We start from the raw sequence: 141,118 nt of genomic DNA on the forward strand, positions 1-141,118 counted from the left end.
TGGCTCTGTCACTGAACCTGGAGCTAGGCTGATAGCCAGTGTGCCCAGAGCTCCTCCTCTCTTTGTCCCATACAGCGCTGGAGTCACAGGCATTAGTGGCCAAACCTGCCTTTTTTTTTTTTTTTAGGTTGCTGGAGATTCGATCTCAGGCCCTAGTGCTGGTGCAGTAATCTTTCTTACCCACTGCACTCTCTTCCCAAGCTCCAGACTGTGGTTTTGGGTTTTCATTTTCATCACCCTGTTCAACACCAGGGAAGGACTTCTCTGAACTTTGTTGTACCATGTCTATGCTGTGACTGTCTTGGGCCCTCAGAAACCCATGGGCAAATGTTGGCTGAGAACACAAGGTCATTCTCTCTCTGGGGCTTTCTGCTGTCTCTTTAGGCCTAAGTCAGGCCACATCATCCAGGCTGTGGGATTTTCTGCCTCTCTGCTCAGCTGCTCTCCTGGGAACCTCTGGACACTCACCCAGCTTCCAGTTCCTGAGAAAACTGCATCTGCCAGTGAAGAGGTCAAGAGAGGAAACATACCTGCTGACATGAATTTGTCCCAGAAGCCCCAGAGACTGGACCCACAGGAACAGGATGGGTCAAGCAAGGTAAGCGAGGTAGAGGCCCGCTGTCTAGTTCTCTAAAACTGGAGGACAGACATGGGAAATGGCAGAACTTGGGCTCCTCAATCCAGAGGCAGCCAGCTCCTCCAGCTGAGAGCTGAGCACAGGGCCAGTGCTCCTGCACCTCCAAGACTTTCATCATCCTGCCTCCTGGTGCTTAGATTTAGATGTAGCCCTCAAGCCTGTGTCCCAGCCCCAGAGTCCTCAGTCCTGTATCCTCTAGTCTCATCTCATAGCCACGGTCATTTTGTGAGTATCTTGAACATTTGATGTGGATGCCTGGTAGGTAAGTCTTAGAGACCATAGTGTCTGATGATGCCTTATCAAAAATTAACATAGAGTTTAGTGTTCTAGAGGCAGTGGGACCTGGGAGAATGGATCCAATAAATGAGGTAGACTAAGGTCTCATGCAATACCCAGCTTTATTCTACGCATCAGATAATTTATACAGTGAGGATAAAAGGGAGCGCATGAGTAAGGGGTCCGATCACAAAGGCGAGCCTTATGTGGCAGGCAAGCCACACTCAGCAAAAACATGTTTTTCCATAGAGACATATAAACAAATAGCAATACCCAGTTATGAATAATCAGAAATAAACTCACTCCCATACACTATTCCTGGGAGGAGCATGAAAACATATCTCAAGAGCAATTCCATGTTTTTTGAAGAAACTTGGGTCACATGATCTTCTATTATTGGACCATGTTCTGACAATATACCATTTATTACTTACATATGAAATAATTTGTCAGCATATGTGCACATGTTTTACAGATGCCCTGGAAATATTTCTTTAGCAACATTATCTCTGACTAGATTCAGCTTCTAGGTTGGGAATCAGTCCCTTAATTCTTCCTGAAGTCTCCTGTACGTTGCACACATCCAAAGCTTATTTTCTGTTCACCCTCTCCTCTGAAAATCCTATCATTCAAATTTGATTCTCTACTGTATTTAAGTTTTTATTTTTATTTTTTTAGATATTGTTTTTGTTGGGGGGGTTATATATACACTCAGGCACGGTGTCAGGAAGTCAGGGGACAACTTGCTGGAGGCTCTCTCTCTTTGCACCATATGTATCTTGGGAACTGAAGTCAGCATCAGGCAGGGCAGCAAGCATTTTTACCTGCTGAGCCACCTCCTCCACCCTGAGTCTCTATTTTTAAAGTTTTTGGATTTTTTTTTTTCTGACAGGATATTTGTTTTACTTTCTGACCTGTCTAGTAATTGGGTTTTTTGTTTGTTTGTTTGTTGTGTTGTTGTTGTTGTTGTTGTTGTTTGAGACAGGGTTTCTCTGTATAGCCTTGGATATCCTGGACTTACTTTGCAGACCAGGCTGGCCTCGAACTCACAGCGATCCACCTACCTCTGCCTCCCAAGTACTGAGGTTAAAGGCATGTGCCACCACCACCTGGCCCTGTCTAGTAATTGTTATTGTTTTGTTTGTTTGCCTGCTTGAGACAGGCTCTCAGCATGTATCCTCTCTGGATGGAACTCACTATGTAGACCAGTCTAGCTTTAAACTTGTAGAGAGATCCACCTGCCTCTGTTTTCAGAGTACTGGGATTAAAGGCATAGACCGCACCTAGCTGCTCTTGTTGTTTTAAAAGGGAATTTCAAGCCTTTTTCTTTTACTTGCAATATGCCTGTCAGTGAGTTGTCTTCTGGTTTATGGATGAACTATTTATGTCTAAGAATACTGTTGATATTTTGACATGTGAGTTACTGAATTGATGAAAACGAAAATTAATTCCTCAAGCTAAAATGAAACAACCCAGTTGATTTTGTGCAAAGTCTTCAGTCTCCTCCTTCGTGTGGTTCTCAACCTGTCATGATAAGTCTCAACTCCATTGCGCTGCCTTCCCCGAAGTCTTGAATAATGTTGGCGCTAAGCATCAGGCAGCTGATTCCTTTTTCAAGTATTAGTGACACCCCTGGTCTGGCTTCTTTGGGGAAGAAAAATCTGAGTGTACAAGAGATGGAAGGGTATTTTTTACAAACTTTCTTAACTTCTGAAATATTTATACTAAATATCATATGATAAATATTTATGCAATGTTATTTATATAGTATGAAATAGAAAATTATGGAAAGCCTAATGATATGTCACAGGAAAGAATCACATTGCTGTGTCATGGCCTACTCCTCAGTGATGAGTAACTCAGAATGGACTGTGGTGTGTTACAGAGTCGCACTTCGTGTTACATTGTTGCGCTTTCACGTTACAGTGTTGTGCTTTGTGTCACACTGTTCAACTTTGTGTTGTATTGTTGCCCTTTGTGTTACAGTGTTGCCCTTTGTGTTACAGAGATTGGTGTCCTTTGAGGATGTGACTGTGGACTTCAGCCATGATGAGTGGCGGTGCCTGGACCCCGCCCAGAGACGCCTGTACCAGGAGGTCATGCTGGAGATCTACGGCCACCTGTTGGCAGTGGGTGAGCACAGCTGGCCTGCGGATCCAAGATGGGCCTCATTGAAAATAGTTCCTCCATCTTGTAGAGTATGATGGGATATCAAGAGTGTGTCATAGTTTCCCCCCATGGTTTGTCCTGATAATTCATTACTCTTGATAATCCAAGTTAATTACTCTGTGCCCAGTTCAAAATACTGATTTTTTTTTTTCCAGTGAGCCAGTGCAAAGCTCATTGGATGACCTTTAAAGCTACATATGCACTGAGCAAATATTCTTCCAATTAACAGGTTACTCCATTCCTAGCCCAGGGGCCTTCTTCAGGATAAAGAAAAGAAAGGAGGCACAGATAGGAGAGGCTAAGTCCTCACATCAGCCATGTTGGTGTCAAGGTGAGTGGATGTGACCCAATTGGAGGTAAATGTCACTAGAGAGCCATTATCAGTCCTTGTCACTCATCCGTTCCCCTAGTGGTAGGCACCAGGGTAGCTCCAACCCCCCATTCCCTACAGCTGCAGTGCTTCCTAAATAAGGACTGGGAGTGAGGACAAGCCTCTCAGAGGTGAATAGTGGGCAGTGGGCTGCCTCATCCTGGAGATGGCAACACCTACGTTAACTAATTCAACCATATGCTCCTGAAGGTCTACACAAAAAATTCGTATTTGCACACCTTGTTTGTCCACACTGGGGATTGCCAAACTGGCATCAAAGAGCAGATGAAGGAAATTTAGTGATGGTTGATGAGATAGATTAATGTGTTATTAGGAAGGAAATTGGTCTTTTTTTTTTTTTTTTTTATGTTAACCGTGACTCGGGGTGCAGGTGATGCCTGTATCAGTGGTAGAGTGCTAGCCTGGCATGTACAGAGCCTTGAGTGCAATTCTCAGTATGGTGGAAGTATAGGCAGGCAGGCAGACAGACAGACAGACAGACAGATGTGTTAACATTGATAAGATACATTAGTGAGATACAGAGCTTTTAGTTATAATTGGACATTTTTAAAGCTAATTTTATTGTCATTTTCTTGTAATAGCTGTCATGCTTTTTCCTCTCCTGGTCCTTTCCCCAGTGATGTCCTCCAGCCCCTTCCTGCTGATCCCATTCCTATGCCACAAACTGTCTCCTTTCTGCCCGTATGTCACATGTGTTCCACCTGTATGTCACATGTGTTCCACCCGTATGTCACGTGTTCTGCCTTTATGTCATATGTGTTCCGCCTGTATGTCACGTGTGTTCCACCCGTATGTCACATGTGCTCTGCCTGTATGTCCCATGTGTTCCGACTGTATGTCCCATGTGTTCCACTGCTCGTTTTCCTTCTTCCCTTAAGCTCCTTTCTCCTTTCACAGTCCTTTTACTACTTTCACTATTTACACACAACATATGTGCATGCAAGCACACACACATACACAGGGGGAGGGGAGGAATTAAAATGTGGAGTTTACATATAAGAAAAAATGTGGTAATTTGTCTTTGAGTCTCACTTAATTCACCTAACATAATGATCTCCACTTCCACCCATTTTGCTAGAGTTGTCATGATTTCATTTTTCTTTATGGTTAACTGAAATGCCATTCGGTATGTGTTCTACATAGTTTTAATGCGTTCATCTGTTGAGAGACATCTGGTTCCATTTCTTAGTGCTGCAGTAAATATGGCTGTGCAAACATGTCTGCTTATGTTCCTATAGAGCCCTTCAGGCATATAGACGGGGGCAGTCTGGCTCGGTCGTATGGTAGTTCTGTTTTTAGTTCTTTGAGGACCTTCCACCCTCGCTATCCTAGTTTACATGCCCTGTGGCAGTGGGCAGGGGTGTATCTTCCCTTGTTGGCATGTGTTGTTTGTTTCTTTTAATAGCCATTCTAACTGGGGTGAGCTAGAATATGAAGGAAGTTTTAAATTGTATTTCTCTGACAACTAAAACTATCAACATATTTCAAATACTTATTGGCCATTTGTATACCATTTGAGAAGTAGCCATTAAATATAGTAGCTTTTTTTTTTTTTTTTTTTTGGCAGTTCTTAACTTTATTTGACCCTCAGCAGGTTAGTTCTCGTCCACATTGACCGTCTGTAGATTCTTGAATGTGGTAACAGGCACGTAGGTTACCAATGTGTAGAGCTTGTTGGGGGAGTCCTCATCTTCATTACGCTTTCTGGACAAGCGTACTCGGATGCGATATGGAATGTTCCTCATTCCTTTGGCCCAGACAGCTTTGTTGAGCCTGGTGTCTAAGCGCACATCTGGAGTCCCCGTCTCCTTCATGGCAAATTTCCGAATTTCTTTGAGCGCCCGAGGAGCACGCTTCTTGAAGCCCACTCCACGGCTGCGCTTGTGAATGCTGATGGTGTACTCTCGGGTCACCTCCTCGGTGATGGCGGAACGGCCCCTCTTCTTCTCCTCACCCTTCTCTGCAGGAGCCGTTCTGTCGGGCTAAAGCTGGAAAGGCTAGTAGCTATTTCTTGATTGGAGAAATAGCTTGATTCTTTTATAGTTCTTCATATAGACAGACTATAAGTTAATCTATAATTAGAAAGATCTTTCTGTCTCTGAACAGAGGAATGCATTAGGACAATATAGAACATATATCTAGTGGGATTTTAGTTAGCCATAGAAAAACTGACGTGGATCTCGTTTCATTTTTTTTTAACAGGTTGTCCCTGAACAATTTGCTAAAGATGCTTATTAATACATTCTTGAATATGCTTTGAAATTTTTTTTCTTAAGATATTTTGTGTCCATTTTTATCAAGGAAATTATTATGTAGTTTCCGTTGTTGTTGTTGTTGCTGTTGTTGTTGTGGAGTCCTTCCTTATCCAGTTGTGGTATTATATACCAATACTGGCTCCATACAATGTGTCTTTTAGTGTTTCTCCCCTTTCTATTTTATGGAAGTTTAAGGAGTACTGATGTTACCTGTTGTTTAAAGATTTGGGGAGATTCCCCAGTGAATCTGGTCGTGGGCTTTTCTTTGTATGGAGATGCTTTATTTCTGCTTGTTATGAGTCTATTTTGTTTATATCTTCTCTATTTAATTTACTTGGGTTGGTTTCTTTTGTTGTTTTATTTTTGTTTTTAAGACATGGTTTACCATATAGCTCTAGCTGTCCTGGAACTCACCCTCTAGACAAGGCTGGCCTTTAACTCAGAGATGTGCCTGCCTCTGCCTCTCAAGTGCTGGGATTAAAGACGTGCACCACTACACCCAGCATGATTTTTAATATTCATAGGTCACACATGACTAAAATTTTAACCATTTATTCTAAAATTTCCATTTTTAATGTAAGATGTCCAATTATTCACTCCCAGTAAATTGCTGTGTTTCTTTGCAATCAGTTGTAACGTCCTCTTGTTCATTTCTAATTTTATTAATTTGGGTCTTCTTTCTCCTGTCAGTTTGGCTGGGAGGTTATTTTTATCTTTTTTTTTTTTTTATGTATATGAGTGTTTTTTTCCTGCCATAAATATGTGCACCATGTGTGTGCAGTGCCCACAGATGCCAGAAGAGGGCATCTGATCCCCCAAGAGCAGTGATCCAGACAGTGGTGAGCTACCATGTGGGAGCTGAATCTGGATTCCCTGGAAGAGCAGTCTGCGGTTTTATCAGCTGAGCCGTCTTTTGAGCCCCAATCTCATTTGTCAGTTTGTTTCCTTCTGTGTATTGTTCTGTTGGTTTCATTTCATTAATGGCTGCCTCTTTTTGTTTTTTTTTTTTTTTTTTTCCTCTCCGCCTAATGCTTTGGATTTTGCCTTTTTCTTCGTTTTCTAAGGCCTTAGTTACACTCTCTGATTTCTTTAATGTAAATCTGTCAGATATCAGTTTTCTCTTAGAGCTGTCTTAGCTGTATCCAAAACTAGCGGTAAGCTGGCATCCATCTTCACTTTATTCCAGAAGTGTTTAATTTCATCCCTGATTTCTTGTGACTTACTGTTAATTCAAAATGCACTGTTCTTGGTCCATGTATCTGTGCAGTTTCTGTGGTTTCTCTTAGTGTTGGTTTTTAGTTTTACTCCATTATGGACTTTAAGACACAGAGAATTGTTTCAGGGGTTTTTTGTTTGTTTGGTTTGTTTGTTTGTTTGTTTGTTTTTTGAGACAGGGTTTCACAGTGTAGCCTTGGCTGTCCTGGACTCGCTTTGTAGACCAGGCTGGCCACAGCAATCCGCCTGCCTTCTGAGTGCTGGGATTAAAGGCAGCACATGGTCTTCTTTCTGAGAAACTTCCATTTTGGTTGGAGGGAATATTCTGTAGGTATCCCTTAGATGTATTTGATCAGTGTTTGGATTTTTCTTTGTATGTACATGTGTGTATCTGTATAAATATATACCACATGTGTGGGGGGCAGGGGGGTCCACAAAACCCAAAAGAGTATATTGGATCCTCTGGAGCGGAGTTAACAGGTGCCTGATGTGGGTGCTGGGAACTAAACTCCCGTCCTCTGTAAAAGCAGCAAATGCTTTTAACTGCTCAGATATAATATGAGAGCAGAAACGTAAAGAAAGCCCACTGTATGTGTAAATTGATGTTAAAAAAAAAAGAAAAGAAAAGAAATATTTCTGGTCTTAAGTTGTGGTTCAAGGACAGAATGCTTCCCTAGACTGAGTAAACTTCTGTCTCTCACATCATATATCCATGTGAATGGCATGAACATATGAGTACTTAGCTAGATGAAAAAAATGAGCAAAAGGCATGAGTTTGCTTTTCTCTGGAAATGATGACGTCCTCTGCTCTGCGTTCTCTTTTCTCTTTCAATCAACGCTTGGCTGCCCACTGAGGCTACCTTTTAACAGCCTTGTCAGTGTCTTCCCCTACATCTTCCCCTACTAGGTCTCCTACGTAAATAAAAAATGTTGCCTTTGTCCAAACAATCTTCCCCGCCGTGAATTGAAGCTGCTTTATCACTGGCTGTCATTCAGTGTCCGATGTGGTGGCCTGGGTCCCGTCTCCATCAGGCTGGTCCAGGTGCTACTTGCTTCAGGACAAGAATGAAGGGACCCGGAGGTCAAAGGTTCCAAGTTCTGTTTCTTGTTCAGGGGCAGATTAGGGTGCTCAGCCTCCCTGGGGATGTGGAAAATGAGTTTTCCACTGAATGGTATGGTTTAGCTCTTTCAGAATGAGATGGCTGGTACCAGACCACAGTGGACACTCGGGAGCTCCACAAGCCCGTGATGATGGCAAAGTGTCACAGCTCCTTCTTTGAGCTGCTGTGCTAAACACAGCAGAGGAAGCTGTTTAAAAGCCCATGGCAGGCAGAGCCCGTGAGACACAGGCCTGGCAGTGCCTCACTGGCTGTCAGCAGCGAGCTATCAGCAGAGGTGGAGCAGGCCCCAGCAGCTGCAAAGGCAGTTCTGCCATTGCTGCCTGACCACTGGGCATCCACCCACCACCCCGCCAGGAATATATGGAGTCTCAGACAATTATGGTGAAGGAATGGCAAGCCCCTCCCCACCCATCTCCATCCCCACCTCCGCCCCCCACTCCCCCTTCTTCCCTCCCAGCATACCAGCCAGCCTTTATTTATAAACCTTGGGCAGTGGGGATGGGTTTTGAGAATTAGCGTGTCTGATTGCTAGGGCTAAAGGTGCCAGGATACTTAATCTACATACAGTGCTACAGCGCCTCATTTACATGCAGTAATACAGGGTCCTATCACAAGAAGGAGAAAACATTACTTAATTATCCTACGTGTGAGGAGATAGCTTCTAGGTATAATTAAGGTCATTTGCTGGAGGCAAGGATCTGTTCAGCATAGGGTGCAATACTTCCAGGAATTCTCTGTGTGTGAACACGTTACTTATAGGAAAGAGTTGGGCCTGTAATTTTCCTTGAGCCTATGTGACACTCTTTACACGCTCATGAGTTACCAAGATCAGGGGGAGTGAGAACCCCACTGAGAAAGTGGAATCCACCAACTTAGACCAAGCACAAATGGGCATCTGGAAAAAGTCAGACTTCAACCTTATGCAGCAGGGTTCCACAACTGACCTAAATATTCTTCTGTAAAACAGGGAGAGTAGCTATAATTGGTTTCATAAGGTGGTCTGGGGGATAGAAATGAGTTGGGTTTTATCATAAGAAAAGTTGCCTGGCAGGAAGTGTTCTATAGCTATGTTTGGCATATCATAAGGGGTGTAGGAATGTTCCACTCACGGTTATAAGTACCCTCACAGATGCTTTTGTGCTGTTTGTTAACTCTATGTGATTCCTCACCCATCTGGCTCATTATTTATATTCTTTCATCTCTTTCTTCTCCCAGAAAGCGGAATCAAATTTTATACCCCTCAGCAGAAAGCTACTGAGAATGCAGCATTTCAAACTAGTAAGACAAGTGCAATCACAGACATGGTTTGTGGCGCTCTATTTTAGAAGAACTGTGGCAAGTTCCTGACCCTACAAAAGAGGTCAGCAAACCAGATCCCACCCCGGAGTCCTGGTGCTTTCCTCAACAAGAAAACACAGAGCCCAGACAGAGAACGTGAGCATAAAGAGCCTGGGAGAAACACTCTTTTGGTGTCCAAGCTTCCTTCTGCACAAGAGACAAGCTCCAAAGACACCTGTGGAAATGTTTGAAGCATCCCCTTGAAGCAGATGATGAGGAAGATCAAAGCTGTGTCACAAAACAGCTTAAGGACGCTGTTGCAACTGCTCAGCTCTTCACACAAGACTCTTTTAGAGCTAGCTGTGCAGTTCCTCGTGATGGACAGCATTCCTGCAAAGGTAACCAGTGCAGAAAAGTTCCCATCCATAAACAAGCTCTCACACAGCAAGAAGAGAGAGCAGATGGATGCCCTGGTTCTGGAAAGGTCTTCTGTGACGTGTCTGCTTCCTGTAAACATCAGGCAAGTTGCGCTGGAGAAAGACCGTTCATCTGTCACAAGTGTGGGAAGGCCTTCCTCCGAAGTCGGAGTTGACCTCCCACCAAGAGACTCACACGGAGAAATCGTATGAGTGTCCTGACTGTGGGAATATCCTTCAGCCGCACATCCAACCTGCAGGTCATCATCGGATTCACACCGGAGAGAAGCCCTATGAGTGTCGTGACTGTGGAAAATCATTCAATAACACCTCCCAACTGAAGGTGCATTATCGAATACACACAGGCGAGAGGCCTTACGTGTGTCCTGTGTGTGGGAAAGCCTTCAAGCAGAAGTCGATCCTTAGCACGCACGAGACGATTCACACTGGGGAGAAGCCTTACCAGTGTACTGTTTGTGGGAAATTATTTAGCTGCACCTCCCGACTGAAAGTGCATTATCAGATCCACATGAAGGGGAAACCTTATGAATGTGGAGACTGTGGGAAAGCCTTCAAGCGAAAGGCGAGCCTCACCGTTCACCAGAAAATCCACGTTAGACAAATACACCACGTGTGCAGTGAGTGTGGGAGAGCTTTCAACCAGAAGTCCGAACTCAGCGTGCACCGGAGACTTCACCTGGGGAAGAATTCTCATCAATGCAATCACTGTGGGAAGTCATTTGCTTATGCATCCCACTGAAGATGCACCATCGCGTCCACACAGGGGAGAAGCCTTACAAGTGCCGGGACTGTGGCAAATGTTTTACCTACTCATTCACACTGAATGTGCATCGGCGAACTCACAAGGTGGAGAAGCCTCACAAGTGCGGCGTCTGTGGAAAAGCCTTGGCTTCTAAGTACCAGCTTGAAGAGCATGAGCGAATTCACACGGGAGAGAAACCATATGTGTGCTCTGAGTGTGGCAAAAGTTTCCATGGTAGGTCAGGTTTCCTGAGACATCAGATAACTCACACTAAAGAGAAACCTTTTGTCTGCCAGAAGTGTGGCAAGGCCTTCTTTCAGAGTCACAGCTGACATCTCATCAGCAGACTCACACAGGAGAGAAGCCCTATAAATGCCGCTACTGTGGGAAAGCGTTCAGTCACACATCCCAACTGACGGTCCATCATCGAATTCACACCGGGAGAGACCTTACAAGTGCAACCACTGTGGGAAGTCCTTCAGTAACTCCTCCCAGCTGAAGGAGCATCTCCGAATCCACACTGGGGAGACACCTTACGCCTGCGCTGAGTGCGGGAAGGCTTTCAGCCGGAGATCATCCCTCAATCTGCACACCAAAATTCACACTGGAGAAAAACACCATGTATGTAGCGAGTGTGGGAAAGCCTTCAGCCAGAAGTCAGTACTTCAGACACATTGGAGGATCCACACTGGGGAAAAGCCTTACAATGCAGCGAGTGTGGCAAAGCCTTGGCTTCCAAGGGCCAACTCCGAGATCATCAGCGAATCCACACGGGCGAGAAGCCCTACGTGTGCCCTGAGTGTGGCAAGGGCTTCTTCGGTAGGTCATCTTTGCATCGACATCAGGTAACTCACACTAAGGAGAGACCTTTTGTCTGTCAGAAATGTGGAAAGACCTTCATCCAGAAGTCAGCCCTGACGTCCCATCAGCAAATTCACACGGGCGAGAAGCCCTACGTGTGCCCGGAGTGTGGGAAGGGCTTCTACAATAAGTCATCTCTGCCTAGACATCAGATCACTCACACTAGGGGGAGATCTTTTGTCTGTCAAAAATGTGGGAAGGCATTCCTCCAGAAATCCGTGTTGAAATGCCATCAGCGAACTCACGCTTGCAAGAAGCCGTAGGGATGCTGGAGGAAGCTGCTCCATAATCCATCCCACTGATTAAGGCCCCTCGGCATATCCGCATGGAAATGCAGGCAGGATGGGAGGTCATGCATCCAGCATGCATCCTAGCTGGATGTGCAGCACTGGCTTCATACTGGGCAAAGACCCTCTTGGGTTCTGAATGTCGAAAGGCCTACAACAGCATGGCAGATTAAAATAAATGCCAAGCACTAATAGAACAGACGCAGTTCTCTTAGGCTTGGTTTTTGTGTGAAACACGTTTCCAAGAATCATTTCATAGTCTGTAAGCATATTCCTAACTGAAGTTTAATCCTTAAATTACTTGAAGAGAACTTACAGCTTCTGTACTTTAAAAGATCTAGAAATACACTGCTTGTTCGTAAGCACATCATCTGTGAGAGACATTTGCAGTATGATTACGGATTCATCCTAATCAGCAACGGGCTGAGAAAAGTTTCTCTATAGAAATGGCAGGCCAGGAGTGGTGGCGTACACCTTTGTTTGTTTTGTTTGTTTGTTTGTTTTGTTTTTTTTGTTTTTCGAGACAGGGTTTCTCTGTGTACCCTTGGCTGTCCTGGACTAACTTTGTAGACCAGGCTGGCCCTGAACTCACAGCGATCCGCCTGCCTCTGCCTCCTGAGTGCTGGGATTAAAGGCGTGCACCACCACCGCCCAGCTCAGGTGCACACCTTTAATCCCAGCACTTGGGAGGCGTGTGTGTGTGTGTGTGTGTGTGTGTGTGTGTGTATGTGTGTGTACATGCATGAATGCCGCGGCACATATGTGAAAGTCAGAGAACAATTTGTGAGAGTTGGCTCTTTGTTAACAGCGTTCCATTTAGGTCCAAGGAATTGAACTCAGGTAGACCTGATAACATATGCCATTAACCACTGAGCCAGCTCATGTCCACTTAGGGATTTTTTTTTTTAATTTATTTTTATTTCTTGAGACAGAGTCTCATTATGTAGCCTTGGCTGGCTTGGAGATCACCAGGCTTGTCTTGAACTCACAAAAACCCATATGCTGATGTCTCCAAAGTGCTGGGACTAAAGGCAAACACTACCATGCCTGCTTGGATTTTTAAATAAAGTTTATTCAGTATGGCTGTGTTCATTTGTATATATTCTGGGATGCTTTATTGCTCCAGTAGCACACCTGAGTAGTTGTGGGAGACACCATGGGGTCTCCCAGCTGCTGATATCACTATCTGCCTCTTCCCAGAACACACTTGTCAATATGTGACATATGCATTACTATTCTCATAACCATATCCCTGTGTAGAATCTTTCCTTTGCTTTATAAAAGCCAAGCTGCATCTCTGTGTGTATTGTTTTTCTACATATCTTCATTGGCAGCATGCTATTCCATGAGGCTAAAATACCATTATCCAGAGCCAGTTGTGGTGGTGTGTGCCTTTGATCCCAGCACTCCAGAGGCAGATGTACACAGAACTTTGTGAGTTCAAGGCCAGCCTGCTCTACATAATGAATGCCAGTTCAACCAGGGCTAGAGAGATTCTATCTTTAAAAAAAAAAAAACAAAAAACAAAAACAAAAACAGTAACAAAAAGATTTGGAAAGAATGAAGGAAAGTAATTAGAATTGAGGGGAGGCAAAGAGAAGAGTAACTGGGTTAAACTAAAGCAGCAGTCTGCTCCGCCCAAAGAACACACTTTGTGATAACTAAGAGAAAGTGCCTGAGCTGCTCTGGTCCCTATGAATCATGGCTTAATGTTTAAAAAGACCTAGACTGTAAAAATAAATAATAAATAAAAATAAAATAAAATAAACAAAAACCCCATGCCAATAAAGACCTGGGATAAGGGACTGAGCGAGACATGCAGTCAAATGCTTTTAAAGTGTTTAAGCAGAATGGCTGTCGCCTTTGTTGACCAGTGGAGGGAATGTAGAGTGTTGCAAACATAGTGTTGCGGGCCTGGGCTTTTGTTGTGTTTGGCTTGTTTGATTTGTTACATTTTGAGACCAGATTGCACTATGCAGCCTTCAGAAGTGCTTTCTAAATTTATGAAAACTAGACCTACCCGGTGACCCAGCTGACTATTCCTAGATACACACCTGGGAACCTGTATCACACTACAAAGATATTCACACACCCATGTTTTACTACTGCTCTCTACACAATAGCAAAGAAATGGAATCGCCTAGGTATCCATCAGTAGGCATGGATAGGTGATGAAACTGTGGCATAAAACAATGGGATGCTATGGATCTCGCTCACATACAGATAGCAGCTTCTGATTTTATGTAAGTGCAGTGTGAGCTCTGGCTCTCCTTAGTGGCTCATCACCTCCATGAGGCAAGCGCTAGTTATGAATTGTGATGTAAGTAGTATTGGACATACAGGTTTGTCAAAGGGGCTGACAACCCATACACTGAGAACCCACACATTGTTCTAGACGAGGCAGGGTTAGGATGTGTTTAGCCTGGGAATAACTCACACAGTCTTTGGCGTTACTTTCATCCTCTACATCAGGTCTACTGAGGTATTCGCTACAGCACTAGGTAGGTGATGTCACCATTTGACTGGTCTCTCCACTTCCGATTGTCCACACCTGGTTCTACACTGTTTCTATTATGCACTTGGGAGCGGGCAGTTTACTTCTAAGAGCAGGTTTTTATACTCTGAGAAGCACGAGGTGCCCCTGTGTGAAGTCCATGATGGCTCATCTCAGATCCTCACCTTTAACGCTCTATACGGCTCCACTTCCTGTTTCCCAATAATCCCAAATAGTTTTCAGTCTGAAAATCAGAACAGGCCAGTGTGGTAGCACACACCTTTAACTCAGGAGACAGAGGACATGGGGTTGTCTGAGAGTTCAAGGCCAGGATGATGGGCATGGCCAGTTCCGAGCCAGTCAGGCCAACATAGGGAGACCCTCTCAAAAAATAGGAGCACTTTTAAGTTCTGGTGAAAACAAGAGACAAGGTGAAGAAAAGGAGAGATGGGTTAAGAGCATTGTTGCTCTTGCAGGTGCCCTGTTTGCTATAAACTCAACATGCAGGCAAAAATGCATAAAAAGTGAATCAAATATAAAGAAAAGGTACTTTTAGGAAGATGTAACATCACAGTCTCTAAGAAATAGATACACACAATAATAAATACATAAATAAAGGATAAATAATAAATAAATAATAGATGCACATATAAACTGACATCACGTACACAGGCCTTGACTGGCTGTATGGAACTGATGCACTTTAATGATGCCCTGTGTGTCTTTGGCGTGTGAGTGCGGCCATGGCACTTTATGAAAAAAAAAAAAAACAGAAACCACCAGATGAGCCATAGTAAGTATTGGCAAGATTTACCTCTGCTAGCAGTGGTGCGCATGCGCGGCATCCACGCAGGGGGATGTGGTGGTAATGGGTTGAGGGAACCCTTATTCAAATCGGAAGTGGCCTAGAGTGGTCACATCCGCTCAGATCGTAAGGTAGTTCGCTTCGGCTATCGTTGCCAGGACAGCGTGGGTGTTTGGAATCTGAACCCTTGGAATTGTGGGTGTCTGTGGGCGGAAGTCGCGGGGCCCCGGCGTGCCGTGTGCAGAGCTGTCTGCGGCGCTCTGAGGTGAGTGAGTGCGGAGCAGGGCGGCCGCTGTGCTTGCTGAGCGCTGGTTTGTGCTGAGCGATGGCCGAGGCGGCTGCAGGAGGATGCCGTGAATAAAGTGGAGATCGATCGGTTCGTTTTCACTCTGTTCTTGCGGGTCTTCCGCGTCTGTGTTGTGTCACTCCGCAGTGTGCTCTCCTGTGGGATTTCACACCATCGTCCGTGAAGACTGTCATGCGAGGACCCTGGGGCCAGGACTGAGGGAGTGGGCGCTGCAGGCTCCCGGAACTCCTGGGTCAAGACCTTGAGGTGCCTTGTGACCCGCTCCGCCAGCGCCAGCGACTGGCTTAGGAGTCAGGCGAGCACCGGGGCCAGTGTAGGGCGCTTGCGAGGGAGACCGCGCTGCCTGCCTTCTCGTTCGTGCGGTAGTGTTTGAGTAGCTGGGAACTGGAGCCCTGGCTGATGATCAAACCCTGGCCTGCGAGGGGAGAAAAACTCCAAAGATTAAGAGAAAATGGGAAAATGAATTTACTTACGTTTTAGCCCAAATTGGGGACAGAGTGTCCTCCATCAATGTCAGCCTAAGCAGTATTAGCAGTAGAAGGAACTGAATGAAAGGCAGGAGATATATTTAGGTATATTTAATGTGGCACGCTCCGTCACCCGAGCTGAGACATAAGCCTTGGTGCTGGCCCCAGAGACCAGATGTTCGGGTCATTTCCGGTCCCTCTATTATATTTCTTTTGTGGAGCTGGAGCTGAAAACAGAAAAAGGACTCAAAACAAAACAACAACAAAAACCAATCCTAATTCAATTACAATTGCCAGTTTGCATCACTATCGGTGTCCTTTGTAGATGCGAGACCTACCAGAGGTTTGGCCTGTGCTTGGGACCTGTGGATATGGTTAAGGATCAGTGATTGACAGTTAAGCAGAACGGTCCTGGAAAGAGGTTTTACAGCAGAAGCCTGGGTTTCTCCACCCAAACAGGCGAGGGCCAGCCTCATCAGTATGCCTATCGTAGAGACCAGTGAGGATGAAAAGCCGGTGAGGGAACTGAGTTCCCAGCACCCACTCTCACATGGTGCCTTTGAACTGTCTAGAACTGTTAACTGCTTCCTTCTGGCTTCCAGGCACTGCAAGCTTGTGGTGTATAGACACACAGACAGGCAATGCACTCATGCACACAAGCTTTAAATTATTTCTTTGGTTGGTTTTTGGTTTTTCTAGACAGGGTTCTCTGCCTAGCCTTGGCCTTCTGGGACTAGTCTGGCCTCAAACTCACAGAGATCCTCCTGCCTCTGCCTCTCCTAAGTGTTGGGATTACAGGCATGTAAAAAATTTTTTTTCTGTAACTCCCAATGAGCTACTTTCTCCAACTAACCCCCACCTCTTAATTTTTTTTTTTTAAGGGAAGAAAGAAAAGCAGAGGATGAAACTCCAGACATTGGTTACATTAAGCAGATGAGTCAAAGTGGCCCCATGTCTGTCTCTGGTCTGCAGATTTGAGGTTTAGGTTTAGAAATCAAGCATTATATATTAAAGGTGGAGTGGTGATACATGACTGACTTGTAACCTTAGCACTCTGGAGGCTGAGGCTGGAGGATGACTGCAACTTGGAGGCTAGGCTGAGGATGAAATAAGTTAGGAACTGGAGCAGAATAGAAGTCAGAGGCAAGAGCCGGGCGTGGTGGGGCACGCCTTTAATCCCAGCACTCGGGAGGCAGAGGCAGGTGGATCGCTGTGAGTTCGAGGCCAGCCTGGTCTACAAAGTGAGTCCAGGATGGCCAAGGCTACACAGAGAAACCCTGTCTCGAAAAACCAAAAAAAAAAAGAAGTCAGAGCCAAAGGGAAGGGAGCAGACATGATGCATCTTAGTAAAAGCAGTCTCTCCCCCCCCCCTCTCTCTCTGTCTGTCTCTGTGTGTGGGGGGGGGTGTGATTTTTTAAAAAAATGTACTTTATGTATATGAGTGTTTGACTGCTTGTATATAGGTACAAGTGTGTGCCTGGTGCCCAGAGAGGCCAGAAGAGGAGATCTGATCTTCTGGAGTTACCGAAGTTGTGAGCCAGATATAGATGCAGAAGCTGAGCCATCTGCAAGAATGGCAATTGCTCTTAACCACTGAGCCATTTCTCCAGCCCATCTCTTTTCATCCCTCCCTACCTTTATTCCTTCCTTTTGACAGGGTATTCCTATGTACCCCTGGCTAGCACAAAAGTTAGTTTGTAGGCCAGTCTGACCTCAGGTGTGCCTGTGAACACTCCCTCTTGCCCCTGACCCTCCCAGCCCCTGCCTCTGGGGTACTGGGATTATAGGTCTGCAAGTGAAGTTTCCAGAAACCAAAAGCTATGCCTATGTTAAAGGTTACTCAAGGCTGATGAACCGGATAAGTGCTGGGTGTTTGTCGCGTTTGTATGTCACAGGTATGAGGTCTGTCTTTCGCTGTCCTCTGTCCCCTCAGCAGTTAGTTATTCAGTATCCATCTATGTGATTTACCTAAACAGCCCACTGGTGTCCAATGGCTGAAGGGCTAAGAATGCCACTGGAGAGTGTGCGAGGCCTGTGGCAGAGATTCCCTCAGCTTGTTGTAACCTGCCTACCTAACGGTCCCACCAGGGTTCGCTTTTTGTTGTTATTGCTTTGGCATCTGTGGGTTACGTGCGGGTTTATTTGGCTATGGGTACGTGCATGTGGACACGTGAACATGGAACTCAGAAGACAGTGTCCAGTCTTTTCCCCAAGCCCTCCCTCTTTGGAGCATGGTAGTTGGATAACCTGTATCTGCTTCCAGACTGTGGTAACACTTGGTTCTAGAATAAACTGTTCCTATTCCCTTTGAGGTGAGAGGCGTGTTTTTGTGTAGCCAGCCACTCAGACTGGCTGACAAAAAAATTAGCCTCTAAAAGTTTGTTTTAATGCTGCTTCTAAGCCAGCTGTGGTGGAACACACATATATTCCCTGCACTGGGGGATGAGGCAGGGTGATCAGGATATCAAAACCAGTTTGCGTTATGTAATGAGTTTAAGCCCAGCCAGGTCTACATGAGACCCTCCCTCAAAAAAAAAAAAAGAAAGAAAAAGAAAAGAAGAAGAAGAAGAAAGCAACATCAGTGCTGCCTCCATGCTGGGATCTGCTGTTTAGATGCTTGTGTTAGGAGTTATTTGGGGTTGTGTGGAAATCAATAAATAACACTCCAGGGAAAATTTATTGACTGTCAAAAGAGCCATGATTTCAGGGTCCTGGGGCATGCCAGTGACTGGGAGGCGGCAGTCTGTAACCTGGAGGCCTGTGTCCAGTCTGTAGAGGTCACTGAAAGTCATTGGTCTGAGCGACCATGTCCAGTATAGCTAGGTGACTCACAGACACAGAAGACATACATTGTCAGTGGGAGGAATGTTCACACCTGTAATCCCTACGGTTGCTAGGCTGATGGGACAGTGTCACTATGACCTCAAGGCCACCCTGGAGTATACAACTGAGCTCTCTGTCAGCCTGTGCTACAGAATACCTGAATAAAATGAACAGAATAAAAAGGAGGAAAGGGTAGACTTTCAGAACAGAGGTCTTGGTCTTTGTGTATGCCTGAGTACTTTTTTGATAAGGAGGAAATTGTGGTCGTGAACTACAGGAATGTGTCACAAGAGAGCAGGCTGTGCGGTGCATCCGTACATTTGAACAGTGTCTAGAAGCAAGAAACTCTTGCCCTGGGGCAGTGTGTCACTTTGTGTAAGTCAGCTAGCTACTGATCCCTTTCTCTTCCATTCGGTGGCCTGAGGTCATATCAGGGGACATCACAGCCTCGTGTGCCTCCTCTTAAGACACCAGGTATGGCCATGCCTCTGACATACAGCTGAAAAGACTGGTTAGAAAATAAACTCATAGCTTGCCGATATTTTAGTCATGTTTGCAACTTGCCAGCCAGGTGCTTAGGACTGACGGGCCTCATCCTGCATCAGATTCTCAGTGCACTGACCACCACCTCATCCTTGCTTTGTGTCACCTTACGCAATACCTTCCTGCCGTCAGTTAAGAGGTGGGAGGAAGAGTTGGACATTTCTGGGCTTTGTCTGCTCCTCGGTGTCTACATGATGACCTTCAGGTAGAACCTTTAGCTCCTCATGGGCAAATGCATGTTGGGTGAGTGACAGTATGGTCAGTGACTTCCCAGGGCTTTCTGCTGTCTTTGCAGGCCTCCCGGTGATGCTGAGTCATCCACACTGCCCATTTTCTCAACATAGCCAAGCTGGCCTCTGCCCCGCAACTCTAATGGGACCCTCCACATGCTCACCTACCTTCAGAGTCCTGAGAAAATTAGCAGCAGACTGAGAGTAGAAGCCATAGAGGACATGCCTACCGACATGAGTTTCCACCAGATGCCCCAGAGGCTGGCAGCAGCAGAACAGGATGGATCGTGTGAGGTGAGGAGATGCCCCAGGTTCAACTTTTCATAGCTAGGTTGTAGCGACTGGAAGCAGAAGATGGGCTTCCTGTTCCCAAGGCAACCTTGATTCTCAGCTCAGCGTGACAGGCAGAGGGCTGCAATCCCAGCCTCTCCTGAGGAATCCTCACTGGCAGGTCCATCGGGCTGCTTCTTACTTTAGGTTTGTCTGCCCACCTCTGGTTCCCAGGGGGTGCTGGTTCTGTTCAATCCAGAGGACTGGCGGGACAGAGAGGTAGGGTGCATCCAAGTCTCGCTGGGTGAGCCAGAGGAAATTGTGTGTCTATTTATTATGGTAACGTTTGTGAAGTGCAAACTTCAGGGCCGGGGGGCTCAGGCACCTGTGTCTCCTCAGCTGTGTGTCCAGCTTATACATGGTAGAGCGTGGAGGAGTGGCCTCTTGACTCTCTCCCCGCCTCCTCAAGGGAATGTTTCCATGCCAAGGTAACAGCACCCTAGCATTTTCTTGACCGTATGTGTGTGCCTTTGACTTTCTCTCCCAGTTCATAGCTACACATCGACTCCTCAAAAGCTGAGTATCTTACGTTTTTGTTTTTTGTTTTTAAAGGAGAAAAAGCTTTAATGAGATTTGTCCATGGAGGTTTAACAATATAACAAAAGAGAAATATTTGTTCTCTAAATACCCCTGATCCCAGGCAAAAGATCCAAGATGGCGCCTGGAGATCCAAGATCCAAATGACAGGGGTGCCTTGGCTTCAGCTGTACTTTGAGGCTGTTGAGTCTTGGAAACTGTGAGATGTGTTGGCAGTCAACTCCACTTGGACTTTATATATCTTCAGTGTTTATCCACATGGGCACCCTAAAGTGAAACCTAAGCAGAACCTGTGATTTCCAAGAGTGGTAATGTCACCGCTGCTGTGGACATTACTGCACATGTTGTGGTCATCAATAATTGGAAGGATGCTACATTTCAGTTAGAAAGTGGTTTAAAAACAAAAACAAAACAAGCTAGGTGTGATTTAATAAAAATACTTGGTTAAATTTTGGAAATGCTCAGAATGCACAATTGGGGCCTGGAGAGCTGGCTCAGAGGTTAGGAACACTGGCCGCTTCTCCAAAGGTCCTGAGTTCAATTCCCAGCAAGCACATGGTGGCTCACAACCATCCGTAATGAGATCTGGTGCCCTCTTGTGGCCTGCAGGTGTACATTCTGGGAGAACATTGAAAATACAATAAATAAATAAGAACTTTTTTTTTTTAAAGTTGGGTGTTCTACCAAATACTCTCCTGCCGAGTTTTACACTTTGAAGTGATAAGAGATTGAATTTCCAATACTAGTTATTCAGTGAAAGAGAATTTAGGAAGCCCATCAGTTCACAGGCAAATGGCTGGAACTAGAAAAGATTATCCAGAGTGAGGTAACCCAGACCCAGAAAGACACCATGGTCTGTACTCACTTTTAAGCAAATATTAGCCATAAATTACAGGATAGCCATGCTACGTCCCACAGACCCAAAGAAGCCAAGGAGGGCCCATGGGAAGATGTTTGATTCTCACCCAAAAGAGGAAATATAATATACATCTGAAGTAGACGGAGGGAGGGAACTAGGAGAGGGGCTGGGAAGGGTAGCGGGTGGAGATTGGGTGTCAGGAGAGAGGAGGTTGGGGGGAGGACAGGGAGTGAGAATGGAAATTGGTGGAGCATCTCTGGGATAGGGAGGCTGCAGGGAGTGCATGGAGGTGACCCTGAGACTCCTAGAAGCAGGAGATATGGAGCCCAAAGTCCTGTGGCCAGAAGGGACTTCTAGTGGGGGGGGGGGGACACCAACTCACCTATAAAAGCTTTGACTCAAAATTTGTCTCACAAGAAGTGTAGGGATAAAGAGCAGAGATTGAGGGAATGGTAAATCAATGACTGGCCCGACTTGAGACCCACCCCACTGGAGAGAGCCAACCCCTGACACTCTTAATGATACTCTGCTTTGCTTGCAGACAGGAGTCTAGCATAGCTGCCTTCTGAGAGTCTTCACCCAGCAGCTGAGAGAAACAGACACAGAGACCCACATCCAAACGATAGGCTGAGTTCTGGGAGTTTTGTGGAGGAGTGGGAGGAAGGATAGAGGGAGCTAGAGGGGTCAAGCACACCACAAGAAGACCTGCAGGGTCAACTAACCTGGGCCCATGGGCCTCACAGAGACTGAACCACCAACCAAAGAGCCTGCATGGGCTGGACCTAGACCTCCACACATAGCTAGGCTGCCTCATCTGGCCTCAGTGGGAGAGGATGTGCTTAGCCCTGCTGCAACTTGAGGTGCCAGGGTTGGTTGATACCCCTTGGAGGACTCCCCTTCTCTGAAAAGGAGAGGGGGACATGGGGAGGGGGAGTGGGAGGGTGGGGCTGGGAGGAGAAGAGGGAGGGGGCTGGGATCAGGCTGTAAAGTGAGTAAATAAATAAATAAACGAAAAAAATGTTGTAAAAAACATTCAAACGTAGGCCCTCATTTAGAAATGGAAGAGTATCCTAATTTTTTAAAATTACACGATTTTAAGTGTATGGATGCTTGGCTTATATATCTGTGTACCGTGTCCATGCAGTACCCACAGAGGCCAGAAGAGGGTGTCAGATACCCTGGAACTGGAGTTAACAACCAATTGTGAGCTGTCATGTGGGTGTTGAGAATTGAACCCCGATTTCAGGAAGCAAGAGCACTCACCTGAGCCTTCTTCTCTTTAGCTTGAAGCTGAGTGTCTTAAAATAATGATTTGGTTTAAATTAAGTATGCTATTAAGATGATTTCATCTGTAATTAATATGGCTGCAATGGCTTTGTGACTCCCATTGTATTTGCACTGGCCATCTCTGCTCTGGAGAATGATCATACTCCAGTTTTATTTTATTATTGCAAGAGCACTTCACAGTGGTGACATGCCTGCCCTATTGCGTCCTGCCACACTTCACAGTGGTGACATGCCTGCACTATTGCGTCCTGCCACTTTCACATCATGCTGGTCATCCCTCTCCTGTGATGCGAAAGTCATCACTGGATTCCGGCAGCAGCATTCCCCCCGCCCCCCAAGTCCTACCTCATGTAGACCTACCGGCGGTGCTTCTCTTGTGTGGTTTAGCAGCCGTTGTCGCAGAGGAAAGTGCCGCAGTCGTACCTGCCCATCAGGCTGCCTTTGTGTCACCAGTGCCGGCGAAGGCAAATCCTCCCACCATCACATCTTAGAGTGATGGAAGAAAGACCAGCCTCTTACATTCAAAGATCTTCACTCCCCTGCAATTAGTTACTTACGTGACAGTCTGTGACTCAAAACTGAAAAGTCCCCAGGCCCGCCCCAAATTACCTCCCTGTGACGTGGATGACAACCAGTCTCCAGACATTATGGGTGTTTCTGTCTCCTCCCACACAGAGCCCTCTGCAGCTGGAGAGGCCCTGGCTTTTCCTGCCACTCCACCTTCATTTTAGTTCTCTTCCGGAATACGGTGTTCTCCACATACCAACTGAAACGTCTCACTTCCAGCTTTAAGTTGCTGTACTCTGCTTAGCATGACGGCCATTCCCAGGAACGTGCCCAACTTGCCCTTCCCAACTGTTTGCTTTGTATATAGTTCTAAAAATGTTTCTTTTTAGCCCCATACTTGGATCTTTATATTTGCCATTTTGCAAGTCTGAGTTTCTCTGAAGGCACAAACTCATACAGCGTTGAATCCCAGGGACCCAAAACAGCTATTGACAGAATGACTTAGCAACTGTCATGCTGTTTAATTTTTGATAGAGAATAAAAAATAATCCATTTCTAGCCTCTTGGGGAGGGGATGACAGTATTTAATATGTGGCCAGTTATTTTTTTATTTATGCCCCAAAATACAATGGGAAATGGGTGTTTTGTGGAAAGCTTAATCTGGCGGGTGGGGAGGGGGTATCACTGAAGACACATGTCCAATTTCTCAACGTTAATTTACAGTATGTTGTTACAGAGACTGGTGTCCTTTGAGGATGTGACTGTGGACTTCAGCCAGGAGGAGTGGCAGCACCTGGACCCCGCCCAGAGACGCCTGTACCAGGAGGTCATGCTGGAGATCTACAGCCACCTGTTGGCAGTGGGTGAGCACAGCTGGCCTGCGGATCCAGGATGGGCCTTCTTTTCCTTATTTTCTTATTTCCAAATGTGGTAGACTACCTAGTCTTTTATGGGTTGGTTTTTTTTTTTTTTTTTTTTTCCTTCTTTTGTCTTGATGTCTCATTCCTTTTGGGATATTTGCATGTGTTGCTCTGTGCTGTCAGTAGTGAGTTTGACTCATGGAACATGCGTGGTAAAAAGCAAGGCCAACTCCCCCAATTTGTCCTTTGACTTCCACACACACCACAGCATGTGCAACACATGTATATGCACACATATGCATTTACTATGTGTGTGTTGGGTGTGTGTATGTGTACGTTTTTATTTTTCTTTTATGTTTATGGGTGTTTTGCCTTCCTCTTATGTCCAGACACTGTGTGTGCACAGTGCTTGTGGAATCCAAAAGAGAGCGTCACATTCTTTGGAACTCTAGTTACAATTTAGCTGCCGTGTGGCTGCTGGAAACCAAACCTAAGTCATCAGTAAAAGCAGCAAGTGCTTTTTTTTTTTTTTTTTAATTTAATCTTCTTTCATATATCGAATCCCCACTGTAGTTTCCCCTTCCTCCTCTCCTACCAGCCCCTCCCCTCACATCCTCTCTCCGCAAATTCACTCCTCCTCCGTTTCTCTTCAAAAACAAAAAACAGCAGGTCTCGCCGGGATGTCAATCAAACGTGGTATAACAAGTTACAGTAAGACTACACAAGGCAGCCCATTAGGAGGAAAAAAGTCCCCCAAGCAGTCAAAAGAGTCACACCTACACAGGCTCCTGCTTGTTGATTCAGTCTCTGCAAGCCCCTGTGAGCCCTAGTTAGTTGGTTCTGTAGGCCATGTTCTTGTGGTGTCCTTGTCCCCTTTGGCTCTTTTTTTTTTTTTTTTTTTTTTTTTGAGACAGGGTTTCTCTGTGTAGCCTTGCCTGTCCTGGACTCGCTTTGTAGACCAGGTTGGCCTTGAACTCACAGCGATCCGCCTGCCTCTGCCTCCCGAGTGCTGGGATTAAAGGCGTGCGCCACCACACCCGGCCCCTTTGGCTCCTACAGTCCTTCCTCCCCCTCTTCTGCAGGATTCCCCAAGCTCTGCCTGATGGTTGGCTATGGATCTCTGCACCTGCTCCTGTCAGTTACTGGATGAAGCCTCTCTGATTCCAGGCTCTGGTCCACCGGCAGAGCACATATCATTAGAAACCATTTTATTGAACTTTTTTTTCCAGTTGTGTTTGCTTCTATCCTGTGTCTCTGGACTAGCCAGCCTCTGGTTCCTGGCGCTCCCGGCAGTGTCAGGAGTGGGCTCCCTTTCATGGCGTGAGTCTCAAAGTTGCACCACCTTTACCCCAGCACATCTTGCAGGCAGGACAGATTGTAGGTGGAGGCTTTTGCGGCTGCGGTGGTAGAAGCCTCCATCGGAAGCCTTGCCTGGTTACAGAGAGTAGCTGGTTCAGGTTCCGAGTCAGAGTCTTCCCTAGGGTCGCCCCGTCAATCCCAGCGAGTTCCCATTGCACTAGATCAGCAACCAACACGCCTTCTTAACCACCGCACCTCCTCTGTGTGCAGATGGGGGCGGCATTTTTTTAATAAAGAATAACCATTCCAGGGTAGTTTATGGCTCAGGCTGAAATACTTGCTTAGCAAGGGTGAGACTCTGCTTTGTTCCTCACTACCACAATAAAGAGGAAGAAACACAACCAAAGACAGATGAGAAAGGGGGCAAAGGGGATGGATATGCACTTCTCCAGAGCTAATGACATCTTCTCGGCAGTCCGGTCTTTAGATCTTAGCTGTCCACAAGCAATGCCGTACAGCAGCCTTGGCGGAGCCTTCCCACGTACTACAGCTATATGCCTGGGTCTCTTACCTGTCGAGTTGCCTGCCTTTGACCAAACCACATCTTCCCCATAAATCACTATAGCTCCCAATTTCTCACATATAAAGCAAGAAGAGTAGATGTGGCTATTTGGGGGTTGAGTTCACATATTGCCTGTTTGGAGTTTAGTGTGTAAGGGCCGTTCTCATGCACACAGCATGTACATGCATACTTGTGGCCTGACGCAGATTGCTCAGTGCTCACACTCAGCGCCATGTGATGCCTCCTCCCTCTCAGTGCTCACACTCAGCTCCGAGTTAGGCCTCCTCCCTCTCAGTGCTCACACTCAGCTCCGAGTGAGGCCTCCTCCCTCTCAGTGCTCACACTCAACTCTGTATGATGCCTCCTCCCTCTCAGTGCTCACACTCAGCTCCATGTGAGGCCTCCTCCATCTCAGTGCTCACACTCAGCTCCGAGTGAGGCCTCCTCCCTCTCAGTGCTCACACTCAGCTCCGAGTGAGTGAGACCTCCTCCATCTCAGTGCTCACACTCAGCTCCGAGTGAGGCCTCCTCCATCTCAGTGCTCACACTCAGCTCTGAGTGAGTGAGGCCTCCTCCATCTCAGTGCTCACACTCAGCTCTGAGTGAGTGAGACCTCCTCCATCTCAGTGCTCACACTCAGCTCTGAGTGAGTGAGACTTCCTCCATCTCAGTGCTCACACTCAGCTCCGAGTGAGGCCTCCTCCATCTCAGTGCTCACACTCAGCTCTGAGTGAGTGAGGCCTCCTCCATCTCAGTGCTCACACTCAGCTCTGAGTGAGTGAGACCTCCTCCATCTCAGTGCTCACACTCAGCTCCGAGTGAGGCTTCCTCCATCTTGTTCACTGTGCCTCTTCCTTCATCTCTTCCTGTTCTCTACAGGTGAATTGCAGCTTGACAAACCACAGCAAAAATTTTGTTTGAAAGCTTCATTTCTGAATGATGCAGCCAGTGAAGTCGAGAGACATGGTCCATGTTGTTCCATTTTAGAGAAACTGTGGCCGGATGGCAGCACTGCTACAAAGACAGATCTGCAAAGCCAAATCCTACCCATAAGTCCCAGTGCGTTCCGAAACCAGAAAACCCTGACAACAGACGGTGGCTGTGACTACGAAGAACCTGGAGAACCTAGTCTTTTGGGGACCCACCTCATTTCTACACAATATGTACCTCCAAAATGTTTCTCATTTGCAGAAAATTCAAAGCCTAACATTGAAGCCAACAGTGACAGTCAAAGCAGTGCCACAAAGCAGCTTAGCAATATGATTGGAGCTCATCAGTTTCTTACACAAGACTCTTCGAGTGGTTTGTGTGAAATTCCTCATCAAAGAGAGAAAGCGTGCAGTGAGAGTCTGCTTGAGAACACCCTTTCAACTACTCCACCACTTACAGAGCATGGAGTTAATTTTCAAGACAAGCCAGCCGACTATCCTGGATGTGGCAAGGTCTTCCCTAGTGAGCCAGCTTTCTGTCAACAGCAAATTACTAACAATATGGAAACATCTTTTATCTGCCACACATGTGGGAAAACCTTTCTCCACCAGTCCAAATTGACCTCCCATTCAGAAACTCAGAGAGAAGAGACGCCTTATGAATGTCCTGACTGTGCAAAATCACTTAGGGGTACGTCCAGCCTGCAAGTGCACCGCGGGAGCCACACCAAGGAGAAGCCGTATGAGTGCCATGTGTGTGGGAAGTCATTCAGTTACACATCCCACCTGAAGGTGCACCTCCGAACACACACTGGTGAGAGACCTTATGCATGCTCTGACTGTGGAAAAGCCTTCAGCCAAAAGTCAGTCCTCACCATACATCAGCGAATTCACACGGGAGAAAAGCCTTACACGTGCAGCGACTGTGGGAAAATGTTTGTGTGTGCATCAGATCTGACAAAGCATTGTCGATTCCACACAGGGGAAAAGCCGTATGAGTGCCCCGACTGTGGCAAATCGTTCAGTATTAAATCTAACCTGCTTGCGCACCATCGAATTCACACTAGTGAGGGACCTTACAAATGCTTTGACTGTGGGGAGTCATTCAGGAAAGTGTCCCAGTTGAAGGTGCATCATCAGATCCACACAGACGGCAGATCTTTCGTGTGCTCTGACTGTGGAATGGCCTTCAGCCAAAAGTCAGTCCTCAGCACACATCAGAGAATTCATACCGGAGAGAAATGTTACCCATGTACTGACTGTGGGAAGTTGTTCCTTTATGCTTCAGATCTGAAGAAGCACTGTCGGTTTCACACAGGGGAGAAGCCTTACAAGTGCCACGAGTGTGGGAAGTCATACAGCGTGAAGTCGCACCTCCACGTGCATCATCGAATCCACACCGGTGAGAGACCTTACAAATGTGACGACTGTGGGAAATCCTTCAGAAGAAACTCCCACCTGCAGATGCACCAGCAAACTCACACTGGGGAGAAGCCTTACAAATGCTCGGACTGCGGGAAGTCCTTCCGGAGAGCGTCCCACCTGAAGGTGCACCACCGCATTCACACCGGGGAGAAACCTTATGTGTGTTCTGAGTGTGGGAAGGCTTTCAATGACAGGTCAGTTCTCAGCACCCACCAGAGAATTCACACTGGGGAGAAGCCTTACATATGCAGCGATTGTGGCAAAGCCATGTCTTCTAAAGCCAATCTCAAAGAGCACCAACGGATTCACACAGGCGAGAAGCCATACGTGTGCGCCGAGTGTGGGAAAGCCTTCAGTGATAAGTCTTCTTTCTATAGACATTGTAAAATTCACAGCAGGGAGAAACCTTTTGTCCATAACAAAGGTGAGAAGGGCTTCCTCCAGAATTCACAAGTGACATCCTATGAGCAAACTCACAGTGCTGAGAACCTATAGTGATGTCTGTCTGTGGGAAGGCTGTCCCTGCTGTGTAATCAGCTGAAGGCATATAGTCAAGGTCACACATGCGACCATGACTGAAGCTGTGGGGAACTCTGGGTGCACCATCCTGGGAAGAGACGTGCATTGTGAATGCAGAAAGTCCTTCAAAATCATGTCATTTCAGCAGGCTCAAGCACTCTCACCAGGCGCTCATCAATATGATCAACATGAAAGGAATTTATTATAGAGCCAGTTCCTCATCCATATCCCCCATCAAGATATTCTCCTTGGTTTTCATGAAAAATGTTTTATTACAGACCTAAGTAGGACTAAGGAGATAGCATAATTACTTGGTAAATTCTTTGTCTTCTGGTCAACACAGACACACACACACACACTACAGGTATCTACACAATACATACACAACCCTAACTATATAAGCCATAGTTCATAGTTAAAAACAAAAAAACTATGCCTTGCTCATTTAAACATACACATAATTATATGGGAGAGAAATATTAATGAACTTGGAGGAAGAAGCACAGTTGCCTGTAGTGTAGTTGACATTTTATAGACTGTCGGTTTCTTGCATGTTGAAGAAATGTTGAGTAATGATTTGAGGTAATCCTTCTGTAGCTAATGGTACAGGGTTTCTAGACTATTTATAGAAAAGTTTCTTGGAAATGTCATCAATAGTTTCTCTGTTTATTGTGGGATCTTTTTTTTTTTTTTTTTTTTTTTTTTTTTTACAAGACAGGGACTTACTATGTAGCTCAGACTGTCTGTAGACCAGACTAACCTCTGAACTCACAGAGATTCTCCTGCCTCTGCCTCCCAAGTGCGTGGGTTGAAGGTGTGCACCACAATGCCTGGCTGGATGCTAATATTTTTAAAGGTCACAAACTCTTCTCACTTCTGTCTAGGAAGGCATTAGGTGCTGGCTTTGTCCATAGCATGGTGGCCAACAGACAAGGTGGCTCGTTTTGACTTGCCAGGCCTTTCCTTGGATTCTTCACCACTGTGCCCAAGTTCAGGTTCCTGGAGATCATCACCTTTGGGGTGCCATTTGAGAGAGACACAGAACCCCAAATATGCATGAAGCCATGCCAAGGCTTCCACAGTGCTGGTGTGAGTAATGCTTCTCCATGATTCACATCTTCCACGGCCTCAAAATGTGACTTTGTGGAAATGGCTCCTTTGTAGAAGTGACTTAGGATGCAGTGTTGGTCCTAGATCTAATGAGTAACATCCTACGATAAAGCCATGTGTAGACTCAAAATTTTTGAAGGACGGGACCATTGAGGCAGAGATTTCAGAGACACACCTCCAAGCCATAGACTGTTGGCGACTGTGAGCAGCAGCAGCAGTGGGCCAGGCACTGGTTGGCTCTTCCCTCAATCTCAGCTGTACCTGCTCTGTCTTTATCCCTGCATATCTTCACTTCCTCAACTATGTTCATAGCCACCTTATTTGTAATAGCTAGAAGCTGGAAACAACCTAGATGGCCCTCAACTGAAGAATGGATGAAGAAACTGTGCTACTTTTACACAATGAAATACTACTTACTTATTAAAAACAAATCATGAAATTTGCAGGTAAATTGATGACACTAGAAAAGATCCTGAGTAAGTAACCCAGACCCAGAAAGACACACATGGTATATACTCACTTATAAGTGGATTTTAGCCCTGTAATAGAGGATAAGCATACTACAATGCACAGACCCAAAGAAGTTAAATAACAAGGAGAATCCAAGGGGGCATGTTTCAACATCACTCAGAAAAGGAAATAAAATAGAGGTAATGGCTGAAGAGAAGAAACAAAGTAGGTGAGGAAACACAGAGATATGAGTGGGGAGATCAGACCTGGTGGGAGAACAAAAGACCTGGAGAGAAATGAGAAACTGGGCAAGGGCATCTCTGTAACAAGCTTGAGGCCTATGTTAGGGTAGGCTACTAGGGGGATGCTAGCAGAGCCTTCTAGTAGCAAGGCCATAGAGACTGATGAGGACGCCCTCTGACTAGCCAAGTCTCCTAGTAAAGGGAGGGGAGCCCCAACCCACCCTCAAAACCTTTGCCTAGTTGCCATACTTTTAACTCCTCTTTCACTAAGCTTATCCCGTGTTGCTATTCTTTCTAGAAACAGTGACTCTCCCCTGCCAGGTCTCTGCTCCTTGTGGTTCTCGAACCTTCCGTAGCCCTTGTTTTTATCTCATTGTGGCCCTCTAGACATAAATGTTCCTTCTTGGGTCAGACCATGAGTTTCTTGTTGTCTGTTTCAGTTTTGTCCTGAGTCTCATGCAGTCCAGGCTAGAGTCTAATTTCCTGTACAGCAGAGGATGGCCATGGAACCCTGAATCTTGTGCTTCCTCCCCCCAAGTGATGGGATGACATTTTTACAAAAGGCTGTCATAATGACGTCTCCCACCCAACATGTCCTTACCTGTTGAAAGATGAGGCTGTGCCCCACTGTCTCCAGGCTCAACGGGATTTTATCCTGTATCAGTGGGTCAAGCATAATGGAAGTAATGTGGTGTTTGAGGCCACACTAAAAGCAGTAGAACAGCTACATTCTTAGCCATGTGCTTGTTCCTGAAGCCGTCTCTTGCCACTTAGTAATTCAAGGCATGTTGGGGCCACTGTACTATGAGAAAACCCAATTGAGCCATTGTGGAAAGGCCCAGAGATGACCATGAAGGACATGAAGACTGATCCAGGATGTCATTCGTATAGTTGGGACTCCAGTGCCACCTCAGCAGCTGGATGGAAAACCAGTACAGCAACCACTCAGATGATCCCACCCGAATCCCTGACTTAATGTAAACCCTGAAAGGTAACGGTAACACTAGAACACTAAGATTTACCTTGATTTCTTGTTGTGTTGTGGCAACAAATAACCAGAATATTGTCCCTTATCTACACCAGCCATGCCTATTCCTCTGTGCTTCCAGGTTCTGCTGTACGGCTCATGGGTTTTGCCAAGTACCTCAACTCTAGGGGTGGTTAAAGGTGGAAGGACCCATCTGTGAGCTGAGTACTTCTGAGTGAGATGATGGCCGTTTGGGCAGACCCTCCTCACTGATGTCCATGGTTTAGGTCCAGCAAGGGCAGTTCTCTCACCTTTAGCCTGCCTCTGTGAGGAGGTACACAAAGAAGGTAAGTCTCTTTGATGGTACTTTGTTACAAGGATGCACCTACAAATCCATTTGCACCCAGAAATGACATCAGGACACCTGTGCTGCTGTATCCTGAAAAAAGACACAAAAGTTCGTTCTTCCTGTTGCTTCTGCATACCACTCACTTTTGGCCAATGCCCTGTGAGATCTGCACCCAGCCCTGTCGTACTGGCCTTGTAGACATCACAGACATGAGCCCAGAGTGATAGGCAACCCAGGTACTCTGCAGCACTGTGTGAAGCTGGCAGTTGCTTTCACTGTGGGTCAGCATGTTTTCCACACTAGCCCTCTAAACCCTACAGACCTTTCCTAGCGAGGAACCCAACATGACTGCTAATGTATAAAGTGGGGATTTTGGCTAAGAGCTATGCTGGGCTGTAGTGCTAGGTCACCCATCATGCATAGGCTATGCTGTGACACCAGTTCTGCACTATTTTATGACTAAGTCTGGTTGTTACGTCTCCAGAACCTGGCACAAAAACATCCCATAACACTTGTTCTAAATCTGAACACCACCACCACCACCCCAAGTAACAACAGGCTCGTGGTTCTGTCACACAACTATCCTCCACCCTGCCATGTCTTCTATGTCATGGGTGTGTCCATCTACAACCTCCCTATCAGAATAGTGGCACACGCCTTTAATCCCAGCACTTGGGAGGCAGAGGCAGGTGAATCTCTGTGAGTTCGAGGCCAGCCTGGTCTACAAAGAGCATTCCAGGATAGTCAAGGCTACACAGAGAAACCCTGTCTCAAAAGAAAAAAAATCAAAACAAACAAACAAAAAAGCCTGAGAGAGAGAGGGAGAGACAGACAGACAAAAGAAGAGGACTAGGATCTGAGTCCTAACTTCGTCGCCTTCAAACCAGCTCATCTTGAGCAGCGTTCAGTGTGGAAGATGAAATGGAGCTCAAGGAGCAGGTGTTGATGGCCTTCACAGCTTTATCTGCTAGGCGTCTGCTTTTCCTGTACAAACGTGGATGAGGCTGACGTCAGCTGCTAACTGTCACCGGGGCCCTTCCTCTTAATGTCAGGATTTCAACATATAGATTTCCCCAAACCTTCCTTTATCTCTGGTCAGCTCAGATGTCACCCAATCTCAAGCCCAACTACTACACAATTACAGAAATAGGAATGTCTCCCTTTTAGACTTTTGGGTCTCCTAATTCATCCCCGGAACAGAACCAAAGTGCTCTGTCAGTAGGTAGAAACCTAAGTCTTTAATATCCATCAACAATCACCCACTGATCATGAAGAACATGGCCATGATTCTCAGGCTTAGAACGACGCATGCTCCAGCTACAGTGTGCACTTAGGAACTGATCTAAAAGGTACACACACAATACAAATACATGAGCATTGCGTGTTTCTGTTAGCAGAAAGAAGTCAGCTGTGGCTGCCCATTAGTACAAGATTTCCATAGAATTGTGGTTCGTTCATGCCCTGGGTTTCTCAGTCAGGGGAAATGGACCATCCGTGCTTTTCCAGCCAGTCTCATCTTTGATATTCCAGTGAACAAACTCAGGGTTAAGGTGCACTGTATGGAAATGAGTCATTTCTGGAAGAGAACTTAGCAAAATACTCTGGGATGCACTACTGTGTCTTCTGAATACTGCCCATGTGATTTTGTTTCCTGGAACAATCACTTAAACTTGAGTAAATAATGATCTGAGACTGGGGACTGACTCAGCTGGATCAGAGGAGGCCGAACGTTGTCCTGTGCCTCTGGTGGCAGTCATCCAGGGGAGTGACAAGCAGGTGGAGACAAGTGACCTGGCAGCTCATGTGTCTGCAGGTGATGACGCTAGTGATGAGTCAAGGTTACTCTGTCTCCAAGGCTTATGGAGGGTAAGGAGTGACCATCTGGGCTGAGGTGATGAGGCACCAATTTATAGCTCAGGAGAGCTCCCTGCTACCTGGGCCTGCTCCTCTTGAGACATGGATTTGGGGGTTCTATACAGCATATTGAAGGAGAGAGAATTTCCATCTTTAGGAAAAGGTGAGGTGAGGTACCCTTTAGTAGACAAGTGCAAAGAGGCAGGACATGGACTCTTGTCTGTCCCCTCAGCTGCATGTCCAGGAAATAATTTACCTTCCTCTCACAACTTCAGGCATCAGTATCACTCCTCCACACTCACAGGAGTCTCTGACCTCAACAATTCTGTCTGTGGTTACACCGGTTCTAGGAAAGATCACTAGGCAGATAAATTGGGTGACATAGCTCTAAGATATGGTGGGCATCATCACTGAAGAGTGTGGCTAAGAAAGGCAAGGCAGCTGCCACCCAGGAGGTTAGGTAGTTCCTGGCTCAGATACGACCAAGATGTTAGCATGGCTGGGCTCCCGTGTCCCACGGAGGGAAAAAACCAAAAGGTGAAGAAGCCCCCGTTATATATAACAAATGAGATCTAGAATTCAGTATGTGCCTCAAGCCAACTGTCTATGGCCAGGCAGGCTAATATTCTGTCTCCACAACGCCCTTGAGCTCTGCCGTGGCAATCCTCGGGGCCCCACTTCTGACTTTATTTCCTTGCTCATGTGACACAGTGCTGGCTCTCTCACATCTGTCATGCAAGGGCCTTTCTCCTATGTTCCTTTCTGTGCGTTGATGAGCAGAGACTAGGTTTTGTTCTCAGTTCCCTGAAGAGGCAGAGTTGGCCTTCCACCACTTATCTTGGTTGGGCGTAAACCCAGAGCACTGTAGTCTGTCCCTGTCCTGTATCCACTAGCCACAGATGGATGACTCACTGGAGGAGTGAAGGGTGGGACAGAGGAGACTGCGTGGCATGAAGATTCACCGACCCATTGAGTGCTTGCTGAGGTTAGCACTGCCAGCTGCAGCCTTGGACCCTGACCCAGGAGCCCTCGGGGGAGGTAAGAGGCAGCTCATCTGCCCTTCCCCAGGCCTTGTCCCTGGGCCCACTCACCTGCCCTCAGCAGGAGCGGTCACAGCAGCACAGAAGTGAAGGGTTTCTGGGTTCCAGGCTCTTTATAACCAGACTCAAGTCTTGGAAGCCAGGGATGGCATCAGGAAGTCCTGTTGCCACAGAGAAGGTGTTTCTCACCCTCATCTTGTCAAGCAATGTCAAGGCCCTTGAAGAGCAAACACTGCCAGTTTCCAAAAAGAATTATGTTGAGGCCACACTCAGCTACTGTCCATCCGGACAGGTCCATGGGCAAAGCATGGTCTTCTGGGACAACACTGAAGGTGCATCATGAATGCACCCTGTGTGCGAGACCCCGTACCTGTGTTCTGACTGTGGAAAGGACCCCGCCCATAAGTCAGTCCTCACCACACACCAGAGAATTCACGCTGGGGAAAAAGCCTTACCCATGCAAGGATTGTGGAAAATCACTTGTTTTAAAAGAAAATCCCAGATTGTTCTATGTAGTGGATGTAAACATGTTTTTGTTTTGATCCCAAGTGCAGGTGTTTGACCACAGAAAACATGTGGTCTGGGCCCAAGGTGAAAGCAATCTTGGATGGCTTGATCCCACTGATACCCCACTGAGATAAACATCTGTGATAGCCTGAGAGGAGCCCTGTGGGCCCAGGATCAAGGACAAGAGTGGAGGACTCTGGCTGGGCTATTGTACTGCAAAACAACCATGGATGGGAGGAGGAAATGGGAGACCAGAAGGTGGTGGGGGAGGGGGTTGGGTGAGTTGGAGAAGGGACCACGCAGAGCATGAGGGAGAAGGCTGGAGGCTCCAGTGAGGCTTCTTCTGTCTGGTAGAGGATCTGCTAGATTCCCAGGGAACTATGCCAAGGGATTTGCCAAGGGACTCGCACCTCGGAACTGACACCCAGAAGGTTTCATTCTTGTTCTTAACCTCCTTTCCCTCCTGTTTAGGATAGTTGCATTGTAAGGGAGATACTTTTGTTTAATAACTTCATAATAAAGTTTAATTGTTAAGGAACCAGAGCCAACAGAAACAGACTTATGAGCAAACACATGGTGCTTGTCCACTAGAAGAGGAACTGCCTCTTGTCGGGGCATGGTTTTTGCCAACTGATAAACATCCTAGTATGGATGCTGAGAGGATACACACACACACACACACACACACACATACACACACACCTCCAAATCAGAAGCTGGGCTTTTTGGCTTTGGCATTGCTTCCTTTCATTTGGCTGCTCCACTTCAAGATGCTCCTAGAGATGCTCCTAGAAATAACCACTCCAGAAAACGTTTAGAGGTTCCGGGTTCTGGCTGCCACGGTTGCAGTCACCTTTGCTAAATTGCTGTTTTGCTGTTTAATGGGTCTGCTGGAATCCTGGTGACAAAGAATGGAATCGCTCCAAGGAACTGAATCTAAAAAGGTCTACTTCTGTTCCCATTAACCTCTTTTCTCTCCTATCTCGGGTATGTGGGTTGAAAGGGAGGAATAAGCATTAAAAACCCCAAATAAAATAGGCTTGAAAAAGTTCAAAGCCCATAGTTCTATCTTACCAGTAAAGAGTCAAGAGCCAGAGCCAGGCATGGTGGCGCACGCCTTTAATCCCAGCACTGGGGAGGCAGAGGCAGGCGGATTGCTGTGAGTTCAAGGCCAGCCTGGTCTACAAAGCTAGTCCAGGACAGCCAGGGCTAACACAGAGGGACCCTGTCTCAAAAAAACAAAAGACTCAAGAGCTAGGTTCTGGGGTGAAAACTCTGCTAATGATGGACCATTAAGCTTTTGCTTTTGCTTAAAGCTTTCATTTCTGTATTTGAGTGACCGACTCTTGAACTCCAGATCTAGAAAAACTCACGGAGGCAGCAACATCACTGACCCACTCAGAATAAAAGGGCTAAAGTGTAAAATGGAAAAAAAAAAGAAAACTGCTGGCTGCCCCCCATCCCACTCCACCCTTCTACCTCCACCCCCCAAACCCCCCCTCCCCACGCCCTGGCCACCTGGGCACAGGAGCTACTTAGACAAGGCAATGCTCACTCTTATGAGCAGGGCTTGCAAATTCAGAAGGCAAATAAATAAATAAACAGACAAGCTCTGGCAAAGAGATCAAAGTGCCTTGTTTTGCAACACTCCCCTATCTGGGTCTCTAGAAACGACTTTAACATCTGTAACAAAAGGTTAGCTTAAATTCTAAACAGCAAATAAAATGAGCCAATTTAAGAAAACAGGTTCTCAATGGTACTTTTAAGTAATTCTTCTTCTGTAAACTTTTTTTTTTTTTGGTTTTTCGAGACAGGGTTTCTCTGTGTAGCCTTGGCTGTCCTGGACTCACTTTGTAGACCAGGCTGGCCTCGAACTCACAGCGATCCGCCTGTCTCTGCCTCCCGAGTGCTGGGATTAAAGGCGTGCGCCACCACGCCCGGCTTCTTCTGTAAACTTATAAAAGATAAGATTTAAAACAACATCTCAGCTCTGACTTTGCAGAATCGAAACTATCATAGTCTTAGGGCAGCAATAGACATAGACATCCAAAATCTAGAAAAATCTATATCTCACCTACAAGAATCTTTAACCTCATTGGCAGAGGTGGCTCTTCAAAATAAAAGAGGTCTAGACCTGTTATTTGTGCAGCAGGGAGGCTTATGTGCTGCCCTTAGTAGGAAATGTTGTTTTTACGTGGATCATTCAGAGATTGTTAAAGAATCTCTTGCTAAGTTTAAAGTATAGCTAAAATAAAATTGTATATATATATAAAATTATATATATATAAAAGTATATATATAAAAGTATATATATATATATAATTATATATATATATAGCCAAACAAAGATGATTTAAATCCTGGTTCAATAATTCCCCTTGGCTAACTACTTTAATTTCTTTTTTTTTTTTTTTTTTTTTTTTTTGGTTTTTTTGAGACAGGGTTTCTCTGTGTAGCCTTGGCCATCCTGGACTCACTTTGTAGACCAGGCTGGCCTTGAACTCACAGCAATCCGCCTGCCTCTGCCTCCCGAGTGCTGGGATTAAAGGCGTGCGCCACCACGCCCGGCTCTAACTACTTTAATTTCAACCTTGCTTGGCCTTCTCTTCGTTTTTACCATCGGACCTTGTATTATGAACAAATTAGTCTCCTTTATAAAAGAGCAACTGGGGGCTGTCCAGCTGGTAGTAATGAGAACCCACTACCATTCCCTTCAAAACATGTATAGTGATAAATATGAGCCCGAAGAAAACCCATGATTGAGCCTTCAAGGAACTAGTCAGAGGGGGAATGATGGACCAAAGTAACTCCGTTTTGCTTAAAGCTTTCATTTCTGTATTTGGGTGACCTGTTTTAAATATTGCATAAGTAATTATGAATGAGGAAATGTAACAATGAGCCTGGAAAAAGCATAACGTGAGCCGGGCGTGGTGGCGCACGCCTTTAATCCCAGCACTTGGGAGGCAGAGGCAGGCAGATCGCTGTGAGTTCGAGGCCAGCCTGGTCTACAAAGCGAGTCCAGGACAGCCAAGGCTACATAGAGAAACCCTGTCTCAAAAAACCAAAAAAAAAAAAAAAAAAAAAAAGCATAGTGTGTTTATATTGTAGTAGACATTTTAAGGACTGTCAATTTCTGTGCGTGAATAAACACTGGCTAATGTTTTTAGGTAAGTCTTTCTATAATAGTGTAAGGCTTGTGTTGTAAAAACTTTTCTCCTGGGGGAACCTACACATATGGCCCTTTATTGAATCAATTTCTCTCCTCAGCTAACCCCTTTCCTAGCCAGTATACTTTATAAGCAAAAGGGGCAAATGCCCTTCACCTTACTCCAATCCATATACAATTAAGGACAGATTGCAAGCAAATGACTGAGAGGGGTGGCTGGAGCCCACAGCTCTGTGTGCATACACAGAGCTCACAGCCATCGCTTCTACCATACGGACACTGCTTAGGCTTGGACAGACTGAGGTCCAATGACCACGTCTACTCTTTTTTTTTTTTCCCGAGACAGGGTTTCTCTGTGTAGCCTTGGCCATCCTGGACTCACTTTGAAGACCAGGCTGGCCTCGAACTCACAGCGATCCGCCTGCAGAGCTCTGCCTCCTGAGTGCTGGGATTAAAGGCGTGCGCCACCACGGCCGGCTGACCACGTCTACTCTTAAGAGAACTACAGAACCCTCCCTCTGGCCCCAAAACTCTGATCACACTCTTGCAGTCTGTTCTCAGAGGTCAGAATAAGACCAACTATGGAGTTGGGCATGGTGGCCTGTGCCTATAATCCCAACACTTGAAGGACAGGGGCAGAAGCTCCATCTAAATAGTCTGGGCCAGCCAGGGCTTGAGTGGGTTAGCCTTGGAGCCACTTTTACCACATCTCAGTTTCTTTCATATTTCCCACTAGGAATATAGACATTCATTCTATTGTTCTGGGTCCTTTCATTGTTTGACTGGCGTCCTCGGTTTTTCTCCTCACCAGCCTGCTCTTCACTGTTTATATTATGCGCTGTTTGTTGTAGTTTGTTTTGTTTTTAAATTCTACCTCTAAGTGGAAATAGATCTTTTTCCTCAGGGAACTAAGCCCGGATGCGTTAATCCTGAGATTCACAGGAGAAAAACTACTTCTACCCTTTGGACCATTTTTTTTCAACCCATGTGGAATTTTTATTTAGCTCTGAGAGCAGACAGTAAACAAGTGGGTTGACACATAATACACCAGAGGGTGACAAGTGTCACTGATAAACTGGGCCAAGTTTAAAGCAAGCTTTATTAAATATTAAATACTGAACAGAAGGTGGGCGTTGGTCAGGTCCATTTCCTGGAATTTCCCAGCTGAGGCTGGCCTCTATCCATGTGTTGTAGGAACTTATTAAGAACAAAACCACAGACTGCCATACTTTCTCATGAGGCTTTGATGTTTCCAAGAACTACAAATCCCAGAATTCCAGGGAGTTACCTGATCTTTGGGTAGGTGGGGCTTGCAGGTTAATTTTGGGCATTATAGATGGTGTACAAGAGAGTTCATTTTAGACCTTTAACGGTCCATATGGCCTCTCCTATTTCCCAATAACTTCCTAGTTTTCACGGTTTAAAAAAACAGAAGAGGGCTGGAGAGATGGCTCAGCGGTTAAGAGCACTGCCTGCTCTTCCAGAGGTCCTGAGTTCAATTCCCAGTAACCACATGGTAGCTCATGACCATCTATGATAAGATCTGGTGTCCTCTTCTGGTGTGTAGGTGTACATGTAGGCAAAAAGCTGTATATGTTATAAATAAATCTTTTTTTAAAAAAAGTTTAAAAAAGCCGGGCGGTGGTGGCACACGCCTTTAATCCCAGCACTCGGGAGGCAGAGGCAGGTGGATAGCTGTGAGTTCGAGGCCAGCCTGGTCTACATAGGAAGTCCAGGACAGCCAAGGCTACACAGAGAAACCCTGTCTCGAAAAACCAAAATAAATAAATAAATAAATAGTTTTAAAAAATAAATAAAAAAACAGAAGAAAAAAATGAAACTTTAAATCCGTGTGAAAATACGGAGACGTTTTTAGGAATATGCAATATATGTATGTTAAATGGGTGTAAACCCATGCAAAAAATAAATCCCCTGACGATGTGAGACAGCTTCAAACTTTTAGTCTGTGACATTCCACATGTCTTATGGATGTACGGAAGTAAAGTAGTCTTTTTTTTTTTTTGAGACAGGGTTTCTCTGTGTAGCCCTGGCTGTTCTGGTTTCACTTTGTAGACCAGGCTGGCGTTGAAGTCACAGCGATCCGCCTGCCTCTGCCTCCCGAGTGCTGGGATTAAAGGCGTGCGCCACCACGCCCAGCTGTGAAGTACTCTTAATGGCGACTTCCGCATAATTGGAATACGGACTTGGCCATGACAATGTGGGGGGTGGGGGCGCGGGAGGAAAGAACCAGCGTGAACACCATTATTACTATTGGCAAAGAGTAACCTCCCAAGCGGTGGTGGGCGTGCGCAAGACTGCTACTGTAACTTTGCAAGCAATAGTGGCCATGCGCGATACCGACTTCCGCCGGAAAAAAAAAAAGGCTGAGGCGAAGTTCATTTTACCCAGAGAGTCCTAGAGTGTCCATTTCCGCCCAGATCTTCACGTGGTTAGTTGTTGTTATCGTTACCAGGACGCCGTGGGAGTTTGGATTCTGAATCCTGAGCGTCGGCGGCCGGAAGTCGTGTGCGGTGAAGTGAGTGCCCGCGGCGCAGGGGGGACGCAGTGCTGTTGAGCACTGGTTTGTGCTGAGTGGCTGGGGCGGCTGCAGGGGCATGCCCTGGTTGAGCTTGGGCGGGAGTCCTGTGGGAGCTGGGCGAGCCGGCTTTGTGGAGGGCGGCCTTGGAGCGGGCTGCGGTGAGCCTGGTGTGTGAGGTGAAGGCGACCATGCTGTTTTCTTGCATTGGGGAGTGTTTGCATGGCCCGTGGCTGGCCCGATTCCGGATCAGAAACTGGGCTGCGAGAGGAGAAAAAGTAGATAAAAATTAAAAATGAGTTTGTTCGCGGTTTCATCCTCGGTCTGTCTAAACTGATTGAAGGGATGGGACCATCTCCATCCAGCCGTTCTAGGAGAGGAGCCTCCGTGCTGGAGCCCAGGGCTTCGAGCCATTTCCCTAATCGCATTATATTTCCCACAGGGAGCTGGTGCTGAGAAAAAAAAATAAATAAATAAATATATATATACATACACACACACACACACACACTTATTAATTCCTGTGATGAGTCTTTGAAGTTATGTGGGTGGGCCCCATGCTCACCAGTCCTTGGGAACCCCCTAAGGACGTGCCAAGGATCTGTGATCAGCAGATGAGCTATAAATAGGCGTTAGGGCAAGTGCTTAGCCTCGAGCAGCCCCAGGTTGATCATAATCCAATGCCCCTATTGAAAAGACTAGTTAGGCCGGGCGTGGTGGCGCGCGCCTTTAATCCCAGCACTCGGGAGGCAGAGGCAGGCGGGTTGCTGTGAGTTCGAGGCCAGCCTGGTCTACAAAGTGAGTCCAGGACAGCCAAGACTACACAGAGAAACCCTGTTTCTAAAAACTAAAAAAAAAAAAGAAAGAAAGAAAGAAAGAAAGAAAAAAGAGTAGTTAATCACAGTGAAAAGTATTTCCTTAGGTAAAGGACCCAGTGGCCCTAGTCTGTGCTTGTGACACAGAGGTGTGGGATTGCTAGGAAAGATGTTTGCATAATAAAGTTTTCTGGCAGGGCGTGGTGCATCCTGCCTTTTACCCTTAGGAGCTAGTACCAGCAGGATCCCTGAAAGTGGAGGCGGGGTGCTAGGTGTAGCAGCAGGGCTACATAGCCAACAGCCTCCCCCCAACACAAACACCTTTTTTTTTTTTTTTAAATAAGGTTTACACAGTTAAGTCATGGTTAGCTGTGGCAGTAATGCACACCTGTAATCCCAGCACTGAAGGAGGCAGAGGTAGGAGGATCTCTGAGCCTACAAATCGAGTCCAGGACAGTCAGGGCTACACAAAGAAACCCTTTCTAGAACCCTCCTCCCACCCCCATCCCCCACCCCTGAAAAAAAGTCCTGGTTATGTTTTGTGGCCCTGCTTATCTTTTTGTTAGCCCAGTCCTGCAGAATGTTCACTGATTAAGTTATTAATCTGTTCCTTGGTGTCCTAGGCCCAAGAAGACCAAGTTGCTTCCTCCTTGGCGTTTGTTTTTGCTGTACGGTGAAGCCTCGCCCTTGTGGCTAATTATCCTCTGGAGATGGTCTAGTCTCAGAGGCTTTACAGTTTCTGGAATTGAAGATGACAACATTTGGAACAGTGGCTTGTCTTTGGACCTTCAGTCTTGAAGAGGGATGTGTTAACCCCGATGGGTAAGGATAAAGCCGCTACCACAGTTTTGAGCCAAATTTGAAGCGATTTGATTGGGTACACTTGATAGCTGCCCAGTGACCACCTCCTAAATCAGGTTAACGAGAGCAGCCCCCGTCCATTTCTTAGGGCCCTATTTATTTATTTATTATTTTTGGTTTTCCGAGACAGGGTTTCTCTGTGTAGCCTTGGCTGTCCTGGACTTGCTGTATAGACCAGGCTGGCCTTGAACTCACAGCGATCCACCTTCCTCTGCCTCCTGAGTGCTGGGATTAAAGGCGTGCGCCACCACGTCCGCCTCTTAGGGCCCTCTTAAGGAGTCAAATCAGGAGTAGTTGCAAAGTAGGTTAAGCGAAAAACCATGGAGCAATAAGGAAGTACAGAAAAATCTCAAAACTAAACCAGTCAGTACTCAACACCATGTGGTCGCCACGTGATTAGGGAGGGTTTGGAGGGCTCAAGTGTTCCCCAAAACAAGTCAAGGTCTTGAGTTGCAGCAGGTTCCGGGAAACAGAGACAGAAACTTACTTTTTTAACACTACAGCATAATGGCTCCTGCTTTCAAAATGGAGTCAGGCAGGTTCAGAATGGTGCAGGTTGGGTAGAGAGTCAAGCAGAAGGCTGAGCCGAAGTGGAGGTACACTTAAGTAGACCAGGCTAGCCTCAAACTTGGCAATGATCCTCCTGCTTCTGCCTCCCGAGTGTTGGGTGTCAGGAGTGTGTGGTGTAAACTGAGGCTCCTAGAAAATTAAAAGAGCCATGTCTTTTGCTTAATTGGTTAAGTAACCAGGAGGACGCAGTTCTGCGGGATCTTACCCTCCCCACTTCTACTTCGCAGCTCCTCAACCAAAGCCTCCTGCGGGTTCATCTGCTTTCCACATAGCGTGGTGACTTGTCACGTATACAGGTTACTGTTAGGCAAACTTGGCTGTTATTTTCTACTCCGAATATTTCGGGGCTTTGGGGTTTGGGGTGGGGGGATGAGGTTACTGTTAGGCAAACTTGGCTGTTATTTTCTACTCCGAATATTTCGGGGTTTTGGGGTTTGGGGTGGGGGGATGAGGAATAGGTAGCAGACGGTAGCAAGGGCTCTGTTGGTTTTGTTCGTCTGTAGATGGAGCTAAAGCTGGTTCAAGATGAACGATCAGATTTTATTTATCTGTCATGTACACCTGCAGGCCAGAAGAGGGCGCCAGATCTCATTATGGATGGCTGTGAGCCACCACGTGGTTGCTGAGAATTGAACTCAGGACCTCTGGAAGAGCAGCCAGTGCTCTTAACCTCTGAGCCATCTCTCCAGCCCCAGGTTTATTTCTTAGGAGGTGTCTTTGGGAATGCATCATCTGGTCCTAAGTAAATGACACTTACTATACTGTCTTTGCCTGGATGCCTTTTGAAAACACATACTGGCTGGGTGTGGTGAGGCAGAGCTGTGATCCCAGCACTCTGGGAGGCAGAGGGAGGTGAATCTCTGTAAGTTGTGAGTTCGAGGCCAGGCTGGTCTACAAATCCAAGTCCAGGACAGCCAAGGCTACATAGAAACTATGTCTTTAAAAAAAAAAGAAGAAGAAGAAGAAAACACATACTGTCCTCAGGACATTTAGGCTTCGGTAGGATCTTCCAAGGCACAAAATGCAGATCGGACCCTGGGATGAAGGTCTCTTTCCTTCCTGTGTCACTGTAATTGTCTTTCTACTCTGCCTCAAGATAATAGAAATGGAGCAAGACCCATCCCCCATGCTTGCTCTTAGTGACCTGGAGCCGCATTGTGGAACAGCACAAATCCTCATTTGCCTCTTTAAAAACCAGGTACTTGATGCTAATGACACAGGTGAGAGTATTGAGTGGAAAGACAATTGCTAAGTTGTAGTCAAGAATTTTTTTAAGATTTATTTATTATTTACATAGTATTCTGCCCAGGTGTGCGCCTGCATGCCAGAAGAGGGCACCAGATCTCAATATAGATGGTTTGTGAGCCACCATGCAGCTGCCGGGAATTGAACTCAGGACCTTTGGAAGAACAGGTAGTGCTCTTAACCGCTGAGCCATCTCTCCAGCCCCCTGTAGTCAGTTTTTTCCCTCAACTTGTAATGATGTGATGTGTGCCTGTTTGGGGAATGTGCCCCTGAGTGCTGGTGCACCTGGAGGCCCAAGGCTTCAGAGCTTCCTGGAGCCTGAGGTACAGGTGGCTGTGAGGCGCTGATGTGGGGGTGCTGGGAATCCGCTGGGTTCAGACCTGTAAAGACTCGGCCTGGACTAAAAAGGGACATTTTTACAAATTAAGGAGCAGTTGTCATTCTCCATAGAACATGGCAGCTTCAGTTATAAATGAGATGTTTGTAGTAGGTCAGAACACGGTTAAACAGAAAGTTTTTTTTTTTTTTTCCCTTCACTGTCAGGCAGATGCCAAGGCCTTGATGACTCCCAATGCCTATGAACGCCTGCAGCTTCCTTTGAAAACTTCATGTTGCTTAATTTCTTCTCACAGCTAAAGGGTAGGAGATCTGCAGTGAATTCTTCCTAACCATTAGTTCAAAGCTGTGGTCTTCTGTCTGGTTGTGTTTGTTTGTTTCCTGGATCTTCATGAAAGAGTTGGGCTGGGCATGGTGGCGCACACCCAGCACTCAGGAGGCAGAGGCAGGGGGAATCTCTGAGTTCAAGGCCAGCCTGGTCTACAGAGCGAGTTCCAGCACAGCGAAGGCTACACAGAAAAAAAAAAAAAAAAAATCCTGTCTTGAAAATAAGCAAACAAACAAAAATAAAAAAAAGAGAGTTGGGCTTTTCTTAACCTTGTCCACTACTCAGCAGTGTCTGTACGATATATGACAGTGGCCCTTAGGGCCCTCAGAGCTTCATGTGCAGATGCTGGCTGAGTGTCCCATAGCCATTGACTTCCCAGGACTTTCTCTGTCTTTGTAGATTGCCAGGTCAGGCCAGTCATCCCCGCTGCTGAATTCCTAGCGCAAGCTGTGTTCTGCCTGTCAGCTCTACCTAGAGGCTCCACATGCTCACCCGAATCCCGAGGAAACCCGAGACCTAGGGTAGAGATCACAGACGACATGTCTGCTGACATGGATTTCTGCCCGAAGCTCCGGACACTGGGAGCAGAGGAGCAGCATGAGTCGTGTGAGGTGAGGAGTGGCCCCTCCCGCCTCCATTCTGCAGGACTAGTGTGTCGACGCTGGAAGTATCACACAGCTCTGTTCCTGGGCTAGCCTTGGCCCTCCAGCCTAGAGTGGAACCCGGGCAGCTGAAACCCCAGCATCTCCTCATCTTTTCATCACGTGTTCACTGTGCTGCTTCTTGGGTTTTCCGTCCATCTGGGACTCCCAGAGAGAGTCCTGTTTCTGTTCATTCTAGGCAGAGAGGACTGGCAGGGCAAAGAAGTTGGTGCATCCAAGGCTAGCTGCTGAACCAGAGAGATTATTTTAGTTTAATTATGCCAGCACTGATGCGGAGCGGCCTCCAGAGGCATGAACAAAATTTGGGCAGTTGTGTCCCTGACCTCCCCAGCGGGGTTGATTTGTGGAAACTATACCTCCAAATTGTTCCCCACCCAGTTGTGTCCAGCTGATTGCCCCCCCCCACACACACACACAGGTCTCGACCTCGCTCAGAGCCCTCTGTTGTCCCCTAAATTCACTGGATTTTTTCCTACCTTTCCACCTTCACTCTCACTCTTTTCTGGAAAACGATTCTGCATCCTACTTGAAGCATCTCATTGCTCTGTGGAGTATGACGGCCAGCTGCTTCTTGATTGGTCCTTCCCAACGTTTCCTTTGTACATATTTATAAAATGCTCCCTTTCGGCCCGTGCTGAGTCTTCTCGTTGGCTGTTTTACCAGCCTGAGTTCCTCGAAGCGCAGGATCCCTGCCCAGCGCTAGACATGCATAATGTGGCTTCATAGCCGCTGTCTGCTTCATTTTAGTGCAGAAATTCTGTCCTCTTCCATGTGAGTGAGACACATGTACAATACATGGCCAGACATTTATTTATATGCTGTCTTTATGCCTGAATGTAAAATGTGAAATCAGTATTTTTGTGGGATGTTTTATGATACATCCTGGGGTTAAAATTCACTAACACGTCGACTTAGTGTATCTTTCAGGGAATAATTCACAGTGAGTATGTTGTTACAGAGACTGGTGTCCTTTGAGGATGTGACTGTGGACTTCAGCCAGGAGGAGTGGCAGCACCTGGACCCCGCCCAGAGACGCCTGTACCAGGAGGTCATGCTGGAGATCTACGGCCACCTGTTGGCAGTGGGTGAGCACAGCTGGCCTGCGGATCCAGGATGGGCCTCGTAGGCTTACAGAACTTGGTGGAATGTCAGAAGTCTGTCGTGATTTCTTTCTTTTCCTTGTTCGCTCCTATTGGGCACCTTTTATGTGTTACTTTTTATACAGTACTTAATGTTGAACTTGGCAGTTAGCCAGCATAGAGGTCACTGGATACACCCTCTACAACGCAAGAAGGTTGATTCATACTCTAAGAGGCTAATGAAGCAACAATTTTCTTTAACCAGCTAGCTTCCGAAATAATTGACACAGACGATGGTTTATTTTACAAGCTTAAAGCATTGGAGCTGGGCAGATTTCAACCCTGTAAGCTAGTCAGCAATTTCTCAGCGCCACAACCCCAGTTACTTGTCAGTAAGTCATCCTTTCTGGGCAGAATCCGCTCCACCAGGCCACGCACGGCTTCCTCATCCATCCTCTTGTCCTTCCCCCTGTCTTCTCTCTCCTAGCCTCCAGCTCTCCTGCCAAGTCGCAAGCTTCAGCATTTCTTATTAACCAATCAATTTTAAATTAGGTAGAGCAAAGTTTACACAACAAGGACAGGTGCACGTGAGAACATGCTGCTCTGGGCGGTGCCAGATCTTGGGGGGCCAGTAATTAGCATTAGAATACATAGCACCAGACCAACCGCCAACAGCACAAAAATCCAGTATTCTTCCAATTCACAGGGTGCCCCAGGCCAAAGGTCATCCTCAAGATGGAGAAAGTAAAGGATGCACAGATGGGAGAGGTTGGTGTCCCACATCAGGGGTGTCAGTGCCTGACAGGTGAGTGACTATTACCAGGTGGAAGTAGATAGTTGACAGGTGACTTACTCACCTGCTCCAGTAGTGGGTACCTACATTGTCTTCGGCTCCCAGTTTGCATACTAAACACCATACTGCATTTTGTTATGAGTATGTAGGAGGGACAGTAAGGTGGTTACTGGGTTAATATCCATGTAGAAAAAATCTGCTTGAGTTTCCTTCTGATGGTCTGTACAAAATCACAGTCCGTGTTTCGAAATTATGAAACGGAAACCACATGTGGATTTCTGTTTGCACATCCTAATTGTCAACTTCATCAATGAATTGCTTCTGTAATGAGTAAAAAAAAATATATATGTTTTCCTCTTTATCTTGTGAGAATGTGTTGGAAGAGACCCAGAGTGCTAGAGTTACAGGTGGTTATGAGCACCCATGTGGGTGCTGGGAACTGAACGTGAGTCCTCTGGACAAACAGTAGGAACTCTTAACCTCTGAGCTATCCAGGCCCCCTGTGATATCTTTTAATAATTATTTAGAGTGTATCCTTATATATGTTACGTAACTAGATTTTCTATGTATGTATTTGTAGGCTGGGTGCCAAAATGTTAAAGTTATTTTTATAAAACTGTATTTGTTTCTCAGTTCCTCTCTCTTTTTTGGTTTTGTTTGTTTTTGTTTTTTGAGACGGGGTTTCTCTGTGTAGCCTTGCCTGTCCTGGACCCACTTTGTAGACCAGGCTAGCCTCGAACTCACAGTGATCCACCTGCCTCTGCTTCCCAAGTGCTGGGATTAAAGGCGTGCGCCACCAAGCCCGGCTCTCAGTTTCTCTCTTAATCCACCTATCACACAAATGATTGAGACTCTATTATATTATTTAAACAAGCTTCACAGCACAAGAACTGAGCAGCTATTACCCTATTTTTCACCCCCTATGCTAATTTGGCATCTTCACAGCAGACATCCCAGAGATGCTTGCACTTCATTGTCTTCCTGCTCCAGCTCCTCTTTCTATCTTCTGGACTCTCCCACAGCTGAATTCCCTCTCCTTTCTCTAGCTCCTCCTCCCTTGCTGGCAGGAAGTCCAGCCCTCTGTTTCCTCTGCTCAGTGATTGGCTGTAAGCTGCTTTATTGGCATATTAGGGGACAATTGGGGAGCAGAGTTTATACAGCGTTGAGACAGGAGATTTTCAGAACAAGGCTTGAAACCCGATATGGGGGTACAGAAATTAGCATTTGAATACACAATAGCCTTATGCCTACATATATTATCTGTTTTGTGTTTTATCGTTTTGTGGTCTTCTAGTTCTTTCGCCCCATTTATTTATCTCTTGACTAGGGTCCTTTTTCATCGTAGGTCTTTTGTGTCCTGATTGTGGCAGCACCATATTCCTGTTTTATGTTCCCATGTCATCATTTCTTACTATAGTTACGTGTATATTTATGTCCCTGGTGTGCCCACGCCGCCCACCCCTGTGAAGGGCTGAGAACAACCTGCAGGGAGTCAGTTCTCTCCTAGAGACCAAGCTTGATTTCAAATACCTTTGCCCAAAGGAGCCGACTTGTGGGCCCCGCCTAGCGCCTCGCAGGATTCGCCTGTTAGAGCCATTCCATGCTGACCACTTGGCTCTCCTGTGTTTGGCTTTGTCAACTTGATACAAAGCAGAACCACCTGGAAAGAGTCTTAATGAGAGGTTGTCTACTGGGAATTGTACTGGTCGCGTTTATTGACGTGGGAAGACCCAGCTGTGTGGGCAGTGCTGTGCCCTGGAGTTGGGTCACAGATTGTGTAGGACTACAGAAAGGGAGCTGAGCAGTAGGGGTGTGTGTGCTCTGTGGTCAGTTGCCTCCATTTCCCTCCACCCTAACGCTCTGGAATGGTAGGCTCTAACCCAGAATGGAAAGCTAAAATAAGTCCTTTTCCCCCTACATTGCTTTTTGTCAGGGTGTTTTATCACAGCAACAGAAATGGAACCGGGCCAGGTCTCACATTTGAGCAGCGACAGTGCCTGTGTTAGCGTCTACGGTCTCTGTTTATGGTAAACCTGCCGCCCGATCTGGTTGTGGAGAGGACTGGCCCTGGGAAGGAATGACCCCTTCCTTGTTTTTGAGACATGAAAAGCCAGGATCATCCTCATTCAAGTTAGAGAGTGTTTTCATTATGAGACATTTTGGACTCATGGCTCTTCTCTACTTGCTCTTGAGTTTATTACTTCATCGTTCCTGCTCATTTTATTCTGTAGTGTGCAGCCAAATGACTGTTTCTTCATTCCACTGAGATCAGTACAAACTAAATGCTTCTTTCCTTATTCAGACTGTTTGTTTCTGATGAGATTTGTGGGTTTCACATAGGAATTCAGTTAATATTGGTTTTTGGTTTTTGTTTGTTTGTTTGTTTGAGACAGGGTCTCTCTCTCTCTCTGTGTAGCCTTGGCTGTCCTGGACTCGCTTTGTAGACCAGGCTGGCCTCGAACTCACAGCGATCCACCTGCCTCTGCCTCCCAAGTGCTGGGATTAAAGGCCTGCGCCACCACACCTGGCGGGTTTCTTTCTTTCTTTTTTTTTTTTTTAACAGCAAACATTTTTTTTTTCCTTTTTCTTCCTGTTTCAATACTATTCAATTATTTTGTATGATACTGAATTCACCAGCTCTCTCAGTGGCCATATATTACCAATCTGTAAATGTCCAAGTGTTTTCCTCACGTGTGCTCCGAGCCTCAGTCACAGGTCTCTGTTAGTGTGCGCTCTGCTGGTGTTCCTGATTGCATATAATCTATTGATTAGACTGTCTTCTCTGGTGGTTGTTGTTTCGACAGAGTTAAGTCCTGTGGACAGCAGTTTCAGCAAATAAAACTTTTCTCCTATTTTAGAGTTTTCATTGTCTGCTAAGGTTTTGGGTTTTTTGTTTGTTTGTTTATTTTTTGTCTGCTAAAGTAACTGGAGGGAATCCGGTTGTCATGGACAGTGTGGAATAACCGCATGCGGGTCAGGGAAGTACCCTTAGAGCCTTTGTCCTGTCTGTATTGGAGTAAAGGACCAAACCAAGCAGCCTTAGTCGACTTAGAGCAGCGGTTCCCGGCCACCCTGATGCTGCGGCGCTTTAACACAGCTCCTCACGTTCTGGTGACCCCGGCCATACGGTTATTTTCGTTGCTGCTTCTTAACTATAACTTTGCTATTGTTATAAATTGTAATGTAAATATCTGATATGTGAGATGTTTCATATGCTGCCCCTGGGTGGAAGGGTCATTCAGCACCCCCAAAGGTCCTGACTCGCAGACTGAGAACCTCTGAGGTAAGAGGCTGTGGGGAAATGCTTAGAATTAGGAGTATTTTTATGTTGGTGTTCTTGAGCTATATTGGAAAATTACAATTTATTTAAAGATGCATTTATTTTTATATTATGTGTATGAGTGTTTTGCCTGCGTGGGTACCTGCGTGCCACGTGTGAGCCTGGTGCTTGCAGAGCTGTAAGAGTGTTTAATCCCCTGGAACTGGAATTGCAGATGGTTGAGTGGTCTTGGGGGTGCTGGGAACCAAACTCGGGGTCTTTTGTAAGAGCAGTAATGAGCCATCTTTTTTAGCCCAATATTGGCTATTTATGTAGAAGCTTTTCAGAATCTCTGTGGTGCAAAGTTTATAATATTCCAGATGGATGCTGAAGGATTGACCATATAATGTCAAAAGAAGTGAAGACAGCAGTGTATAAAGTTTCTATTTAAGAACTTGTGGTTGCGGGGCCGGAGAGAGAGATGGCTCAGAGGTTAAGAGCACTGACATCTCTACCGGAGGTCATGAGTTCAATTCCCAGCAACCACATGGTGGCTCACAACCATCTATAATGAGATTTGGTGCCCTCTTCTGGCATGAAGGTGCATATGCAGGCAGAGCACTGTATATGTAATAATAATAAATGAATAAGTCTTCAAAAAAAAAAAAAAAAAAAAAAGAAACTTGTGATTGCAGCTGGTGAGTAACGTGTTTGCCAGTCCAGTTGAATAGTGAACTCGGTGAGATGCCTATCTCAAATTAAGATAGAATAAATAGCAGTAGAGAAAGACACCTGAAGTTGATCTCTGGCTCCCACGGGCACATGCACTGTAAGGTGGAGAACCATAAGAAAGACACAAGCCCACCTCTTGCCTCCACAAGTGGCATAGGCACACAGGCCAACATGCCCATACACAGAGACACATACAAAACACACACGCGTCAAAACTGCAAAAATTTGGGAGGCTGGGCAGGTGGCTCAGTTGGTAAAGGGCTCACCTTGCATGTATGAGAACTTTCGGGTTCAGCCTCTGAACACTCAGATGGAAAAAGCTGAGCGTAGTGGCTCACTCCTGTCATCTTGGGTGCTGGGCTGCAGGGACAAGGGGACCCCTGGGGCTTTCTAGCAGGCAGTCTAGCTGAATTGGTGAATTCCAGACTCAGTGACAGACCTCGTCTCAAGAAGTAAGGTTGGAAGTGATTGAAGGCGACGCCCAGTGTTTAACCTCCACATGCATGAGTAAGCAGGTCCACACACATGACTACACACACAAACACATCAAGGAGATAAATAAGATACAAAACAATAAATAAAGATTTGGGGTGTAAGCTCGGGAGTGAGGGCTTGCTGAACATGGGTGAAGTCTTTAGTTAATCCTTATAGAGGGAAAGAAAAAAAAATGTAACCAAAAAAGCCTTAACTGGGTAAGGACGGTCAGAGGCTCTCTCTAGAGAAATGGAGTCCTGTGTCCATCCCTTTCTTCTGACCTTGGCTGTCCATTGCATGTGCCAGTGGTAGCCATGTCTGTTCTCCCTTACTTATCCTTTTTTTTAAAAAAATAATATTTATTTACTTATTATTTATACAGTATCTGCCTGAATGTGTGCCTGCACACCAGAAGAGGGCACCAGATCTCATTGTAGATGGTTGTGAGCCACCATGCGGTTGCTGGGAATTGAACTCAGGACCTTTGGAAGAACAGACAGTGCTCTTAACCCCTGAGCCATCTCTCCAGCCCTAGTTACCCTTCTATATCACTAGACCTCTTGCATAAGTTGGTCACCTTTTACCAAACCAAATTTCCCAATAAGATGTCTAGGTGATCTTGGCCACTGACTGGTGCTTCTGTTTCCTCATAAGGAAAGCAAGAAGTAAAGGTGCAGTGTGGGATGACTGTGGGGATTAAATGAATTTATGCCTCCGCTGCAGACAGTTGCCTGGCAGCTGACTAGGGCTGTACTACACACGTGTGTGGCATATTGTAAGGGTCACGATAGCATTTGTCGCCATTATCACCATCAGCAGCGTCATTCCTGTCTGACACAGATTTCTTTGTGTCCGACTCTGACTCCTCCTCCACCATGCTCACTGTGTCTGTTTCTTCTTCTCTTGTCTCAGCAGGCGAATCAGAGCAGGACTCAGCACACCAGATTTGTGCGAAAGCTGCTTTTCCAAATGATGCATCAAGAGCAACCACTGGGCGTGGTTCATATTGTTCCATTGTAGAGGAGCAGTGGCGGGACGGTGACCCTAGAAAGACAGATCAGCAGCAGCAGATCCCACCCTTGAGTCCTGGTGCTTTCTTCAACCAGCAAGTGCTGCTCACAGACAGTAGTTATGAATGGGCAGCAACTGGGGAAGCCATTCCCTCAGGCCCCCACCTCATTTCTACACAGAAGAGATCTCCGAGATGGTGCCCATTTGAAAAGGCTTTGCAGCCTAACCTTCAAGCAAACAGTGAGTGTCAAAGCAGTGCCACAAAGCAGCCTGATGGCATTGTTGAATCTGGTCAGTGCTTCACACAAGGCCTTTCTAATGCTGTCTGTACAGCTCATAACCAAGGGGAGAAAGCGTGTGAAGGTAACCAGTTTATTCCCAGCCGCAAGCATCTCCTTACACAGCGGGACATTCTTTCTCAGGCCACACCAGTTGAATATAGCACATATGGGACGGCCCTCACTGCTAACTCAGCTTTGTATCAGCAGCAAATACCAGACGCTATAGAGACACCTTTTATTTGTCACATGTGTGGGAAATCCTTCCTTCCGAAGCCTGAGTTGATTTTTCGTCCAGGAACAAACAGAGGAGAGACACCTTACGAATGTCCTGACTGTCGGAAATTGCTTCCTAATGCGTCCAACCTGCAGGCGCGTCAGGAAACTCACACGGAGGGGAAGCCTTACGGATGCCGAGACTGTGGGAAGTCGTTCAGTTACGCATCCCACCTAAAGGTGCATCTTCGGATACACACAGGTGAGAGACCTTACGTGTGTTCTGACTGTGGGAAGGCCTTTAGCCAGAAGTCTGTTCTCACCACACACCAGAGGATTCACACTGGGGAGAAGCCTTACACGTGCAGCCAGTGTGGCAAACTGTTTGTGTATGCGTCAGATCTGAAGAAGCATAGTCGGTTCCACACTGGGGAGAAGCCTTACGAGTGCAGTGACTGTGGGAAGCTGTTCAGTAACAAATCTCACCTGCCTGTGCACCATCGGATTCACACCGGTGAGAAGCCTTACAAATGCTTTGACTGTGGCAAGTCTTTCAGAAGAAAATCCCACCTCACAGTGCATAACCGGATACACACTGGCGAGAAACCGTACGTGTGCTCTGATTGTGGGAAGGCCTTCAGCCACAGTTCAGTTCTCAGCACACATCAGAGAATTCACACCGGGGAGAGGCCTTACGCATGCGGCTACTGTGGCAAAGCCATGTCCTCTAAAGCCCAGCTGACTGAGCACCAAAGAATCCACACAGGGGAGAAGCCGTATGTGTGCGTTGAGTGTGGGAAAGCTTTTAGTGGCAGATCTTCTTTGCAAGTGCACCGTAGAACTCACAGTAGTGAAAAACCTTTTATCTGTCACAAATGTGGGAAAGGTTTCCTGCGCAAGTCACAGCTGTCCTCTCACCAACACACTCACACCCATGAGAATCCTTAGGAGCGCTGTGTGTGCGCACGCACACGACTGTTTCTGTCGTGCACATCAGCTAAAGGCACACCATCAAACTGAACCAGAAGGGAGACAGTATCAGTACTTGACTGGGGAAGATTTTAACAGCTGAAGGCTAGTCTATTTTATCCTATGCAGAGAGACCTAAAGTGGGCTTTGAATGCAGAAAGTCCTTCAAACGTAAGTCAGCTTCCCGTACACCTTACCCGACAGTGTGTGCATACTGTGATCATATCAAATGCTTTACCACAAAGTCAATTCCTTATCCATGGTTTTTAACTTAATTAAAGAGGCCTAATTATAGCTATGCATTGCTTATTTTAAATACACAAATTATTATACCTGAGGAAAAGAATAAAGAATTTGTAAGAACTACAAATCCACATTCATGCATTGCCGTTGTTTGTGGGTGTTCCTGTGTACTGTGAAAACCGTCTTCTTGAGAAGACAAGTATCTACTTCCTTCCAAGTAATCCACCAAAGCCCCACTTAGGGAATCGGTTGATTGATTTATTTATTCGCTTTATAATTCAGTTATAGCCCCCTCTTTCATCTCCTCCTGGTCCTACCCTCCCTCCCTCTTTCTCGTTTGTCCCCTCGCCCCCTCATAAAAGGGGAAACCCCCTCCACCTATCCACCCCAGCACATCAAATCACATCAGGACTGAATACATCCTCTACCACAGTACCTGGCAAGGCAGCCTCACCAAGAAGAAGAAGTGACCGAAAAGCATGCAAGACCGTCCTTGTCAGAGACAGCCTCCGCTCCCCTTACTAGGTGACCCACATGAAGACCAACCAAGCTGCCCATCGGGTATATGTGTGTAGGTCCAGTGTCCAGTCCATCCATGGTCCTTGGTGTTTTCAGTCTCTGCAAGACCCCCCTGGGCTCAAGGTAGTTGGCTCTGTTGGACTTCTTGTAGTGTTCCTGTTCCCTCCGTGTCCTTCTGTCTCCTCAGGCTTCCACATGGCTCTCTGCTGTCTGCCCAGTATTTGGCTCTGAGTCTAAGCATCTGTTTCCATCCATTGCTGGATAGGACCTCTCCGAGACAGCAATGCTAGGCACCTGTCTGCAAGCATAGCAGAGTAATCATTAGTAGTGTCAGGGGTTGGCTCCCTTACATGGTGTGGCTAGGCATTGGTTAGACATTCCCTCAATCTCTGCTCTTTCTTTATCCCTGCGCATCTTGTAGGCAAGGTAAATTTTGAGTCAAGGTTTTTGTGGGTGGGTTGGTGTTCCTCTCCCTCTACTGAGAGTCCTGTCTGCTGATAGTAGGGGTCTCAGCTAGAGTCACCCCCAAAACCTACCAGGAGCCAACCCTGTCGTCGGTTTCCAGCCTGTCTCAGAGGTGCCCCAGGCCACAGTTTCTCTTCTGTCTGCAAGCCCTCTGTCTTCCAGCGCCCCTCGTCCCCCGCCCCAATCTGCCCACATCAGATCCCCACCACCATTTCCCACAGCACGCCCTCTCCTATCCTGTTCCCTCTCCAGTCACTTCCTCTGTCTATTCTGTTTCCCCTTCTCAGTGATATTTAAGCATCCTCCTTTGGGCCCTCTTTGTTACTTAACTTATATGGCTCTGAATTGTAGTGTGGTTATCCTGTACTGTATGGCTAATAACTGCTTATAAATGACTATATACCATATGTGTCTTTCTGGGTCTGGTGTTTCGAGACAGGGTTTCTCTGTGTAGCCTTGACTGTCCTGGACTCACTTTGTAGACCAGGTTGGCCTCGAACTCACAGTGACCCGCCTGCCTTTGCCTCCCAAGTGCTGGGATTAAAGATGTACGCCACCATCACCCGGCTAGGATGATCTTTTCTAGTTCCACCCATTTGTCTGCAGATTTCAAGATTTGTTTTAAATAGCTGAGTAGGGGGAGTGGAGAGAGCCCCGACATGTGGGTAGGGGAGCTGAGTGCTGAGACCAAGCAAGGGCTAAGGCTGGGAGATTGAACAATGCAGACTACCAAGGCACTGCTCGTTTCTCCAGTTCTGATCCGCTCCTGTTCTTCCTCCCTCCTGAGTAGACCAGAGGCCCCATCTAAACAGCCTTCCTGCAGCAGCTCCCCTCTGCAGGTGGCCGGACGGGAATTCCAGACCAGTGTTATTTCCCGGGACATTGACACAGCAGCCAAATGCATTGGTGCTGGGGCCACCACAGTTGGTGTGGCTGGATCGGGGGCTGGCATTGGAAGAGTGTTTGGGAGCTTGATTATTGGCTATGCCAGGAACCCATCTCTCAAGCAGCAGCTCTTCTCCTACACCATCCTGGGCTTTGCCCTGTCTGAGGCCATGTGGCTCTTCTGTTTGATGGCCACCTTCCTTGTCCTCTTCGCCATGTGAGGCTCCATGGAGTCATCCAGCTGTCTCTGCTGCTCCGACTCCATGCCAGTTGCTATGAACATAGTTGAGCAAATGTCCTTTTATGATAGAGCATCTTTTGGGTGTACGCCCAGGAGTGGTATGACTCAGATTTGAGGTAGAGCTATTCCCAATTTTCTGAGAATCCTCCAGCTTCATTTCCAAAGTGGTTGTACAAGTTTTCACTCCCACCAGCAATGGAGGAGTGTTCCCCTTTCTCTGCATCTTTGCCAGCATGTGCTATCACTTGAGTTTTTATCTTAGCCATTCTGACAAATGTAAGATGGACTTTCAGACTTGTTTTGATTTGCATTTCTCTGATGACTAATGATGTTGAGGATTTCTTTAACTGTTTCTCGGACACTGGAGATTCCTCGTTGAGAATTCTCTGTTTAGCTTTGCACCCCATTTGCTAATTGGATTATTTGGTTTGGTGATATTTAATTTCTTGAGTTCTTTATATATTTTGGATATTAGCCCTTGTCGGTTGGTGAAGATCTTGTCCCAATCTGTAGGCTGTGTTTTGTTCTTGACAGTGTCCTTTGCCTTCCAGAGGCTTTTCAGTTTCAAAGGGTCCCATTTATTAATTGTTGATCTCAGAGCCTGAGCCATTGGTGTTCAGGAAGATGTCTTCTGTGCCAATGAGTTCAAGGCTTTCCCCCAATTCTTCTTTTAATAGATTTAGTGTATCTGGTTTTATGTTGAGGTTTTTGGTCCACTTGGACTTGAGTTTTGTGCATGGCGATAAATATGGACCAATTTGCATTTTTGTAGGTGTGGACATCCAGTTAGATCAGCACCATTTGTTGAAGATGCTATCATTTTTCCATTGTATGATTTCAGCTTCTTTGTCAAAAATCAAGTGTCCTTAGGTGTGTGGATTTATTTCTGGATCTTCAATTTGATTCCATTGATTCATAGTCTGTTTCTATGCCAGTACCATGCAGTTTTTATTACTGTTGCTCTGTAGTACAGCTTGAAATCAGGGATGGAGAAACCTCCAGGAGTTGCTTTATTGTTCAGGTTTGTTTTAGCTATTCTGGGTTTTTTGTTTTCCCATGTGAACTTGAGAATTTTTCTTTTGAGGTCTGGACCTTCTAAAGAGTCTTTGGGCTCTGGCTCCATGCCTCCAGCCCTTTATTATGCAAAAAGCCACACTCCTTTTTCAACCAGTTGGCTCTGGAGGCTATGTGACCTTCCCCACAGCAGCTTGTCTTTCTTTTTTGAGCAGGTGAGGAAGTGGCAAACATTCATACATTCTGCTAGCCTAGTATTGGCTCAATTAAAAATTTAAAACAGGGACACTTTTTCACAGCTGGTAAATAAAATATTTGTGGATCATCCCAACATACCCCCACCAACACATACACATAATTTAAAATAATAAAACTTTTAAAAGATTCCAGAAGCAAACAACTCACATGTCTCAGGAAGTTACTGAAATGTAAGAGTTATAAAGGCCTCTCATCCAGTTTATAAAGTAGTAATTACTGCTGGGCATAAGAGGGTCTCTGATCATAAAGCTGCCTGCAAGTTGTATAGAGAGCTCCAGGGATTTAGGCATCACCCATGCTGGCATGGACTTTGTGTTGATGCAGCTGCCTTTGAGCTGTGCAGGTCTTTCTAAGTAATCTACCATTCATACTCCAGTTAGCCCATTAACTCATTGCTCCGATGAGTTGGACTTTGGTGGAATTGTTACTTTAATCTGTCATCAGTCCCATATCTGGGATAAAGTGACATTTGTTCACATCTCGGGAAGTGAAAACCACTTCACTGGAGATCACTGTCATCGTTCATGTTGTATGAGTGTTTGCTGCATGCGTGTACAGGCACAATGGCCACAAGGAGGCATCAGATCTGGAACTGGAATTACAGATAGATGCTTGAAAGCTACCATGTGGATACTGGGAACTAAACTTGGGTCCTCTGCAGGAGCAGCAACCACCCATCAAGTTATTTGTTTTCTTGATTATTATTTATTGTTGTTCTTTGTGTATTTTAGATACTAACCCTCTGTTAGACATATGATTGGTAAACTTTTTCCCATTTTATAGGCTTCTCCTTTGTCCATATGACTGTCCTTAGCTGTACAGAAGTTTTGGTTTTTTTTTTTTTTTTTTTTTTTTCATTTCATGAGGTCCTGTGTTAACAGTGTTCTGTTTGGAAAGTCCTGGGCCGATGGGTTCACAACAAGTCCTCACTTTCTCTTCCATCAAATTCAGTTCATCTGGTTTATGTTGAGGCACTTGACCCACTTGGAGTTTTATGCAGGGTAAGAGGTACAGATCTCTTTTCATTCTTCTACATGAAGCTGCCCAGGTTGACCACCACCATTTGTTGGAGATGCTGTCTTATCTCCAAAGTCTGTTTTTGACTTGTCAAAAATCAGGAGTCTATGTATGTGGGGAATTAATTATATCTGGGTCTTCAGTTCAATTCCATTGATCAACATGTCCGTTTTCATGCCAATACCATGCTGTTTTTATTACTAGCTCTATAGTACAACTTGAAATATGGGATAGTGATCCCTCCAGCAATTCTTTTATTATTCAGGACTGTTAGTTCTCCTGTGTGTTGTCTTCGTTTCGTTTTTTGGTGCAACCATGTGAAGTTTAAGATTGTTTTTTCTGTTTTGTGAAGACTTGTGTTGGCGGGGGATTGTGTTGAATCTGCACATTGCTTTTGGTAAGATGGCCATCTTCATAATATTTATCTTACTGATCCATGAGCGTGAGCAATCTTTTCATCTTCTGATATCTTTTTAAATTTCTTTCTTCAATGTCTTGAAGTTTTTTATTATACAAGTCTTTGAGTTATCTCAAGTAAGCTGTTTGCTTGCTTGCTTGCTTGAAGTAATTTTGTTTCCCTGTTTTCTTTCTCACGTATATTTGTCATTTGTGTATAGAAAAGCTACTGGTTTTTTGAGTGTTAATTTTTTATCCTGTTAGTTTTCTATAAGTGTTTGTCAGCTGTAAAAGTTTGCTGGTCAAATGTTCAGGGTTTTATGTATAAAATCATGTCATCCGCAAATAAGGATGCTTTTCTTTTTTCAGTCTTTCACATGATTTTTATTTTCTTCCTTCAACCATAATAATATGATACCCAAATTTTGTCTTAACTGGTGGGTCCATGGACACAGGCTCCTCCATCCCACTTACAAGCAAGGCAAATGCCACTTCTTGAAATGGTCCCACCATGGACTGTCTGATCATCCAACCCAGGTCACCCCCTTGCCTGGCTCTATCTTCACTGTCTTGTGAGGCCACTTCACTGAATCTCATTCCAGACTTTACCCTTTCCATGGCTTCCATGATTTTGCTGTGTTTTTCACATAGAATATGTCTGACCTTTACAGCGCTGCCACCACCTTTGGGCCTTGAGGCTTCTTGTCAGCACTGTTGCTCCCAGAGGCTGCACCTCCTTTCCCCCCTTTTCAGAACCACTTTTCCCCTTCAGTGGCATTTCTTAAGCTTGCCGTTGAATTCTCAAAATGTGTAGCCCAGGCTGGCCTCGAACTTGTGATCCTCCTGCCTCGCCTCCTTCAGCAAATCCTATTGACGTGTGCCACCACAACCAGCTGATTTTTTTTTTTAAAGGATTTATTTATTTTATATATGAGTGCTGTATCTGCATGTACAACGGCCCACCAGAAGAGGGCATCAGATCCCAGTATAGATGATTGAGGAGTACCATGTAGTTGCTGGGAATTGAACTCAGGACCTCTGGAGGAGCAGACAGTGCTCGTAACTGATGAGCCATCTCTCCAGCCCTTGATTTCTTTCTTTCTTATTTGTAGCCTTTTGGTCTTCAGTTGTCTTATTCTAGCTAAAAATTCAGGTATCATTTGAATACATCTGGAGAGAGTGTAGACATTGTCCTGTTCCTGATTTCAGTGAAAATGCTTTGACTTTTCTCTCTGTTTAAGGAGATGTTGGCTGTGGTTTTCTATCTTTTATCTCCCCCAGACTCTCCAGGATTTTATCATGAAAGAATGTTGTCAAAGGAAATTTCTGCATCTATTTTGATGATTTTCTGTGCGGGCTTTTTTTTCTTAAATTTGTTTGTGTTGGGTTACATTTATTGATTTAAGTATGCTGACCCATTCCTGCTTCTCTGGGATGAAGCCTACTTGACCATAGTGGACAATCTTTTTGATATGTCTTTGAATTCATTTTAACAATTGTCTTATTGAGAATTTTTGTGTCTGTGTTCATAAGGGGTATTGGTCTATAATGTTCTTTCTTTGCTGTTGAGTCTCTTGTGGTTTTAGTATGGGATAATAGTGCCTTTGCAGAAAGAATTTCAAATGTTCCTCCTTCCATTTCTATTTTGCACTCTGGATCCTTAGTGGAGTTAGGTCCATAAAACCAAGACTTGGGGTCAGCAATGTGGTTTTTTCCCGGGGGAAGCTGGGGACCCAAAGAGTGTTTGAGAAGCTCTAAGGATCCAGGGTGTATCCAGTGGTGAGTTTCACCAGGGAAGACGAAGACAAATGTGTGGAACCCCAAGGAGCCCAAGCATCAGAAGAAGCAGCACACTCCCTGAGCTTCCAGGCCCAAGTGTCTGTTGTACAGACGACTTCCTTCTGTGCGCGTGTCAAAGGTAAGCGAGCTCTTAGATGCAGGATGCGTCTTTCTCATACAAGGCCGTTGGCAACACTTTGCAGCCTCCCCTGCTGAACATCACATTGCCAACTGCCAGCCTTGTTCCACGGACCGAGCTGCGCTATCCGCAGCAAACACTACTTGGGACAGCTCACAGCCACCTGTAACTCCAGTTCCAAGGAATCCAGCGCCCTTGTCTGGCCTTCTTAGAAGCCTTAACGATGGCCTACACTCACACATATACTTTTTTTTTTTTTAAGGAAAAAAAAAAATACGTGCAGACGGTATTTTTCAGAAAACAGGCAATGTGGGTCTAGGAGTCCATAATTACAGAAAGGAGGAAACTAGAAGAGGATGATTTCTTCCAAAAACCTAAGCAGAAAAGTAATACTGAAAATATGCGATGTCAGTTTAAGTTAGAAATAAGTTAATGTGCACAATACTAAAAAATGGCCTGTCGGTGTGGTACAGCAGATTTTTCCTGTAATTTTCCGCATCCCTTCCTTAGTTGTACTTAGTGAAAACTCTTTACTCGGTCCTCCAATATCAAGATCCTATGAGCGCCCCCATGACACTCCCTGAGGTACCAGGAATCATCCTAAGTCCTGCCACATCATAACTAGTGTTAGAGGGCTTGTGAACATTGTCGTCGCCTCGGGAGAAAGCCCGATGCAAGTGGACCGGAAGCCAGAAGTGGCAGGAGTGCCCATTTCCGTTTAGTTACTCTGAGGCTTTTATATTGATGTCACTGTCTAGACACGGAGGGGTTCTCTAGCACCCATGGGCGGAATTCATGTCTCCTCCTCCCCCGAATGCCTTGTGAGGAGCTCTCTGGGGCGCAGCATGAAGTGGGGATTTGTGCTGAATGACAGCTGACGTAGCTGCAGAGGGGACGCAGTAAGAGGCAGTTCTGTGGGGGTCAGGAGAGCAGAGTTGCTGACGCCTGCAAGGGACCAACTGCTGTAATGTTGTTGTGCAGGCAATTCAACTGGCCTACCCTCAGGGGCCTTTAGGGTCCTCACTACGTCCTATGTCACCACCTTCATCTTATGTCATCACCTGAACCAGGTGTGCGGAAATATAACCCACCTGCCACCCCTACCCTCTCTGTCACTTCCTAGGCTTTTCTTCTCTCTGTCCCCCTGGGGCGCCCCTTCTCCCCTTCCTTCTCTCTCCTCCCTTCTACAGTGAATCTCCATATACTGAATATGTTGCGTGGAGTCCTATTTATTAATATTATAACAACCGCAGTACTTTCTGGCTGGGGACTGTAAGTGGAACCCTGCTGGGAGCACGGGCTCTGGGACAAACACTGGCCCGCAGGAAGATAAACATAGCATAAAGAAGATAAAAATGGAAAACTGATTTATTTACAGTTTGGGCCAAAACTGAGAAGACAACCATTCTCGTTTTTATTTATTTATTTATTTATTTGTTTATTGCTTATGCTTTTTCTATTCTAGAGGTAAAGCTTACAGAGGACATAAACACTGGACTGCAGCCAATAGAGCTTTTATGCAGGTGCCCAGTCTTCTGAGGACTTACCAATCCTAGAATGCTATTTCCTGTAGTATGCTAGAGTGGAAATAAATAAATAGACCTTTGGCCACTCCCTGAAACAAGCTATATTTCAGTTTGTTAATCTTTAAAACAGTGAGAGTGGGAATAGTTGCCATAGTTGGCATCTCCGTGCCACAGTTGCCCGACATTTGCTGGGTGCTATAAAGTTGAGTGTGTGACATACCGTATGGGCTGTGGGATCCTCTACTCATTCTTAGCATCATCAGCATTGTTAGTATCTGACTCAGATTTCTCTGTCTGATTCCTTCTCCATCCTGTTATTGTGACTATTCCTTTATTTTCTTTCTCTGCCCACGAAAGGAATCTGGGCTTGCCATCTCATCACAGGAAGGTTCAGGATGACAACAGCAAGTGAAGTTACAAGAGATGTGGTTGGCGGCATTCTGTTTGACAAGGAGAGATCAGCAAAACCAGATGCCACGCGTGAGTCCTGATACCTTCCTCAATAAGAAAATACTGAGCAGAGACAGCCTCTGTGAATGTAACGAGTCTAGGAAAACCTTTGCTTTGATGTACACTTGTATTTCTAGATGGGCTTGCAAAATGTCCATCACTGAATTGACACTTAAGAGAAACCCTTTGTGTGCACTGATTGTAGGAAGTCAGCACTTAGCACACACCAGAGAGAGAATTTACAAGACGCCTTCTCGTTGCTCTGACCAGGGAAACCCTTAAGTGATGCCTCCTGACTGAGTGCGGTTTTAAATCAGGCCGAGAGACCTTACATACTGACTACAGCAAAGACCCTCAACAACAGAGCAAATTGCCATAGACACCAAGCAGCTGGTACCAGGGGCGGTCCTTGGACTAGTTCCCTGAATCCGATATGATTTTAGGTGTGTAGTAGGCTCACCCTCAAGTTTAATAAAATGTTGGATAAGACATCAGAACCTTTGGGCCACAGGGTTGATCTGACTGAGGTTGGAGTTAGATGTCCTCATTGGGAATTCCTGAACAAGAGACCTGGACCAACAAGGGCAGCTCTTCTCTCACAGTTGGGATGTCTTGTGTTAAGAGGTGAGAGACAGAGACAGAGACAGAGCGACAGAGACAGAGACTGGGTGGGTGATAGTTTTGCTGAAGGAATGCCCCCAGGCTGTATCCCCAGAAATGACCACAGGAGGCCCTGTGATGTTCTGTTCTTAGGGCGCAGGTCCTTCCCCCTGTACTGCTCTCGCTTATACATAGCACTATAGGGCCCAGGCTAGTCTGTCAATGACATGCAGCCTTTTCTGTTGCCATAGAGGGGAGGCTGGCCCAAAGCCACTCGGTGTCCTGCTACCTTTGTGAAAGAAGAGGCTGGCTTGTGCAAATCTCTAGCCTCTTCTCCTTTAGCCTCGCCTCCTTCAAGCCCTCCAGTAATCCTAGACATGAGCTGTCCTGCTCCAGGGAACAACTCAACATTTCCAGCCTCTGTTGTGGTCTGTAGTGTGAGCCTTGATTTGTAGTGCTAGAACTAACTGCATGCATAGACAAGGCTGTGCCGAGCTCAGCAACTGGGTCTAAGACTAGACCGTGTCCTCAAAACCCAAGTATCGAGTCTGGAAACTCCACACCAGCTGTATGCTCTTCCCCATCACTGAGTAGTAAGAATCCTTAGTGATCTCCATCTCAGTGGTCTCCTGCATAGCTTATCCTTGCTGTCCCTGCCCGCACCACTTTCTGTCCTGCTAGGTTGATGAGATCGGGCCTCAACTTACCTGTTGTGTCCCTTAGCACTAGGATCGTGAGACCCAGCAGTGGGTACCCGACCCTCACCTGCGCCATGCTCCAGGGACTGTATGCTCACACAAGGAAGAAAAGACAGAAACTGAGAAGTGGGACCCTGACTTCTGCCTCCTCTCCCTGCGACAGCCCCTGAACAGCTTCTGCTATGGGCGAGCCACGCTTCTCAGATAGCTTCAAGTTCTCAGCCCTCTCCTGGTATTTTCCCGGGCATTCAGGCCTCAGACAGTCACCATAGGTCCCTAACCCTGGCCTGGCAGCCAAAGGGACACAGGTATCTGGGTTATTTTCTCCATGGTTATACTAGCTCCGTGGAATGTTTCTTGAAAGGTGAGATTGGTTGTAATCTCGGAATTGTGAGGACAACTGACATCCAGTAGGCAGCAGGTATCCCCTGCGTATTAGGATACTGGCGTAGCCAGACTCTGGGTTTCTGGAATATGCATGTGAATGTGTACGTGAGGGCTGGTGAGGCTGAGACATGCAGGATCAAGAGTGGAGGCAGGTGAAGTAAGCCCCTGCTGTTCCAGTCCTAGGACAGGGGCCCATCCCCGCCTTACATTATAGATCCTATGGTCTCCCAGAGCCCGTGGCTTACCTGCTAACTGCACAGGGGTCTGCTACAGTAATTCCATTTGAAGCTGCCTTCTCCTCTTCCTCCCCCCCTTCTCCTCCTCCTCCTCTTCCTTCTCCTCCTTCTCTTCTGCCTAAAAGACCATTATCTCCTGTGAAACTCGGATATCCACAAATCAAAGATGGAATTTGTGCTGGGTCAGGGTGGATGTGACTACTGAAGTCTTTTTTGTTTGGTTGTTGTTTTGTATTTTGTTTTTTGTTTTGTTTTTGTTTTTGTTTTTGAGACAGGGTTTCTCTGTGTAGCCTTGCCTGTCCTGGACTTGCTTTGTAGACCAGGCTGGCCTTGAATTCACAGCAATCCACCTACCTCTGCCTCCTGAGTGCTGGGATTAAAGGTGTGCGCCACCACACCTGGCTCTTGTTTGTTTGTTTTTTGTTGTTGTTGTTGTTGTTTTTGGCTGGTTGGTCTTTGTTTTTCTTGTTTTTGTTTTTTTTTGGTTTTTCGAGACAGGGTTTCTCTGTGTAGCCTTGGTCATCCTGGACTCACTTTGTAGACCAGGCTGGCCTCGAACTCACAGCGATCCACCTGCCTCTGCCTCCCGAGTGCTGGGATTAAAGGCGTGCGCCACCACGCCCGGCTGGTCTTTGTTTTTCAAAACAAGGTTTTTCTGTGTAAGAAACTCTGGCTGTCCTGGACTTGCTTTGTAAACCAGGCTGGCCTCAAACTCACAGAAATCCACCTGCCTCTGCCTCCCAAGCACTGGCATTAAAGGTGTGCGCCACCATGCCCGGCTAAAGTCTTATCTGTATCAACCCTTGTATGAATCAGTTACCAGAGACAAACATAAAGTAGAGGCATGGTAGGACGCTCAGCGGGCCTCCAGGGTACTTAGTGGCTTCTGTTTCTGATACTTTGATGAGGGAATCATAGATTCCCTATCAGGAGACATTCACAAGCTCCTGGCAGTTTTTAAAGATGTTCAACCTGTCTTGAGAGTCCCTTCAGGAATCATTGAGGTTTAACCAGGCTTGGGAGGTGGATGATACCATGTTCTGGGAATGATTGTTGGTTGCCTTGGTGATGGACCAGAAAGTGGCCCCTTCCTGCCAGGTGTCTCAAACTATGTTTCTCTATTGGATTTATTTCCTCCCTTGTGATAATGGGGGTGGGAGTGGCATTTTGTTTCTTAGACCTTGCTGGGGATGAGGTTGAGCTCCTTCCATTTGCTGGATAGAGGCCAGCGTCACTGCATAGCATCCTGCAACATACAGGCGCCATTGCCGCGTCAAGGGTCATCAAGCCTCACCTTGCATCAACAATCGGAGGTTTGGGAGGTGCTGCTGGACACCCTACAGGCTGTCAGATCTGCAAGGACGGAAGGTCAGTGCGGATATTTAGGAGCGTAAAAGATGAGCAGTGACCTTGGGTAAAATGTCGAAGGCAGATGTTCACTCAACCAGCATTTACTCTGAGCTGGGGCTGGAGGCAAGTTCAGCAAACTCCATTCATGTCCTTGCTGGGAGAGCCAGACAAACGCCAGAGAAGAGAAGGACAGATGGGCTGTGTTGTGTAGTATCTTTTTCTTTTTCCCCTAAAGATTTATTTATTTATTTATTATTTATAGTGTTCTGCCTGCATGTTAGCTTGTGCGCCAGTAGAGGGCATCAGATCATATTATAGATGGTTGTGAGCCACCATGTGGTTGCTGGGAATTGAACTTAGGACCTTTGCAAGAGCAGACAGGGCTCTTAACTGCTGAGCCATCTCTCCAGCCCAATATCTTCTCTGTATTAAAACATCCCATCCTGGAGTGAAGCTCCTTAACATTTAGGAACTTTTAAAGAAAGGATCATCAAGACTCAGGAAGCAAAGAACTCACAAGTCTTAGGAAATACCTGAAACTGACCAGAGACACAACATGCCTTCTTCCTTAGGCTTATATAAGCAGTAAGGATGGCCAAGGAGACAAGCTAGCTGAGCTGCTTGGAAGAGACACTCCCCAACCTGATGAGTTACATACAGTAAGCGCCAGAGTTCTAGCTTTTGTAAACCAGAACCTATATTGGAGTGGGCTTTCAGTTGTGTAGCTGCCTTTGAAGCATTTCTCCTGTAATTAACCCCAATAAATTCATTGGTTCACCATGTTGGGCTTTGGTGTATCATTACATTGGCCTGCCGTCAGTTCCCCATTGGGGGGAATAGGCATTTGTTCATGTTGCCCCAGGAAACTTGTCATGCAACAGGCTGGTGGTGATGTCTTGCCAGTCTCCTTTAGGCACACTGAGCAGGCTACCTACAGTTTCTCCTCTCAGAAGACAAGATGGAATATTTCTGAATATGTGGTTGTGATGTAGATGGAGGTGGGAGGAAACAAACCGACTGCGGGTGAAGGGTGATGGAGAGAGCTATCTTCTCAGCCCCGCCGCGCTCACCTATCTCCTGTGGCACTGCCCAATTGAGAATGTCCTCAGCTGGCCCAGAGGTCTTCTCTCTCTTTTTTTTTTTCCATCACCTTTCTCCTACCTGCTCTTGCTAGAAACGTTCCCCTCTTACGGAATACATAACTGCACCTAGCACTGACTGCTGTGATCTGAAGGGTTGTTTGGTTTTCGAGACAGGATCTTTTTATGTAGCCCTGGCTGTCCTACAACTCACTGTGTAGACGAGGCTGGCCTTGAACTCACAGCAATCTACCTGCCTCTGCTTCCCAAGTGCTGGGATTAAGGGGGTATGCCACTATACGAGCTCTTTCATGGTCTAAATATTTGAGTGCCCCCCAAACATGTTTAATTCCTAACTCCCACGGTGATGGTACTGAGAGGTGAGAGCCTCCAGAAGGGGGAGCACTAGTGGGTTGGATTAGCGCCCTTATGAAAGGGCCCAGTGAGAGGGCACTAGCTGTGAACCACGAAGAGGGGTCTGCTGGTCCGTGGTCCTGCACACCACAGTGAAGCAGTGTGCTCCATTTCACTCGCTGCAGTGTAAACATGTGCCCTGGAGGTTGGTGATGATAGCTAAAGTGTTGGCACCACCAATCTAGACACCTGAGCGTAACGATTAAATCTATATGCCCAGTGCGACTGGGCTTAGATGCTCAGGTAGCTGCTGACACATGTCTGGAGGTGGCCACGACAGTGTTTCCAGATGTCAGTGCTTGAATGGTAGACCAAGCAAACATCACCCTCATCAACATGTGCCGGGCATCATCTGCACAGCTGAAAGCCCAAGTAGAACAACATGATGGAGGAAGGGCAGAATTCTCCCAGCTGGGATCCACAGGACAGAACTCTGTGGGGGGTTGAGGGGAGGGGGAGGACAGGAGAGAGGGGGATGGGGTGGGAGTATGGGGGTGAGGGGAGCAAGGGGGTCAGGGAGCAGAGACTGTTGTCCTGGGGCACCTCATTCCCAGCAAGCACTGAATGTACCCACTTCGCCAGCATCTGGAGAGCCATTTATTTGTATGGATACTTTCAACAGAACCACACACATAAAAAAAGAGGCCTCTCGTCTGCATTTTCAGAGCTAGAGGCTAAAGCATAAAGCACAGAAAGATTGAAAACATCGTTCCCAATGAATAAGTGCATGTGAGTTTGCAGACGAGACACCCTGACTCGCTGGGCAGAGAGCCCATCGGAGCTTCCTGGGAGCATCAGCACCACTGAACAGATGGGAACAGACGGGCACATATTTCCTCTGAAGGCAAACTTGTATGTAGATATGGCATCGTTAGATGTCAGCATGTCTCAAAGTCCTACGGCAGCTCTTGGGCATTTGCTGTTTCCACAACCTTGACACAACCCAAGGCTTCATGTCTGCTCACAGCCTACATCAGGCTATGTCCAGGAAGCACCATGGTTTTGGCTTTGAACGAAGAAAACTAAACACATTTACTCTTGTAAAGTGTGAAACGCTCCAGAATAGGCCAGGACTTAAATGTGCCTGGGAGCAGGTGAGACGGCTCAGCAAATAAGTGGCCTCGCCATCAACTTTGACAACCCGAGTTCAAGCTCAAGGACCATGTGACAGAAGGAGAGAACCAACCCCCACAAGTTGTCCCCTGACCCCGCCGTGCAATGTGGCACCTGTGTGCATACACACATGCCACAAATTAATAACTTCTTTGATGACAGGGGGCTCCTTCTGCTTGTTTTTACTGCTGTTGCTCTGGTTTTATTCTGCCTGGTTTAGTTCTCAAGTGGACAGAAGAAACAGCTTGATGCTCACCCTGTAAATGGCATCACTGGAGAGACCAGGTCATTCTCCTTTGAAGGACCTGTGATCTCTCCCACTGCCCACCTTGAAGCAGGGAGCCCCATACTCCCTGTCTTAGGGGGGACTTAGCACTTGGGATTAGGCTGGCCGCCTGCCAGTCAGTCCCAGGGATCTGCCTGCCTCCTTTTGCCCAGCACTGGGATTACAAACACAGGCCACCATGCCCACCTTTTCACATCAGTTCTGGGAATCACAAGTCCTTAGCTAGAACAGCAAGCATCTTTATGGGCTGACCCTCTCCTCCGCTGTAAGGTCATTATTATAATGCCATCACTATTGTTGACTTTATTGCTATATTGCTAAAGACTAATTACTATTTTACATGTGTGTGCATGTGTTTACATACGCATGTGAGTGCAGTGCTGGAGGAGGTTGGAAGGTGAGCATAAGCTCTCCTGGAGCTGGAGCTACAGGCAGTTGTGAGCCACCGTATGAGTCTTGGAACCAAACTCAGATGATCTACAATGGCAGCAACCTTTCTCAACTGCTGAGCCATCGTCCCAACATTGTTATTTCACTCTCATCTTCCCTGGAAGCTTATTGAGGACTCCTGACTTCATTTTGTTTTCCTTCCAGCTCTCCCTTTCCCTGCGGAATATAGACAATTCAGGTTGGTATGTTTCAAACTCCATGGCTCCCCCTGGTGGTACGACACAGTTGACGTGATGGTGTTTGGGCGGATGGGTTTGGCTCCCCAGAGATCCCAGGTTAACACTCCTTGTGTTATCTAGAAGTGATAAACAGGGAGGCACAGGCACTTACTTATGAGCATCTGCTCTGACTCTACAGGGAAGACCTTTGCCCTGGGAAGGACTGTGATGTTTTCTTCCCTTTGATAGGAAGCTACAGAGTCAGGGGTGTAACACATAGCTATGACCTCAGCACCCAGGAAGTAGAAACAAGGGGATTGCAAGTCTGAGGCTAGCCTAAGCGACAATACAAGGTCCTGTCTCCACAGTCTGTGCATGTGGCTCAGTGGTAGAGCACTTGTCCAGGGTGTGCTTTGTTCCATTGTTCTTGGGGTTCTCCTTAAATCCAACATAGCTCAAACACCAGGCCAAGGCAGATGACAAAAATGTATTGTTATCAAGCCACCACTGATTGGTCAGGGCCGCAGTACAGACTCAGGAGCTGAACTATGACCCTGAAGGGATGTTGTACAGCATATTTAAAGGATGAAAGCATAAAGTGAGGTGGTACAGGGTGAGCTGTAGCATTGTCCAGTCAAAGGGGCTGAGCAAGGGCGTTCCCATCAGTCAAGACAAGAGTAAGTCCTGGGCCTGAGAGCATGAACTTAGTTTGACCCTGCCAACAAAATAGAGATGTCTGGACTCAGATAATTGTCTTCTTCCAAGTTGGCCCTGAGATGTCTGGACTCAGATAACTGTCTCCTGACAACAGAAGCTGTTCAGCTATTGGGAAGTGCCCAGCTCCCCCAGAGCCTGGGACCTTGAACTTAGTTCCTCCCTATGATTAAGTAGAGAGTCTGAAAATGAAATGGTAGCTTGTAGAATAAGTTGTGTTTACTCGTTCCCAACACCATCCCTGGCATCAGAAAAAAAAAAAAAAAGTACGATGAAGACTTTGCTGTTCTTCCCTTTTCCTCAATAGTAGGGAGCTCATGTAGATGGAAGTCCACAGAAAAGAGATTGTATAGTCTACTTCTGTCAGTTTTCCCTCCAGTTAAGGGCGGCCCCATGAGACAGAGGCAGAAAGGGTCGTCACTCCAGGGAGTCTCCCTAAGCCCTCCCACTTCCTGCTCCCTGATACTGGACACATTGGCACAACTTTAGTTGCCATCTTGGATCAGGGGGTGGGAGACAGGAGCGTCACAGAGTAACAGTGTAGAGGAGCCTGGGAAATTGTCAAACTCACCTTGAACTTCATGCCACTTTACAGAGAGAGACAACTTTTTTTCTTTGTTTTCCAGATAAATGTTTCACTGTCCAGCTGTGATGGGTGATGTTTAACATTTATTTTGATCTCCAGTAATTTGTGTGTTTGTGTGGGTGCTAGGGTGGATAATGTGTGTGTGTGTGTGTGTGTGTGTGTGTGTGTGTGTGTGCGCGCGCGCGCGCGCGCACGCATGCAGGTGCCCAAGTAGTCCACAGGAGGGCACCAGATCCCCTGGTGCTGGAGTAAAAGCATCTGTAAGTAGCTTCACATAGGTTCTGGGAACCAAACCTCTAGGGACATCTGCAAGAGCAATAATACTCTCTCTTAACTGCTGAGCCATCTCTCCAGCACACCAGCTTCAGTGTTTTTGTTTGTTTGTTAATGTGTATGTATGTATGTATGCCTGTTTGAGTTTATGTGCACTGTATGCAAGTAGAAGTCTACAGAGGTCAGAAAATGGTATTGCTTCTCCTGGAACTGGAGTTACAGGCAGTTGTGATCTGTTGTGTTGGTGTTGGGAACCAAATCTGGGTCCTGTGCACCAGCAGCAAGTGCTCTTAACTCTACAGAGCTATCTTTCCATCCCTGCGATAGTTAATATGCCAACTTAATGTTCTGGACTTGCCTAGGAGTGTATCCATACAGAGTTAGGTCATGAGAGCTCTGATGTCACCAGTGGGCTAATCGGATTATAGGAAGGTAGTAAAAGGCAGTAGGTAGGTCCTAGCTGGGGCACAGTAGGCCTGTGTGTTGGTGGCTTTTTGTCATTTTGACACAAACCAAGACACATTTGGGAAGAGGAACCTCAATTAAGAAAATGTCTCTGTCAGATTCCCTTTAGGCAAATCTGTAGGACAGTTACTTGACTAATAATTAATGTGGGAGTCCCAGCTCACTGCGGGTGATACACTACCTCAGCGCAAATTGTATTGGACTGCTGTAGATGGAAGCAGCTGAGTAAGCGATGAGAGGCAAGTGAGCAGCGCTTCTTCATGGTCTCAGTTCCTGCCTAAGCCTCTGTCTGCCCAGCTTCCCTTGGTGGTAGATTGTGACCCAAGAGTTGTCATCTAAAATACTCTGTTTCTTCCCCAAGTTGCTCTTGGTATTTTGTCACCGCAGTAGAAAGCAAGTTGTGGTCTGTTTACACCAGCACCACAAACAAGGCCATGCCTTGCCCTGTGCTGTCTCCATGGCCACCCTAAGTGGTGGGAATTTTCTCCTTTGTTTTAAGTAGGGCTCCATCATGTGTGTGGTTTGTTGCCAGCTGTGTTTTGTGTGTGTGTTGTGTGTATATGGTTCCATGAAGTTTCGCTTGAGTGGGCCAGTACAGGCCTTGATGAACATGAGGGCGTGTGACATGGGGAGTTATTCTGTGGAGAGAAAGAGCATAGTCCTAATCCGAGGCAAAGCAATCAAAAGATTGATCACAGTGCTGAACACGAAAACCAGATAAAATGGAAGGGAAACATACATTAAAATGGAATGGTCTTTCACTGTCAAGATGGCTCAGCAGGTAACAGTGCTTGACACCAAGCCTGATGACCCAAGTTAAATACCCAGGACCCACATACTGCTGCACATCCTCTAAGCTACACATACACTGTCACACATACACACACACACACACACACACACACACACACAGACACACTGTCACACAGACACACTGTCACACATATGCACACATATACTGTCACACACATACACACGCATACACTGTCACACATATACACACACTGTCTCACACACCCTGTCACACACACACTCCGTCCCTCCTCCCCCTCTCCCAATAAATAAATAAACAAACAAATAAATCAACACACAATATGTCTACAAACATAAAGGCATGTGGAAGGCCCTAGGTTCACACACACAATGCTATTTGTGGTTGAGAATATAGCTCAGTGGTAGAGAATTTGCCTACCCTCCAAGGTCCTTTGTTAAATCCCCAGTACTGGGGGGAAAAATTAAGCAACGAACAGGCATATGATGCTCTTGCCTTTATAACTGCTTTTCTGTATTTCCCAGTTTTTGAGAACTAGCAAGAAGCTGGTGCTGTTTGTGTCATAGCCAGAAAAGAATATTAATAGGTATAGAAGTAAATACAGAAGGACAACGTAGAGCCATAAAGATAAGGGGTGCTGCCATAGGTTCACCCTCACTGCTGGGCAGAGTCCATCCTAGGAGGAGCCACACTGGAGCCGGAGGCCAGGGCTGCGACATTGTGGTGGGACCTGCTGAGCTCTGTAGGACCCAAGGCGCTCATGGACTTTTCCAGGCCTAGCTGTAGCCCCTGGAGGTGGCTCGCCCTTGCAGGTAAGAGGAAGAAGAGTCTGTTTTCTGAGGCTGAGGGGAGGGCAGTCAAGAGCTCAGCTTGGAAGGGGTAGGAACAGGAAACATACCTGTTGAGGTATAACCCAGAAGTCCTGTGATGCAAGCAGGAGGAAAAGAATGGGAGACAGGAGTCTCACCAGGACGGTCGGGCACACATACAGATGGGCATATCTCACCCATAGAGACACAGACGAGACACACTGGTTCAGACATATGTATACACACAGCCACAGCAAGAGCCGTAGAAAGGGAGGGAGGGAGGGAGGCAGAGGGGGGGAGGGAGGGAGGGAAGGAGAAAGAGAGAGAGGGAGGGAGGGGGAGAGAGAGAGAGATAGAGGGATGGAGGGAGAGGGAGGGATGGTGGGAAGGAGAGAGAGAGAGGGAGGGAGGGAGGGAGGGAGAGAGCACAGCCCGCTCCACTGACTCAAGGTGAACAGCAGTAGCATCAGGGAGTCCTGAGACCTGGTGCTACTTCCGTGAGCTGAGTGACCTCTCAGACTTCTCAGCTGCAAAATGCATTTATTTCACACCATGTATATAGCGCTGGGCTTTTCTGTGAACAGACTTCTTCCTCAGTTTTAAAAGGTCACTATTTGGGTTTCGCCCGTTATCTGTTATCACATCAAACTTCAGCCAGCACCAGCTCTGAGATCCATCCAAGGTTTGGCTGGGCAGCTGAAGAGCCCAGGAAAGGCACGTGCTGAGGACAGAGGCACCAGCCCACCCTTTAGGGACCGTTTCCCAGGGAAACATGACTGCGTGTTCTTTCTGCCTGTGGCAGTAAAAGCCTAGACTTACCCACATAAGTCTTTTCCCCAGCTCTGCCCCTTTCTTCCTAATTTAAGCTGAAGAGTAGCAAACGGTTATGGGAATTACATTAGTAAAAATAGCAGGTGGGAGTATTTTGGAGACATGAAAAACCCCACACAAACACAAGCCATCCCCACCACTACTGCAGCACCCAGGATGCCAGGGAGTCTTTCAATGCAACAATAATTCATATGTTGACTCAAAGCAACATGAGCCTGAAGACAGGGCTCCCACAAAGAGTGATGTCTTCACTAGCTGCCCCACCCCTCGACCCCTTTCCAACTTTTAGTCATAAGCGTTATTATAGCCAGTCTATTGGAAGTATGGCCGATGTCATTATGTCACGCTGCTCTGTTTCATTTACTATATAAATAGCAATGCATCTGCTTATGTGTGTGCCTTCCTCAGGAACATGAGCAGACCACATGTATGGTAATTGCATGAGGATATTTACAGCTCCATAAACCCATGACAGCATAAAGTAAAACGATGGGCTTTATTTCAGAGGCCCTGAAGTAATTTAAACCCATAATCTCACCCCAGCCGAGGACCTCAAAGTTATCTATGGTACAGAGGTAAACGGCAAAATATAGGGAGGGCTGGGACCTTTAACACCCGTTTCCATGTCTGCAAACATCACATCAAACTTGTAGGCACAAGCCGTGTGGCCTGGTGAACTTGGACCCCCACCTCCCAGCACGCATTCTTTGTTCTCCTGTCTGTCTGGATTCCCTTCCTGCCCAGCGTGGGTCCCTTTCTAACCTCCTCCTTTTTCCAGGGCCCTTTATGCTCCCTGACACTCCCTGTGATTTCCAGGCTTTGAATATGCCAGTGCTCACCCTGCAGTATGGGTGGGGTCTCAGGCACCTTTACCTCCCCCGTAGCCAAACTTCAGGCATTACAGAGTAGGGGATACCAACGTGTGCCTAAGGTGGTAGCAGGTCCTACCCCATTCACACCCCAGATCTGCAATCACAATTGTGTCAGTCTCAGAGAGGCTATCCTTCATTTATCCCCCAGATGATCATGAGAGCTGTATACCCAGCACAGCCAAGCCCTGTCTGCCTGGAGCTCACAGGTCTGCCCTCAAACTAAAATAGCTAAGTGCTCAAGGCTGGACTAAGGGGCTCGCAGGATGCTAAGATGCCCAGAAGAGTCTCCAGTCCTGGGCTCGTCAGGAGACATCAGAGCGAAGGATGAAGAAGAGTGGGCTGCAAATGGGGAGAGGGGAGCAGGGATCTGTGTGTGTCAGGAATGGGGAACAGCATAGAAGGTTATCGAACAGAGGGGAGCAGGGCCACATCTTGGCATGGGTTGGAGGGTGAGTAGCAAAGCGAAGTGGGTGGGCTGAAGGAGGATGAGGAAAAGACGCCTAAGACAAGGCCTGAGGAAGTGGGAGGAAGAGGAATCATCCCTGAACTGGAAACTCTTTAAAGATTTGTTTTATTTTATGTGTATCTGTGTGTGCTCGAGTGTATGTATGTTCACCACGTGTATGCATGTATCCATAGAGGCCAGAAAAGGGTATCAGAGACTGTGGAGGTGGAGTTACAGTAGTCGTAAGCCACCCACTATGGGTTCTGGGAGCCAAAGCCAGGTCGTCCGCAATAGTACCAAGTGCCCCTAGCCACTGAGCCAACTCTAGAGTCAGCTGTGCTGGGAACGCTTCATGTTGGTTCCTTTGGAGTCACTGCAGCAGTTCCTGACAGGAACCGGGCACGGAAGGTGTTTTGATTGGTTCAGGTTTCGGTCCAGCGTGTTGGGTTGGGCGAGCCATGGTGAAACAGCTAAGCTCCTGGCAGCAGCAGGGCGTGGTGGAGGCTAGTCACAGCAGAGAGTGCCAGGAGCACAGAGCAGGGCAGGAGCTAGGGGCTGGGCAGGAGCTCCAAAGACTTACCCTTAATGAGCTACTTCCACCACTTAGACCTTGCCCCACAGCCGTGCCCCCACCGCCGGCCCCACCTACCCCCCTTCCCCGCCCTCCCTCCCGCCGCCCCCCCCTCCCCCGCCCCAAAGACCACAGGCTCCCAAAACGGTGCCACTAGCTGGGACCAAGTGTTCAAAATCTGAGTGACATTGCAGATTCAGATTCTGACTGTTCCAGAATTGTAAAGAGAATCACCTTGATCTCTCTCGCCCCTTTCCTCCTCTTCCTTGCCCTCCCCATACCCCCTGCCCCTTTCTCTCCTTTCTCCTTTTTGGCTTCCTCAGCCAGTTTGCTGACCTGTGGGATCTGCCAGGTCCTCATCAGCCCAGACTCGCTCACAGGAGTGGAGAAGTACCGGACCGTTCTGACCTTAGAAAACGTCCCAGAAGATGTCCTGGAGTTCCGCTGGTACCGGGGCACGGACAACAGTACAGGAAACATGATTTTCAGCTATACACCTCCCAATACCCGATACCCTGGACCCTTGTACAGTGGTCGCGAGAACGTGACCCGTACGGGGAGCCTGGTGATAAGGCAGTCGGCGTTGAATGACACCGGATACTACACTGCTGAGGTGGGCACTAGCAACGGGACCCAAAGAGCGACTGGCTGGCTCGAGATTCTAAGTGAGTTGACAAGGCCACCGATTTCTCTAACGGAAAGGGGAGGCTTGTCCTAAGGGGAGAATCCTGGATGTCTCATCTCTCAGGTGCCTGAGAGTAACACCGGAACACATGAAGATGGCTCTCTAGCTTTCCCTGCAGAGATGGGTCACCAGCACTTCCAGTTCAGTTGCTGCAGAGAGTATTGAGTTTCCCACGTAACTAACATCCATGCTGTAGCGCAGTGGTTCTCAACCTTCCTTGTGCTGCGACCCTCAGCACATGATGTAGTGACCACCCCAACCATAAAATTATTTCATTGCTACTTCATAACCGTGATTTTGCTATGGTTATGAATCATAATGTGACTATCTCACAGGCAAAATATATGTGACCCCCCCCCCCAAGGGTCATGACCCACAGGTTGAGAACCGCTGTTTAGAGGCTTTAAAAAAAACCAATTACTTAATTTTATTTATTTTTGTAGTGCTGAGGATCGACTCTAGAGCTTTCTATATGCCAGGCAAGCACTCTACCACTGAGGCACACCCCAACCACTCACTGGGGATTCTAGGCACGGGCTGAGTCACTGAGATATATCCCTAGCTGGGGCTCACTATGTTGTGCAAGCTGGCCTAGAACTCTCAGTTCCCCGGTCTTTGCCTCCTGAGTGCTAGGACCACAGACGCGCACTACTACACCTAGCTTATTGTCACATGACTTCTGTGGGCCGGACGGTTCTGCATTGTCCTAGCTGAGTCCCCCGGCATCTCACAAGGTGCAGGGGAAAACTATGTTCTCGTGAGGGGATTTACCTAGGGAACAGTCTCCTCCCAGCCTTCTCCTGGCCTGAGGATAAAGTTATTTCCTGGTAGTCTCTGTATGATCATAGACCCAGCCAGTTTTATATTTGTTGCCATGACTGTGGGGCCAAATATCTGGTCGCTCACTATAGCAATCTCCTCCATAATAGCGGTAGTCACTCCAGGCCTGGAGAAAGTAGCATGGCTGCCTTGGAGATCTGTCAACTGCAGACAGCTCCCACTGGTTTTGTAGGACCAAGGGGAGAATGTCATTCTCTGAGGACAGGAAGTACCTCTGTTTGTTTCTGAGTCTATACGCTGTGGCCCTCAGCCATATCCCCAGTTAGCCCATTTGTAGAAAGGGGAAATACCTACCATTTCTTTTCTGTATGTTTAGAGAGAATTTGGTAAATCGAATGAAACTCAGAGAATGGGTTTAATTATTATGAGTTGTCCCAAAGCCCACCCATTCTAGTTCCTCAGACAAGGGTTCTGGGCTTTACAGAAAATTATTGGGGCGGGGCGACACTGGGGAGATGGCTCAGTAACTTAAAGCACTTGCTGAGAAAGGTTGAAGGTATGAGTTTGAGTGTTGGGGGTGGCAGTGTACTCTGTAATCCCAGCACTCCCGCTGAGTCCGTGTTGAGGCGTGGCGGTGTACACTGTAATCCCAGCACTCCTAGTGTGTCCATGGAAGCTCATGTGCCAACTAACTGGCTACACAGAAGTGAGCAAGAGGCTATGCCTCAAGCAAGGTGTCTCCCACACAGGCTCAGCAGCATGCATGTGTCAGCATTCTCACTCATAAAACACATGTCCCACGTACAATGCATATGCGCACACAGAAGGACACAAAACAGCCATTAGGCCACCTATTCATGACCAAGAACTTGCTGTTATTGCAGTTGATGTACAGGACTGCTCAGGCCCTGCCCAGGGCTGTACAGCTTACTCCCCACCTCTTCCCCTCTCAGTGATGGGGCTTCTCTTTTTACCTTGTCTTTGAGCTCTTGTTTTTGGTTTTTTTGTTTTTTTGTTTGTTTGTTTTTGTTTTTTGTTTTTCGAGACAGGATCTCTCCGTGTTAGCCTTAGCTGTCCTGGACTCGCTTTGTAGACCAGGCTGGCCTCGAACTCACAGAGATCCGCCTGCCTCTGCCTCCCGAGTGCTGGGATTAAAGGCGTGCGCCACCACGCCCAGCTCTTGACATCTCTCCAACATGGCACATCTTCAACATGTCCCAAGGCTCGAAGAAGCTAACGCTAATGCCTCTCCTCTTCCTTCTGCTTCCCCTAGAATTGAGAAACAATCCAGGCATCTCCGCCAACGCCTCAGCCAATGGCAGCGTCCTGGTGGAAGGCATGGATTCCGTGGCTGCCAGATGTCTTACCAACTCCTCGAACATCAAGTGGTATGTGAATTTGGTACCAACTTCAGGCAGTAACCGCATAACGATTTCCCCGGATGGCAAGACTCTGGACATCCACAGGGTCAGTCGCTATGACCACAGTCTTCAATGTGCCATAGAAGATTTTCCAGAAATACTTCAGAGAAGTGAGGAGATACCCCTGACTGTGGCCTGTGAGTGAACATGGTAGTGGGAAGCCAGGGCTAGATTCTAGTCTGTATGGAGGAAAAAGGCTGAGCTAGGCTGCAGCCAGCTTGGTGATGTTAAAATCCCACCTCTGGCTATTTAGCTCTGTGGGTTCATGACTGCCCTCCCTATGGGGTGTTGCATGTTAGGAGAGGGACATGATCCCTATTCTGAGATTAGAAATGGCCAGTATGAGTTTCTTGAGGCTTTGTTTTTTCTTACATCCTTTCCTCCTTCCTTCCTTTCTTTTTCGGGGCTGGGAAAGTGCTATTCTCAAACAAGCCTGAGGACCTGTGCTGCAATCCATGACATATGCACAAGTGCTGAGTGTGGTGGTGTGTGCCTGTAATCCTAGGACTAGGGAGGGAGGGACAGCTGGATGGCTGGGGCTCACTGGCCAGCCAGCCTGGCCAGACTAGGTGAGTTCCAACTCAGAAAGATACTCTATCTCTTTCCATTGTTCATTTTGTTTCTTTGTTTGTTTTTTAAATAGAGAAAAAGAAAGGCCATGGTGTTGAGTGTGTAAGGAGGTAGGAAGGATCTGGGAGGGATTGGAAAAAGAGAAAACTGTATTCAGAATATAGTGTATGTAAACAATTTTTTTCAATAAAAATAAAGATGTTTTGAGTGACTGAGGAATGCATGTGATGTTGCCCTGTATATGTATATGTAAATCATTATATGCACCCACACCTTCATGTACATGTCTATGAATCCAACACACACACACACACACACACACACACACACACACACACACGCTTAGATTTTTCAAAAACCTACTTTATTTAGGGTTCTTAAACACTTCTACCTCCCTTCCAACCCACCTCCCTGAGGTAGGAGAGAATGGAAGTTAATGAGGGTGGGGAATGTGGAGCCTTTTAGACGTAGTTCCTTGGGGCGATTCCATTATGCATTGTCAGGATACCAACAGTCCAGTTTAATAGAAAACAGCAAACAGGAAGACGAATCAGCATCAGTGGCGTGATCTGGCAGAAACAGCCAGGCCCCACTGAATCGCCACCAATCAGTGGACTCAGACAGAGAACCACAAGAAGTTCTCTGAAGCGTTTCTCTCTGTGAAGTGAAGACCAGGGAAGACCAGCGAAGACCAGCAAAGACCAGCAAAGACCAGCAAAGACCAGCAAAGCAATGTAAATCATTGCTTGGCATAGCAATGCCAAAGGGTTCTCTCACTGTCCATGGGCTGCTATATATATCCTCTTTTCAAAGTCCACCCACAGATGTTTTCAGCTGACCAAAATCACACCCCCTCACCACACATGCAAGATAACTAGCAGCAAAACATCACATGACCCAACTGAGTCTTCGAAGAAACCAGAAACTTCCACTTCACACACACACACACACACAACACACACACACACACACACACACACACACACACACACACAGAGAGAGAGAGAGAGAGAGAGAGAGAGAGAGAGAGAGAGAGAACAGATTACAATCAATCTTTTACTATTTTTATTTCAAATCACAATTTTATCTTTTTTTATCTGCTTTTATTTGTATGTATGTGTATGTGTCTGTGTTAGCTCTCCTGAAGATGGAATTCCAGGCAGTTATGAGCCGTCTGGCATGGATGGGGTGCTGGGAACCAGACTCCAGTCCTCTGCAAGAACAGCGAGTTCGCTTAGCAATTGAGCCATCTCTTTCTCCTCGTTATGCTTACATTAGTATTTAGTTATCACCTCTCTGAAACCGTCGGATCTCTTCCCTAATTTTGTTGTTTTTGTTTGAGTTTATGAAAATCACCTTCAATTTTTAGTCTCATTCCAATGGCTTGATTATAATACCTTCAGCAGCAAGTTGGATTTTACAATTTAATCATGATGTGAGAGGCAGTTCAGTGACCGAGTACCAGAACAGAATCCCCCCAGTGAGGGGTTGGAGTGTAACTCAGGAGTGGCACCCTTCCGCCTAGCATCCAGGAGGCCATGTGATTGCAAGGACAGCAGCAACTACAAACACGAGGAACTCAGAAACACCCACTTGGAATCTTTCAGCAGCCAGAACTGTCTTTCACATTTATCTTCAACTGAAAATCATAATCAGCGTCTCTAATGAGTTTTACATTTTTGTTAGGAACTGCTCACTGGTCCACCTGTTCCTAAGATGAAGGCTGTGATCCCATCTAGAGGAACCTAGTTTGCGGGAAGACAGACAACCTTTGACCTCTATGCTGCCATTTATGGGTTTCAGGCAGGAACCAAGACTGGGAACCCAAAGACTGCAGCTAAGCCCCAATTACTTGCTGCTGTTTTATGAACAGAACACTCGAACCCTCTTCCTGTCCTCTGAAATTTGCATCTGTAGGATGAATAATTAATGGAACCAAATGGCATGAGCTCTGTAGATTACACACGTGTGAAGTATGGACAGAGCTTAGCTTGTTTGCTGACACACAGTTAGTGTGATGGCTACCAAGGTTTAGGCCGCAGCAGGCACAAGGACTCAGAGTGGAAGTTACCTTTACTGGTGTTTCAGTTGTCGCCTGGAATGAGCTCATTGTGCATAGTGGGACACCTTGTGTCTACAGGGCAGAATGCTATCCCAGAGGGACCAGACGTATAGCTGTGGTCTCCCTTGTCTCTGCAGATGGGCCAGACTATGTGTCACTGTGGACCCAGCCCGATGTCTTTGATGGTGTGCTGACTGCTGCCATTGGTTCCAGTGTGCAGCTGGAATGCACCTGTTTCTCCAGGCCAGAACCCAGGTACCACTGGATCCATAACGGCTCCCTCCTAAGCGTCTCAGAGGAGAACATGACCCTCCCCAGCCTGAAGTGGGAGCAAATGGGCATTTACCGGTGTATTGTGGAGAACACAGAGACCCAGCTGGCCTTCTACAGGGAAGTCACCATCCAGCCACCTCGTGAGTGCAACCACCAAAGCTCTCCAAACTTTCCGTGTTTTGGTCTAGGCAGTGCCCATGTCAAGAGGAGGCCCATCTCCTGCTTCATCCCAGCTTCTAGTGACATAAAAGGACTGGCATCAGCAAAGGACATAACAAGATCCAAGTCCTCAGTATAAAGGAGATTTATTTACCCCAGAGGAACAAAGGGAGGGGAATAAGAGACAAAGAGAGGAGACAGAAGATGAGGGAGAAGGGGAAAGGAACACGGGGGTGGGGGTGGGGCAGGGGGAGGAGGGATATTTGTCCCTGAGGAGGGCAAAAGGCAGCCTCTTGGTAGAGGGGAGGCAGATGTGGCCCACAGGCAAATAGCAGTTTATAAAGGGAAAAGGGGAAACTCTTTGTTAGGATGAAGTGTTTCATTTTAATTGGGCATGTTAATCAGGTGAGGCCAAAGGGGTTTTTTGCTGCTGGACTTCAATACTTTGATACCTGGACCTTGGTAGTCAGCCTCAGGAGGAGGAGGTGGCCAAGGAAATCATCCTCGGTGGCTTGCCTCAGGAATATAACGTAAGAGTTTAACAAGGCAGTGGAGACTAGGGGAGGGCGAGGCCTGCCAGAGCCCTCCAGTGACACCTTCCTCATCCTCTTTGGACCTGTCCAAAGCTGCCCACTCTACCGATCCTCCATAGTCCCCGGTCATGGAGTCAGAGCAAATTCTATCAGAGACAAAACTGGCCAACATTTACTATCTATGGGCCACCCACCATCCTGGCCTGTGTGACCATCCTGGTCTCCTGGCAAGTGAGTGATTCAATACTATCGGCTCTGTCTCACAGGTGAAGAGAGCCAGCCCCGGGGAGCTGAGTGCATGACCCAAGGCCTCACAGCTGACGGGAAAATGCAGAGATTCCTTTAACAAGGTGCTCTGACCCCATGGCCTGTGGCCCTCCATGTATCCATATGGTACCTCCCAGAAGAGAAAGTAGGAAGAGAGGTGGGAGTTCAGATAGTGCAGAAGTAGATGTCGCTCGTGGTTTTAAAACCAGGAACTTGGGGGCAATTTTGCAAACGAGGAAAACACCCCTTTTCCCCCAGCAGCCTCACAGCTCAGTCAGCTGCCGCAAGAAGAGAAACTGACATGATCAGGGAGAGAGGGCAGCAAGCAGTGGGGACTCAGGCTGAAGGCTTGACTCAGTAAGGTGCTTGCTGGACAAGTCCTGGGGAGCAAGCACGTAATTAGCAATCCTCTTGGCTTCTGCTGCGGTTCTGCTTGAGTTCCGGTCCTACCTTCCCTTCATGATAGACTGGAAAGTAAAATAAAGCCTTCCCTCCCCCCAGTTGCGCTGGTCGTGGCGTTACACCACAGCAATAGTGACTCTGGCAAAGACAGCGAGCGGAAGACATGTGTTGAGTAAGTGTGATGTCCTCATGTCCTGTTTCCTCTCCATCCAGGACCTCAGCCTACTGTCCACAGAGAGTTCTACATCTCAGGGTCTTTGGTGATATTTCTCATCATATTGGCATCCCTGGGCAGTGCCTACATCTGTGGGATGCTCGTCTACAGCCTGTTTATACTCTGCTCCAGAAGGTAATGATCTTTCTACATCACGGAGACACAGCCAGATGGAGAGACTGGCCAGGAACTGGACACAAGGGTTCAGATGAGGCAGGCACATCAGATGAGTCCCAGCACCAGCAGCTAGTGGAAGGGTGGGACTCGTGATGTGGGAGCCAGAGACACACGCTGGAAGATGAAAGGCTGCATTGGTCATGTTCCCTGTAGAGTGGAACCCTTCTCAGCTTCAGCACTGCCTGTGCTTAGGAGAGTAAGTTATTTGAGACAGGGCCAGAAGGCTATCTTGTGCCTGGTAGGTGTTGAGAACCACCCCGTGGACCTGATCACTAGATACCAGCAGTTAAACCCACCACCACTCTGGTTTTGATAGCTAGAAAATATCCCCAGGTCAGGTTGGGGGGGTGGGGGGTGGACACAGAACTTCCCTGGCATGAAATTCAGTAATAGAAACAATAGTGATGGGGCTGGAGAGTGTCACGGTGGTAAATTCTTCCTATTGAAGACTGAAGACCAAAATGTATACCCCCCCACGCCCACGCAAAAACCAGTCATGGCCCCCACGCCCACGCAAAAACCAGCCGTGGCCCCCGCGCCCACGTAAAAACCAGCCGTGGCACCGGCACCCACGCAAAAACCAGCCGTGGCGGTGTGTGCCTGTAATCCCAGCACCAGAGGATGCGATGGCAGGTGTATTACAGGGGCTGACTGGCCACCCACCAGTCCAACGGAAATGTTAAGCTCCGGGTTCAGTGAGTGGATCTGGATGGACAGGCACACACGCTTTATCCTAGCACTTGGGAGGTAGCGGGCTGGTGGGTCTCTGTGGGTTCCAGGCTAGCCTAGTGTACAGAGTGAGCACCAGGATAGCTAGGGGACATATAGTGAGATGTGGTGATACAGTGGCGGTGGATGGTGGTGCTGGTGATGGTACCAGCCAGCTTTCCATTGCTATGAGGGAATACCCGGACACATCTTAGACCACAGTTTCAAAACTTTCAGGTCATGTCAGTTGTCCCTACTGTTACTGGACTTGTCCCAAAGCAACACATTCTGGCTTCTCCCCTTGTGATGAACCGAAAGCAAAGAGGGGGAAGGTCTGGGCTTCAATCCTCCCTTCAATGCTGCCCCCTCCAATAACCTACTTACTTTCACTAGGCCCTACATCTTCAGGGCTTTACAATTCTGAATACTTTAGGGACTTTGTATATGTAGTCCTATAGGGAACATTCTAAATCCAATATACATCAGAAATTAGAGTGATGAAGACGCCACTGATGATGATGATGATGACGATGACTGATGTGGCAACAGTGCTCTTGTGGTTTTGCTTGTGAGCTTAGACTTTAGTGGTTGAGCCATCTCTCCAGCCTGTGGTCACAGTACTGTCAGAGAGCCAGCTTAGTGCAGGCGAGTCTGTGGAACTGGCAGAAATCCTCCATGATTTCTGCTGTACTTCTTTGGTTGTGAGTTTCTCTGCTGGATACATGCCGTGTGGAGTGGCAAGCAGGCTTGCCTTTAGGTTCCCACCCTGGGTTCCCTCAGTGATGGACTGTGATCTGGACTTGTTAACTGAAACAAACCCTCTCTACCCCTACATTGTTTTGGTCTGGGTGTTTTACCACAGCAATAGAAGTGAAACTAGAACAGGTGGGTGATGCTAATTATTTTTCTGACATTAAGATTAACTAATATTAAAAAGTATGAGTGGAAATGTTAGTAGAAACTCCGGTCACGGATGTTAAGCCCCAGGTTCATCTCTTCCACAGGCACATGTGTATGTAGTGGGAGGAGTTCGCCCCTTTATCTATTTCTTTCCTAGGACTTTAGGAATACAAGATGTGATTTCTTCCCACAGGAGAAACCTGCAATAAATGTCCACAGCAGACCTCGAGGACAGCTCAGCCAGGCAAGGTGAGGGAGAGAGAGAGAAGGGAGAATGAGTATCCCATGGGAAGCAGCTGAACTGGACCAACAGAAGTGCCTCTGGAACATTCTGGGGCGGGTACCATCCGCTCTCAGTGAGCTGAAGAAGTCTAAGCTTCCTGATGAACCGGAAGACTCTCTGTGGGACCTGGACAAGGAGTGACCTCACAGACAGCCTGGCCATTAGCAGCACCATCTGCCAATCAGAGCTAGCCAAGCTGGGGCGGGGTCACATGAGAGCTCCAGGCTCTCCTCCTAGACCTCTCCCCCCTCCAGTGTTTCCAACCTCACATCCTTTCTCTCACACTAGGGAATCTTTTTTTTTTTTTTTAATTTACTTAATTTATTCAGATTACATTTAAATTTTTATCCCATCCTTTGTATCCTCCCATTCCCCCTTCCCTCCCACTTTCACCCTATTCCCCTGCTTTAGGTCTGTGACTGAGGGGGACCTCCTCCCCCCACTATATGGTCATAGGCTATCAAGTCTCCTCTTGGGAGCCTGCTTATTCTTTTTCTGAGTGTCACTAGGCCTCCCCAATAAGAGAAAGTGGTCAAATATGGGGCACCAGAGTTCACGTCCGAGTCAGTCCCCGCTCTCCACTCAACTGTGGAGAATGTCTTGTCCATTGGCTAGATCTGAGAAGGGGTTCGATGTTTACTGCAAGTTTTGTCCCTGGTTGGTGCAGTAGTTTGAGCAGAACCCCTGGGCCCAGATCAGCCCATCATGATGTTCTTCTTGTAGGTTTCTAGGACCCTCTGGATCTTTCTGTTTTCTCATTCTCCCTTACTTCTCTTACCTAGAGTCCCAATAGGACGTCCTCACAACTATCCCAATCTCTTGGTAACACTAGGGAATCTTGAAAGATTCTTTGAAGATGCCCACATCAATTTTGCCAGTGACATAGAAATGAAGCAATTTTAAGTTCAGACAATTGGTGTCACCCACTCCAACAAGGCCACATCTCCAATAATGCTGGTTCCTACGAGTCTATAGGGGCCATTGTCACTCAAACTACCACACTGTCTCAAAAAACTAACTAAACCAAAAGGTATAGGTTAATCAACGGTGACAGGTGTGATGTGTATGGCACAAATACAGGTTCAGTCCAGTTTTATGTTCACATGCAAGTGAAAAAAATTGCAAAAATGTTAAGTATTTTCATTGTTTCCTCTTATGTTAGTTTCTTTATGTTTTGTGTTGTAAAGTGCTTTTCCCTCACGAAGTATGTGCACTGTTTTTAAAAATCAGGCAGCTCCTCAGCGTCCATGGGGCCTCTGTGTGCGGCTTTTCTTTTTTCTTTTTTTTTTTTAAATTTAACATTTTAAAAATATTTTATTAATTTATTCATATTACATCTCAATTGTTAGCCCATCCCTGCATCCTCCCATTCCTCCCTCCCTCCCCTGTCCCCTACTCCCCTCCCCATAGTGTGCGGCTTTTCTTAGCTGTGTTCATTAGTGCATCCCAAAGGGCAAAGCAGAGTTGAGCAGAATCTCTGCCAAATTGTCTATCATCTTTCTCTCTATCATCTGTCTGTCAGTCTGTCATTTATCTATCTTATGTCTATCACTTTTATATATTATCTCTCTACCACCTGCCTTTCTATCCCTATCTATCTACCATCTCTATGTCTCTATCATCTATCTCCTAACCCTTTCCTGTTTGTTGTCTGTCTATCCTCCATCTATCCGTCTAGTTTGGTTTAAATGTACTTTGTCCCCACAGGCCCATATATTTGGAGACTTTGTACCCAGCTGGTGGCAATATTTTGTAAAGTCATGGAACCTTTCAGACATGTGGCCCACCCTGTAGAAGTCTGGAGCTGGGCCTGGAAGACGATGCCTACTTTGGTTCCAGAAAATCTGGGCCCACTGCTTCCTGATCCATCAAGACAAGGCACACCCTGTCTTGCTCACCATGTTGCCTTCCTTGCCACAACAGACTGAAACCATGGGCAAGAATAAACCTTTCCATTTTCCACGTTTCTGTCAGTGTTTTGTCAACAAGGACAAGAAAAACAACTAAAGCAGACAACATGAAACTAGAAGAGGGATTGTCTGGGCAGAGAAAGGGGACTAGCAGCTAACAGGAGGCAGACAGGAGAAAGCCAAGAGAATGAACGTGGCCAAAGCATGGGATACACTTGGAAGAAAATGTAGCAAAACCTATCACCGCGTAAATAACATATGCCATTTTTTAAAATAAAAATTCAATCTAAAAAAAATCAATCTGAAGCCTGGAGAGGTGTATCCATGGTGAAAAGCAGTGGCTACCCTTGCAAAGGACTGGGTTCCATTCTTAGCTCACAACCCTCTGTAACTCCAGTTCCAGGGGATCTGATGACCTTCCCTGGCCTCTGCAGGTACCAGGCATGTAAGTGGTGCACAGATGTACATGCAAGCAAGACACACACACACACACACACACACACACAATTTTTAAAAAGTCATGTTTATGATTTCCAGGGCCTAATAATGGTTGCCAGAGACTGGGGCTTGCATGAACAGGGAGCGTAGGGGCATGAGCTACAACAGAACACCTGTGTCATGAGAGGCTCTGAAGTCCTGGGCAGTGTATTCCAACCTGGGCGACACTCCTTCTCCAGAGCCATACAGGCTCCGGTGTCTTTCCCAGTGTGGCAGCTGTCGTGGCCATGTGATCACTTGTGGAACTTTATCTCTGAGTACTCAGTGGCAGTGTCCTGCTGCACCTGTGGGTTCCTGGGCTTCGCTTCATGAAAGTCAAGGGACGCATAATGCACCTCTTCCTCTGTGGAGGAGTAGACCGCCTCAGCTGTGGATGGCAGGGGCTCAGAGCTGTCATCTGCCTGGAATTCCACTAGGGGACTCTGTGTAAAGAGAGGAAGGGAGAGAGTCAGGCAGGACAGCAGAGACTCCTGGAACTCCTCACCTATTCAGCCACATACATTTTTAAAAAAAATTACATGCATGTATATGTGTGTGGGATATATGCACATATGGTGCAATACCTGCAGAGGCCAGAAAAAGGCATCTGATTCCCTAGGGATGTGGGTGCTGGGAACTGAACTCAAGTCTTCTGTTGAGCAGCACACTCTCCTAATGACTGAGCCACCTCTCCAGCCTCCCATGAGCAGCACACTCTCCTAATGACTGAGCCACCTCTCCAGCCTCCCATGAGAATCTTTTGTTATGTCCCCTTCATTCCTACTTTCTCCAAACATTCAATACTTGACAAGCACCCAGTCTCCCTAGCTCCACCTGCAAGATACTATTTTTGCCTCTATTTTATAGACCTGAAACTGAGAGGGAAAGAGCAACTCACAGCAAGCAACTCATCTAGAGTCCCTGGGGCAGCTGGGGCAGAGGCAGAGGCAACAGACTCACTACAGGTTCAAGGCCTGCTAGGGCTACACAGTGAGTTTCAGGTCAGTCTGGGTTAAGACACATGATAACACACAGCCTAGCTTCTCAGCGCTTCCTAGTTTCTATACCTTCATTTTCCCACAATAAATGTCTCTATCGTTTATTAATATATTGGCCTTTGTTGTTTGTTTCAGTGGCTTAATAAGCACCTCTCTCTAGAATAAAACATGACCGATTACAAGGTTCTCTAAGGTTCTTCAAAGATGGCTCCCTGGCACCTGGTCTGTTGGCTCCTTTGTAAGGACTTAATATTTCACAAATGGATGAAGGAGGGGACCTGGGACAAATGGCTCCGTGGTGACGTGCTTGCTGTGTAAGTGCGAGAGCCAGTGTTTGGAACCCCAGAAGTGACATGCGTGAGTGGCGGCTGGGTGTGGTGACCCACCTGTTATTCTAACTTTAGAAGTCAGAGGCAGGGGATCCCTACAGCAAGCTGGCTAGTGAGAGTAGCCCTATCAGTGACGTTAAGTGACATTGCCTCAATGAACAAGGTGGAAGAGCTGCTGAGGGTGATTCCTAACATCAACCTCAAGCTTTCACTTGCTTGTGCATCTACATGCATGCACACTCCTAAAATATAATAACACACACACACACTGAAAAAAAATTTTTTCTTAACGCTACTTGGAATTCTGCTACTTAAAGCCTTGCCCTTGCAAAAGCACAAAGCACTTCCCAGAGGTTGACCACCAGGTTGCCTTCAAGGATGGAGCATGGAGGGGTAGTATGCACTGAACCTAGGAAAAGTTCAAAGGAACACCACGGCTGGGAGGGTGGCTCAGTCAGCTTTAAAAAGATGCTGTACAAGCGTGAGGACCCAAGTTCAACTCCCTCAGCCTATTAGAAAAGGCATGGGTGGTCTGCAGGCTTATTATCCAGAGCTAAGGAGGCAGAGACAGGAGGATCCGTGGGGCTCCCTGCCACCCAGTGTAACCTAATCTTCAAGCCCCAGATCTCATTAAGAGAGCCTCTCCCCCCAAAAATACATAGCACTTGAGGAGTTATACCTAAAGTTGGTCTTTGACACCCCCCACTACACACACACACACACACACACACACACACACAGAGAGACAGTCAGAGACAGACAGAGACAGAGACAGAGACAGACAGAGAGAGACAGTCAGAGACAGACAGAGAGACAGAAAGAGAGAGACAGAGATAAACAGAGAGAGACAGAGACAGTCAGAGACAGACAGAGAGAGACAGAGACAAACAAAGAGAGACAGAAACAGAGAGACAGAGACAGTCAGAGACAGACAGACAGACAGAGAGACAGAGAGAGACAGACAGACAGACAGAGAGACAGAAAGAGAGAAACAGAGAGAGACAGAGAGACAGAGACAAACAGAGACAGAAACAGAGAGACAGAGACAGTCAGAGACAGACAGAGAGAGATAGTCAGAGACAGACAGAGAGACAGAAAGAGACAGAGAGACAGAAAGAGAGAAACAAAGAGAGACAGAGAGACAGAGACAGAGACAAACAGAGAGAGAGAGAGACAGAGAGGGAGAGAGAGAGAGAGAGAGAGAGAGAGAGAGTGTGTGTGTGTGTGTGTGTGTGTGTGTTGGAAGGAAGCAGAGAGGGCGCCGCAGCTTGGTGTCTTAAAGAGGCAGACCAGATGAGAACCTGTGAACTTGAGGTAGAAAAGAAGAAAAGGAGAAAGAGAAGCAGAGTCCGTCTCCCTGCCCAGCCAGAGAGAAAGCAGTACGGACATCATCTGCTGTCTTCGAGTTGAGGAATGGACTAGAGGGGGCTGCGTGCAGGACAGCCAACTTGATCGCACTTGGCGCAACAATTCAGGCTCCAGCACAGGGAAGGTGAACACAGGCACACTTGTCACTCACCTGAGAAACTGAGGCTTTGAGGGCATTGAGATCTGGAGCTCCTGCAGCTGACCTGCCTGGTTTCCTCCTGCAGGATCTTACCCTGGGTGGGAGGACACCAGGGGACCTCTCAGTATGGGCAGGTGGGGGTGCAGTTGGCAGACTCCCCACTACCCTCTGCTCCCAACTAAGTCTCTGAAGGGTGGCCATAGTGGCTGGTGGTCCTGTCACAGAGGCCCCTGTGTTGAAAGGTGGCTCCTATCATCTGGGACATTGGGGCCTGCAGGTTTGCACACTGCAGAGTCCCACACACTGACCATATGCCTAGACCATGGATGCTCCGTAACTTCAGGCTCCCCACCCACCAAGGTCCTTCCTCCAGGCCAGGACTCAGGGTCAGGTGCCAGGCGTGTCCCTCACCACCCCAGGTTCTTCTTCCTCACTGAGGCCAATACTCACACCAGGAAGATGATGCAGAAAGACAGGAAAAGGAGGGTTGCAGCCCCCGCACCCACGAGCATCCCCGTCATCATTTCAGATAAAGTTGCACTGCCTGCAGATAGAGAACTCATAGGAAGCCCTCCTCCTCGCCTACCTACCTACCCTGGCCCACAGAGGAAGCTGGACTTCCCACTTCTCTCGCCTCTAGCTCAGATATCCGGAACAGGGACCCAAGTGGAAGCGTCAGATGGACGGACCAGACACGGGGCAGAGGGGACATTAAAAAGCTGGGCGGCAGTTTGTCTTGGTTTAGTTTGGTATCTTGTTTGGCATAGGATTATTTTGCATTTTCAATTGGATCATTAAATGTATCTCAGCACGTGTTAGGACCTCGGTTCCAACCCCAGACTCACAAACAGGCAAAGGAATATTTCCCCACAGCCAGATGTGATGGAGAATGCCTGTCATCCCAGCTACCCCTGGGGCCAAGGAGAGGGAGTCTCAAGTTCAAGGGGTGTCTGGGCTATAATATGAATTTAATGTCTGCCTGAGCAACTTGGTGAGATGGTATCTCAAAATAAAAATAAAAAACAAGAGCTGAGGACATAGGTCAAGTGTTGAGTGCCTGCCTAAATCCCCCAGTGAGGGGCTGGGGCCTGGACACAGGTTTGACCATTGAGTTGGTTTTTTTTTTTTTTAATTTCATTTGTTTTCATTTGTTTTTGCACTGCTTTTGTTTTGGTTCAATTTTCCCTTGAACTTTATGCCCTTGCCAAATGGCCTTCCTCCTGGCCTGCAGAAGCAGGGAACTTGACTTCAAAGCTCACCCATCTAAGTCCCAGCCCCTTTACTCCGCACTTGCTGCTTCCTAAAGTAGCTCCCTCCCAACTCACACCCCCTCCTTGAAACAGGAATAAGACTGTGAGGCTCTGGATAGCCAGAACAATACAGACTTCACAGCTCACCACTGCCTGGAGCTAAGCTCCCCTGTGACGCTAAGGCGGTCAATGGGCTGCTCTGCATCCTCCTGCCTCTGGCCCACGAGTCACTCACTCTGTGGAGACAGGCTCAGGGAGATGTGTTGGGAGCCCAGGGCATGCTGAGCCCGGCAGGTATACAGCCCTCCATGCTTGAGGTGTACTTCAGTCAGCTCCAGCAGGCCGGGTTTGGACAGGTTTGAGGGGCACAGATTCAGGTTATTCCAGGACCAGCTTAGGGTTGCAGGGGGATAGCTGTCAGTGGTGCTACAGAAGAGACGTAGATACAGGCCCTCGGAGACAGGGAGAGACGAGCCATTCACCAGGGTTGTGGATTCTGGAGAGAGAGAGAGTCAGTGGGATGAGATTAAGAGAAGGGACATTAGAATCCAGAAGCGGAAGACTATGCTTTCAGGGGTCATTTCTATAGTTCGTTACTAGAATCCAGAAACAGAAATTGACATACCAATAGGGAGGAAAGGACAGGAAAATGTGGGCTCCGAGCTCTGTCACCACAGCAAGAATCTGAACTTGTCTCATTTCAGTCTGAACTACTTGACCATAAGCCTCAAAAATTAGAAAGAACATGTGATCCCAGGTATACATATGGAGTTGATGATGGTGATGATGGAGTCAGACAAGCAGAAATGGGGGAGAGGAAGAGGGAAAGAGGAGAGGGGGAGAGAGGGAGAGAGAGAGGGGGAGAGAGAGAGAGGGAGAGAAAGAGAGAGGGAGGAGAGGAGAGAGAGAGGGAGGGGGGGGGGAGGAGGGGGGAGAGAGAGAGAGGGAGAGAGAGAGGGAGAGAGAGAGAGAATTGGAGGCAGTGTCTCAAATAGCCCAGGTTGGCCTCAAACTCATGATGTAGCAAGGATGACCTTGAATAACTTCTTCTCCTTCTCCTTCTTCTTTTTCGAGACAGGGTTTCTCTGTGTAGCCTTGGCTATTCTGGACTCACTTTGAAGACCAGGCTGGCCTCAAGCTCACAATGATCCACCTGCCTCTGCCTCCCAAGTGCTGGGATTAAAGGTGTGTGGCACCACGCCCAGCTGACCTTGAACTTCTAATCCTCATGTCCCCACCACCTCCCGAGTGCTGGTTTGCACCACTACGCTTAGCTTATGTAGTCCTGGGGATGGAACTCAGGGCTTTGGACATGCTGGGCAAGGATTCTATCAACTGAGCCACATTCCCTGTATTTAGGTCTGTCATTCAGAGGCACACGCTATGGTCATAGACACAAGACCTGTCCCCAGTTCATTGCTGGTGTCAGAATGGACTCCATGTCCTTGCTGTCCATTGGTTCTAGAAAGCCACAGAGTTAGAGCTGTCTGTTCTGGGTACTGCAGTCATGGAAACCATAGGCCATCTCTGCTACTGGTCACTTACAGATTGGAGAGCGAGCTTCTGAGAACAGAGCATTGTGCGTATTCTGGGTGACTAGCCATGTAGCTGTGTCTCTTTGCACAAGAACTCGGAGCACAGCTGTTGTGGGAATGCAGGCAGATTCATAAATGGGGATGTGCATGTCACCCTATGCCTGTGTGCATGTCACCCTATGCCTGTGATGGCTGCGGGCCATTGCAGATCTGGGAAAGTAAGGGGTGGATACGAGTGATGCAAACTCCTAGGAGTTTCAGATGGAGTGATCCAGGGGTTCCCCAACAAGAATCCTCTGTCTCCAGGGTCAGTCCAGTGTGAGGGAGAATACGCCTTCCCTGCCCTGAAGACATGCTGTATTCCCCACCCAGGATACCTTGGTCAGTTCCTCGGTAGATGGTCACAGTCAGATTCTTTGGAGCATCTAAAAGAGAGCGGCACAGAGGACCCATTAACTTCCCCCTGTCCCCAGCAGCAGCCTAGGTGCTGGCAGGAGGCCAGCATCCTGACAAGCCCCCCTACCAGGATTTTAGGACCCAGTGTCCAGACCCTGAGCCCACTCGGGGAACCACACTGCATTAGAAAAACAGGCATCTCAGCCCAGCCTCACATGACACGTTGAGACGGATGGTCATTCTTGCGGTCGCACCAGTTCTAGGCAGGGTCACCTGACAGGTGAGGTTGGTGCCATGGTCCTGGGACTGAGGGGTGATGGTCAGCACTGAGGAACCATTGGTGTTGGTGATCAAGAGCGACACAGAGGTACTAGTCCAGGAGAAGATGAGGGGTGCCCACCACTCACAGGGCCAAGGCACAGAGCAGGTCAGGTTGCTGGGACGGCCAGCCTCAAGAGTCTCCGGGATAAGGATGTAGGGAGTATCGGTGAGGGCTGGGGAGGAGAGGGGAAGAAATGGAGCATCAGGAAGGGGTGAGGTGCAGCTTCAAGGGCAGCCCCAGCTCTGATCCAGCTCCTCCCCTGAGCCCTGATGCTCATACCCAGCCTCTTTATTCCAGCCCTGCCTGGTGGCGCCCATCACTTTCCCCAATGGCTTCTTTGCAGGCCATATCTGACCTGTCACATGCAGGGTCATCTTGTTCACAACATAATTATATTTTACTTCTCCTCTCTCCAGGCGAAAGAAGTACTTCCCCTCAGCCTTCTTCGTGATGTCGCTGATCTTCAGGGAGCAGTCATCCTTCCACAGGTCTCCACTCAGAAAGAATCGGCCCTTAGCCTTCCTCGGTGCTGGCAGCTGTGGGTTATTTGTGGCCACTAAACCAGATTTTTTTATATTGGCTTCTTCCTTGTACCAGTATCCATGAATTGAGTCCGAATCAGTCACCTCCTTGGGATAAGAGAATTTACAGGGTACAAGGACACACAGGCCCTCCTGCACCACAACCTCCGTTTGCACTGTCAGGCTGTAACCGGAGTGGATCTCAGGCCCACCCTCCACCCGACTCATCCCCCGGAGCAGCAGCAGCAGCAGCAGCAGCAGCAGCAGCAGCATGACCAGCTGAAGCTGAGGGCCACCAGAAGAAGTCTGTCTCTCTGGGCTCTTCTTTAAGGAACTAAGAGATGCAAGACCCGGAAGAACCTCAGAGGAAGCTGGGGTGAGGCCAGCACCCAGGCTGCCTCAGGGGGGAGGAGCTTCAGACCTATGCACTTCAGGGCCCTTGGCCCTTGAATATCAGCCACCTACCACCTACCCCCCCCCCAAGATCTACCCCTGAATCCAAAGAAGGCACCTCTCCCAAATTCACCCATGCAGGGCCTGACCCCATCTCCTCCCTCACTGTACTAACCTTAGCCTTTGAGTGACATTTTCTGCCCAGTAAAGATGGGTTCACTTCACGCAGAGCCTGGAGAGCTTCCCCAAGGCTGATGACAATGGTGAAGTTGGGGGTGGCTCTAGGGCATAAGAAGGGGCTGAGGAGCATCCAGCCTCCCCTTCCTCCCTCCCTTAGCAGCTTGTCCTGGGCACACCCTCCCTACACAGTGACATGGGCCTTGTTCCCAAAGCACTGTTGTCCAGTTGGGAAATCAGACATGAGGCACGGGGAGCATCTCACAGACAGAGCCCATGGGGAGGTGGTGCAGACTCAGAAGACAATTGCTCTGGAGGGGTAGAAGTGATCGACATGGCCAGCTTGGGAGAGGGCGTGTTTTGCATGCACAAAGCTCTCTGGTCCCATCTCCAGCAGCATCACATAGCATGTGCCTGCCATCTCAGCACTTAACAGGAGGCAGGAGGGTCAGAAGTCCAGAGTCAACCTTAGCTAGCTACTTTGCGAGTTACTGCCCAGCCTTGGCTTCAGCAGACCCAATCTCAAAACACACAGACCCAAACAACTGCAGCAAAAGCAAAAAAATATGTCAAGGCCACAGAGGGGAGTCTCAGTCACAGGAGATCTGCCTGGGGAAATGGAGCTCGAGGACTGGAGAGCAACACTTGGGAGAGAAGGCTGTCAAGTGGAAATCCAATGTGGCCAATCTAGCAGGAGAGGAGATATTTTAGAGAGATGCTTGTATCCTCCATTTGCCTGGCAAACTTTTTGGGACAAAGGGCCCACCAGAAATACCACACTGGGGTAAGGGACAGTGCAGCACTTACAGCACTTGAAGTGTTCTGCTCAGGGCAGCTCTTGGGGGTTGGGACACCAGATCACTTTGATATAACCAGTGCTTAGGCATTAACCTTGAAAACTACAATAACACAGATTTTACTTATTTATTTGTTTTCAAATTATATTTTGTTTTTTCAAGACAGGGTCTCTCTGTGTAGCCTTGGCTGACCTGGACTTGCTTTGTAGACCAGGCTGGCCTCGAACTCACAGACATCTGCCTCCCTCTGCCTCTTGTGTCCTGGGATTACAAGTGTGTGCCACCATGCTCGGCTAATAACACAGATTTTTTTCTTTTATTTTTAAGATTTATTTATTTATTATTACGTATACAGTGCTCTGCCTGCATGAATACCTGTAGGTCAGAGGAGGGCATCAGATCACATTATAGATGGTTGTGAACCACCATGTGGTTTCTGGGAATTGAACTCAGGACCTTTGGAAGAGCAGGCAGCACTTTTTATTTTTTTATTTTTATTTATTTATTTATTTATTTATTGAGACAGGGTCTCTCTGTGTATCCTTGGCTGTCCTAGACTCGCTTTGTAGACCAGGCTGGCCTCGAACTCACAGCGATCCACCTGCCTCTGCCTCCCGAGTGCTGGGATTAAAGGCGTGTGCCACCACGCCCGGCTGCAGGCAGCACTCTTAACCACTGAGCCATCTCTCCAGCCCCCATAACACAGATTTTTGAAAGAGGTAAAACTCTTTTCCTTGTGCCAGGATAGATTTCTTGTTAGAGATGGAATTCAGGGTCACTCACATTAGGCAGATGCTCTATGACTGAGCCACATCTTCATCCCCTCACTGGGGGATTCTAGGCAGGGGCTCTACCCCTGAGCTACACTGCCAGTGTCTGATTGGGAGACTCTAGGATGAGGTTCTACTGCTGTGTCACACCGCTGGCCTTTCCTTGACGTATTCTAGACAGGCTCTCTACGGCTGAGTCATGGCCACAGCCCACCAATACGTATTTCTTCTTTGTTGTTGTCTGTTATGGCCCTGCATTGTCTCCATCAGGGACGGTCAGCAATTCCTAGAAGACTGTGTTTACTTGTGGTGGGAGCTAGGAGGAAGTGGAAATAATCCTGAGAAGTCAAGCCTCTTTGTACTTATGTCATCTTTCATTGAAACATTTGCATTAGGGAAAAATATACAACACATCAGAAAAGTGATAGACCACAAGATGAGCGCCTGCAAGAGACTGGCCACTGTGCACCCTCCTGGGCCATGCGCCTTCCCCGTTTCTGCGTTTGCTCCCTGTGAGGTTTATTCTTGGTTGTTAACTAGACGACATCTAAAATTAACTAAAATTCAAGTGGTTCAGTACACCTGTGAGGTTTTTTTTTTTTTTTAATTAAATCATTTGAAGTAGGAAGACCCACTTTTAACTGGATCTTTTGAGGTGAGAAAATACACTTTTAAGCCAGATCTTTTTGAGGTGAAAAGATGCATCTTTAATCTGTGACACGCTTTCTGCCACTTTTTCGGGATCCCAGCATATACTGAAGACCAGAGGAGACACTGGGCCTCATAGACTAAACAACTACTGGATTCTTGGACCTTCTGGTGCTCAGCCATTGTTGAACTAGCTGGACTACAGCCTGCAAATCATTCTAATATATCGTGTGTGTGTGTGTGTGTGTGTGTGTGTGTGTGTGTGTGTGTGTGACATATAATACATATTTATTCTATAGATCCTGCTCCTTGAGAGAACCCAGACCAGTACGTCTGGCCACCATTCTCAACTAACAATCTCTCTCTCTCTCTCTTCTCTCTCTCTCTCTCTCTCTCTCTCTCTCTCTCTGTTCTCTCTCTCTCTCTCTCTCTCTCTCTCTCTCTCTCTCTCTCTCTCTTCTCTCTCTCTCTCTCTCCTCGAAGCATTATTTTCTGCATTTTCAGTTGGCAACCAACATTTTACCTACATCTTCTACACCTTTACCCAAACACTCTCCCAGTTAGCAGAAATTGCAGCAATGTTGTAACCTGCTCAAACTCCGTAGCCCTACTGTTGAGAGCTACTTTTAGTTCCTAGCATAACTGTGGCTCCTCTCTTAACACCTACTGTTGCTTTTTAGCATCCCAGAAGCTATTTTGCCTCCAAATCTCCATTTTGATAATAAGGTAAATTAAGTTCAGGGTCTCAGGCTCTACCTGCCTTGGAGGTGAATAGTCTTTTACTTACAAATCAATACTTGTTGAACTTTTAAGTTCTACTTAAAACCACAATTCCCTGCTATGTTCCATTCTCCCAGAACGGTGGGGAACTGAAAAGTCCCCAAGCCTAAATCCTAGCCAACCAGCTTAAAATGCTTTGTCTAGCCACCTGGATAATGTGCTCAGAACAAAATCAGTTCTTCTTGTGTTTAGATAATCAAAACGATGTAATGGTGCCCTCCCCCTTGCTTCCCACCTGGTTACCTGGTTAGAAACAAACCAGCATCATAGTCTGGCTCTCAAACCCAGATTATGGCCCTGACTGGTCACTTGTTCAGTTTTAGTTCAGTGTTCAATAAACTTCCACCAATCTGAGTCTGGTGCTGGAGTGGTCAGTGTGCAGCTATTCCTCAAGGCATACCAAGCAACTCAGAAGGGCTGGGCCACTGCCTGTCTGTCCCTGCTGTCCCCAGTTGGCAAAACAAGTGAGGCAGCAAGAGAGGAACTTATGACATACCCTATGAGAATTAAGATCCATAGTGTCCCTTCCCCATTCCTAAGACATTGAGTTCCAGAACAGAAGTGCTAAGGTCTGGAAATCTGATCCCTCCAAAACACATATGCTGAGAGCCTTATCCCCAGGGCTGTGGTGTGCATATAAAACCCAAAGTTCTACTTTGGGTATTGTCCTCTGCCACTCTCCACCTTACTTTTTGAGCAGGATCTGTGATGCATTATTTCAGTGGTCAACTTGGGAAAATCTAAGGTCACTTTGGAGATGATCCTCTGGTCCCCATTGTGGGGGCTTATCTTTTTTAAAAAATATTTATTTATTTATTATGTATACAGTACTCTGGCTGCATGTACACCTGCAGGCCAGAAGAAACCATCAGATCACATTATAGATGGTTGTGAGCCACCATGTGGTTGCTGGGAATTGAACTTAGGACCTCTGGAGGAACAGTCAGTACTCTAAACCTCTGAGCCCTCTCTCCAGCCCTATGGGGGCTTCTCTTGATTAGGTGGGAAGCCGCACTCACTGTTGGTGGCACCACTCCCTGGCCTGGGATCCTGGATTGTATAAAAAGGAGAAGTGAGCCGAGCACCAGCATGCATTGCGCTTTGCTTTCCAACTGTGACAAGCTGCTTCAAGTTCCAGCTGCCCTGACTTATCACCACAATAGACTGGGTCTTGAACCATAAGCATAAATAAACATTTCTCCTATAACTTGATGTGTTTGGGGGTATTTTATCAACAACAAAACAAACCAAACAAACAAACCAAAGCCTAAGACAGGCCCTCCTCTGGGCTGGCCAGGGAGCCCCTGGGATCTGCCTGTTCCTGCCTCCACACTCTGGCGCTGTCATTAGTCATGCCCCACACTGCACCGGTTTGTATGTGGAGCTGGGGATCTGGGCTCAGAGGCCCATGCTTGTGTAGCACGCACTTCACCATCCCGCTGAGGTGAGTTGTTCAGTGTCTTAGTCAGAGTTACCATTGCTGTGAAGAAATACTAAACCCAAAGTAACTTGGGGAGAAAAGGGTTTATTTCGCTCACTGTTCCATATGACAGTTCAACATCAAAACCGTAAGGGCAGGAACTCAGGCAGAGCAAGAATCTGGAGGCAGACGCTGCTGCAGAGGCCAAAGGGAAGCACTGCTTATGGCTTGCTCCCCATGGCTTACTCAGCCTGCTTTCCTAGGGAATCCAGAACCACCAGTCCCAGGCTGGTACCAGGCACAATGGGGTGGCCCTCCCTAATCAATCACTAATTAAGAAAATGCCCTACAGGTTTGCCAACAGCCCTATATAGGAATAGGGTTATTGTGTAATTCAAATACTGATTTCTGTACCTTTCATATCTGGCTGCAAACCTTGTTCTGAGAATCTCCTGTCTCAATCTTGTATAAACTCTGTCCCCCAATTGTCCCCTAATATGCCAATAAAGCAGCTTAAAGCCATTTGCTGAGTAGGATGTCCTCACATCTATCCCAGTCTCCTGGTAAGTGAAGACTTTTGTGGGACGTGCCTTTTGGACTAGTGCCCAATTATAAGTGAGTATATACCACGTGAGTCTTTCTGCTTCTGGGCTAGCTCATTATGATCATTTCTAATCCCAATCATTTGTCCACAAAATTTGGGATTTCCTTGTTTTTAATAGCTGAGTAGTATTCCAAAGTATAAATGTACCAGAGTTTCTTTATCCATTCTTCTACTGAGGGACATTTAGGCTGTTTCCAGGTTCTAGCTATTATGAATAAGGACACTATGAACATGGTTGAGCATATGTCCTTGTTGTGTGGTAGAGCATTTTCTGAGTATATTCCAAGGAGTGGAATAGCTGGGTCTTAAGGAAGGCCTATTCCCAGTTTTCTGAGAAAGCACCAGATAGATTTTCAAAGTGGTTGTACAAGTTTGCATTCCCACCAGCAATGAAGGAGTGTTACCTTTTCTCCACATCCTCACCAGCATGTGGTGTCACTTGAATTTTTTATCTTAGCCATAGACTCTAGGTAAGAGAAATATAGGAGATGGGGAAATAGAAGGATCCAGAGTGTCCTAGAAACCTACAAGAAGAACATCGTGATGGGTAGATCGGGGCCCAGGGGTGTCTGCTCAAACTATTGTACTAACCAAGGACAATACAGTAGTAAACATCAAACCCCTACTCCGATCTACCCAATGGACAGGACATTCTCCACAGTTATGTGGAGAGCAGGGACTGACTTTAACATGAACTCTGGTGCCCCATATTTGACCACCTCCCCTTGGTGGGGAGGCCTGATGGCACTCAAAGAAAGAATAAGCAGGCTCTCAAGATGAGACTTGATAGCCTATGGCCATATAGTGGAGGAGGAGGTCCCCTTCAGTCACAGACCTAGGGGAGGGGAATAGGGTGAAAGTGGGAGGGAGAGAGGAATGGGAGGATACAAGGGATGGGATAACAATTGAGTTGTAATCTGAATAAATTAATAAAATTAAAATAAAAAATATTTAAAAAGCCCTTTGCTGAGCAAGGGATAGAACAGGGCTGGACTTCCTGCCAACCAGGCCAGGAGGAGGTAGAAGAGGAAGTAGGGGATTCAGCCAGGGGATTGAGCCTCAGGCAGTGGTGCAGGAGAGACTAAGACGATTCAGCTGGATCAGAGAAAGAACTAGAAAGCAAGCCCATATTTTCTGGCATATAAGACAACCTCCAACTTTAACTTTTCCAGTTAGAAGTTTGGAATATACTCACTGTATTAGACTACACACACTCTATGCAGCCGACTTAGGCTGCGAACTCTATATTTTAACTGGAAAAGTAAAAGTTAAAGTTGGGGTTCATCTTACACACTGGAAAATATGGTAATTTGGGAATTTTTGGCAAAGATGGAGTCAGGATAACATAGAGGGTTAAAAACAAACCTAAACTGTTCAAGTTGTGTTGTAAAGCCTTATAAACAAATATTAAAAAGTCTCAATTATTTGTGTGATAGCCAGGTTAAGAGAGAAACATCTCTTATAAAACAAATACAGCTTTATAAAAATAATCTTGACAGACCTATCTTATAGGGGTATTTTATTAATTGAAACTTCCTCCTCTGGTGACTCTAGCTTTTGTCAAGGGACATAAAACTAGCCGCCACATTTAGGAATGAATTAAGTCATAGGGACGGGTCCTCACAAATTGGACTAATACCCTTTATATGAGACACCCAAGGGAGGTTAATTGCTTGTGCTTTTACCATATAAAAAAGTATCATTTTCAAGAACATACAGACATTGAATCTGCCAGTGCACTGACTAACCTGTTCTGTAAGGAACAAACCTCTGGTGCCACAGTTTGTGGTGTCTTGCCATACGAATCTCGACAGTGTGGGCAGTGAATTGTGAAATTGCATGCACTGTCCACTTCATGTGCCGTTCTGTCCTTTGTCAAGCTTTGTCTACTGGGATCAAATTAATGCTAATGGGTTACCACCTGTGTTCCATGGTATGATGGGTGACGCTTCATTAACTCATTGCATTCACCTGGTGGAGCACATTCATGTTGTGCCTCCAGGTCTCCCGCGAAGGCAGGTGGGGCAGACCCAGTGGGCAGCAACATCTTGGTGAGACAGATGTGCTCATGGGAGGTAAGGCTGCCTTCTGTCTCTGCCCAAGACAGACTGGCTCTGGAGAGCCCTAAACAAGAGGATGAGATGCTTGCTGTCCATGGTATCAGTGGAGACTGAGCCATTGGTGCCCCCACACAAGAGCCTGTCACATGGAACAGAGGCCCTAGTCTGGAGCCAAAGGGCTGGCATGTCAAATACACTGTGGAGAGTCCATTCCCACTGGAAGGAGACAGCCGGGAAAGGTATAGATTTGACTTATTTTCCTCATCCTTCTACCCATCGCCAGGGATAGGAAGCAAAGACACTAAGTTGTCTCATACATGCCTCATTGGTCCTCCCAACTTCCCCGAGAGGTGTGGTTCCAACCCACAACAGATAACACAAGGCAACAGATGCTTAGATAAGTGAGTGAGCATCTGGAGAAAGCATTCTCCAAAACAACCACTGCAAATACACACAAGGCATTGTACTCCATGTAAGAGGCACTAATCATCATCATCATCATCACTACCAGCATCAGCACCATTGTCATCAGCATCCACATCATCATTATCTCCGCCTCTTCTAAAGTATGAACTGAACCCATGGCCATGTGTGTGTGTGTGTGTGTGTGCGCATGTGTACAGTACATTCATGTGAGGAGATTCACCTGTATTTGCATGCATGTGGAGGTCAGAGGACAGTCTCACTGGCCTGGACTTCTCAGGTAGGCTAGTTTGTCTAGTCATAAGCTTCAACAGCAGGCTAGTTGGCTAGCCAGTAAACTTCGGTGGTCTTTCTGTCTCTGCCTCCACAAGTCTGGAATTATAAATGTGTGCTACCGTAGCTGGACTTTCAAAATGTGTGTTTTGTGGCTCAGCCTCAGGCCTTTATGCTCGCATGTCAAGGACTTTACTGAATGGGCCATCTCCCTAGTCTGCCGATAGCTGTTTTTAATCAATAGAAATTAGAGAAGGGGCGGGGGGCTGGAGAGATGGCTCAGCAGTGAAGAGCACTGTCTGCTCTTCCAGAGGTCCTGAGTTCAATTCCCAGCAGCCACTTGGCAGCTCACAACTGTCTGTAACTCCAGTTCTAGAGGATCCAACACGATCTCACAGACACACATGCAATGCAAAATACCAATGCAAATAAAATAAACATTAAAAAACGAAAAAGAAATTAGAGAATGAGAAGTCCCAAGGCTCCAACAGCTCAACTTCCACCACTATTCATAAACGCATGGGCCTTCCGCCTGAGAAACTCTTGGCCCTCTAGAGAGTGGCCTATGTGGGTGATTTCTTGAGGTGATCCATCCGACCCCAGAAAAGGTCACCTCCTCAAAGAGCCCAGAGCAGAACTGTGCAGCTGCAGCTGCCTCAGCTATGGCTTCATTGCTGTGAAGACCACGGAACTCATACAAAGGACAGCACCTAACTGGGGGCTGGCTTACTGTGTTAGAGGTTTAATCCACTGTTATCACGGCGGGAAGCATGGCAGCATGCAGGCAGACATGGTGCTGGAGAAAGAGCCGGGAGGTCTACATCTTGACCCACAGGCAGCAGCAGGAGACTGTGTATCACACAGGACATAGCTTGAGCATCAGAGATATCAAAGCCCACCTCTACAGTGACTCGTTTCCTCCAGCAAGGCCACACCTCCCAATAGTGCCACTTCCCATGGGCTAAGCATTCAGACACATGAGTCTGTGCGGGCCGTGCCCAGTCAAACCACCACAGCAGCCTTGCTGACTTCCATCAGTTAAGACACAAATTACGTTTTGATTCTCAGCAAAACAGAAACAGTAGCGCACAGGAATCATGACTAATAGAGAAAGGTAAGGCTAAGATTTACCTTCCCAGGTAATCTTTCTACATACTGTACTGAACAGATTACATTTTAAATTTTATTTATTGATTGACTCAGACAAGGCCTCACATGATGCAGGCAGAACTCAAAGTCACTAGGTAGCCACAAATGACCTTGAACTTCATAGCCTCCTGTTTCCATATCCCAAGTACTCAGATGTCGGGTCCTGGCCTACTGGAAAAATCGAATCAGGGTTCACCTGAAAGAGGGAGTGGGGATACAGAGACACGGGAAATAACAAATCAAGTTAGGAAATTTCTGATCAAGATTCCCCTTTAATGCGGATGAGTAAGACTTTATGTAGTAAGGTCAATAGGATCTATTCTGATCCCTCTCTCCCTAGCTCCCAAGGCAAGAAGAACACAACAGCCTGAATAGCTCTCTGTAAGAGCTTCCAATTACTGAGCAGCTCTCTGAAAGGAATCCCTTAACCCTCCAGGTGTCACTCAGTAGGGATTTCCCTACTTCTTTCAAAGGTAAAAGTCCAAGGGTGGCCTGGAACACAAAGACCTCCTCCGGCAGAGCTCAGCAGCTGGAAAGTCACAGCATGCAGCCTAAGCATGGCTTTTCTGACGTGACAGAATTTAGCATGGCTCCCCACACTCAGAGTGCAGGTCTGTACCACCGCACATGGCATATGCAGTACTGGAAATTAAACCCGTAGCCAAGCACACTATTGATTGAGGAATATCCCCAGCTCCCTTGCATGATATTTTCTTGAAAGGTAAAGGTGACACAGGAAGTGCACTTATCTGCAAAGAAATGTGATAGTTTCTACTTAAGTGACAGTGATGAGATGTCAGTTGTCCCTCCTTCAGCGTGATGGCTAAGCTAGGTTGTCAACTTATAACACCTAAGTAGTGGTTTGAATGAAAATGGCCCCATAGGCTCATAGGGAGTGGCACCATTGGGAAGTGTGGCCTTGTTGGAATGGGTGTGGCATTGTAGGAGGAAGTGTGTCGCTGGGGTGGGCTCTGAGCTCTCAGAAGCTCAAGCCAGGCCTAGTGTTTCTCATTCCTTTCCTGGTGTCTGCAGATCCAGATGTAGAACTCTCAGCTGCCTCTCCAGCACCATGTCTGCCTGTGTGCCGCCATGCTTCCCGCCATGATGATAATAGACTAAACCTCTGAACTGTAAGCCAGGCCCAATTACATATTTCCCTTTATGAGAGTTGCTGTGGTCATGGTGTCTCTGCACAGCAATAGAAACCCTACCTAAGACAACACAGGAAGAAGAGCCCTCCATTGAGAAATTGCCTCAGCCAGATTGGCCTTTGTGGGATCTTATTGTTGGCTGATGAGGGAGGACTCAGCTCACTGGGGATGGTACCATTCCTGGGAAGGTGGTCCTCCCAGTATAATAAAAGTAGTTACATGTGAGCCCAGAAGTAAGCCAATAACTAGAGCTCCTCCCTGGTTTCTGTGTCAAGCTCCAGATCTGACTCCTCCCCTAGCTTCTAGACTTGATGATGGACTGTGGTCTGTAAGATAAAATAAATGCAAGTTCATTTTGGTCAGTGTTTTATCACAGCAACAGGGAAGCAAATTAGGACTTGGAGCCATAAACTCAACAGAAAAAGTAGGACCACTGGGCTTGGTGGAGCACACTTTTAATCCTAGCACTTGGGAGGCAGAGGCCGGCAAAAAGGAAGGAAGGAAGAAAGGAAGGGAGGAAGGAAAGGGGGAGGAAGGAAGGAAGGAAGGAAGGATGGGGAGGGAGGAAGGAAGGAAGGGAGGGGGAGGGAGGGAAGGAGGGAGGAAGGGAGGGAGGAAGTAAGGGGGAGGGAGGGAGGAAGGAAGGGAGGAAGTAAGGGGGAGGGAGGGAGGAAGGAAGGAAGGGAGGAAGGAAGGGGGAGGGAGGGAGGGAAGGTGGGAGGAAGGGATGGAGGAAGAGAGGAAGGAAGGAAAGGAGCAAGGGAGGGAGGGAGGAAGGAAGGAAGGAAGGTAGGACCTGGACTCCTTTCCTCCATTCCTCGCTCAGGTGCCCAGAACCACTAAGCATTGAGTATGCCAGCTCAGGAGCTCTCCTTTGAATCCCTAATCCTCTAGAACTCTTACAGTCTCCTCCCTGAGCCTCAGACAGAGAAGTTCGTCATTTTTCACAAGCACGCCCATTCTAGAAAACAGCCTGGGGCTGGAGAGATGGCTCAGAGGTTAAGAGCACTGACTGCTCTTCCAAAGGTCATGAGTTCAATTCCCAGCAACCACATGGTGGCTCACAGCCATCTATAACAAAATCTGTATACATAATAAATAAATAAATCTTTAAAAAAAAAAAAAAAAAAAAAAAAAAGAAAACAGCCTGCCACTTGGTCACATACTACCCCAGGGCTGTGGAAGGAGCCAGCCAGATATCTTCATGTACTCCATTTTCTGCCATGTGGTGACGTCTCTCTTACTTATCTGGAGCCAATTTGTCTGAGATGCTGATGAGGAAGGGGTTGGCATACACGGGCTGGAGGACAACAGGGACAGGCCAGGCAACTGGACTGGCTCTATCTATGGTGCTGAAACATCATCCCCATAGTCCAGGTCAGTGGTTCTCAACCTATGGATCAAGATCCCTTTGGGGTCTAACGACCCTTTCACAGGGGTCACCTAAGCCCATCAGAAAACACAGCCATTAACAGTATGATTCCCAACAGCAGCAAAATCATAATTATGAAGTAACAAAAATAATTTTGTGGCTGGGGTCATCACAACATGAGGAACTGGATTAAAGGGTCACAACATTAGGAAAGTTGAGAACCACTGGTCAAGGTTGATCTACCAGCCAGCTGAACCCAGCCTGGTAGCTCACGGATGTAATTCCAGCTACTCTGAGGGACTAAGACAAGGATTGTGATTTTGAGGTCCATTGGCCACCTACTAAGTAAGACCCTGTTTAAAAACAAAAAGCACAAAAAGGGGTGCATGTTGGGGCTATAGCTCGGCTATAGAGCGCTGGCCTAGTACCCAACAGCAAGCAGCTTTGGGGCATGGCTCAGTGTTAAAACATCTGCCTAGAATCTCCCCAGTGAGGTGCTGGATGCATAGCACAGTGATAGAGCACCTGTTTAGAATCCTCGCATGAGAGGCTAGACAGAATTCCTCAGTTAGGGCTTGGGGTGTGGCTCAATGGTAGAGCCCCTGCCTAGAATGCCCTAGTGACGGGCTGGAGTGTGGTTCAGTGGTGGAAAGCTGTCTCAGACTGTAGAATGACCCACAGCAGTGCTTCTCCTTTTAAGTGCATAAGCAGCACACCGCAGAAAGATACAGGGGGCAGGGAGAGGCAGGTCAGATGCGTGACAAACATTTGGGGAGACTGGGGAAGGCAGGAACCAGGACAATCAACGGGGACATCTGGCTGGAGAAAAGGGTCGCAGGCAGACTGTCTCCCAACCAGCCGTTCCCACCACAGATATTTTCAGTTTTATTTCACACGGGACGAGAAGAGGCAGTGGTCTCTGGGAGTGGTTCACATCCCGTCTGTGTTCAAGTATAAGCTATCTTATAAGAATTTACTCTCCTGTTCTCTAGGCTGTTTGGCTGACAGCTGAACAGGTGGCCTTGGAGGGCCCTTTTAGACAAAATGCTTAGGTCGAAAGTGGGTCTGCGCCAGGTAACCCCACCTCCAGAGTCAGGTCCTCAGCCACTACACAAGACAACAATTTACCAATGTTCTGATGTATATTACAACAGCTTGCACAGCTGTGTGTCATCCTGGACTCCTTCTACCTTTCTGAAGAAGGATGGAAGGAAGAAAGGAAGGAAGGAAAATAAAAAGGTGTGAGATGGCACACACCTTTTATTTTAGCACTCTGGAGGCTGAAGCAGGTGGGTTCAAGGCCAGTCTGGTCTATATAGCGAGTTCTTCCAGGATAACCCAGGCTACACGGTAAGATCCGTCAAAAAAAAAAAAAAAAATGCAAAAGCATATGACAATCTGCAAAACTAAGACATTAGATCACAGCCCGCCCCGCCGCCCCGATTTTTCGAGACATGATTTTTCTGTGTAATAGCGCTGGCTGTCCTGGACTCACTCTGTAGACCAGGCCAGTTCGCTGGCCTCGAACTAACCGAGATCCGTCTGCCTCTGAGTGCTCGAATTAAAGGCATGCGCCACCACACCCCGACAATTGGAGCCATTTCTGATTTCAAGCATCCCTCCTGGTAATCTTGCGTTGTCAGGGCAACAGCAGCACCAGAGTGTGCGCCTCACAGAGCCCTGCGTTTGGAAAGCCAGCGGCAGAAGGGAAGTCCTCTAGTGTTGCTGGGAATTGGAGTCCAAACTGCCCTAGCGTTACAGGCGCGCCGCTAGAACGGCTGCATTCTGGGAATCGTAGGCAAGGTAGTCTAGACCTTGTGGGAGTTGTAGTCTCAAGGGCAACTTCCGCTACAGGCTTCCGCGTGGCAGGCAGAGTGCGGATTACTTTTCCACCCAGGTTAGTGTTCCTTTTGCTCCGGGTCGGGCGGGCCTGAGGTTGTGATGCCACGGGAGAGCTGAAGGGCTCTCTAGGGGTTTGGCTCTCGCTTTTATGATTGCCATCTCGTGTTGGGGCCAAGATGCCTTTCTAGTCCTATCTCTTGCCAGGCCGCTCTGTTCACCTGGTGGTGACAGATCATCTGACTTCCTCTGCCCCCAATTGAATATGTTCTGGAGGCCCGTCTTCTGTCCATTAGGGAAGTCAGCCACCCAGGGGCATCCCTGGAACTCGCTTTGTAGCTCAGGCTAGCCTGGAACTTGAAGAAATTCAACTGGCTGTGCCTCCCGAGTGTTGGGACTAAAGGCGTGCGCCACCACGGCTGGAATTACACGGGTTTGTAGCCTGTCTGTCCACAATTCTTTCCGCATCATTCCAGATATTTGCTTAGTTAGCATCAGCTTGGTTCGCTCCAGCAGCTAAGGACTACTGATGTGGTCCCCTGGCCGTCGGTTTCAGCCTGTGCCCATAAGCTACTCCTCACAACAGCAACCCCCTTACAGGATTAGAGGCTGAGGACAGACAGAGAGTGACTTTACACCCCGTTCTACATAATTGTCCGGTAGAAGGTGGTGGCCACTCTCAGGAGTCAGGTAAGCCAGGCAGAAGGGACAGATTTCGTTGGCACTTTAGGTCTGAAAGTTGCCCTGCAAGGATCCTCAATGGGGCATTTGGAGGCGGAGCCTGGAGGCACCTCTGAGCCTGATTGGTGATTCTCACTCAGGCTTGCTGGGCAGGGTTTGAGGTGACGAAGTGGTGAGACACTGGAAAGGACATAATCCAGGCCAAGAGGAAGGTTTGAATCAAAAGCTGGGGAGGGGATATTTCAAGGGCCAGTGCTCAGCCATGAGGGATAAGTGAGTCCTGAGGGCTGCTTGCTGGGCTCCGTAATCAGAACTCTGGTGCAAAGGAAAGGCATGCCCCTGGGAAGGAAAGGCGTGCCCCTAGGAAGGATACGTGAGAGTATTGGGGGCCGGGGGGGGGGGGGGGGGGGGGGGGAGAGCCACAGGGCCTCACAGGGCTAACATCATTTACAGAACAGTATCAAAAAGAAAACTGGGCTGGATCTGCTGTGAGTGTATAACAGCGGGGAGGTCAAGGCAGAAAGGCCAGTGACCCAGACAAGCTTGCTGCATCTGTGTGCTGAGTGGTGCAGGACAACCAAAGAAAGAGGTCACTCCAGAGTGCAATCAGGCTCCGAGGCAGCCTTGATGAACCCAACATCCGGGCTCTTTCTTTTTATTTAGCATTTACTTTAAGTTGTGTCCCTGTAGGGCAGATGCTTTTGGGCAGCAGAAAAAAAATTACCTTTTAAAATGAAGAGAGAGAGAGAGAGAGAGAGAGAGAGAGAGAGAGAGAGAGAGAGAGAGAGAGAGAGAGAATTTAGTTAGCATAGCTAAATAGTATGTAAGGATTTAGGTGGGTGTAGCTTTTTTCTCCCCACAAAAGTTGGGGTTTTTGTTTTGTTTTTTGGTAAAACACGTTTCTCATATTGAAACCTCTAATCTAGTCTGTATGTTTCATGAAGGAAAACATCACACTCCTGCAACTTTAGTCCTTGCTGTGCACTGTTTGAAGTGGTCATTAGTGCACGATGTTCCAGGTGTGCCAGGACGTCTTATGAGCAAAGCCGTGCAAAGGTTGCAAAGCTCCTTCAGAAAAACAGCTCTATAGACAGCAGAAAACAGTCACTCTTCTACAATGATTTCAAGGTCAAAGTGTGTCCAGAAAACATCATCTGATGTTTCTGACATCACTCTGATGTCTGCCCTAGATACAGTGGAAAAACAACTATTTCATCCTAATGTTTACCCTAGATACAATGATTCTACTAGAATTATACTACAGTGCTGGCCGTGGACCAGGTGTGAAGTCTCTGGCCTCTGGGTCTGTTTTGAAGCCACAGAAAGGTTGGCTGTCCTCGTTTGGGGGATCTGAGCATGCGTTCTGGGGATAGATTAGGGACATTTGAAGACTGGACTTTGCACTTTTGAGCCCCCAACAGGATGAGTGATCAGGGTGGTCTCAGACCCCCGGGGCACCTGGAAAAACAGAATTGAGCATCGCTGCAGCAGATGCCATCTGGTAAAAGGAGTCGGACGTGTGGGGGGGCTGAGCTGCTGCTTAGCTGGTCTTGTCCTCGTGGAAGCACCTGACAGAAAACCCGCAGGTGCAGATAATTCCGATCATTGTGGTAAATCCCAGGAGGAGCCTGACCTGCGGGGAAAGGCAGGGGGCTCCTGGACAGTCTGTGCCAGAAATGAGGTGGTATAGGGGAGAGGGCTGAGCCACAGCTGGTGACATAGAGGTGATGCAGGCTGCCTCCCAGGGGTTGCAATTAGGGCCTTGTGGGCAGGGATGGGGGCAGAGGAGTGTTCCCTACTAAAATCCAAACATCTGTAGCCCTCTGCTTCTGAGTAGTGGACTCTTCCAGGTTCTGGTTAGCCCTGGAAGTTAAGGTCAGTGACACCTATCTTGTCTCTGTGACTACAGATATAACAAGAATGACCTAAAAAATGTGCAGTGGTCCACTTCATAAAACAGACAAAATCCTGTTGGGTTTGGGGTGGAAGCCAAGAAAACTCACTTCAGACACTGAAGCCTAAAATGAAAGCTTTATTTTCTGGGCTCAGGGAGATGGCCAGTTTGGGATCTGAGCCATGTCCCTGAAGGGAGTTTGTACAGTATTTTTAAAGGATGGGAACACAAATTGTGTGTGTGTGTGTGTGTGTGTGTGTATACACGGGGTGGGGGTGGGGCAGCGGCTATAGCATTGTTCAATCATATTTTGACTCAAGGGGTTGAGCAAAGGGAGTTTCCACCAATCAGGATAGGAGTAGCTCCCTGGGCCTGGGAATGTGAACTTGTTTGACCCTGTCAGCAAAATGGAGACGTGGTCCTTGAGTACAGGGCCTGCTCAGGATGTGGGCAGAAGCAATGTAGTAAGGAGGGAACACGTGGGAAGGAAAGTGCATTTTCCCTTCAAGGCTATATTGGCAATGTAGCAATTTTTGTCTTAACTTTGTAGGCCGAAGCTTGTTTTCCCTGTAACTCGGGAGAATCTAGAGTAGGGGACTTCCGGCAGAATGGGGGCGGCATGGAGATGCTCTGGGCCCTTCATCCCTGTGATTAAACAGAGTCTGGAAACAAAATGATAGTGCTTAGAGTAAGTTTCTTCTGCTCTTTGCCAATAATTGCGTTCTGTCTGTCTGTCCCTTGCATGTCTTCCCCTCTGTCCCCTTGAAACCCGAATCATTAGGTTTTTGTTTTCTTGGTGCAGGAAGAAGCTGCCCTTCCTGTAGTCTCCCCTCTGTGAGGGCCACTCTAGGTAGAACACCATCTCCACAGCTTCCTCACAATGTTGACTATCCTATTCCACCCAACTCTCTCTCCCCTTAACTCCGAAGTGCAGACAGCCTGGGTGACCAGCTTCCCTTCTGGATATCTCCTGTGACTCCACCCCCTTCGCTCCCATCAGCCCTGCAGCGTAGACACCCTAAATGACTCTCTTCTCTCTCCTCTACAGTGTAGACTTCCCAGAGGACCCATTCGTCTTCCTGAGATGCCCGCCCCGACGTGTTCCTCCTGCCACACAGCCCGAGCCGCCCTCCGTCGCCCGCGCTCGGGGCAGGCGCTGTGCGGCTCCTGCTTCTGTGCTGCCTTTGAGGCTGAGGTGCTGCACACGGTGCTTGCCGGGCACCTGCTGCCGCCGGGTGCTGTAGTGGCCGTGGGCGCCTCTGGTGGCAAGGACTCCACGGTGTTGGCACACGTGCTCCGCGAGCTCGCCCCGCGCCTGGGCATCACATTGCACCTGGTGGCGGTGGATGAGGGCATTGGCGGCTACCGCGACGCGGCGCTGGAGGCGGTGCGCAGCCAGGCGGCACGCTGGGAGCTGCCACTCACCATTGTGGCATACGCAGATCTCTTCGGGGGCTGGACAATGGACGCTGTGGCCCGCAGCACCGCTGGCTCTGGCCGGAGCCGCTCCTGCTGTACCTTCTGCGGGGTGTTGCGGCGGCGTGCACTGGAGGAAGGTGCTCGCCTCGTGGGAGCCACACACATCGTGACAGGTGAGTGCAGTTGTGGAAAGGTAGCTTGCAAGGAAGTACAAGAGAGTGGGTGTGGGGTGGGGTCTCCACCGCCCTCTCTTTTAGGGTCCCAAGAATTTCCACGAACCTTCCTTTTCCCTCTGAATTTGGGGTGCTCTGACGCCCGCCTCCACTCTTCTGGTCCGCAGTGTCTACCATCCTTTCTCCATCCTCTCCTTAGGAAGAGACGTCTACATGGTCCTCTCCTCATTCTCCTGGTCCAGGGGTTTCTGGTCAACCTTTCTACTTCTCCTGCCCAGGGCTCCCTCCACACAGCCCTCTCTGTGGCCTCCTGTATGGCCTCAATCCAGGCCCGCAGAGTCTGGCTGCTGGCGAGGGCCTCAGTGTGCTGCTCTTAAGGGAAAGGTGCCCTGGCAGCCAGAAGCCAAGGAGGACTACAAACACACAAGAAATCTCACACAATTTATTGAGAGTGACACAGAAAATGGGTACCCCTGTTCCAGTGAGAAGCAACAGCCAACTGAGCACTTATACGGAATTTTGGGGCTGGGAGTTTTTTCAAGGTGAATATTCCCAGGGTAGGGATTGGTGAAATTTCAAGCTAACCCTAAATAGTGGGTTTTCAGGCTCGGGGGTTAGTGGATTTCCGGTAAGGTTTCAAACCAGGAAGTAGGCTCGGACCTTTTATGAGAACCCTGTTCTCATTGTCCCCATCCTCAACCTGAGTCCTCTCCCGCAGGCCACAATGCTGACGACATGGCGGAGACAGTTCTCATGAACTTCCTGCGTGGTGATGCTGGGCGGCTAGCCCGGGGCGGAGTCCTGGGCTCCACGGGTGAGGGGTGTGCACTCCCCAGGTGCCGGCCTCTGCAGTTCGCCTCGCAGAAGGAGGTGGTGCTGTACGCACACTTCCGTCGCCTACGCTACTTCTCTGAGGAATGTGTATATGCCCCTGAGGCCTTCCGCGGTCACGCCCGGGACCTGCTCAAGCGCCTGGAGGCAGCCCGGCCATCAGCTGTGCTGGACCTAGTGCACTCAGCCGAGCGCCTTGCTCTGGCCCCAGCGGCACGGCCGCCTCCTCCAGGCACCTGTTCCCGCTGCGGGGCGTTGGCCAGCCACACTCTCTGCCAGGCCTGTGCGCTCCTGGATGGCCTCAACCGAGGCCTGCCGCGCCTGGCCATCGGCAAGGGCCGCCGTGTGCTGCAAGCTGAGCCGTCAGCACTCGGGAACCCAAATCGGGTCACCAGTGATCCTGTGGCCCCGCCAGGCCCCTGCTCCTGCAAGCAATCCAGAGATGAAGCCAACCTGTGCGGGGATGGAGGGGATAAGGCTGGAGCCACCTGTGTCTTGCAGAGCGACCTGAGCCGAGTGGCAGAGTGACCTGAGTCCTACACTCTTCTACCTTGCCCTGGGAAGTGATTTACCCCGCGGTGTCCTGCGCCCGTGGAGTGATCTGTACACTGTAAAGTGACTGCTTTACAGTGCCCTGCGCTTTCAGAGTGACCTGTGTCTTATTGGACGTGTACTCTGCAGACTGACCTGCTACCCAGCAGAGTCACTGCACCTCTAGAGTGACCTGTGCCCTGCAACCTGAGCCCTGCGGAGTGACTGCCGTGTGGAGAGACGCACCCTGTACAGCACTCTGAGCCTTGAAGAAATCGAGGGAGGCCCCGGGCCGGCCTACCAGGTCTGAGGGAGAACAGACCAACAGCTGGGCATTCTTGCGCCTCTGTGGGGAGGGGGGGAGGTCTCTGCGGCTCAAGATAGCTCTGGCCCTCATTTTCTGTCTCCCCAAGTCAGGTAAACAAAGTCACATGAGTAATAGGAACATATTTCCAGTCACCACTGTGCCCTATCCATCAAGACCGCTCTTGCTTGCTCCTAAGGGAATCAAGAGAGTTTATTGTGAGCCAGATGGGAGCTTCCGTGGCCACCTGCATGAGTTGAGGTTGCCCCAGAGACACTGCCGTGGAAAGCCAGTCACCAAGACACTGGCCAGATACGTTGGTGTGGACCTCAGACTGGTTACCGGAAACCTGGGGACATTCCCTCTGTGGCCCCCAGGTACTATCCGATGACATTCTTAGCCCCGGGGTCTTTGGAAGCCAGTGGTCTGCTGGGTTGATGCATTCCATTATGTGCATTTTCGTGTGGTTGCTGGGCTGTCAGGCCAGTGTCCTGGCCATTCACTTTTGTCTTTATTTTGTCAACTTTGACACAGGCCATGTGAGAAAATGCCTCCGTTAAGATTGGCCTGTAGGCAAGCCTGGTTGAGATGGAAGGGCCCAGCCCACCGTGAGCAGTTCAGGCTCTAGGCAGGCGATCCTGGGTACTCTGTAAGAAGCCAGGCTGAGCAGGCCAGTCAGCAGTGCTCTTCCATGACCTCTGCCTCAGTTCCTGCTCTGACTTCCCTCAGCAATGGAGTGCGACCTGAGAGATGTAAGCTGAAATAATCCCTTTCCTCTCCACAGTGATTTTGGTCATGGTGTTTTATCCAAGCAACAGGAATCAAACAGTCGGCATGCAGGTCTTCAACACACATGTTGCTTTCCAGGGGAGTTGATCTTAAGCTTTGCTTTGGGGTGCTTATAGATACTTTCCCATTTGTCCCCATGGCAACCTCGCATCTGTACATGGCTGTTGGTCACTCAACTGAAAAGGATCACAGGGGCTGTCACCAGTCCTATCCACAATAGGGTGACTGCCTTGTCCGCTCCTGGTATCTGTTGTGGGTGAGGTGTGTACCCCAAGCTTGGACTCTGGAGACATAACTTGTGCTGAGTCCCTCCCTTAACTTCTCTAAGATGACATTTCCTCCTGTGAAAATGGAACTGGCTTGTTCAGTTCCTATCAGATCGCTGCGGAGATTAGAGGCCAGTGGTCAAAGTAGTTGGCCAACCGGTGTCCAGCATGGCCCAGCATACTAAGGATTGGCCACCAGGGGGCGCCAGGCTTCTGGGTGCTGCCTCAACATATAAGGGGATTGGGGAAACTGCCCTGAGACTTGGTGGTGTCATTCCTGCCTTCAGGTGTGACTTGGCTCCTCAAGAGCTAACTGTCTCCTGATCCCTGAACTCCCCAACTTTGGGCAGAGGGTACTCTTTAGCTCTGTGGTCCTGTCCTCATGGAAGTGGGGTCCTGTTTCCCTAATTAAGATGGGGCTAAAGGGCAGAGATGGATGTCCTGCCCGCATCAGGTTCTCCTGGGCTTTAAAAGCACCAGGCCAGTTATTCATCTGGCAAACACTGAACATTGTTTTGTGTGGTCCTCCAGTGGGTGCCAGGAAGCTGCAGTGAGCAGAGCCAGGAGGCCCTCCTTCCAGGCCTTTCCAGCCTGGGGGGTGGGGGGGGAGGACAATGTGGCCATAAATAAGACGTCAAGCGGTTGTGACTGCTACTTTTTGTTCATTTTCAATGCTGGAGATTGAATGAAGGGCCTATGGTGCTGAGCCCCAGCCCCAGCCCCTCACTGGGAGACTCTAGACTGTGTATTTCTGAGCTACATCCCCAGCACAGAGGTTTGTTTTAAGTAGTGTAGAGTGACGGGAGGAAGAAGCTAGTGTCTGGAGAGGTGGCCTTTGAGCAGGGACCTACAGAAAGCAAAGGACAAATCTCAAAAGTATCTTGGAGGAACAGCTTCCTCTGGAGGAAGAAACCGCCAATTCAGCGCCAGAGTGTGAGACCTTCCAGGGATTGGCTGGGCCCTCCATTAGCCCGACTAGGTTTGTGGAGTCGAAGACTTGGGTTTTACTTTAACAGTGAAGGCCACTCTCCCGAGGCCTATTCCACGAGTCCATCCATCCAATGATCATTTTCTAAAAGTCCCTTGACTGCTGTAAAGAGAAGTGGCTGGGTACAGGGAACGGGGGACAGGAGGGACTGACCGGGTCGAGTCGGAGAACTGAAGACCTTTCAGGAAGATGGCACAGCTCCGAGCTTTCCGCTTGTGGGACTGGCCTGGTGCTGAGAGGGCATATTCCTCCCTCGTTAGTGCAGTAATATGAGAGTAATGGGTGTTTAATACTCATTTATGGTAGATGAACGTTCAGCCCACTGAAATAGCTTGCCTAGAGTACATAACAGTGATTCGGGGAGGGAGTAGGGGCTCTAGGTCCTCATCCTGGAAGCCAGAGGACCCGCTTCCAAATCCATGCATCCTTACTTTCTGGAGCTTGCCTGGGACTCCGCCCTCTTGGGCCTCTGGTATGAGAAAGGTGCTGTATTCAGCTTTGGCCACAAGAGGGCACTGTGGCCACATCGGCGCCCGAGGTGGCTTTGACTCCAACGCTGGGTCTCCAGCCCAGACCCAGACAACACAGGCCTCCAAATCTAGAGAGCTCGGAACTGGAGGACTTTTCAGGACGATGCTTGTGTCGATGCATGAGACCTGCGACACAGTTAACTGCAGAAGCCGCTCGGGACAGAACATAAAGGCTGGAGAGGGAGAAGAAATCACAAGAGAGAGAAGGAAGAGGCACACAGAGCAGTGTACTGCAACAGTCAGACGCCGACAGGCGTTGGTGGGACGGTGTCCTGTCTGTGTAAGCAGAAAAGGAGTGGCCCCAGGGAGACGGCCCTGTCCCAGCACGGAACCATGCAAAAGTGAGGCAGTGCTTGACTGACAGCTGGAGGACAGGACAGAGGTGACAGAGGCTAGAGTGTGAGCAGCTGCGTGTTGAAAGCCGGGAAGTTCTCCCAGCAGGGGAAAGATAAGGATCACAATTGCAGATATTTCCAGAGCCGGGCCCAGCCTAGGAGAGTGGAGAAACAACTGAGTCATCTCTGGTCCCTGCCCTCAGTGGGCTCTCCCTCTGGTGGGGGAAGCGGGAGCAGGCAGGGACAAGTCAGGACTAGAAGGTTCCATGCCACTGGTGCCACCATTGGGAGAGTTCAGAAGGACACGGGGTGCTTAGTGGTGGCGCACCCAGCTCTGTGTGGTGTGTCATAGAATGCGGAGGTGATGTTTAATCCAAGACCCAGGAGCTGAGTAAGACCGAGGCCAGGAAAAGGGTGAGAGAGGAAAACAGTGCCTGGTAGAATGGTGGCGGATGGACGGGGAGTCCACACAGGAGGCGCCTGCCCCTGTGGGCAGCGTTGTTCCTGGTTCAGGAGGCAGAATGCTGGCTGCCCTACATGGGAGCAGGGCCTGCCAGGAAAGACTCAAAGCAGACAGGGCTAGGCGGGGCTATGTGGCTTAGTGGGCAGCGTGCTGGTTACTGCGTACGAAGCCCTGGTCTCCATCGCGAGCACTGCATAACCTGGGTGTGGTGGCGCGCGTAGTCCAAATCTCAGCACTGGCGAAGGAGATACAGGAGGACCGTGAATTCAAGGTCATTCTCAGCTACGTGGTGAGGTGGAGGCCAGCCTGGCTACGTGATGCTCTGTCCCCAAACAAAAAGAGCTCTCTGGGAGACACCAGGGAGACTGAGGCTGCCCCTCCCCCACACGCAGAGGCTGAGGACCTGGCGATTCAGAGAGCCGGTGCAAAGAAGCCCTCGCCAAGAGCTGCAAATCCTCCTGTCATTAAGTGTTTTTAAATCTTTAAAGAACTCCTGTGTGAGCCCACAGACTGCGTACGCAGAGGCTGGAGAGAGGGCTGCTCCACTGAGAGTGTGTGTGCTACCCTTGCAGAGTACCTGAGCCTTGTTCTAAACAGCTGTGTTAGGTGGGCTGACATCTTGTTACTCCAGCTCCAGGAGATCAGATGCCCTCTTCTGGCCTCTAAAGGCACCCATATTCACTGCACGCACGCACGTGCGCGTGTGTACACACACACACACACACACACACACACACACACACACACACACACACACAAATAAATACATCTTTAAAAAGATGATATGAGTACAAGAGGTGCCTTTCCTAATACGCAGACCAAACAGATTTCTCTCTCAGGTGTGGAGGCGTTACCTTTTACTCTATCTTATTCGGGTATCTTATGCCTCTACCTCCCTTCCAACCTCCCAACCTTAAGAAGGAAAGAAAGAAGGTTAGAAGGAACAGGGCATGTAGACCTCTCTAGACTTAGTTCTGGCTGGTTAGGGGGTGTTGGGTTCTTTGGGGAAATGCCAATCTCTCGTCAGGATATCCAGCAGTCCAGCAGCCTTCCTTCTCCATCCATCTCCTCAAAGCATCTCCTTCCTCTGGGGCTCTGTTATCTATACCCTCTCAGAGGCCTCAGGATTAAACTGAAGCCGGCAAAGACCACACCTGTCTCTGAGCTGCGCAAGGTGTTATCAGCGGTGGATAAACTAAGGCAGCCCCATATCCCACACTTGGGATTAAACCAAAAACGTACTCACAAAACATAACTGAGTCTTGAAAGATACCAAAGCTTCTCCTGCACAGATGGCCTTAGCAAATACTGGAAGGTCTTTGAGAGGACAAGGGTTTGCTGAGGCAGGACGGGTATCCCTAAGGCAGCCCATGGCTTCTGGAACCACAACCCTCTGTTGAAACACAAAGGACCCGGTGTCTTTTTTTAAAATGGTGATGGGTCTTCCTAATGCAACTTTCCATGACCTAAGAGGAAAAACACTATCTCCTGGCAGGGACTTGACCAGATGATAGGCCTTTCCAGAAATTGTCCCGCAGGTTTTGTCCACCACCCCCTGCCCCACCCCCAGCTGTGTCTTAAAGCTGAGTAATGAGACAAATGTCAGCTCTGAAGAGAAAGAAATGAGGGTTGCAGATGTCCTAGGATTCAGTTTGAAAATAATCGCACTCATTCAGCCTGCTTGCATATAAACCATGCAAACCAGACCCAGAGGTGCTGGAGATTCGCTGGGAGGAGGCAGGAAAGGTCCGGGCCTCATGCATCCTCTGCGGGACTGTGGGAAGGAGTAAGCTTTGTCACAGGTGGGAGCAGTCTTGGCGGGCTTTACCCTTGGGGCACCCCATAAATACCTTGTGACAGACTGAGTGGAGCCATTCCTGGGTCTGGAATTTAGGAAGCAAACCTGGGAACCCTACCTGGACTATTGTCTTTCTAATGGACCCTCACCAGGAGAAGGAGCCGGCTTCTCCCCGTGAGGTCTCCGATGGAGAGGGCACAGGGTCAAGGGGCTGGACACTTTTCCTCATCAGAGTCAGAGACCAGACTTGTATTCTGAATGAGAAGGTAAGTGAATAAAACACGAAGAATATTCCACAATGATAAACTCTCACACACGAGTGTGCAAGAAAGAGAGAGAGCAATAAAGGCACAGACAGGAAAAGAACGCTCAGTTAGGAAAAGGTGACTGGGCTCATGACATGGGCAGGGTGGTGGCAACCATGTCCCAGGCTGAGGGAACAGCAATGACAAAGTCCCTGAGTCATGAAGGCACTAGTGGCAACCATGTCCCAGGCTGAGGGAACAGCAATGACAAAGTCCCTGAGTCATGAAGGCACCAACCATGTTGGAGACACAAAGAAGCACAGGGGTCGGTGGGTGAGGGCATGATGGAAGGCGAGGCTGGAAGTTTGAATGACATCTAGACGCTGAGGGCCTAGGGGCGTTTAGAATTTAGTATGATTCCATCAAGGACGTGGATGGTTTGTAGGCAGCTTTTGACAAAGGTGCTCTTTTGATTTTAAGACCATAGCTGCTACATAAAGATTGGGATCAGCATAGGGGGAGGTAGAGGGGCTGAGTGGGCATAGAAAACAGAGAGACCAGTTAGTGTGCTCAGCCTGTGCAGGTGAGAGAGAAGGGAGGCTGCATTGAAAGTGGCTGAGACGAGGTGAAGGGATGGGGTCTCCGCTTGGTATTTTGGAGCTAACATGGAAGAGGATTGCCGAAGTGGGAGGTGGGAGTGGGGTGGGAGTGTGGGTGGGAGTGGGGGGAGTGTGGGCACAAGTTGGAGACCACTCCCAGCTTTTGGCCTGAGCAGTTGGCCAGACAAAGGTAGGCCGGGCTCTAATGGACCATGGAGCTACAGCAGAAATAAATGGAGACAGAGCAGATGGAGGAATTAGAGGGTCCACCGCCATCAAGGATGCCCGGTGTGGGCAACAGTGTAGATGGAGGAATTAGAGGGGTCCATCACCATCAAGGATGCCTGGTGTTAGCAGGCATTAGCATGTATGGATGCTGACTGAGAAAGATGTAGCAATGGGGCTGGAGAGACAACGCAGTGACTAAGAGTTTGCACTGCTCTCAGAGGACCAGAGTTTCGTTCCCAGCACCCGCCTGGAGCAGCTTCCAACCCCCTGTCCCTACAGTCCAGGAGGTCCAACGCCCTCTTTTGGGTTGCATGGACACTTCCTCACCCAGCTCATCTCCAGGGACGGCGAGTCTGAGTAATCAGAGAGCCACATGAGTTCTAAAGCCAGAGAGGGACACTGAGTCAGGAGGGCTGGGATTCAGGTCTGTGTCCTCACCTGTGAAATATGCGTCAGCCTGTGGAAGGAGGGTTGAGACTTAACACGGGGACGAAGAATCCCACCCACCCCGATTCCCTGCAAAAAGGAATCACACCTGTGACCTTAACATCCAGGAAGTGGAGGCAAGGAGACCGGAAGTTCAAGCTGCATAGAGAGTTAAAGACCAACCTGGCTACTTGAGACCCTGTCACAAACAAACAAACAAACAAGCAGGACATCTCTCAGAGATGATGGGGGAGTCGAGAAGTGTCCTTTACAGAGCACCTAACCCAGCACCAGGCAACACAAGGTCAGGAGCACAGAGGTAGTAACCAGGCTTAGAGGTCTATAATCTTCCATGGCACAGACTGCCCCTCCCCCACAGCCTTCCCAGTAGCTCAGCCAGAGCCTCTATCTCTTCCAGGAAGGACTCCACCTCTGAGGCACACTTCTGGTGGGTGGTGTGGATAGCTCGGCCATAGCTGTTCTTCCATTGCCCAAATGCTTGACCCTTCCAAAGCAGGTCTCGCCACCAAGCCTTCCTGTCTCCACTTCATCCTCACCTCCAGTCCCTTAGCATCCTCAACTCCCCTGGCTCAGCATCAGTCCTGCAGGTGCTCCTTGGCTTCCTTGTTCTGGCTACTTGCCAAGACAGTGCCCTTGCAGTAAGATGGGCACCAATGCCCAGTCATTCCCAGCACTTCCCGCCTAACCTGAGTGTGTGTGGCCACTCAGAAAACAAACCAAGACAAAACAAAACAAAAAAACCAACCCAGCCACTAGACAGGCATGCCCTCTACTTCCTGCCACCTGACCCACAACCCACACAGAACCTCGCCCTTCCTTTTTCCTCCCCTGGACAATGGAATAGGCGTCCTTCCTCTTGTCTGGGGCTAATCTCACCACTTAGCCAGCCATACCATCCATGTCCTCTTGACTATTTCCCAACCACAGTTGGGAAGAGCCCTTCATCTAGGTTCAGATCACCGTGTGGCTACATAGCTTTGTGCAAGCCTGGGCGAGGGAGCTGACTTCATCTCCACTTCCTTGTCCAGCACAATGAAGGGTCAGAGTGACACTGGGATGCTTCAGTTCTCACGCAGGTAGGGGGAGGATCCCGTGGGTTAATTTGCTCAACATGCGTGAAATTCTACTGGCCACATAAGCAGATGCGCTGACGAAGTTGGCAGTTGCCCCTGGTGACAGAAGAAGGATCCAGGACAGCTGTCAGTTACGTACACTGCTTCCTTCTCAGCTGGGCAGACATGCCACTTCCTCTCAATCAGCCTCAGTTTCCCAATCTGTAATCCAGACATGAGGTAGTGTCTACAGACTTTCCACGAAACATACTTCAGTTTCCACTCTCTTCCAAACATACTGGTCTCTCTGTGGTCTCCCGTTTGCCAGACCCTTCTACCCCAAAGCTACCAGTGGATTGTCTTGTGCACTGTGTATTTAGATACTGATTTCTGTGCCCTGAGATCCAGTTACAGTCCAGAAGTGGGCATTGTCATTTCTATGAAGAATCTCTTGTATCAATAACATGCCAAAAAATTGTTCTCCATCACCTCTGATTGGTTAATTAAAAAGCTGATCAGCCAATAGCTGGGCAAAGAGGATAGGAGGCGGGACTTCTGTTTCCAGTCTGGGGGTCTCAGGTAGGGACTAGAGGAAAAGGAGGAGGAAGAGGAGGAGCAGAAGGAGGAAGAGGAGGAGGAAGACAGAGGGGAGAAGGTTGCCATGAGGGAGTCACCAGGAGCGGAAAAAAATGGAACAGAAAAGCCAAGGTGAGACTAAGATGGCAAGTGACATGGGTCACCAGGCTGGGAAATAGCCAGGATGGCATAAATAGGTTAGAATAGTAAATATCTGCCCAGCTCTAGTGCTTTAAAGCTTATTAGTAAATCCCATAGGTCTCTGTGTCATTATTTGGAAGCTAGAATGGGTAAAGGAAAAAAACCCATGATATTATTTCTACACAAAGCATGGTGCTTCCTTTTTATTTTATTTTATTTTTTATTTTTTTGGTTGTTTTGAGGCAGGGTTTCTCTGTGTAGCCCTGGCTGTCCTAGAACTCATTTTGTAGACCAGGTTGGCCTGGAACTCACAGAGATCTGCCTGCCTCTGCCTCTCAAGTTCTGAAATTAAAAGTGTGTGCTACCATGCCCGGTTCCTGCTTCCTATGAGTCTCCTCTGGCCTTGGGGGGCATTGGTCATCAGCCCATGATGGCAGGAGGAAGAGGGGGGGGTCAGGATTCGGAGGGCTGTGAGCACAACAGAGTGATGGGCTTCTGGGACCAGCTGCAGTGAGGTAGATCAACTTTATTTCAGGGGTGAGGGGAATACACAGGAAAATGGAAGTAGCCAGTAGTTACTCTGATAGGTGCTCACAGTGTGCTTCATTTGCATAAACCTGCTTGGTCCTATCACCTGTGCAGGCGCATAATACCTAATTATCATATGGGTAGCAAGGGGAGAACATTCTGCAGAAAGCTGTGTCAGAGGGTATTTCTATGATAAACCAGGCATCGAGCTCAGGAACATTGTCCAACTGAGGACGGGCAGAGAGTAGAAAGATCCGCTGGGGCAAGGAAGTCTTATGCCTTGATCGGAGCTCAGAGATCTGTCTGGTCACAGAGGCTGCAACTTTCAGCAGCTGGGCCCTTCTTTGTAAAAAAATATCTGTTTTTACTAATTTTTGATTATGTGTAGACATGTATGTCTGTTTGCATATGTGCACATGAATACAGTGGCCAGGATGGGGCGCACTGGGTCCTTTGGAGCTGGAATTACAGGCAGTTGTGAGCAGCCTAGCGGGTACTTGGAATAAAACTCCAATTCTCTGCAAGAGCAATACTCACTCTTAACTCTGAGACATCTCGCCAGCTTCTTTGCATAAAGTCTCTTAACATCATATGACACATAATTATAATTACATATTACATTTATTTACTTTTCCCCTTCCAGAGTCCAAGATAAAAAAAAAAATTTTTTTTTTTTTGTATTTGATCAATTTTGTTCATTACTGTGCCCCTGGTACCTGGAATCATGCTGTATAGATATAAAGTAGGTGTTTGATAAATATTAGTTATAAATATTGAGGCAGGAGAAAGAAAGGTAAGTTGGAGGATAGAAAGGGTGGGGGGCGGGGGGAAGCTAGCTTGCATAAAGACCAGAGCTAGAGGGCTGAGGATCTGGCTCTGGGGTGGGGTAGAGTGCTTGCCTAGTGTGCTTAAATCCCAGGGCTCCGTCTCCAGCACCTGATACGTGGGCATGATGGTGCACACCTGTCACCTCAGCACTCAGGAGTCTACCTCCTGAGGCAGGAGGATCAGAATGTTCAAGGTCGTCCTCTGCAATCTGAGACAAATCTAATAATGCATGAGACCCTGTCTCAAGACAGAAATAACGAGAACATAGCTGGGAAGGCTAGACATGGTAGAACACACTTGTTAACTCCAGCCCTTTCAAGGCTGAAGGAGGAAAAGAGTGAGTTCAAGATAAACCTGAGCTGTGTAGAAACCTACCTTTAAAAACCAGGAGTGGGGCCAGGCGTGGTGGCACATGCCTTTAGTCCCAGCACTCGGGAGGCAGAGGCAGGTGGATCGCTGTGAGTTCGAGGCCACCCTGGTCTATAAAGTGAGACCAGGACAGCCAAGGCGAACACAGAGAGACCCTGTCTCAAAATAAATAAATAAATAAATAAATAAATAAATAAATAAATATTATAAATAAATAAATAAATAAAACAAAAAAATCAAAAACCAGGGGTGGGCCTGACACTATCAGTAACATTTTCCTATACTTCCAGACTAGCATAACTGTCATCTGAGAGGCTTTGCCCACCAACTGATGGAAACAGATGCAGACACCCCCAGCCAAACATTAGGTGGAGCTTGGGGAATTTTATGGAAGATGAGGATGGAGGACTGAGGGAGCCAGAGAGGTCAAGGACACCACAAGAAAACATACAGAATCATACGGGCCCATAGGGGCTCACAGAGACTGACGCCCCCCCCCCCCAAACAGAAAGCAAGCATGAAATGGACCTAAGCCCTAGGCACATAGGCAACAGTGGTGCAGCTGAGTGTTTTGCATGAGACTCCTAACAGCCGGAGCTGTGTCTGACTCTGTTGTCAGCCTTTGGATCCTTTTGCCCTGACAGGGCTGCCTTGCCTGGCCACAATAAGAGAAGATGCTCTTAGCTCTACTACAACTTGGTATGCTAAGGTGGGTTGATAGCCATGGGAGACCTCCCTTCTTCTGAGCCTTTTCTGAGGAGAAAGGGAGGACAGGAGGGAGATGAGGTGGGAGGGAGGAACTGGGAGGAGAGAAAGGAGGGAAACTGTCATTGGGATGTAAAAGAAATAAATTAATAATGGCAGGAGGAAGAGGCAGGCAAATATCTGTGAGTTTGAGGCCAACCTGATTGGTCTACAAAGTGATTTCAGGACAGCCAGAGCTATTGCACAAAGAATATTGCACAAAAAACCTATATATATATATGAATAAGTAAACTAATATAAAAGAAGCAAACAACCAGGGGTAAAGCCAACAAGGTGAGTCAGTGGGTGAGGGCACCTGCAGCCAAACCTGACGACTGATCTCCATCTCCAGGTCTTACACGGTGGAGTGATGGAGCTAACTCCTGTAAGTGGTCCTCTGAGTTCCACACATGTACCCACACACACACACACACACACACACACACACACACACACACACACACACACACGAGCGTGTAATTTTTAAGGTGGAGAGCAATCAAGAAAGATACTCCACATCAACCTCTGGCCTACACACACATATGTGAACACACATGAAGACTGACACATGCATACATCACACACATTGAGGGAGGGAGGAAGGAGGAAGAGAGGGAGGGAGGGAGGGAGGGAGGGAGGGAGGAGGAAGGGAGGGAGGGAGGGAACATGAAGTGAAGTCTGTGGGTGAGATGGGTGATTCAGAATACAACAGTATGTGGAACACTTAGTCCCACTGACTTGTGAAAAGCAGTTAAAAGGAAAAAGGCCCGGGGCAACACTGCTATAACTGACTTTCAGGACACCCAACTGTTCCTTCTTCTTCCCCCCTCACAGCTTTCCTCAACTCTCTTCTCCACCCTACACACCCCCAAAACCCTTTATCTCCAAAGATGTCTCTTTGCTGTCCTCTGAGGCTCCTACTCTATTTAGAAGCAGCCACGGCTAGGACCAGAGAGGTGGCTCAGCAGTTAAGAGCACTCACTGCTCTTACAGAAGACCAGGTACAGTTCCCAGCACCTACATAGTGTCCCATAATGATCTATAACTCCAGTTCCTGGGATCCAAAGCCTCCTCTGGCCTCTGTGGTCAGCAGGAACACATACCTATACACACTCGCAGGTAAGACACTCAGGGGGCAAGGGAAAAGATTCTGTGCAGAAGGCTGGCTACTCAAGCTTGAGAATCTGATTTCAAACTCCCACTATTCACATAACAAAGCCAGCTTTGACCAGATGCAAGCCTGTAACCCCAGCGATTCTGAGGTAGACACAGGAAGACCACAGGTTGTGAAATGCCTGAAGTAACTGTTGTCTTGGAGGCTTACTGCCTCCGTCTGCTAACCTAGGCCTCGTCCTGGAAGCTTCTAGCTTCTGTACAATCTAATCTAGGCCTAGAATGTTTTCAGCTTCTGAGACTCACTGCTGAATAAGCTCACCCTTTCTAGGTCTTTCTGAACTCTGGCTGGCTGGCTCAACTCAGCTGTTCTAGCTCAAACTCCTCCTCAAGCCAACTGATTCAAACTGGCTTCTCTCACTTCTGACTGAATTGCTATGATTGGCTTCAAACCAACTCTAGCAATCTGTTCTAACCTTCTGGCTCCTTCTCATTTTCTGGCTCGTTCTGCCTTCACCCGCATCTAACTTGTTTTCTCTTCAACCTCTCTGTAAAACTCTTTTGGTAAAATCTGCCTCTGAATTCTACAGACTGAACTGCCATGAACTCAGCCCCACCACACTGCCTCTCAGCTCACTGGACTCAACTGAACTGCCTGAAAAAAACCCCAGAGGTCTGCATGCCTCTGTCTCCTAAGTGCTGGGATTAAAGGTGTGTACCACCACACATAGATCTAAGCTTTTCTTTACCTGAAACTTGTTCTATACTAGGCTGGCCTTGAACTCAGAGATATGCTTGCCTTTGTCTCCTGGGATCAAAGGTATGTCTGTATTCCAGCCAAAGTAGCCACATTGCTGGGTTAAAGTTCCTCTACACTAGGGACTTGATGGCTGCCAGCCTAGCATCAGGCTCAGCAAGAGACCTGCCTCAAAGGAATAGGAAGAGACCAGCAGAACAGGACATTAGACATCTTCCTTTGCCCCCCCCCCCCCCAGGACACAGGTTTATGTCCCTAGATTTACACACTCCACAATCACACCACGCATACATCCAACAGATGACTGAAATAAGTAGGGTGTCTCAACTCCCAGGACACATTCCCGGATGTGGGCAGTGTGCCTCAGCCCCCCGGGACACACGCCCAGGTTTGGGCTTCCTTGGCTCTTCATGATGCATCTTCTCCTTGACAGACAGCACATGCTCTGGAATCCTCGACACATCTCTGGTTCCAGCAAGACAGCTTCTCAGAGTCCCCAGAAAACACGCCGAACTGCCCTACACTCCCTTCTTAAATCTCATCTCCGCATCCTCGGAAGCATCTAGCCCTTGTCTCTTTCTCTTCTCTTCCAGTCTCTATGCACACTGTGCCTCCCTTGCCAATCTCCACTGTGCTCCCTCACATCACTCTCCACCCTGGCAAACTCCTATTCATTGGCAGAACCCTGGAACTGTGTGTGTCCCCACGCTCGGGGCTCTAAGAGGATTGAGCTTTGTTTGACCTGTCCCACCAGACAGTGAGCTTGGAACTGAGGCCACACACGTGTTCACTAATGTACTCATTCATTTATTCCTCACACGTTGTTAAACAACCATGCCACGGAAATCAAAATGATGCTGAGCAGGTTGAGTGAGATCCTGGGGAGTTCAGAATCTGGGAGGAAGAGGACCCTGTGACAAGGCTGTGGTGGGTTGGCAGCTTTTGGAAGCTTCTCTTCTTCATGGCCTTATCCCTAGCCTTTAGCCAAGAGCCCTGTTGGGCACCATGACCCCTTGATCACCCCCTCTTCTTCTGTTCCTCCTCTTCTTCTTCCTCCTTTTCTTCCTGGTCTCCCTCCTCCTCTTCTTCTGGCCTGGAATTATATTACCCAAAATGGCCTCAAACTCACAGCAACCCTCCTGCCTCAGCCTCCCTAAGTGTTGGGATTCCATGTGTGAACCACCATACCCACCAATCAATGTATTCTTCTGAGGAAAAGGAATTTTATCGTGTTTTAAACTTTTAATGGATATGGTTATATACTCAGCCTTAGATTCACAGGCAGGAAGAAGAAACGCCCCAACAGTGACATCTGGTCTACCTAAGGCCCAGTACAAGGCCTGGAGATGGACATGCTGAGCTTACATGGGTCTCCTTCCAAGGCATCTAGCTGAGTGTGTGTGCACAGGTGCATATGGGTTTTTCTGGCGTGTTCTCCAGTGTAGAGCCAAGCAGGAATGGTCACAGTGGGGCTGCTCCCCCTGTGCCTCTGATCCTGTATCATCAGAGATTCTTTCTCAAAGCCTTAGTTTGACTCCACACTCACCTTACTCATAGGCCTTCAGATCAACTAGTAAATGAAGCCCTCCAGTCAGTAGGAATAGTTCAGGGAGAGCCAGGCATAGATTTCCACAGATGTAGGAATGGGCCCTGGAGAAGCACCATCCCCGAGAGACAGCCACAAGGCAGCTAGCTCCTCCAGGAGGAAAATCACTGAGAAGTGAGGTGGGGTGAGAAGAGAGATGAGGTGGGGTGAGGAGAGAGGCTACAGGCTGTGAGTCACTGCGTGGTCCAAGAATGGGACTGCCAAAGCCCAGGGACAAATTATAATCATTAGGTACTTTAAGAGGCTGGGGGAGGGGCCAAGAGGGGCAGATTGCAATGGGACCCCCCAGCTCCAAAGCCCACTACAGGCTCACCTTAACTCATCTTCCGTCTCTCCTGCTTTCTCTGGGTCTCTGTCCATCTGTCTGTCTCCTCCCTCCCCTCTCTCTCTTTTCCCCTCTGCCCCACCCAGTATCATCCTTGGGGCCCCCTCCCAGATTCTACCCATCCACTGCACACTCTTTTACCAGGCTGGACACCTCTCCCACCCCCTGTCCCCAGGCTGGACACCTCTCCCACCCTCCGTGCCCAGGCTGGACACCTCTCCCACACCCTGTGCCCAAGATGGACACCTCTCCCATCCTCCATGCCCAGGGTCACACCCCCCAGCTCCCATTCCTTTCAGATTACAGCATCTTTCACCAAGTAGGCTTCCATTAATAATTGTGTCTGCTTCTCTGGCCAGAGATGGGAGGGAAGGAAGCAGAGAATCTTGGAATGGAAACTAGGCAATAAAAAAAAAAAAAGTAGAAGAGCGGTGGGGGCAGGGCCAGCTGCCCAGACCAGGGATAAAAGGCTTTGCTGGCGTGTCCTGGAAGAGACACCACCCCTACCTCTTCCACACTTGCAAGGAGCTAGAGTGACTGGAACCTGGTAGGTGTTTTTTCTTCACAGCTGAGGAGCCTGGGACCCCCCAACCTCTCTGACTCTGGCCTCTAGCTCTCTGTTCTGTCTCCATGTCACTGAGGGTCTGGGCCTTGGTGTGAGTGGTATTCACTGCTCCCTGAGGCTTATTTTTGTCCCCCACTTCCACTTGCTCTCGCATTGCTAGACCAGGACCTCCAGCTCCAGAATGTTCCTTCTACTGACCATACTCCAGGCCTTGGCTATAGGTAAGAGCAATGTGGTGGGTTCTGAGGTATAAGTATCATCTGGGGACAGCCTGATGGAAAAAGCCCAGAGGAGCTAGCAGACAGCCTAGGCTTGGAAGCGCAAGGATCTGAGTTTGATCCCCCTGGAGCTCACTCTTTAAAACAGGGGGGAGGGAGGTGCAGCCAGGTGTAGTGGCGCACGCCTGTAACCCCAGCACTCCGAGGCAGAGGCAGGTAGATCTCTTCGAGGCCAGCCTGGTCTACAAAGCAAGTCCAGAACAGCCAAGGCTACACAGAGAAACTCTGCCTGGAAAACAAACAAACAAACAAGTGCAGTGTGTGTGTGTGTGTGTGTGTGTGTGTGTGTGTGTGCTTATGCGCGCGTGTGCGTGTGCGTGCATGTCATGAAGTATCATAATTATCACTGAGGAAGCAGAAATGGCAGGAGCTCCCTAGGGCCTGCTGGCCAGATGGCCTAGGCTAGGCAGCAAGTTCCAGGCCACTGAGAGACACTATCTCAAAACAGACTGATGGTACCTGCTACACGACACCTGAGGTTCATCTTTGTGTTCTATGCACTCACAAGCTCCAGGGCACACGTAGAGCAGCGAGTAATTTGGGGATTGTTGCTAAGGACCTCAGTTAACTAGAAGCTCTGTGTCCACAGTCTAAGTAAGTAAAGATACCAGGGAATATGGTTGTGGAGAGAGGCAGCTACAGGATATGGAGGAAACAGAGAAGAGTCTGACATCTCAAGCAGGTTCTGTCTGAAGAGGCTCGTGGGGCTGTCTTTGGTCTTGTCAGGAAAGATGAAAGTGGAGTGTGAAAGGGTGAAGAGAGTCTGGGGACAGAGTGAGGACGTGGGGACCACACTGAGTGGTAGGGTTTGGAAGGGCACAGGAACTCCTTGGATACGTTGAGGAGGGACTAAAGTGGCACGTGGTACCTTGAGGGGAGCATCGGAGAGCCAGGGAGCTGGTTCAGCAGCTAAGCACCTGCCACTCAACCATGAGGACTAGGGTTCAGATCCACAGAGCCTATGCAGGCGGCAGCTGTTTGTGATGGGCTTGCTGGAAAGGAAAGACAAGAGACTCCCCAACGGAAGCTGCTGCTGAGACTATCCGTAAGGGTGGGCTCCCGATTGGATCGAGAGACTCTGCTTCAGTGAATAACACGGAGAAGTGATCTAGGAAAATTCCCGACATACCTTCAGGCCTCTACACACACATACATACATGACTACACATGCACCATGCATATATATGCCCACATACTTGCAAATATGTGCATGCACGTGCGCACACACACACACACACACACATACAGCCCACATGAAAATGAAAACCAAAAATATCCATGGGAGCCAGGAGTGCTTGTGCATGCTGGGATTGCCAGCACTTGGGAGGCTGAGATAGAAGGAATGCTGGGAGTTCATGGCCAGCCTTGAACACAGTGAAACCTTATCTCAACCCAAAGGAAACAAAGTGCTCACGGGAGGGTGGAGTCAAAGGCTGCAGAGCAAGCCCTGGATGAGGTGGATGTGGATACAACAACAGAGATCATGAAGATTACTTTAAGGAGAGGTCAGAAAAGCCTGTTTCTGTTGGGAGCAATATTGAACGTGTTATCACACTTCGGTGGAACAGAAAGAGGCAGATGGCTTAGGTTTTGGGCCACAGGGAAGGAGCTCTGTCTCTGCCAACACTGGGCATTGTACAGAGCTGCGGCTTAGAGGTCAATTGCTCATCTCTCTACCCCACCCCACCCCACCCCATAGCTGTAGTCCACGGCCAAGGAGATCATAAAATTATTGGTGGCTACACGTGTATCCCGAACTCCCAGCCATGGCAGGTGGCTCTGCAAGCAGGTGGTAGGCGTCGTTTCATATGTGGAGGGGTCCTGTTGTCAGATGAGTGGGTCGTCTCTGCTGCTCACTGTTCCCGCCCGTGAGTAATCTCTCTCTCTCTCTCTCTCTCTCTCTCCTCTCTTCTCCTTCTCTGTGTGTGTCTCTCTCTCTGTCTCTCTATCTCTCCCTCTCTTCTTTCTTCTTCTTCTTCTTCTTCTTCTTCTTCTCTTCTTCTTCTTCTTCTTTTTCTTCTTTTTTCTTGTTTGTTTTTCTGTTTTCTTTTTTCTTTTTTTGGTTTTTCAAGACAGGGTTTCTCTGTGTAGTCTTGGGTATCCTGGACTCACTTTGTAGACCAGGCTGGCCTCAAACTCACAGCGATCCACCTGCCTCTGCCTCCCGAGTGCTGGGATTAAAGGTGTGCACCACCATGCCTGGCGAGTAATCTCTCTTGTTCTTGAGTCAGCGACTTGTAGATCCTAAGGTCCTAGAGTTTAGTTGTAAACCCAGATCCATGTAGAGAGCAAAGTGCAGAAGCTAGGTGCTGATTTGGAGTCTAGAGAAGAGTCTAGGTTGAGGGGCAAAGTTCAGAGTGTGGGGCCCTTTCCTCATGCTAGAACTATGCTTAGATAACAAGAGCCAGTCAGTGGGTTTGGAATCAAAGACGCAAGCTTATATATTCATCCAGCTACCAAGTGCCACATCCAGACCAGCAATAGCCTGTCTCAGACTAGTACACAGTTTACATTTAGAAGCCTAGAACATACCAGGAACCCAGAACCCAGCTTGGAGCACAGGACCCAGACATGAGTCTGGAACTCATTTTGGCAGAACACACAAACTGTAAGAATAGTCAGGGTGGGTGAAGTGTTTGCTGTACAAGCCTGCCAACCTGAGTTTGGAATCTTTAGACCTCGCCTAAAAGCCGGATGTAGTGTCCATGTCTGTAATGGCAACATTCCTATAGAGAGATGGCGGGTGGAATTAGAAGAATGTCTACACGCTTGTGGGACAGCTGTCCTGGAGGACACAGACCTGAGTGACGAGAAGTTCTCTGTCTCAGAAAAGGTGGTTGTCTTCTGGCTTATGCATGTATGCCACAGCATGCACCCCCCCCCCCACACACACACAGACTAATATGCTGGACCTAGAACTTGGTTTAGATATAGGTTTTTAGCTCCAAGTCTAGGTACCAGTTCCTCTTTGAGCATCCTAGAACCCTGACTCCACCTCAGAGTCTGAATCCCAGAATACTGGCCATAATTTGTGGTTTAGAGCCCAACTCCTTCCTGATTTGCAACCAGAATTTAGAGCTCAGACTGCAGCCTTGAAGTGAAAGTCTAGGCTACAGCTCACACCATGACTATGACCTGGATGACGGCCAAAAATGGAAGCTTAATTTAGAATCTGGAGACTGGCAAGCAGAACAGAGCCCAGAACACAGAGCTCGGGATTGAAACCAGCTTCTCTTTCACTGTATATAGGTTCATAAACTATAGCTTAGTCTGGAACCTAAAGCTTCATGGTTGAGGACACCGACCAGAGTCTAGAATCTAGAGCCCAGGTTGTCAGCTGTTGCTCAGTTTAAATTGAGCTCATGTGGATATTTAGAACCCTGAGCCCAACCAGAGTCCAGAACTTAAACAGTTGTCTAGAACCCAGCTCATAATCAAAAGCTACTCCTGAACCTGGAGCCTTACCTAGACATGAGCTCTGATCATGAGCTCTTATCAGTGTCAAGAATCCAGAATCAATCTGCCTAGTGCTCAGTTTGGAGCCCCAGATGATGACTCTAGAACTCAGAACCCATATTGACATCTAGAATCCAAACCCAACCTTCACCACAGAGCTAAAAGCAAAGTCCATAGCTTATCCTGAAGCATTAAGCTCACATCTGAATCTAGAAATTATGCCATCATGCAGACTAGACCTAGAGTCCTGACCCTTGCCTGAAAAATGTGTAGAACACAGAGATAAGAATGATGCCTTCCCTAGAATGTACACACACACACACACACACACACACACACACACACACACACACACACACACACACACACACGATTTAGAATCTGGAGACGTAGTCCACTAAGAAACTGTCAAGGACTCAGGAACTGACTCAAGAGCGTCAAATGGCCCTTGAGTATATTCCACAAGAGGAAATGACATCAAATGAAGTGGGGTGAAGAGAGAATGCCAGGGCCATGCGAAGGCATTTTGTGAGGCCACAAAATGCTAAGCACAGAGTTAGAGGGACAAAGGTTAGAGTTGGAGAGAAACCCATCACCATGGGAGGAAATGCGAGCTGGAACCCGGTCTGTGGTCAGACCTCAAGCAGCGTTTACTCTTGGGATTTATGGGACAGGATCCTTCATGTAGCTCTGGGCAAGCACAACCTAAGAAGGTGGGAAGCGACTCAGCAGATGCTGCGTGTGGTTCGTCAGGTGATACATCCTCAGTACCGACCCCAGGCCCATGATAATGACTTGATGCTGCTGAAGCTGCAGAGGAAAGCACGTCTGGGGCGAGCAGTAAAGACCATTTCTGTGGCCACCTCCTGTGCCAGCCCAGGGACTCCATGTCGAGTGTCGGGCTGGGGAACCACAGCCAGCCCCGTTGGTAAGGACCTCTGGGTCTGAGGGAGGATGCTAACCCTGGAAGCCCTGGATCCAGGGTTCTCTAGTTGTGACCCTTCTGTGCTCCCCACCACCAGCCAGGTACCCCACAGCTCTGCAGTGTGTGAATGTCAACATCATGCCAGAGCAGGTATGCCATCGAGCCTATCCTGGAGCCATCACACCGGGCATGGTCTGTGCGGGGGTCCCCGAAGGCGGAAAAGACTCCTGTCAGGTGAGGCCCAGATTTGATTCTAGGGCAATTTAGGGCTCAGTCTTGGGTACCACAGTGTCAGAGGATGTGGTTGGGAAACCTCAAGGCCCAGAGATACAGGAACAATCCAGCTGCCTTGCCTTGCAGCCACATGACCCTTTGGACTTAACTCCACTATGTTTCTGTTTCTTATTTGGCCTAATAGAGAGAAACTTCTCAGGCAGAGACAGGGGGTGTGAAGAGACACAGAGTCATCTGGAAATACAGATGGGGTGGGCATCAGATTCACAGAGGGAGACTGGGACGGGTACGGTGTCCTGCCCCTGCCTGAGGCTGGAGTCAGAGGTGAGAAGGCTTCTTGCCTCAACTGCTTACCTCCTATGGCTGATTCTGTTCCCATTCCTGCTCCCCCCAACAGGGTGATTCTGGGGGACCACTGGTGTGTGGGGGACAGCTCCAGGGCCTTGTGTCCTATGGAATGGAGCGCTGTGCTTTACCTGGCTACCCGGGAGTGTACACCAACCTGTGCAATTACCGGAGCTGGATACTGAGGACAATGCAAAGCAACCAATCATCCACCACCGTATGATCATTACCAGCTGTCCCTGGGCCTTCACAGCCTCCTCCATCAGACATCTGAATCCTCCCCAAGACTCTAGAGTCTTCTTCTTCCCTCCTCCCTCACACTTAGGACTCCAGCGCCTAGCCTCCTCCCTCAGACTCGGGGCCTCAGCCCCTAGCCTCCTCCCTCAGACCCAGGCCCCAGGCTCGAGCCTCCTCCCTCAGACCCAGTATGCTTGCCCTTATTCTAGGTTCCACCTTCCTTCCCAGGGCCTTGGCTCACTGGGCCCAGAGGCTGGAGTCAAAATGCTCTGGACCAGGATCCACATCCAAAGAAGCCTGCTTCCAAAACTCTAACTGTCTCTAAAATCCAAATAAAAACCACCACCAACAAAACCAGGGAGTCATCCCACACTTCCTGTTGCTTTCTTCATCAGTCCATGCCCATGAGCAGCATGTGCTAAGAAAAGTGGCCGACTCAGGCACTGAACTGGTCCCCGGAGTCTGTCCATCGCACTCCATCTACCTGTGGTTGGGTTCCATGCCTCTGAGCTGTCTCATCCTTGGAGACTACACACACAGAGTCTTCCTTCTGCTAGTCAGAGCAGGGCAGGACAGTTGAGTTCAAGTCCCCAGCAAAGCCTATCTCTCATTCTGCCTGTTCATCACCAGTCGTCATCCCCCAACTCCAATCCCCACAGAGGCAGGACACAAATGACCTTGCATGACAGGGTTCAAGCTCTGGCCCTCATCTCTCAGACATAGGGATCCAGGACCAGGCCTCCTCCCTCAGACACAGAGCCATCAGCCCGATCCAGAGAAAGCAGGTTTTGCTGGCTTTGTGCAAGCCATCCCTGACTTCCACGAGACTGCTGTGTTATGGTGAATCTTCTTTTCTTATTCTCTCTCCTCAAGTAGTACTTATTGCGCACCTACTATGAGCAGTCATTTGTGTATTTTGGACACCTACTGTGCAGCAGTCCTCGACCTAGTTGATGGAAAAGAGATGGTCAAAAAAATCCAATGCAGATCCCTGCTTGTGCAAGCAACATGCTGGCAGTGGGCAGCCCTCATGCAATAGTGAACATCATAGGAGTCAGGTGGAGGCCCTGTGAACGTGGCCCCTCCACTAGGGCTGAGGGGCAGTGCCCACTCAAGCTTGTGGAGACAACTGGGAAAGCTTCAGGCATTTTAAGAGTTGGTTGATCAACACAGCCATTGCTAAAATTCAAGCAACATAAAATTTATGATAAAATAATCCTAAAATAAAATCAAAGAGATAGAGAGATGGCTCAGCAGTTAAGAGCACTGGCTGTTCTTGCACAGGATCAGGGTTCACTTCCCAGCATCCATATGGTGGCTCACAACCATCCACAACTCCAGTTCAGGGGGTCTGATGCTGTCTTCTAGTTGCTGTGGGCACTGCATGCACAGATGCACACAAATATGCATACACATGAGACACACGCATGCATAAAATAAAATGTAATAAATCAATCCATGCAACCACAGTCCTACATTTTAAGCTAATAGCTATGGTTTGAGGCCATTTGTGTTTATTGTATCCTGTGTCTTCACTTTCTGTTGGCTGTAACAGAATAGGTGGTGCAAGCCACTCAAGGGGTTGCTTCATTTGGGGTCACAGTTTAGAGAATGTGGGTCATGGCGGTGAGGAAGGCATGGAGGGAGAAGTGCTGCCTTCTCACAGCTCAATGGGTGAAGAGGTGTAGGGAGGAGGGAGGGAGCAAGAGGAATGGGGAGGAGACCACCACCAACTACACCAAAGTCCAGCCTGATAACCCAGTGAATTTGCGGAGGTTCCTTGCACAAAGCTCCCTCCAGCACAGCTGGGACTCCCAAACACAACAGCCCTGGAGCTCTGCCCGTAGCTCGGAGGCAGTTGGACAGGTGGGAAAAATCCCCTTCCAGCCACTGCTGCTGTTTTTAGAACCTTGGAGAGGGGCCTTGGGAATCGTGGGAATTTTTACTCTCCTAGACATGTGACATTTGTTTACTTTTAGAGTCTCATGAGTCACCTGGACCACTCCTTCTTGGTGAGAACACGTATGTATCCGTAGAACTGGCCACGAAGACCAGGCTGGCCTTGAACTCCACAGAGATCCGCCTGCCTCTGCCTCCTGAGTGCTGAGATCAAAGGCGTGCACCACCACATCTAACTGGTTCATTTTATTTTGTAATCATGTGCGTGCGTGTGGGGTCAGGACGCGTGAACTCGTGTAGGTGCCTACAAACACCAAAGAGCTTTAGGTGTTGGGTGCCTGGAGCTGCACTTGCAGGTGGCTGTAAGCTGCCCTGTGGAGTGCTGAGAATTGTACTTGACTCCTTTGCGAGAACAGCAGGAGCTCTTAACCGCCAAGTCGTCTCTTCAGCCTCCACGGAGAGTGACCCCTTATCAAGTGAATACATCATTATCAAACCATAAAGCTCCCATCGTGTCTTCAAGGTCTCATATTAATACCACTATGGCAACGGAGACATTGCGGCTTATAAAAAACTCCAGGCTTTAAAAATTCGAACACTTTCAACGTTCAGTCTTTTTAAAGTGCTCAATTTCTCCCCAACGCATCAATGCCTCTTAGCTATGGGCTTCTACGTGTTTGTTTGGTTTTAATGTTAAATACTTTCTTAATCCACAAGGGAAGAACAAGGACACAGTCACAATTGAGTGAAATCAGAACCAAAGTCCAACAGTGCTGACTCAGACACATCTGGGACTCAACATCCTTTGGGCTTCAAAGGGCGTGGACAGCTCCACCTCTGGCTCTGTCATCCATAACCTCAAAACTTGTATCCTAGCCTCAGGCCAGCTCCACTCCACACCTGCTGGTAGCCTTGGTCAGCATCCCATGACACAAGCATCTCCTAAATGCTCGAGTCTCTACTGCAACTTTACCCTCACCAATAGCCTCTCCTGGGCTCTCTTTAGTGACTCCAGCATTGCCACATGGTACCACGCCTCAACTTCTCTTCCCAACTCCTCCAACACTGGGGCTTCTACTGTGAACCAGAGTTACGTCTTCCCCAATAGCCTCTTGTCAGGCACCCCAGCCTTGCCAAGCCACATCTGCTCTCTTCATCCCTTCAAAACCATCACTACCTGGGAAACTCTCACACATTACCAAGTTTGGCTGTCAGCACAAGATGGAGCCTTGACCTTCTCTGGACCACAGCTTCTGTGTGCTGACCCTGAGGAAACACTTCCCAGAAGATTTCACCTTAATGATGCTGGTCTCTTCTTAACCACAGCTGATTCCTCAGCCCAACTGACCGGCATCAATTATCCCAGCAGAGAAAAGGTTTCATTTGAGTGTTTCTGGTCTCTTGTTAATCACAGCCTCACCCCACTTCTAACCAAAACCACAGAGTCTTAACGCAAAATATCAAACCGCTCCAACAGAGTCTGTACAGGACTCTCGAGCTTTCCTCTGAGGTCTTCTCACACGCCGGGCCTCCACTGTCTGCACTGCTCTTGGCATTATCTTCTAAGTCCTCACGATAGCTCATTAAGTCCTGAACACTCGATGGGTTTTCTAATCCAAAGCTCCAAAGTCCTTCCACAATCCTGCCCAATGCACGTTCTGGTCTGTCACGGCAATAAATACCCAACTCCTTTTGTCTTACTCAGGGCTCCTGTTGCTCTGAGAAAGACCACGGCCAAAAGCAGCTTGGAAAGGAAAGGGTCTGTTTCACTTACTCTTCCACATCAAAGGAATTCAGGGCAGGAACTGAAGCAGGAGCCGTAGGGGAATGCAGCTTGCCAGCTTGCTCTCCTTGGCTTGCCTGCTCACACTGCTTTCTCACACACGCTAGGCTCACCTGCCTATACCCTACAGCCATCAAGAAGGTACACTATAGTCTTACCGACAGGTCATCAGACAGCGGCATGTTCTCCACTGAGCTGCTTCTTCATAGATTACTCTAATTTATGTCAAAGTGACAAAAAGCCAACAAGGACAGAAGGGGTGGTTTGATGGAAAACTTCCCGAGGCCTTAAAGAACCTTCTTCCAGGATGGAGTGTTTCAACCCAGGGGTATGCACATGCATGTGTGTCGGGGGGGGGGGGGGCGGTGTGTGGAGGTCAAACGTTAATGTTATTTTTGTAAAACAGTGTTTGTTTCTCTTAGCTTCTCTCTTAATTTGGCTATCACACAAATAATTGAGACTATGACAATAAGCTTCACAACACAATCTTGAGCAATTTAAGTCTGTTCTTAACCCTCTAAGCTATCCTGTCTTACTCCCAGCAATAATCCCAGAGATACTTGCACTTTGTAGCTTTCCTCGGCTCCAGCTCCTTCCTCCTGATCTTCCTTGGACCTCTATCCACGGCTGCATCCCCTGCTTCTTCTGCTAACTCCTCCTCCCCTGGCTACAGGAAGTCCAGCCCTATCCTCTCTTCTGCTCACTGATTGGCTGTAAGCTGCTTTATTAACATGTCAGGGGACAATTGGGGAGCAGAGTTTACACATTTAGGCAGGAAATCAGAATTTAAACTACACAATAACCTTATGCCTACAGTCAAAGGTCAACCTCAGGTGTCATTTAACACACCTTGTTATTTTGGAGAGTCACTGCTCAGGTGCCTGCTAATTCAGGTAGAACGGCTAGAAAGTAAGTCTCCATCTCCCAGCATTGCAATTGAGATAGAAAGTGTATGCCTGCTTTTTTTCTTTTAATGTGCATTCTGAGGCTCAAAATCAGGTACTGCCAACTGAGCCATGTCCCCAGACCCCTTAGGATTTTTTTTCCGTAAATTTTTTCCATTTCAAAAATGTTATATGCATGGGTGTTTTGCCTGAATTTATATATGTACATATGCCAAAAGATCGTGTCAGATTCCTCCATAACTGTAGTTACACATGGTTGTGAGCTACTGTGTGGGTGTTGGGAACTTAACCTGGGTTTCCTGGAAGAGCAGCCAGTGCTCTTACCCGCTGAGCCATCTCTCCAGCCCCTCTCTAGGTGTTTCTTTTTTTTTTTTAATTGAAAAATAAAATCATTCATATTACATCTCAATTGCTATCCCATCCCGTGCATCCTCCCATTCCTCCCTCCCTCTTGCTTTCACCTCATTCCCCTTCCCTATGACTGTGACTGAAGGGGACCTCCTCCCCTTGACTCTGATGCTAGGATATCAAGTCTCTTCTTGGTAGTCTGCTATCCTTCCTCTGAATGCCACCAGGCCTCCCCATCAAGGGGACATGGCCAAATATGGGGCACCAGAGTTCATGTGAAAGTCAGTCCCCAGTCTCCACTTAACTGTGGAGAATGTTCTAGGTGTTTCTTAAATCAAACAACTTGACAATCAAAACTGATCATCACAATGAACTTCCAAATATCTCAAAACCAGATGCATGTCCAGCGAGTTGACATTTTGCCTTGGTTAGCACAGCCTAGAACCATCTAAGAAGGGAGTCTTACCTGAGGAATTGTCTAGATAGATTTGCCTGTGGACATCTCTGTGAGAGATTGTCTTGATGTAGACAGGGGGCCCAGGCCACTGTGAGAGGCACCATCCCTAGGCAGGCAGTGCTGGGTTGCACATATAAGCCTGCGCAAGGGAACAGTGCTCCTCTGTGGAGCATAAGCCTGCGCAAGCGAACAGTGCTCCTCCGTGGTTTCTCCTTCAAGCTCCTCCTTGAGTCCTTCTTGACTTCTCTC

At 47.9% G+C, this 141,118-nt stretch overlaps 7 protein-coding genes and 3 pseudogenes across 8 annotated transcripts in view; 7 read left to right on the top strand and 3 right to left on the bottom strand.

Moving 5' to 3' along the window:
- LOC127191365 (zinc finger protein 260-like) overlaps nt 1-28,477 on the top strand; it is a 52,606-nt gene extending 24,129 nt beyond the window's left edge. Inside the window, exons 1-4 of one of the 2 annotated variants that reach the window (XM_051148433.1) lie at nt 14,997-15,233; nt 19,404-19,632; nt 23,595-23,721; nt 26,459-28,477. In XM_051148433.1, the coding sequence (XP_051004390.1) occupies nt 19,495-19,632; nt 23,595-23,721; nt 26,459-28,428 (2,235 nt within the window). In that variant the 5' untranslated portion in view covers nt 14,997-15,233; nt 19,404-19,494 and the 3' untranslated portion in view covers nt 28,429-28,477. Of the gene's footprint in view, nt 1-14,996; nt 15,234-19,403; nt 19,633-23,594; nt 23,722-26,458 lie in introns of those variants that run through there. The other variant, XM_051148434.1, reaches the window with a different exon arrangement.
- Nucleotides 277-11,650, top strand: LOC127191364 (zinc finger protein 420-like; annotated as a pseudogene).
- Nucleotides 5,025-6,379, bottom strand: LOC127192331 (60S ribosomal protein L31-like; annotated as a pseudogene).
- A 16,890-nt stretch (nt 28,478-45,367) lies between the features above and the next one.
- Nucleotides 45,368-54,280, top strand: LOC127192383 (zinc finger protein 175-like). The gene is made up of 4 exons (XM_051149668.1): nt 45,368-45,439; nt 46,449-46,575; nt 47,276-47,374; nt 52,668-54,280. The coding sequence occupies exons 1-4, from the start codon at nt 45,368-45,370 to the stop codon at nt 54,278-54,280; spliced, it is 1,911 nt and encodes a 636-aa protein (XP_051005625.1).
- A 1,967-nt stretch (nt 54,281-56,247) lies between these two features.
- Nucleotides 56,248-56,634, top strand: LOC127192068 (ATP synthase F(0) complex subunit C1, mitochondrial-like). The gene has a single exon (XM_051149404.1). The coding sequence runs from the start codon at nt 56,248-56,250 to the stop codon at nt 56,632-56,634; it is 387 nt and encodes a 128-aa protein (XP_051005361.1).
- Nucleotides 56,635-59,723: 3,089 nt separating this feature from the next.
- LOC127192070 (peptidyl-prolyl cis-trans isomerase NIMA-interacting 4-like) lies at nt 59,724-60,135 on the bottom strand (annotated as a pseudogene).
- A 7,815-nt stretch (nt 60,136-67,950) lies between these two features.
- Ceacam18 (CEA cell adhesion molecule 18) lies at nt 67,951-83,864 on the top strand. The gene is made up of 5 exons (XM_051149669.1): nt 67,951-67,963; nt 76,666-77,007; nt 79,081-79,365; nt 81,998-82,273; nt 83,708-83,864. Exons 1-5 carry the CDS (start codon nt 67,951-67,953, stop codon nt 83,845-83,847), a joined length of 1,056 nt encoding a protein of 351 aa, XP_051005626.1. The 3' UTR covers nt 83,848-83,864.
- Nucleotides 83,865-88,316: 4,452 nt separating this feature from the next.
- Nucleotides 88,317-95,294, bottom strand: LOC127192385 (sialic acid-binding Ig-like lectin 12). The gene is made up of 7 exons (XM_051149670.1): nt 94,856-95,294; nt 94,394-94,672; nt 94,160-94,207; nt 92,483-92,743; nt 91,448-91,541; nt 91,010-91,091; nt 88,317-88,606 (listed from the first exon to the last, which is right to left on the bottom strand). Exons 1-7 carry the CDS (start codon nt 95,292-95,294, stop codon nt 88,418-88,420), a joined length of 1,392 nt encoding a protein of 463 aa, XP_051005627.1. The 3' UTR covers nt 88,317-88,417.
- Nucleotides 95,295-108,858: 13,564 nt separating this feature from the next.
- Nucleotides 108,859-114,428, top strand: Ctu1 (cytosolic thiouridylase subunit 1). The gene is made up of 3 exons (XM_051148436.1): nt 108,859-108,935; nt 112,501-113,044; nt 113,763-114,428. The coding sequence occupies exons 2-3, from the start codon at nt 112,537-112,539 to the stop codon at nt 114,401-114,403; spliced, it is 1,149 nt and encodes a 382-aa protein (XP_051004393.1). The 5' UTR covers nt 108,859-108,935; nt 112,501-112,536; the 3' UTR covers nt 114,404-114,428.
- A 15,755-nt stretch (nt 114,429-130,183) lies between these two features.
- Nucleotides 130,184-135,527, top strand: Klk14 (kallikrein related peptidase 14). The gene is made up of 5 exons (XM_051149405.1): nt 130,184-130,223; nt 131,980-132,148; nt 134,411-134,664; nt 134,759-134,895; nt 135,293-135,527. Exons 1-5 carry the CDS (start codon nt 130,184-130,186, stop codon nt 135,461-135,463), a joined length of 771 nt encoding a protein of 256 aa, XP_051005362.1. The 3' UTR covers nt 135,464-135,527.
- Nucleotides 135,528-141,118: the final 5,591 nt, after the last annotated feature.

The sequence above is a fragment of the Acomys russatus genome, chromosome 7, assembly GCF_903995435.1.
Source record: "Acomys russatus chromosome 7, mAcoRus1.1, whole genome shotgun sequence".
NCBI lineage: Eukaryota > Metazoa > Chordata > Mammalia > Rodentia > Muridae > Acomys > Acomys russatus.

Excerpts from the sequence above, each read along its gene's own strand:
- LOC127192068 (XM_051149404.1), top strand. The coding sequence starts at position 56,248 with ATGCAGACTACCAAGGCACTGCTCGTTTCTCCAGTTCTGATCCGCTCC.
- Ceacam18 (XM_051149669.1), top strand. Across the intron at positions 79,366-81,997 it reads GATACCCCTGACTGTGGCCT|ATGGGCCAGACTATGTGTCA; the intron begins GTGAGTGAACAT and ends TTGTCTCTGCAG. Across the intron at positions 82,274-83,707 it reads AGTCACCATCCAGCCACCTC|GACCTCAGCCTACTGTCCAC; the intron begins GTGAGTGCAACC and ends CTCTCCATCCAG.
- LOC127192383 (XM_051149668.1), top strand. The coding sequence starts at position 45,368 with ATGTCTGCTGACATGGATTTCTGCCCGAAGCTCCGGACACTGGGAGCA. Across the intron at positions 45,440-46,448 it reads AGCAGCATGAGTCGTGTGAG|AGACTGGTGTCCTTTGAGGA; the intron begins GTGAGGAGTGGC and ends ATGTTGTTACAG. Across the intron at positions 46,576-47,275 it reads CGGCCACCTGTTGGCAGTGG|GGTGCCCCAGGCCAAAGGTC; the intron begins GTGAGCACAGCT and ends TCCAATTCACAG.
- Ctu1 (XM_051148436.1), top strand. The coding sequence starts at position 112,537 with ATGCCCGCCCCGACGTGTTCCTCCTGCCACACAGCCCGAGCCGCCCTC. Across the intron at positions 113,045-113,762 it reads AGCCACACACATCGTGACAG|GCCACAATGCTGACGACATG; the intron begins GTGAGTGCAGTT and ends CCTCTCCCGCAG.
- LOC127192385 (XM_051149670.1), bottom strand. The coding sequence starts at position 95,294 with ATGCTGCTGCTGCTGCTGCTGCTGCTGCTGCTGCTGCTCCGGGGGATG. Across the intron at positions 92,744-94,159 it reads CTACCGAGGAACTGACCAAG|AATCCACAACCCTGGTGAAT; the intron begins GTATCCTGGGTG and ends CTCTCTCTCCAG. Across the intron at positions 88,607-91,009 it reads TCAAAGCCTCAGTTTCTCAG|AGTCCCCTAGTGGAATTCCA; the intron begins GTGAGTGACAAG and ends CTCTTTACACAG.
- Klk14 (XM_051149405.1), top strand. The coding sequence starts at position 130,184 with ATGTTCCTTCTACTGACCATACTCCAGGCCTTGGCTATAG. Across the intron at positions 134,665-134,758 it reads AACCACAGCCAGCCCCGTTG|CCAGGTACCCCACAGCTCTG; the intron begins GTAAGGACCTCT and ends CCCCACCACCAG. Across the intron at positions 134,896-135,292 it reads GCGGAAAAGACTCCTGTCAG|GGTGATTCTGGGGGACCACT; the intron begins GTGAGGCCCAGA and ends TCCCCCCAACAG.